At 48.1% G+C, this 141,949-nt stretch overlaps 4 protein-coding genes and 1 long non-coding RNA gene across 15 annotated transcripts; 2 read left to right on the top strand and 3 right to left on the bottom strand.

The window, feature by feature from the left end:
- Nucleotides 1-31,149: 31,149 nt before the first annotated feature.
- ADNP (activity dependent neuroprotector homeobox) lies at nucleotides 31,150-61,558 on the bottom strand. 7 transcript variants are annotated; one of them, XM_084775026.1, is made up of 5 exons: nucleotides 61,469-61,558; nucleotides 50,134-50,202; nucleotides 39,248-39,360; nucleotides 37,609-37,701; nucleotides 31,150-35,321 (listed from the first exon to the last, which is right to left on the bottom strand). In XM_084775026.1, the coding sequence occupies exons 3-5, from the start codon at nucleotides 39,353-39,355 to the stop codon at nucleotides 32,211-32,213; spliced, it is 3,312 nt and encodes a 1,103-aa protein (XP_084631152.1). In that variant the 5' UTR covers nucleotides 39,356-39,360; nucleotides 50,134-50,202; nucleotides 61,469-61,558; the 3' UTR covers nucleotides 31,150-32,210. The 7 variants fall into 7 exon arrangements, with proteins under 7 accessions (XP_084631152.1, XP_084631153.1, XP_084631151.1 ...); XM_084775027.1 differs by lacking the exon at nucleotides 61,469-61,558 and adding an exon at nucleotides 57,757-57,873; XM_084775025.1 differs by lacking the exon at nucleotides 61,469-61,558 and adding an exon at nucleotides 55,793-55,836.
- LOC311593652 lies at nucleotides 57,997-68,336 on the top strand. The gene is made up of 3 exons (XR_014777796.1): nucleotides 57,997-59,971; nucleotides 66,415-66,448; nucleotides 67,216-68,336. It is a non-coding gene; the product is annotated as an uncharacterized lncRNA (long non-coding RNA).
- Nucleotides 61,514-80,407, bottom strand: DPM1 (dolichyl-phosphate mannosyltransferase subunit 1, catalytic; the record flags this gene model as incomplete). Of its 2 annotated transcripts, XM_084775032.1 has the most annotated exons (10): nucleotides 61,514-61,676; nucleotides 62,404-62,518; nucleotides 64,198-64,266; nucleotides 68,343-68,438; nucleotides 70,224-70,249; nucleotides 70,407-70,483; nucleotides 72,880-72,913; nucleotides 77,649-77,748; nucleotides 79,853-79,927; nucleotides 80,247-80,407. In XM_084775032.1, 10 exons carry the CDS (start codon nucleotides 80,405-80,407, stop codon nucleotides 61,572-61,574), a joined length of 858 nt encoding a protein of 285 aa, XP_084631158.1. In that variant the 3' UTR covers nucleotides 61,514-61,571. The 2 variants fall into 2 exon arrangements, with proteins under 2 accessions (XP_084631158.1, XP_084631159.1); XM_084775033.1 differs by lacking the exon at nucleotides 79,853-79,927.
- A 283-nt stretch (nucleotides 80,408-80,690) lies between these two features.
- On the top strand, nucleotides 80,691-84,357 carry MOCS3 (molybdenum cofactor synthesis 3). The gene has a single exon (XM_084775031.1). It carries the CDS (start codon nucleotides 80,695-80,697, stop codon nucleotides 82,069-82,071), a length of 1,377 nt encoding a protein of 458 aa, XP_084631157.1. The 5' UTR covers nucleotides 80,691-80,694; the 3' UTR covers nucleotides 82,072-84,357.
- Nucleotides 84,358-112,716: 28,359 nt separating this feature from the next.
- KCNG1 (potassium voltage-gated channel modifier subfamily G member 1) lies at nucleotides 112,717-140,427 on the bottom strand. Of its 4 annotated transcripts, none has more exons than XM_084774411.1 (3): nucleotides 140,245-140,427; nucleotides 119,363-120,162; nucleotides 112,717-115,544 (listed from the first exon to the last, which is right to left on the bottom strand). In XM_084774411.1, the coding sequence occupies exons 2-3, from the start codon at nucleotides 120,134-120,136 to the stop codon at nucleotides 114,774-114,776; spliced, it is 1,545 nt and encodes a 514-aa protein (XP_084630537.1). In that variant the 5' UTR covers nucleotides 120,137-120,162; nucleotides 140,245-140,427; the 3' UTR covers nucleotides 112,717-114,773. The 4 variants fall into 4 exon arrangements, with proteins under 4 accessions (XP_084630537.1, XP_084630535.1, XP_084630536.1 ...); XM_084774409.1 differs by lacking the exon at nucleotides 140,245-140,427 and adding an exon at nucleotides 131,718-131,999; XM_084774410.1 differs by lacking the exon at nucleotides 140,245-140,427 and adding an exon at nucleotides 130,937-131,088.
- Between the last annotated feature and the right edge of the window lie 1,522 nt (nucleotides 140,428-141,949).

Raw genomic sequence — 141,949 nt, 5'->3', positions numbered from 1 at the left:
ACTGCTGCTTTAAAAAAAAAAGTTTTTTAATTAAAAAACGTGGGTGAGGCATGAAATACCAATGAGATTTGAGATATGAAGTATGTGCCACACAGCAGATATGATATGAAGAGGTTTATTATATGAGCGTGGGGAGAGAAGGGAAGGGGGGGCAGAGAGGGAGGCAGAGGCAGAGGAAGAGTGAGGAAGATAGTAAGAGGGAGAGGTAGGAAGAGAGGTAGGCGGATTTGTTCTTTTATAATCCTGGGTAGGGCCAGGCAATGACATCACAGGTTGCTAGGCAGACTGGAGCAGAATCCCAGAGGGGTGGCTGGAGAGATGGCTCCATGTAATAAAGACAAAATGAAACAAAGCAACAGCAACAAAAGCCCCCACTCCAACCCTTGCCCTAACCAGCTGCTCCTGCAGAGGAACCAAGTGTCTAAAGATCGTCTCCGCTGCTGTGGTAAGCGTGATCACGTGACCAAAGCATCCTGGCCAGGGCAGGGTTTAGTTCAGCTTACATTTCCGGGTCACACTCCATCACTAAAGGATGCCAGGGTGGGAACTCAGGCAGGCATCTGAGGAGCTGATAAAGGAGCCAGGCGTGGTGGCACAGGCCTTTAGTTCTAGCACTCCGGAGGCAGAGGAGGGCGGATCTCTGTGAGTTCGAGGCCAGCCTGGTCTACAAAGCAAGTCAAGGACAGCCAAAGCCACACAGAGAAACTCTGTCTCAGAAGAAGAAGGAGGAGGAGGAGGAGGAGGAGAAGAGGAAGAAGAAGAAGAAGAAGAGGAGGAGGAGGAGGAGGAGGAAGCAGCCATGGAGGACCGTGGCTTCCTGGCTTGCTCCTTGTGGCTTGCTGTTTGCTTTCCTATACACCCCAGGACCACCAGCCCCAGGGATGGCACCACCTAAAGTGAGCTGGGCCCTCCTACATCAAGAAAATGCCCCAGTGGCCGGGCAAGATGGCTCACATCTTTACTCCCAGCCCCCACATGGTGGATCACAACTATTCCTAACTCAAGTTCCGGGAGATCTGATGCCCTCTTATGGCTTCCACAGGTACCAGGCATGAGCAACATTCATACACATAAGATTGAATAAATAATCTAACTTTTGTATTACATTTATTAATTTGTGTTTATTTGTGTGATGTGATTGTGTGTATGGGGGGTGGTTACACATGTCCCACAGCGCATGTGGCATTCAGAGGGAGTCTGTTCTCTCCTTCCGCCATGTGTGCTCTTGAGGCCGACCTCTGAACAGAGCCTCTGAGCATGAAGTTAAGGACATCAAAGAGATGAAAGGCCAGCTCTGAGTAGGAGACAGAGTGGCTCAAGAAAGGCACAGACAGCCCTCAGCGCTTCAGTTGTCAGTGACAGCCATGACAGTGTGTGTCCCACTTGAAATAGAAGCACAGAGAGGTTAAGCAACTGGCCTAAGTTCACACAGTTGGGCACTGGGAACTTTGCTCGTAGTCTATGGCACCTTGGGTACTTATGACTACTGGGAGGACATCAAGAATAACCAGATTGCCGGGTGTGGTGGCGCACGCCTTTAATCCCAGCACTCTAGAGGCAGAGGCAGATGTATCTCTGTGAGTTCGAGGCCAGCCTGGTCTACAGTGTGAGTCCAGAACAGCCAAGGCTACGAAGCAAGTCAGAACACTGGGGAAATTTGAAAGCTAACGAGAGGGTCCTGAGTGCCTCTTTAGAATGTGTCCACTCCAGCCAGACAGGCTGGGTAAAGGAGGAGTGGAGGCCTCCTTGGAGTCGGTGGCCCCATTCTAAGACTTCTCTGGCAGCTGAGCTGGGTACCTGGATGGTGCCCCTCCCCCCTACAAGATAGACTTTTGCATCTAAGGGCATCCAAACCTGGAAATGTTTCATCTGAGCTTTGGGCTCTATGAAACCACCACTTCTGCCAGGTGGTGGTGGTGCACGCCTTTAATCCCAGCACTCAGGAGGCAGAGGCAGGTGGATCGCTGTGAGTTCGAGGCCAGCCTGGTCTACAGTGTGAGTCCAGGACAGCCAAGGCTACACAAAGAAACCATGTCTTGAAAAACCAAAAAAAAAAAAAAAAAAAAAAAAGAAAAGAAAGAAAGAAAGAAACAAACAAATCACCATTTCTGGGGGTTGGGCCCCCTTGTCCAATCAAAGGAGAAAAAAGAAGCCCAGTTGTAGATCAAGGTTTCAGGAAACAGAACCTAAGGAATAGGCCAGAGCTTAGGCCACACACCAAGAGCCATCCACCCATAGATGGTTCAGGTCTGTGTGAAGGGAGCTTTGCGCCTGTAGCTGCACCGCCTCAGGTCTACAGGAAAGACCATGGCAGGTGTCTGCAGCCAGCCTGGCCCTGCCCTTAGCCTGTGCCCAGAGGCTCAGCTCACTAATTTGTTGTAAACCACTGTTTGTTTTTTGCCAAGCCAAAAACATCTTGTTCATGAGGTGTCACTTTGATTAATTTTCTCCACGAGAGGTGCTTTCCAGGACCAAGGGCACAGCCAGCTGGGCCAGCGCCTACCTCCCACACAGCAGGCAATCAAGCGGTGGAGGCCTAACCTGGAGACTTCCACCTTGGTCCAGCGGGGCCAGAGGAGACCAGGAGGCCCGAAGGAAGGAGACCAACCTGCTCAGAAGGAAAAATGGTCGGAGGCATTGACGGGAGAAAGGACGCCTCGGTACAGTAGAGCAGTTGTAAGACTGTGGAAGCCATGGGGAGATGGGGCCAGATTTCTCTCATTTGGGGAAAAGCCAGAAGACAGGAGATTTTTGGGTTTTGAGACAAGGTGTCATTTTGCAGCCCTGCCTGGCACAGAACTTGCCCTGCAGACCAGGCTGGCTTCAAACCTAGGAATTCTATCCTATATGACGATTAGACTAGCCCAGCATGTTAGACACCCACACCATGGCTTTGGTTGGGCATGGTTGGTACACGCCTATGATGCCAGCATTTGGAACGTAGAGACAGAAGGGACAGAAGTTCCAGGCCATCCTTAGACTTGCTAGAGATGACCTTGAGCTCCCTCTCTGTGCTGTTTCTGGTCCTAAAACCCTCTGGAGGGCCCCTGAGACCAGGCACATGGAGAGAGGGACATCTGTCCATGAGGTTGTACTCAGTCCAGAGTCCCAGCTTTCAGCCTTGGCCCCTGGTCCTGACGTCTATAACAATTCCAGAGGCAGGTGAATCCACTTTACAATGAAGGGACTCAAAGCTCAGAGACCCCACAGTGTCCCTCTCCCTGCCTGCATGGACCCACAGCCTCTATCTTTCCCATGGTGACAAGTGGGAGGAAAGATCAACTCCCAGCTGCTCCCCTGGGTAGCATCTCTCGGCCACCTTCCACCCAGTTACATTTCCGGTATTGCCAAAGGCATGTGCTCTTCTGAAGGCTTGTGCATCCAATAGGTGCTCAATAAATGCCAGAGATTTCTGACAGCGTCGAAGGCCCTTGCTGGGCTTCCGGCTGTCTGGCTTTGTCTCAGGCTGCCTGCCGAGAGCTGACACTGGCAAGCAATGGCCGCCTTGGACAATGCTGCCCTGCCTTGGCTGGCCTGTAGGAGTCGTCTGTGGGTGCTAGGCTTGGAGTACCTCCTTTCCCCGCCCCCCAGCCAGCGGGAGAACGGGCTTAGCAGGGCCGCCTCCCCCAGCTGGGGCCCCTGGAGGGCCAAGGGGAGGAGGAGCCTGCCTGGCTGGAGCAGGAAGGGCTCTTGCTCAAACACAAAGCAGCCAGGGGGAGGTTCCAGGCTCCGGCTGGCAGCCCTGAACCGGCTTCCTTCTCCGCCTGCCCTCAGCAGTCCTTGTGGTAAAAATGCAGCATGACAGATGGCTAATGGTGAAGCGAGGGTGGAGGGCCAGAGTCTCCCACTTCCCCAGCACCCAGTCTCCTACACACTGTGCTTGGAGAGGTGGCTTCAGAGGGGAAGTTTGGGGGCAGGCTGGCTTAGAGCCGAAAGCTTTTTAAAAGATTGGGGGAGGGGGTGTACTGTATGTATGTATGTACGTACGTATGTATGTATGTATGTATGTATGTATGTATGTATGCATGTTTGTGTGTGAGTGTGTGCAGGACACCTATATTTATTGGTCAAAATATAACGTGTTTCTGGTTTTCTTTTTTAGTTAGGATCTTGTGTAAGCTTTACTGGCTTGGAACTCTTGCTTTGTAGACCAGGATGGTCTTGAACTCACAGAGCTCCATCTGTCCCTTCTTGCCAATTTCTGGTATTAAAGGTGAGCACCCCCTGTCTGGCTCGGAGAAATTTTGTGGGAGTTGGGTCTTTCCGCCATGTGGCTCCTTGGGACACTGGAACTCCATTTGTCACTCTTGGCAGCAACTCTCTCCCCACTAAGCTGCCTCTCTCTGTGGCCCTCAACTATGGTTTTGCACTGTTGGGTTCTTGAAAAGCTTTGAGTTGTATGCCCTTAGGACAATGAGAAACTTTTACTTGGGAGGCTGTTTGTATAAACATACTGAGAAGCACCCCAACTTATTATTTGGTGCGACAGACTCTGCAACCACGTTCTCCCAGCACTGTGTGGTCCTCTGATGTCTGGAGCTTTCATAGTGACGTGATTAGTGTACTCTGTCTCTACTCCTGGGATACCAGGAGCATCTGTCCCAGAGGTGATAAACAGAAAGGTGTCCCTTGGAGGCCAGATGGCCACCTTGGGTTATCAGCCCAGATGGGTAAGGCCAAGGGACCCACTGCTGTCCTCTTTAAGTTTCCTGTGGTAGTTTCCAGAATGAACAGTTCATCAGCTCAGCAGGTAAGGCCCTTGCCTCAAAAGCAGGAACACCTGAGTTCAATATCCAATCCCCAAATTTAAAAAGCAGGCTATGCAGCCAGGCATGGCAGTACGTGCGTGTCTGTGATCCCAGCACTTGGCAAGGAGAGGCAGGGGAATTGGGAGTTCAAAGTCATCCTCAGGTATGTAGCAAGCTCCAGACCAGCCTGGGACATATGAAACTCTTGCCTGAAAGTGAAACCAGTCAACATTGTAATCCAGGAGCCAGGGAGATGAGACCTGCAGACCTGGGACTCCCTGGGTAGCCAGCCTCACCTGCTAGGAGAGCCCCTGGCCAATGACAGACAATTCTCAAAACTTAAGGTTCAGCTAGGAGGGTTAGGATTGACACCTGGAACCCCAGCAATGGAAGGGAGGTGGAGGCTGGAGGGTCAGGAAGTCAAGGCCAGTTTCAGCTACACAGAGGGGGGTTCAGAGTCAGCCTGGGCTGTATGAGACCCTGTGTCAATGCAATAAAAAAAAAAAAGTGGTCTGGCAAGATGGCTTAGCCGGTAAAAGGCACTTGTCACCAAGCCTGATGGACTAAGTTTGATCCCCAGAATCACACTGAATGGGCTTGGTGGTGCATGCCTTTAATCCCAGCACTTGGGAGGCAGAGGCAGGCGGATCACTGTGAGTTCTAGGCCAGCCTTGTCTATGAAGTGAGTCCAGGACAGCCAAGGATACACAGAGAAACCCTGTCTCAAGAAAAAAAAAAAAAAAAAAAAAAAAAAGAAAGAAAGAAAGGAAGGAAGGAAAAGAAAAAAGGAAAAGGAATTTCTCGGAAGCAGAACACTCCATAAGAGGGCCCAGATTCCTAAATTGCCTTCTGACCTCCATCCCTGCATCCTGGCACCCCACCACCACTATGGTCTGGTGGTACACAACACCCAGGGGGCAGATGCAGGTGGATCTCTGTGAGTTCCAGGCCAGGCTACAGGCCTGGCCATGTCTACAGAGTGAGACATGGTAGACAGCACCTGAGGAATGATGCTTGTGATGTTGTGTTTACTAAAAAGAAAATAATGGGCTGGAGAGATTAAGAGCACCAAAGGTCCTGAGTTCAATTTCCTGTAACCACATGGTGGCTCACAGCCATCTATAATGTGCAGGTATACATGCAAGCAAAACACTATATACATAATAAATAAATAAATGAACCTTTAAAAAAATAAAAAGAAAATAAGATGATAAGATAAGATGTCAGGCAACAGATGTTATATTATATGAGGTTTCTTAAGTGAGCATGGGGTGGGGGGGAAGGAAAGGGGGGAGTGGTACCCTAGAGAGAAAGAGAGACAGAGACAGAGGAAGAATAAAAGGGAGGAGAGAGAGAGAGAGAGAGAGAGAGAGAGGAGAGAGAGAGAGAGAGAGAGAGAGGGAGAGGGAGGGAAGGGAGGGGGAGAGAGGAGGATAGAGAGGGAGATGGGGGGCATGTGGAGTTTCTCCTTCTGTATGGCCTTGCACAGGGCCACGCCCCTGTGGCAGGTAAGCAATGACATCATAGGGAGGCTGACTGAAGCAGAATCCTACCTAACATGTGAGAAACATCCCGTATGAGTCTTTTCTATCAAATCCTATGTTTGCGTTTAATTCAAGGAATTATTTTATCTCCCCTAGATTTTATGTAAATGTTTTACCACTCCCCCTACTCCCGTGCCCCCCACCCCCATTAAAACCCTTGTTTGCTCAAAGGCCCACTGCGGTAGTCCAGGGATGTGATGGCCTGGAGCAGTGACCCCTTCCCCCTTCCTTCTTTATTTCCGGTGAGCTAATTCTTCTCAGACAAAGCCAGTCAATGAAGAAGAGACACAGTCTCCACCTGAGTTAGAATAAAAGCCAAATGCTCGGGGCTGGAGAGATGGCTCAGAGGTTAAGAGCACTAGCTGCTCTTCCAAAGGTCCTGAGTTCAATTCCCAGCAACCATCTGGTGGCTCACAACCATCTATAGTGAGATCTTCTCGTGTGGAGGTGTACACACAGGCAAAACATTATAAATATAACAAATAAATAAATCACAAAAAAAAGCAAATGTTCTTCCTGTCTCTCATGTTCACTCTTGTGAGCAAGAATAAAGTTTGCCTTGTCCTGACACTTCAGCTGGAGTTAGTGTTTCTTTCCTTGTGACCCTGAGCATACTTCTAACAATACTCACAGTTGACCTCTGGCCTTCACATGGACACTTGTGCACTTAGACCTGTACATATGTTTTTTTCTTCCTCTCCTGTGGCTTTCTGGGAACCTGTCCCTCCCAAGCTGACAGAGGAGGGGTGTAAGGCTGGAGTACCCCCCCAACTCCCTGTCCCCATACCCCCACCCCACAGCCGTGTCACGGTCAGAACAGTCCGTAAGGTGTGTGACACATGAGCACCACTGCCCTTCCATGAACACTAACCTCCTTGTTAGGACATAAGTGCACCCTGCAGAGGGTCCTACATGGACACAGCTTGGTGTGTGGTGATGCCATGGTACACGGTACACGGGAGCTGTGAAAGAGTGCTCACTGAGAGCACAGATGGGGAGGAGCCGGTCTGTGCCAAGCTCAGGGTCAGCCCCAGATGAAGCTTCTGAGATGCCAACTGATCACCCTGCTGTGTGGAGACACACCAGCGCGTCCTGATCCTAGGAATGGGACGCTGTCGCTGGGGACCAACCTCACTGCTCTCTGAACTTCCAGAAGTGTTTAACCCAAGGTCAGCGTCATCCACAGCACACAGTAAAGGTCTGTCCAATCAGCAGGATCAGGGCCTAGGCTCAGGGTGCGTGAACCCTGCTCTCCACCCACAGCAGCACATGATCGCTTCTGTTATGAGGGTGTACCCACGTGACCCCAGCGCTAGGGAGGAGACCGCAGGAGCATCAGAAGTTCAAGGTCATCCTCAGCCCCCTACTGAACTCAAAGTGAGCCTGGAATAATCAAGACTCTATCTCAAAACAAGCCTCAAGCTGTGAGCTCAACAGTCACATATATGCTAGTTCCCTCTCTCTGTCTCTGTCTCTGTGTCTGTCTGTCTGTCTGTCTGTCTCTCTGTATGTCTCTGTCCCTCTCCCTTCCTCCTTCCCTCCCTCCCTCTCTCTCCCCCCTCCCTCCCTCTCCCTCTCTCTCTCTCTCTCTCTCTCCCTCTCCCTCTCCCTCTCTCTCTCTCTGCTACAGTATACCTGACAGCAATCAACTCAAAGGGAGAGACTTATTTTTCTTGTGAGTTCAGAGATTTCAACCCACAGTCTTGTGGCCTGCTTGCTTTAGATCTACAGAAAGCTCGAACATCACAGTGGGCGCTTGTGTCACCAGAAAATGCTGCTCTCTCTGTTCTCTCTGTGGCTGCCAGGAAGCAGAGAGAAGGGGGCAGGGAAAAGACATACCCACTTCCTGCCGTGGCTTGGTCTGAACCTCACAGCCCAGAGAGGCTGCTGGGGCACCAGCGCTCACCAGAGAGGTCCAGCCAGAGATGGGGGTGGCGGGGGGGGGGGCGGGGGACGACACATAAAGTTGGTTCACACAGGTCCTGGGAAGTGATATGCAGCAAGGGTCAGGAATGGGGACCTGGAAAAAGCTTGCTCTTTGGGTGCCCTAGAGGTATTGGGGCTCCTTTTGTCCATGCTCAATTCTCTGCTGGGAAAATAGACCACATCATTAGCAGTGGATCTCCTAGGTGCCTGTTCTGGCAGGTCCCTTATCCCTTTGCCAGGCCCAGAGTCGGGGCTAAAGTTCCTGTAACTTGGGAATTCCTAATAATGAACCCAGGATCCCTGGGGTTTGAGTGGGATAAGAAGGCAGAGCAGAGAAGCCACGCCGAAGTGTCCACTGTGACAGGCCACCACCCTGCCCCTTCCATGGCCATATCTGCCTATTCCTTGGCAGTGTGCGCTCAGCTCCAGAGGTCCTGAGCAGGGCTCCTTGGTGTATTCTGGGGACATTCAGATAGAGCCCTGAGGAGGGTGGTGACAGGCAGTGCTTCAGGAGGCCGCAGAGAGGAGGCGGCTTGCATGGCTCTGCCTGGGTGACCTGCTGCTGGCCAGCACTCCTTCTCTGAGCACCTACTGTGAGCAAGAACCTTCTCAGTGATACAGAGCTAAGCTCCTGAGCAGCTGAGAATTGTCCCAGAGCGGCCCTTTTCGAGGCGCCTTGTAAATTAGAGCTTGAAGCCTGAAGCAAACCCCGCAACTGTGATTTAGTCTAAGTGCTTTCATTCATTTTAATTCTCAAAACGCAACATCATAAAGCCACACACCTGGTCTGCTCACGAGCTAATGACGGCATTTAAAGTGAATAGGAGCTCAGGGGCTGTAACAGTAATGAAATTAGCAGCATTCACTGGGGGCCGCCTTCCGAACACCTTGCAGTTGGGTGGGTAGTATACTCAGTGAGGCGGGGCGGGTCATCCAGCCTGACTTTCAGGTTGGAGAACAGAGACAGAGCTTGTCAATTCAGCCAAAGCCACACAGCTAGGAAGGGGGCCCACTGGGCCAGGGCGACGCCTCAGGGCTTGCCACCAAACCTGTGGATCCTCATGGGTTCACGGGGCGGAAGGAGAGAACTGAACACACACACACACACACACACACACACACACACACACACACACACACGGGTGGGGGAGAGAAATATTTTTTTTTCCAAAGAAAGGAGACAGCTGCAAAATTGGGGTTCTTGGTAGTGGGACAGTTCACTGATGGGGGTGAAGAAACCCTCCTCATGATGCTCCCTGCTCCATGGGTGGGCAACAAAGTGCAGATCTGAAGGCCTCTCCTGCCCTCATTCCGTGAGGCACACGGGATAGATTGGGCTGATGGTTGGTGCCCGTGAGGTACTCCCAGCAACGTTCTCACACCAGCCCCCACCTCAGCTTCTCATGAGAGCATCCATAGTGCGGGGTGAGCCTGAAGACACCCCCCAAAGCAGGGCTACCCTCTCTGCCACTCTCCCCACATACTTTAATTACTTCTAGATAGAAAAGGACCCTTAGTCCTACTTTCCCCAGCTCCTGGGCCAGGCATAAGTTTTTCATTCCCAGATTCATTCATTCATTCATTCATTCACTCGCTCATTCATTCACAAGCCAGAGGCTTTTTCAGACCCTGTGGTGTGTGTGTGTGTGTTTGGGGGGGGGGGGTCACTTCCTAGGTCAGCTGACAGCTCAGAGTCAAATGCTCTGTGCTGAGGGGGGGAGAGAGTGTCATAGGGAAGGGCAAAGACAAAGGTGTGTCGAGGCAAGGGGCTGACAGGATCTCTGGAAAGACGACATTAGGTTTCACAGATGGAATAGAGGCTCTGGCCAGCAAAAGGAGCAGGTTTTGGTAATTGTGAGGCCCTGTCACTGGGGACCTGAACCCCTCTCTGCCCTGTGCGCTGACAGATAGCTGTGGTCTCATGGTCACAGAGGGCAGACACCGGACACTGGGTATCCAAGGTGATAGGAGGAAACTTGAGTTAGGCGGACTGGAGGCACACAGGCTGCCTAGACATGGCTGTGGAAAATTTCAGATTTGCATTCGAATTTTTTTTTTGTTTGTGTGTTTTGTTTTGCTTTGTTTTTGTTTTTTCAAGACTGGGTTTCTCTGTGTAGCCTTGGCTGTCCTGGATTCACTTTGTAGACCAGGTCGGCCTCTGCCTCCCAGAGTGCTGGGATGACAGGTGTGTGCCTGCGGCCAGCTTTGCCTGCGATTTGAAGGGAGCCTGGGTACAGTGACTCATGCCTGAATCCCAGCTCTCAGAAAGCTAGTCTGGGCTCCTTAGTGAGTTCTGGGTCAGCCTGCTCTAACTAGTGAGGCCTGATCTCTGCAGGAGGATGGTGTGCCAGGCTATGCCCGCAGCCCAGCCTTACTCTGTAATCTCGTAGAACCTGCCAGCCTCTTAGATCTCTTGGTTTTTTTTTTGTTTGTTTGTTTGTTTTTGTTTTTTCAAGACAGGGTTTCTCTGTGTAACAGCTCTGGCTGTCCTGGGACTTGCTCTGTAATCTAGGCTGACCTCTGTCTCCCAAGTGCTGGGATTAAAGGTGTGCGCGCCGCCCGCTGCAGCCACCACCCGGCCTAGATCTCTTGTTTTACCTGCTTTCTTTGTGAGTGCCTCTGCCCCCACCATCCCCATCCCCCACCAGGCTGTCCAACAGCCCCCACCCCCACCTGCTTCTCTAGAAGTTGTACCAGATTTTTGCCTTTTGAGACAGGGCCTTACGTAGCCCAGGCTGGCCTCTGGTTCCCTCTGCAGTTGCGAATGACCTTGAAGTCTTATACCCCTGCCTCTCTATCCCCAGTGCTGGGATCTCAGACCATCCTACTTGGTTTCACCAGAGAAAGCCCTGAGACGACGTTCTAGCCTCCTCTCGCCTTCCTCCTCCCGTTGCAACACCTACCAGCCCTCCATTTCCAGAATGTCACCATTTCATACTGTTCTATAAATGGAGCCCGCAGCCTGGCGTCTGCTGGGACTGGCTTTTCCGTCTCCATGGATGTCCCTGGAGGATCTCAGGAGCTGCTGTGCGAGTCCAGTCTGTCTGGACGTTTGCAGGTAGAGCCATCTCCATGAGAGTGGCTGGGGCTCCGGCGCAGTCAGGTGGGGGATCCGAGGGTGCAATGTGGGGCCAGGAGGCACCCACCTCAACCCTACAAGCACCCAAGTCACGTGGTCACAGAGAGGGTGAATGACATCCCTGGTTACTCCAAGGTGCTGGGAATGGAGTAAGATCAGAGCATAGCTAATAAGACCTCCCGGGGGACACAGCAATGAGAGACAAACCGGGGCTTGCAGTGGGAGGGGCAACGGGGGCCTAGGGTAGTTCCTGGGCCCTTTTTTTTTTTTTGATTCTTCTTTTCTTCAAGGTCACAGGACACCAGCGTGCCAGCACTATGCTGGGGCCCAGAGTTTGGCTCCAGGTGGAAGACAGAAAGGGAGCCAGGGACTCTGTCCATGCCAGGCTCGCCCTCTGCAGCAGGCATGGTAGAAGACACACTCCTCCTATCTCTCAATCTGTGATTGGAACATCCGCTAAGAGGGAAGGGACTTTCCCCAGGAACTTCATTGTGAGAGAAAGACAGGGCACCGACCACAAGGAGGACTTGTCTCTAGGAAAGAGATTTCACACGGTTCTACCGAGAGAGACTGAAGCACAGACACAGATGGGTCAGTGACGGGCGGGGCCACACCTTGGTGACGTGGGGGTCGGAGGGTAAATTGTGGGACCCAGGAACCAAACCTGAGTATTGAACTCATCTCCTCAGGGTTAACGGCAAGCACCTTTACCCACCGAACCGTCTCATCTAACTACCCTGTTTTTGTTGTGTATGTGTGTGTGTGTGTGTGTGTGTGTGTGTGTGTGTGCGCGCTATGTGTGTCTGTGGATCAACTGGAACTGGAGTAACAGCTGCCATACAGGTGCTGGGAATTGAACCCATGGACTCTGGGAGAACAACCAGGGCTCTTAACCACTAAGCCATCTCTCTAGCCCTTGACTACTCTGTTTTAACATTAAATCGTTTATTGTGCCACACCAGGGCCTCGGCGGGCTGTGCGTGACTTTTATTTTTGTTTGTTTACTTGTTTACAGATGGTGCTTCACTCCAAATTGCTTTGGTAGGGTTTGAAACTCACCGCACTCCTCCTGCCTCACCCTTCCAAGTGGGTGGGATTACATGACAGCATAACTGGACTGTCTAATATTTATTTATTTCATGAATTTTATTGGTTTTTCTTTTTTTCCTTTCTTTCTTTCTTTTTTCTTTTTTCTTTTTTTTTTTTCTTTCAAGACAGGGTTTCTCTGTGTAGCCTTGGCTGTCCTGGAGACCAGACTGGCCTGGAACTCACAGCGATCCGCCTGCCTCTGCCTTCTGCGCCACCACGGCTGGCTCAGCCTGCTTTCTTTATTTTTTTATTTTTTATTTTTATTTTTTATTTTTTTGGTTTTTCGAGACAGGGTCTCTCTGTGTAGCCTTGGCTGTCCTGGACTCCCTTTGTAGACCAGGCTGGCCTCGAACTCACAGTGATCCGCCTGCCTCTGCCTCCCAAGTGCTGGGATTAAAAGCGTGCGCCACCACCGCCCGGCTCAGCCTGCTTTCTTATAGAAACCAGGACCACTAGCTGATGAAAGTGCCATTCACAATGGACTGGGCCCTCCCTCAGTCACTAACAAAGAAAACGCCCTATAGGCTTGCCTACATCCTGATCTTATGGAGGCATCTTCTCAGTCAAGGTAACCTCCTCTCAGATGACTCTAATCTGTGTTAAATTGACATGAAACTAGACAGCACACTTTTTAATTTTTTATTTATTTTTTGTTTTGTTTTTGAGACAGGGTTTCTCTGTAGCCCTGGCTGTCCTGGACTCCTTTGTAGACCAGGCTGGCTTTGAACTCATAGAGATCTACCTGCCTCTGCCTCTCTAGTGCTGGAATTAAAGGTGTGCACCAGCATGCCCAGCCCAGCACACCTTTTGAAAAAAAAATGTAATTTACTTTATGGATGTATGAAGGAGAGATAAACCTGTTTTTTAGGATCCCAAGTGTGGGATCGGAACGGTTTTGTGAGAGAACAGGTGAGGTTAATCCACTAGAAGAGCAACCACCTCGTGCGGGAGCTTGATTGTTGCCAGCTGAAAAGATCCTGTGAACAGACTCTGGGAGGAGATATATAAATGAGCCCAAAACTGGAGGTGGGGCGTTTTGGAGACTTGGGATAGTTTTGGCTGCTCATCGCTGCACTTAGAGATGCTCCTAGAGAGAGCCGCATGAGGGAAGGCTTCGGGGCTCTGGCTCCTGCTGAGGTTCTGGGTTCTGGTTACTCCAGGTTCCAGCAGAAGAAATCCTGTGATATCCTTACGGTTTTGGTACTGTGTTCTTTTTTTTTTTTTTTTTTTTAAAGATTTATTTATTTATTATGTATACAGCACTCTGCCTGCATGTACACCTGCAGGCCAGAAGAGGGCACCAGATCTCATGCTAGATGGTTGTGAGCCACCATGTGGTTGCTGGGAATTGAACTCAGGACCTTTGGAAGAGCAGTCAGTGCTCTTAACCTCTGAGCCATCTCTCCAGCCCTGTTACTGTGTTCTTTAATCCTCTTTTCCTATTGTTTTGGTTAGTCGGGTTATAAGTGGTGTATGCTCGGTTAGTAAGTTTGTAGTAAAATATATTTGTTAAGAGAGAAGTAGCCTACAGATGTATGCTTACTCTGTGTATGAATGCGTTGCCTGATCACTATGTATGTATTTGAACTATGTGCATGCCTGGTACTTGAGAAGAGATTGTGATACCACTAGAGCTGGAGTTACAGATGGTTGTGAGCCACCATGTGAGCGCTGGGTGTCAAACTGGGTTCCTCTGCAAGAGTAGCAAATACTCTAGCCCCGCCTCCCAAGCCATCATTTCCAGCCTCTGCTTTTCTTTTGTTGCTTGTTTTATATTTAATAATTAAAGCAATGATAGATATAAGGCGATAAGATATAAGAAGGTACCTGAAAGCAATGATAGAAGGTACCAGAAGGCAGCAGATATTATGTTATATGGAGTTTATTAAATGAGCATGGTGAGGGAGAGGAAAAAGGAGGGAGGGGCACCTGAGAGAGAGAGAGAGAGAGAGAGAGAGAGAGAGAGAGAGAGAAAGAAGAAGAAGAAGAAGAAGAAGAAGAAGAAGAAGAAGAAGAAGAAGAAGAGAGAAAGTAAAGAGAGGGAGGGAGGTAGAGGAGAGAGTGAGAGAGGTAGAGCGAGCAAGCCACATAGAGGTTTGTCCTTTTCTATGGCCCTGGGCAGGGCCACACCCCTGTGGCAGGTAGGCAACGACATCACAGGTAGGCGGACTGAAGCAGAATCCTAACCGTTTGTTCTGTTAACTAAGTTTTTAGACTTAGGGAAACTGTATTTTTGCTGTGGCTATGCAGTGTGCCGTGGGCTGCCGTTGACTGTAGAACTGAGTGTCGGCTGAGAGGCCACCCCATGCCTTAGAGCCGTGGTTCTCAACCTTCCTGAAACTTCGGACCTTTAACAGAGTTCCTCATGTTGAGGTGATCCCCGACCATAACATTATTGCATTGCCACTGTTACAAACTGTAATTAGTGTGTTTCTTGGGGATGGAGGCTGCCAAAGGGGTCGCCACCCACAGGATGAGAAGCACTGCCTCAGGCGAGCTGCTCTCCACAGTGAAGGGAGGTGGGTGGACATTGCAGCCATCCCTGGGGCCTCTTCTCCAGGATACCACATTACTGTCATTAGGGAGATCTAACTGTACTGGAAGCAAAGCAGGTTGGCCTGCTCCAGCCTCTGATGGAGTCTCCGAACTTTGCGGGAGATCTCCACTCTGTGGAGGAGGAGGAGTGTCGTTTGCGTATTTGTACACTGTGCTCCTTCAGAGAGTCTCTAGCCTTTTCCTCCTGGCTAGATTTATGAAGACTGAAGAGAAGGGTGCCCCTGCCCCCCTCACAGCAAAAGATCAGACTTGTTCACTCACGTGAGTGTGTGTCAGCGGTGTGTGGCCAAGGAGCTGTCTTCCCCACCCCCACCTTTCACTCTTCTGTCGCTGGAAACCAGCCCATGAGTGCTTGAGGGAGCCGGTCAGCAGGCTTCTGGTCCTGCTGGACTCTTGAGTGTTTTTGTTTGTTTGTTTTGGTTTTCGTTTTTTGAGACAGGGTTTCTCTGTGTAGTCTTGGCTGTCCTAGACTCACTTTGTAGACCAGGCTGGCCTCGAACTCACAGCAATCTGCCTGCCTCTGCCTCCTGAGTGCTGGGATTAAAGGCGTGCGCCACCACCCGGCTTTGTTCGGGCTTCTTAAGGAAATAGCCAGAGAGAGATACTTCTGACTGCTCTTCTGTTATTTTTCGCTTGTGGCGTCTGTCCTCCTGGCCTGACAGAGGCTGCAGCACCGCCCCCATCACTGCAGTATTCCAAGCAGGCTTGGTGAGGTTAACAGGATTGCCCTCATTTGTACAGGAGGAAATTGAGCCGTGGAGGCTATGGGCCTCTGCTCTGAAGGGGGGTGGGGGTGGGGCGCTCTGGGATGAGATAAAACGTGTCCAGCACCGAGTCAGCTTAGTTATCGCCTGGTAGTGAGGTGGACCTCTCCCAAGCTCCTTGGTTCAGGGTGCCTGGTGACCTGTGGGCAGTAAACATGGGACCCTGGTATTTGGCAAGGCTTGGACCCATAATGCAGTGCTCTCTTGTCTGAAAGCTGGAGGAAGGTGTGGCCATCTATTTAGGAGGACAAAGCTCTGGGACCAAGTCTGGCCCACACCACTGTTCTTGTAAATAAAGTTTTACAGGGACACAGCCATGCCTTTTTGGAGACAGGGCCTCACTCTATAGCCCAGGTTGGCCTCACATCCCTCGAAGCCTTGGGCTCTTGAATGCTAGGATTACAGGCTTGCATGCTCTGGCTCCGGCTGTGCCTGTGTTTATGGTTTGACTAAGGCAGTTTTGGGATCACAAGGGCAGAGTTCAGTAGTTGGGACAGCAACCACATGGCCCACAAGGCTCAGCACACCGGCTGCTGGCCTGGGCCTGTAGAGGAAGCCGCTGGCATCAGGATCATGGGCGGGGCTTCTCAAGCGTGAGATACAAGGGCCCGCTAGGAGGGTTAGGGAAGGTTTGGGGGACAGCAAAGGCCCTGAGGTCCTGGCTTGGCTTAGTGCAGATTCAGAAACCCCTCTCTTCCAGCAGTGCCTGAGGCTGCCTTGTCATAGGCTAGGGCAGCAATTTAGGGGGTGCCTTTGTGAGAAAAGACGCTACTGAGTGGAGAAGACATGGAGGTTCTGAGCCTCGGCAGCAGCACTCAGAGCAACCGGCTCAGACAGGCCTCCATGAGCCAGCCTGTAGCCCTAGACCATATGATTTTCCAAGAGAAGCCAACTTGCAGTTGGGTTTCCCGGGAAATCTGGTTTTTATCCATTGGCAATTAATTGCATTTTTATGAAGTCACGAAGGGAGCATGCACAGAAATGCCTCGTCGGCAGGATGGCTGGCTGGCTGGCTGGCTGGCTTCAAAGGTAGGGAACTTGGGGGTGGGGTGGAGAAAGACTGCAGTGTGGGCCACGCCTGGGGCCCTCCTGCAGCTACAGCAGCCTGGCTGTGGCCCCAAGGCTGGGCAGGATGGTGTCAGGTTTCTAGTCTTGACCTAGCCCACCCCTGAGCCGGGGAGTCTGGAGTGGGGGTGGGGAGCCAGAGCGCATAGCCTTGGGTACTCCACCTGCAGTGTCCTCTGAGGAGCTCGGGGGTAGGTGCCAACCGCCGGTGAGACTTAAGGTGTGGGTTTGTTTGTTTATTCATTTATTTATTTATTTTTACGCTGTCATCCAGGAGCCTGAGAGGTGGGTGACAGGCAGGCGCTGAACCGCAGACTCACAGGACTTTGCTGGGTGAGGTCGGGCTCGCCAGCCCTTTAGAGGGTGTCTGTACCCCCTTACAATGGCTAGGGCAATTTGCAGCGTCCTGGACCCGCCCGCTCCTGACGACCCAGCTTTTAAGTAAGCGTTCCGCATCCAGGTGGATTTCCTATCGCCCTGGGCGGGCATCTGGGCTGAAAGTGACAGCCTACTCAGGCAATTTGGCTTCAGAAATTCTGTGGCTCCAGAACAGGAAACTTCCAATGTGGGGCGGAACCGGCCCCTGAGTTCCAAAAGCGGTACCCCAGCTTTTCTCGCCCATGGCCCTCACTACACATCCCTTGAGTCCCGCGTTCGTGGGCGGGGCCCTGGTTGGTAGCACTCCTGCAACTTCTGGGAGGAGAGTAACCAGAGACAGCGGGAGGAACCCAATGGCTTCTCATTGGATCTGATTGGGTCATGTGCTCAGCGGGCCCACTAGCTGTGGGCAAGGGGAGGGCGGGAGGGGGGTAGGGGGCGCTGTTGTTGGAGAGTTGGGCAAGACCAGCCAGGCCAAGAGAAAGCGGGATGCCATCCAGGAAGCGGAAGTGCACAGACCAGGACAGCCCTTGGCGTACATCCTCTGCAGGAGGGCGTTTGGGGCTGAAGAAGACTTGGCAAAGTTCTCTGGCTGCTCCATTGTGGGATCTCCAGTCACAGTCACATACCATGGAGATCACTCCAGTATGACCCCCCCAAGATGATACGGGGGGGGCGGGGGGGGCTGCTCTGGGTAGAACAGAGCTACGCCAGCTCCACAGGCTTCTTGGTGTCCACGATGGAGATCCTTTTGGAAAAGGAAAGCCAGGCCGGCTGGAGGGCCTTGTTTCTGGGGAGCCTGTCGGGTTCCTAGTTAGGTCTCGCTTTATGAGCACACAAGGTCCAAGCGCGCATGTGTGTGTAATATTCCCTGGTAGTGAGGTTCTCCCCTCCTCAGTTCCCCTTCCTGAAGGCAGCCATGGGATTTCTTCCCATCACCAAGACAAAGGCCTCGTGCCAGCCTGAAGAACGAGCGTACCAGGCCAGGAGCTGGATCCTGGCAGAAGCCGCAGGGCCTCCCCATTGCTTCCGGGTTGCGGCAGAATTAGGCCCCACGCTTCTTCTTTTCGTAGTCTGGCTCCCTGTTGGTAGAACCAATTCACGAAGGAATCGGGGAGGTGGAGGTTGGATGATCAGGATTTTAAAGACAGCTTCTGCCGAGGAGCTCAAGACCAGCCCTGGATATGTGACAGCCCGTTTCAGCCCTGCCCAACCAACCCCTACAAGCATCAAGGGGCTCCTGGTAGAGGTCCTCTAGAGCTGGCACACTGACTCTAGCCTGGCACTCATATTCTGCCAGAGCCAACCTACCTACCAGCCAGGCAGAGGTGCCTGATGGGAAATCTCTCCTCCCAAAGTCACAGTCAGCACAAGCCAGAAACCAAGTGTGTGGGACTTCCTAAGGGGTTGATGTTTTGTTTTTGTTTTTCTTGTTTTTTTGAGACAGGGTTTCTCTGTGTAGCCTTGGCTATCCTGGGATTCACTCTGTAGACCAGGCTGGCCTCGAACTCACAGAGATCTACTTGCCTCTGCCTTCCCGAGTGCTGGGATTACAGGCATGTGCCAAGGGTTGATGTTTTGAAAAGGAATATGTGGGGCTGGAGAAATGGCTGAGGTTAAGATCACTCACCACTCTTCCAGAGGTCCTGTCCCAGCAACCACATGATGATTCTCAGCCATCTATAAATGTGATCTAATGCCCTCTTCTGTCATTCAGGCAGAGCACTGTAAACATAATAAATGTGTCTTTAAAAAAAAAAGATTCACCCTGTATCTCTAGGGACAATTAAAACAAACAAACAAACAAAATGCCAAATGTGGTGGCGCACGCCTTTAATCCCAGCACTCGGGAGGCAGAGGCAGGCGGATCACTGTGAGTTCGAGGCCAGCCTGGTCTACAAAGCGAGTCCAGGACAACCAAGGCTACACAGAGAAACCCTTTCTCAAAAAACAAACAAACAAACAAAACAAACAAAGAGAGAGTCCAAGCCAACCAAGACTATACAGAGAAACCCTGTCTCAAGAAAAGAAAGAAAGAAAGAAAGAAAGAAAGAAAGAAAGAAAGGAATATTTGAGTATGTCACAATTTTGAGCATCAGCTCCTGCCTTCAGGTTCCTGTCCTGACTTCCTCCAATGATGAAGAATGATCTGGAAGTGTAAGCCAAATAAACCCTTTCCCTTTCTTTCCCACTTTGCTTTTGGTCATGTCCATTATTTTAGACCAAAATTCCATCCTTTAGCTTTGGTAACTCTGTGTGTGTGTGTGTGTGTGTGTGTGTGTGTGTGTGTGTGTTGTGTGTAATGTAATGTGTGTGTGTAATGTGTATGGTATGTGTGTGTGATATGCCCATCTCAGCACTGCAAAGGTATCTGTCTCTCATGCATATGTATGCTGGTGTGCGCGCACGCACGCGCGTGTACACACACACACACACACACACACACACACACACACCAAAGTATGTGGCTCCTGCTCGGACTGCAAGCAGCAGCATAAGGCTTGTGCTGTCTCTCCAGATCCTTTTCTATCAGACTTTGGGGTCCTGGTTCTGGCCAACACCCTCAGAGTCTTCTGCTGTGGAGTGATTCCCGCGTTGGTGGCTTTAGCTCTAGATATGTTTGTGATTGGCTCTTGCTGCCACAGTCAGTGCTGCATAGGACCCTTCGTCATGTAGAGCCTCTCCAGTGTTGGTGGTGGGTAACTCCTGGAACCAAGAGTGGATTCTCACTGAGACATGTCATCTTGGCTTGGTCATGACAGAATCCAGCAGTGCCAGCACCCCTAACATATGAGCTATCCAATCTATTCAGGACGAAATGCTTTCCTATTTTCCTGGGAAGCAAAACCCGAAGTCCCTTGACTGTTAGCATGACAGGATGTGGAGTGACTGCCCAGCAAGGTGTCAAGAGCTCCTTTGTGGTCCAGATGGATGCAGACGAAGCTTCCCTTTTCTCCTGTGTTAGTGTTTCTTGGAGGCCACTCTTTCTGGGCAAGGCAGGCCAGGTCATCACAGGTGCCTGTCCCTGGGTCCTGGCCTGCCTCTTCTGTAGCTGGCCTTCTTGGTCTTAAGTCTGCCTTCCAGGTTTTCTTACAAAGCTTCCTCTTTGTCGAGCGTGGTGGCGCACACCTTTAATCCCAGCACTCGAGAGGCAGAGGCAGGCAGATCGGTGTGAGTTCGAGGCCAGCCTGGTCTACAAAGCAAGTCCAGGACAGCCAAGGCTACACAGAGAAACTCTGTCTTGAAAAACCAAAAACCAAACCAAACCAAACCAAACCAAACAAACCCACCAAAGCTCCTCTTAGAGATAAGAATGCCCTGTCCAATATTATTTTGAGACAGGGTCTTACTGGGTAGCCCTGGCTGGCCTGGAGCTCACTGTGTAGACCAGGTTGGCCTCAACTCACAGACCTCTGCCTGTCTCTACCTCCTTAGTGCCAGAACTAAAGGTGTGCTTCTTTTTTAAAGTTTATTTTTATTTTATGCACACGTGTTTTGCTTGCATTATAGTTCTGTGCATAGTGCATGTGCTTGCTGTGCACGGAGCTAAAAGGTGTCGGCAGATCCCCTGGGGCTAGAGTTACAGTCATGAGCCTCCATGTGGGCATGGGGAATTGAACCCAGCTTCTCTGGAGGAGCAGCCTGTGCTCGTAGCTGCTCAGCCACCTCTCCAGCCTGCATGGCATTCTTTTTATTTTCTGTGTATGAACATTTAGCTTGCATGTATGTCTATGACTATGTGTATACCTGGTGCCAGAGGAAGTCAGAAGATGGCTTCAGATCCTCTGGAATTGGAGTTATATAGACAGTTGGGAGCTACTCTGTGGGTGCTGGAAATCAAAGTTGAAACCAGGTCCTCTGAAGAGCAGCCAGGGCTCTTAATTGCTGAGCCATCTCTCCAGCCCCCTTGTGAACATTCTTCAAACACACACACACACACACACACACACACACACACACACACACACACCACACCTACATACCACATATATCATACACCATGCATAACACATAAACACCATAACACACACACACATTACATACACATCACACATACACACCACACATCACTCACAGAGACACATTACACACATACCACACATCACACACACAGACATACTACATACCTACATAACACACATGCACACACACACACACACACACACACCAGAAGTTGAAGGATGGAATTTCAGTCTAAAATAATGAACCTGGCAAGTTGTCAGTAGAAAAGTGTCTTAGTTAGGGTTATAATTGACATGAAACACCATGACCCAAAGCAAACTGGGAAGGAAAGGGTTTATTTGGCTCACACTTCCAGATCACTGGAGGAAGCCAGGACAGGAACTCAAACAGGACAGGAACCTGGAGGCAGGAGCTCACGCAGAGGCCATGGAGGGGTGTTGCTTACTGGCTTGTTCCTCATGGCTTACTTAGCCTGCTTTCTTTTGTTTTGTTTTTTTTTGCTTTTGAGACAGGGTTTCTCTGTGTAGCTTTGGCTGTCCTGGACTCGCCTTGTAGACCAGGATGGCCTCGAACTCACAGAGATCAGCCTTCCTCTGTCTCCCTTGTGCTGGGATTAAAGGCGTGCGCCACCACCAGCTGGCTCAGCCTGCTTTCTTATAGAACCGAGGACCACCAGCCCAGGGATGGCACCACCCACAATGGGCGGGGTCTTCCTCCATCAATCACTAATTGCTCTACAGGCTTGCTTACAGCCAAGCACTTTGTGGAAGAACCTTGTACACCAGCATCTCTTTTTCCTGTTTTGTATTGTTTTTGGTTTTTGAGGTAGAGTTCTCTGTGTAGCCCTGGCTTTCCTGGACCTCTTCCCTACACAAGCACCTTAAAGTCACACAGGGAGGGCCTGTGCGCAGAGGAGCTGCCAAGTCCATGTCCACAGAGCAGCAGTTCATGGCTCTCTGCCCCAGCTTCCAAAATGTTCCCCGAGCCCTGTGGATATAATGTGTGTGTGTGTGTGTAGCCCAGGCTGGCCTTGAACTAGGGATCCTCCTGATTCTGCTTCCTTCAGCAAATCCTACTGGTTTTTAACTGTACTATTTTGTTGCTGTTACTGTTGTTTTGGATACTGTGCATCTCTGGCTAGTCTGGAACTCACAGAGATCCACCTGTCTCTTCCTCAAGAGAGCTGGCATTAAAGATGAGCCATCATGCTGGGCCTTAATTGAGACTCCTTTTTTTTTTTCCTTCGAGACAGGGTCTCCCTGTGTATGTAGCCTTGACTGTCCTGGACTCACTTTGTAGACCAGGCTGGCCTGGCATTTACTACTTTAAAGACTCCCAATTGGTGGCATGCTTGAAAGGTAGAGGCAGGCTAGCCTCCAACTCACAGCAATCTGCCTGCCTCTGCCTCCCGAGTGCTGGGAATATAGGCGCGTGCCACCACGCTCAGCTTGATACTCCTTTTTTTGTTAGTTTGTTTTTGTTTTCTGAGGCAGGGTTTCTCTGTGTATCCTTGGCTGTCCTGGAGCTCATACTGTAGACCAGGCTGGCCTCGAACCCACAGAGATCTGCCTGCCTCTACCTTTCAAGCATGACACCTATTGGAACTCTTTAAAGTAGTAAATGCCAGGCCAGCCTGGTCTACAAAGGGAGTCCAGGACAGTCAAGGCTACACAGAGAAACCCTGTCTCAAAAAACCAAATAAATAAATAAATAAATAAAGAAGCAAATGCTGGAGGCTCAGCTCTTGTTCATGCAGAAGACATGGGGTTAATTCCCAGCATCCATATGGTAGCCCACAGCTATCGCTAACTCCAGTTCCAGGGGACTCAACACCGTCTTCTGACCTCCATGGGCACCAGGCACACACATGGTACACAGATATATATGCAGGCAAAACTTTCTTACACATAAAGTAATCTAAAAAGTTTTTGTTTTTGTTTTTGTTTTTGTTTTTGTTTTTTGAGACAGGGTTTCCCTGTGTAGCCTTGGCTATCCTAGACTTGCTTTGTAGACCAGGCTGGCCTTGAAATCACAGAGATCTTCCTGCCTCTGCCTCCTGGGTGCTGGGATTAAAGGCGTGGGGCCACCACCCCCTGGCAAAAAGTTTGTTTTTAAAATAGTAAATAGACTTGCTACAATTGTGCTGATTTTGGCTATTAGGAGCCTGGCAGATGGGTCTCTGACTTTGAGAGCAGTTCAGTTTACACACTGAGTTCTATGCCCACCCAGGGTTACACAGTGAGTCTGTCTCAGAAACAACAAGATATATATGTATATGTAAATATAATTATATATATGCACACATATATTCTCTCTCTCTCTCTCTCTCTCTCTTTCTCTCTCTCTCTCTCTCTCTCTCTCTCTCTCTCTCCTCCACACATAATATCTTGGCCAACCAAGAGAGGTGGCTCAGTAGTTAGCAGTTCCCACTGCTCTTGCAGAGGACCTTAGTTAGGTTTCCACACCCATGTCAGGTGACTGTCCCTAGCTCCCAGGTCTCTAACCCTGTGCTATTAGTCTTTCCCTGGGAGACACAACACAAGCATCTGTTCATCCCAGAAAGGAAGCCATTAACAGACCAAAGTAAGAATTACACCAATGCCCAGCTTGGTGAACCATTGCGTTTTATTGGGGTTCTTTATAAGAACATGGGATAGGGGTTACTTACAGAAGCAGAAAACACAGAGGCCTTCACCCTGGCACAGGTGTCTGGAGCACACTGCACAGCCCGCAGGCAACTCAGCAGTTGGGAGTGTCCTTTCCAGGTGTCTCCTCTAGGCAGCTCGGCTGGTCTGAGAGTGACTCTCAGCAGACTGCTGAGCATTGCGATCTCCGAAGAAACTGCTACACATCGTACATGACATAGTTTATATCTTTAAGTCGGGCATGGTGGCGCATGCCTGTAACGCAGCACTGGGGAGGCGGAGGCAGGCAGATTGCTGTGAGGTCAAGGCCAGCCTGGTCTACAAAGTGAGTCCAGGACAGCCAAGACAGAGAAACCCTGTCTTGAAAAACAACAAAACAAATAAAAAACCCAAACAACAACAAACAAAACCCAAACAAAACAAAACAACCCAAACCCAACCCAAAACTTGATTTTTACATTCACGTACTTATTAATATATGTGTGACTTCCACTTACAGGGGCCCGGGGGTCCCAATGCGAGCTACTCCTGGATCTACATACTCTGGGTGGGGCATCTTCCCAGTTGACTGGAAAGCTCTCTACCCACTGAGCCACCTTCTCAGCCTTCTTGGTTTTGTTTTTTAACTTTTTGGTTGTTTTGGCTCACACTTGATCCTGGCTGCTTGAGAGGCTGAGGCAGGAGTGCTGTGAGTTCAAGGCCCGCTAAATAGGGAAATCCAGGCCAGATTTGGCTGAACAGTAAGATCTATTTTTGTTGTTGTTGTTGTTGTTGTTATTATTGTTGTTTGTTCATTGTTTTTGGTTTTTCGAGACAGGGTTTCTCTATGTAGCCTTGGCTATCCTGGACTCACTTTGTAGTCTGGGCTGGACTCGAACTCACAGCGATCCACCTGCCTCTGCCTCCTGAGTGCTGGGATTAAAGGCGTGCGCCACTATGCCCAGCTGGCCTTGACTTCTTGATCCCTCTGTTAGGATGACAGGCTTGCACCAGCACACTCAGTTTGCTTGGTGCTGGGGATGGAACCCAGAGCTTCCTGAATGCCAGGCAAGCACTCCACCAGCCAGCTGAGCACGTTCCCAGGCCCAAGTGTTCCCTGAGTGTGTGTGTGTGTGTGTGTGTGTGTGTGGGTGCTCCTGTCCTAGCTGGTCCACAGGATGGGATGCTGTGAAGTGGGGATGATGGATCAGGAGATCCAAGGTCTGAAGAGGAAGCAAAGGGACAGAGAACGTGCTCTCAGGATAAAAACCACACGTAGCACTTGTGCTGCACGGGAACTTTCCATTGCTTTCTCCTTTCCTTTCTTTTTGATATTTTGGTGTGTTTTTCCTGTTAAAAAAACATCATTCAAAAACAGCTGCCAACGACCGACCCTCCCCAGGATATACCACATAAAACTAGGTACCTATGGGGCTGGAGAGATGGCTAAAAGGTTAAGAGCATTTCTTGTTCCAGGGCAGTGGTGGCACATGCCTTTAATCCCAGCGCTTGGGAGGCAGAGGCTGTGGATCCCTGAATTTGAGGCCAGGCTGGTCTACAGAGAGTTCTAGGACAGCTAGGGCTACACAGAAAAACCCTGACTAAGCAAAAACAGAAACAAAACCAAAACAAAACAAAAAACCCCCAAAACCTAAAACCTAAAACCAAACAAACAAAAGAATGGGGCAGGGAGGGCAGAAGAAGAATGCTGTTGCTCTTCAGAGGACCAGAACCCCTTCCCAGCACCCACACTGAGCATCTCACAACTGCCTGCAACTCCAGTTCCAGAGGCTCTCTTCTCACTCCCCACTCTCTGTGGGTACCTGAACATGTCACACACACACACACACACACACACACACACACACGGAGTTATATACCCCAGGCATATGTACCGGTATTTTTTCCTTAAAGCATTTTTTGTTTGTTTGTTTGTTTGGTTTGGTTTTTCATTACAGGGTTTCTCTGTGTAGCCCTGGCTAGCCTGGACTCACTTTGTAGACCAGGCTGGCCTTGAACTCACAATGATCCACCTGCCTCTGCCTCCCGAGTGCTAGGATTAAAGGCGTGCACCACCACTGCCTGGCTTTTTCCTTAACACTTTTATTTCTGTGTATCTGTGTAAGTGCATGCATATGTAGGTGGTGGGAATTGAACTCTGGTCCTCTGGAAGAGCAGTAAGTACTTTTTTCCTTCCTGAGACAGGGTTTTTCTCTATAGCCTGGACTCACTTTGTAGACCAGACTGGCTTTGAACTCACAGCAATCCTCCTGCCTCTGCCTCCCATGTGCTGAGATTAAAGGCCTGTTGTCACCATGCCCGGCTTTAGGAAGCACTCGTAACTGTTGAGCCATCTCTCTAACTTGAGCAACATGTGCATGTGCTTAGAAGGACAACTGTTCAGATCTCTTCAGACTTCCTCCATCTGCCTGGCCCCGTGGGTGCTGGATTTAGCATCCTTAGCACCTGAGAACTTACTCCCCAAAGCCTGAATACACTTGGGCAATGTCTCTAGAGTGGAATCTGTACACATGGTCTCCGGAATTCCAGCTGCTGGCAGCTGTCTATCCTAGTCCTTGTTATACTACAGGGTCTCTGGAAGGGACCCATGGCAGTCACAAGGCTGACCAGACGACCTACTTCAAGCAGGCCAGGGATGATAAAGACTCTGAGTCTAGCATCTTTGTCATTTCTCTTATTTTTCTTGAGGCTCAGACAGAGCTGGCTCGAACTTCTTTCTGATTTGTGTCAATAGATTTTAACCTCAGCTTCTAAGACTGGACCTCTGGACAGTCAGTCAGGATACAGTGAGTCTAGGCCAACCCATCCTACCGGCCCAGACAATAAATCAATTCAGGTATTTTGCTCAATACTAGAGGGGAGCCCCTTCTTTGGGTAGTGAATGGGAGGCACCTCACAAAGGGGTGTCTGCGTAGAATGAAGGTGAATCCTTAGGTGGGGGACGTAAGACCCCACGCTGTTCCTGACATCACTCAGAGGCCCCCCGGCACAGCCAACTGCTGTCTCCTAGAGCTTGAGCCCAGCTAGTTACCTGCAGGGAAGGGTCCCGTTATCTCTGAGATGCAGGGCTCAGAAAGGATGACTCAGTGGCTAAAGGCACTTGCTGAGTAAGCCCAGTTCCTGAGTTTGCTCTCTGGCACCCAGGAAAAGGACACCGATCATCCTGTGACCTGAGGACCATAGTGTGCAGGTTGAAACATTTGGGTCAACACTACTAATGGAAGGTCAACTTTCCTGGAAAGGGCTTGGAACTGGAGCCCAGCTGGGCTTGCAAGCCATCTCCAACGCCACCTACCCCAGCCTACCCCAGCCGCGATAGTTCAGCCTTTCAACCTTCCAGAATCAAGCAGACAAGTTTCATAGAACCCTAGACCAGTCTGACTGTCCTTTATACTTTTTTTCTTTCCTCAAATGAGACAAGGTCTTTGTATCCCAGGACTTCAAAGTCACTGAGACACGCCCCTGCCTGCTGTAAAGGCTCAGACTCTAAGACTTCATCATACTAGGCTGGATTTTCCCATTAACCAGAGCAGGGCTCAGGTTTTCAGCCTTCAGCACACAGTAAAAGCTGGCAACAGTTCAGGCTGGGCAAGTGGTGCAGCAAACAGTCTGTTGGAGAGAAGCACACGGCTGGATCGGGATGGAGGGAGGAAAGCAGGCCAGCTGAGAAGAAGCATGTGCAAGGATTATGGATGGGAAGTAGCCCAGAAAGGAGTGACTGGAGCAATTCGCGTAGGATGTGGGACTTGGAGATAAAGGGTCGTCAAGGAGGTTAGGATCTGTCCTGCCCCAGGTGAAAGGAGGCTTATTAAAAAATACAACAGGTGGGGGCTGGAGAGATGGCTCAGAGATTAAGGGCACTGGCTGCTCTTCCAAAGGTCCTGAGTTCAATTCCCAGCACCCACATGGTGGCTCACAGCCATCTACACTGAGATCTGATGCCTTCCTCTGGCCTGCAGGCATACATGCAGGCAGAACACTGTATAAATAATGAATAAATCTTTAAAATACAACAGGTGTCTGTGTCTTTTGGTTTTCTGAGACAAGGTTTCTCTGGGTAGCCTTGGCTGTCCTGTATTTTCTTTGTAGACCAGGCTGGCCTCGAACTCACAGCAATTCATGTACCTCCAGAGTGCTGGGACTGATCAAAGGCGTGTGTGACCACACCCCGCTCATAGTTACAGGCTTTAATAATAAACATTATTAGTCATATTTTCTACAAAACACTTTGAACCTTGCACTCAGTCCCTGGGACTCTACCTTTGAGAGGTCAAGGGTAACGCAGTGTCTCGTAGTCCCAGGAATGTCTTTCAGAAGGTATGCTTCCAGTTTTTAGGAATGCCTCTCTCCTAACTGGAAGCCAGGGTGGAACCTCTCCAGGATCTGACTAGGGATGCATCTTGGAGGCTGCCCTCCTCCAGCTCCAAGGCAGGAGAGCTTTCTGACTTCCAGACCGCTGGCCTAAGGACACAGCTGTTACAGAGCCCTAGCTGGTACACTGGAAAGGCCGTTATTTCCACCACATTAGCCCCCTTTCCCAAAAGGTCTTATCGGGGTATACATCTTTCTTCACTCCTAAGACCTAAGGGTACATACGACTGTAAACTGCAAACACATGTGATATGGTCTCCACCTGAAGGTCAGATGTTGCACTGGAGAGGGGGGGTCGTATGAACATCGTATCTGAATGCAAGGAAACTATAGTGATGGTGTCTTCTGTTTCTGTGCTGCTTCTTGTACTTTTAAAGTAGGACCTAAGGATTCCCAGGGTATTTCCACTACCTTTTACTTTCCAGCCATTCAACAAATTCCTGTCCACCCTGCACACTACAGTAACTCTTGGCCTTAAGTTTAAGTTGTAGCATATGAAAACCAGCCAAATGATTACCCAGTTCAGGATAGAACTGGGTGCCATCTGAAGCCAGCCAGCCATTTTAACACTTAGGGCAGGGCTGGAGAGATGGCTCAGAGGTTAAGAGCACTGACTGCTCTTCCAGAGATCCTGAGTACAGTTCCCAACAACCACATGGTCACTCACAACCATCTATGTGATCTAATGCCTCTTCTGGCCTGCAGGTGTATGTACATGCAGGCAGAACACTGTACATATAGTAATAAATAAATCTTTTTAAAAATATTAAAAAAAAAAAACACAAAAAAAAAAACAGGCTCCAAGCCAGCCATGGCAGCTCACACTAGGGCACCACCTTAGGACAATTCCTAATTGCCATGCTGGAATGGTGTCATAGGCAGTCTTCTCCTTTTATAGTTTTTTGGATTTTCCAGATCTCCCACACCAATGCTGTATTGAACCAGGTTTCCAGTTGCGGGGGGGGGGGGGCATTTAGAAAGTTAGTAGGTAGAACCAACCACTGCATGATATAATCTTACGTAAAGCTCAGTCAACTTTAAGGTTTTTCGCCAGGCGGATCTGAGTTCCAGGACAGCCTGGTCTACACAGAGTCCTGGACAGCTGAGAAACCCTACACAGAGAAACCCTATCTTGAAAATGTAACAAAAACAAATAAACCAAATACCCCCAAAACAAAAAACAACCCCCTCAAAATATGCACCCCCATCACTTCAGGCTGAGGGCGTACAGCCACTTGATTTCTTGGCCCCATTCCAAGGTCGGCATCTGGCAGTGAGGAAGAGGCAGAGGAAGGACTCTGTTGTTCAAGGGCGAGATCATGTAACAAGTACTCAGAATGAGCAATTCTTTAGGTCTGTTGGCTGGTGAGTTCCTGTCTAAGGAACCTTGATGTGCCTGGATTTAAACTGGACTAGTCTTCCTTTTATGCCCCTAATGACAATGATGGGGGATGTGCAGAGAGAAACAATCATGAGCTAAAACTTAAAAGCCACAGAAAACTTCAAGTGCGAAAAGGCAAGGACCTCCGGGAGTAAGATTTTGAGAGAAAAAACAAAACAAGACTCTTTGTAGACTTTGAGAGCCAGATGCTGTGGCACACACCTTTAATCCCAGCACTCGGAGCAGAGGCAGGGCATGATCTCTCAGAGTTTGAGGCCAGCCTGGTCTGCAAAGAGGGTTCCAGGCCAGGGCTATTTCAGAGAAACCCTGTCTTGAAAAACCTTAAAAAAAAAAAAAGTTTTGAAAAATCTATAGAGCCCTACAGTTCCAGGCAGTTTCTTAAGTGCAAGGTGGCAGGCTGTATGGTTGAGCTGAGTGACTGTCAGAGCCAGCCAAAGCAAACAGGAGCAATGGGGTTTTTTCAAAATGGCTTTTATTGAGACACTTCAGAGCTTCAGCAAGATTTCCAGTTGGGAACTCATTTCCACGGTGGCTAAAGCCCTTTTGGTGCTGAGGGTTCACACCCATCCACTTGGCAAAGGAGCACCCTGACTGCTCAGATGTCCAGGCAGCACAAGCCCTACCTTGCTTCCGTGCTACCTGGACCAGTTTCATTAGCGGTCTTGGCGTATCTTAGGTTAAATCTCCGTGAGTGGGGAGGTGGCTTGACTATCAGCTGGGTTTCTGCCTGGGTGGGTGTCTGTAGTGTGTGTACATGGAGATAAAATAGTCTTCTGGATCACAGCTGCTGTGCACATATACTGGCAAAAAGGCTCGAAGCCGTCAGTCATAGAGGAAGGGAGTAAGGGGAAAATGGGAGGATACAAGGGATGGGATAACAATTGAGATGTAATATGAATAAATAAAATCTATTTAAAAAAAAAAAGGCTCCAAGCTAGTCATGGCAGCTCACACTAGAACTGAACCTTTTCCTTTACTGTTTTCAAGTCAGGAAACAGGTCTTTTCTCGAAAAAGGCTCAGGAGTGCTGGAAGGCATGTTGCCTTAAAGAGGTGAACTATCTACCTCAGCATGGAGAAGTTCCACCCTACATGCATCCTTAAACCCATTCTGCAATTATCCTGTTCTCAGAAATTTCTGCCCAGTAAATCTACCAGCTCCTCCATTGCAAAGTGCCCCAAATGTGCGTGCTCTCCAGTCTTTCTCTTCAGAGCAAAATGCTCCCAGGACTCTAAAGGCAGAGCAGCTGCCTGTTTGGTACAGCTGTGGCCGCAGGCAGGAATGAACAGTACACAGGGAAGACAGATCACCAGGGGCCAACATGTTTATATCCTTCACCATGACATTTACATAGAGACCCAGGCTCTGCTCCATATCAAAAGGGGAACTGAAAACCTCAAGGATGTTTACTTCTGCAGCAAAAAGGAAACATACACACGCATGAAAACAATCTGCAGCAGGTGCCTGGAGAGAAAGCATGCTTTAGGCTAATGACAGGCTGTGAATTTCCACAAGTTTTCTTCGTGATCGTGACTTCCATCTCTGCTCAGCGTGCTGTGGTATATAACAGCAAACAATGTAATGGGCACACAGGACTATCATGTGTAATAAAAGCAAATATTTACATTAAGCACAATACAGCAATTTATTTAGATGCTTAAAATGAATACAAAGGGAAATAAAGACCACAAAATCATACATACTACAACAGTGTGTCATATATTAGATGGTATAAATGAATACACCCAGTGGTGCTCAACTAAAGAGGAAACTAAATATCCCAAACGCAGCACCGAACTGTGCTTGCTGCTGACACAACACTCTTACAGATCTAAAAGGTGTCAAAATTAGTAGCTGTAAAATCAATTCTTGCATGTTACTTTAGCTTAAAAGGTCTCAGAAAGAGATCTGAAATACCATTTTTGACAACTGTAATGTCAAGGATACTCAGAACAAGAAAAAAAATTCTATGATACAGGAGAGTCCAGATATATATCTTACGTTGCTGGCCTCTGTTGCAAGATTGTACAAGGTTATGTGCAAAAACTAAGTCTGTCCAAAGGTCCGTACTATCGCAGGGTCAAGCTTCTGCTAGGTAAACTAGATATAGCATTTATCACACAGCAAGGGCAACACTAGAAACCATCTATGACGGGCACACAGTAACAGTGTCATAAGCATCACTTGAAGTCTAAAAGACTGTACAAATATACATTTCAATTATTCAGAATGAATACATGAAAAAAGGTCCATGTTCCCAAGTCTACTAGACACACCTGACTGGTAGCTGTGTATGCCCGCCCTGTACTACTCTTGTGAACCAAGGTAAGGCTTTCCCGGGACATCCAACCCAACATCTTACTGAAGGAAAGAAACACTGGGAAGGCAGGTAGGTAATGAACTACTTCTCCCTGTGTGTATTCATGAGCCATCAGCTTATTGGTTTTTCACACCTCACTACTGAGTCTACCAGAGAAGGGTTTGAAACAAGGTCAACCAATCACATGTCATAGACTTAGAAATAACCACTGGGACTGTAGTGGTCGCATGTCCCCACAAGCCTGCTGACTGATCAGTCCTTGCAAGGTAGTGCCAGTTAGAAGACAGCTTTGCAGTCATACTGGAAGGAGAGCATAAGTCCAGGATGCAACATGGCCCATGTGCCATGGCTTGCCAGGCTCTCAGGCTTGCTGGCTGCTCAGTTTCACTCCAGTCAAGCTGCCATGCATAGGATCAGCAACTCCATCAGTCATGCTATCAAACTGCTCCCCATCCTCACTGTCAATTGTGCTATTCTGCCACTCAATCTGTGGGTTTGGTAAGCGCTCTGCATTCTCTGATGCATTTTCCCACTGTGACTGGTCCTTGGACCAAAACCCTTCAACTTTTCCATAGGAACTATTCTTCCATTTCAACTGCTCTGTGTCATCTTGCACCGTAGCCTTTTTTTTGGCAGCTGGCTTACTGCTCCTTGCATCTTCACTCTGGGAAGACTCATCAGACCAGGTTCCTGGTTTCATTTCACATGCATTATCCTCGAAGTCTGAGATCTGTTGGGAGCCAGGTCCACTCTCAGATGGCGAAGCTCCATCTTTCCACTCAACTACATCATCTTGGTCAACCTCACTATCAGAGGCGTCATGCATTAGTTTGGTTGGTTCCTCAGTCAAATGGATGGTTTCATATTTCGAACTATCCTCTTCCTCTTTTTGGTCTAGCTTCTCCGATTCCAAAGCATCCTCAGGAATTACCTTCGGTACATGCTCCTCCGGATTACTACTAGGAATTTTAGGCTCAACTTCAAAGACAGGGTCAAAAGGGCTGCCACTTCCATTGGATTCTTCTTCCAAGTGTTCAAAACTATCTGAGAAGCTGTCATCTTCTTTCCCAAGGCTAAGCTTTTTGTCAACAGTCTTGCTAGCATTGACTCTTGAGTCCTTCTCATCATGATTTTCAAATAGCCACTCAGCATCAAAATCCATCTCGTGTTTGACTTTATTTAACTCTTTCATGTTAAAACCTAGCAACACCCCAGGCTTGTACTTCTCACAGTCACGGACACACTTCTTCCTTTTGTTACTGAAATGGGAAGCAATGTCGCTCTTCCACAGCCATAGGCTGGCGGCCAACTTCTCAATTTCTCTCCTGGTGGGATAGGGCTGTTTGTTGAAGTATTTTGTGAGAAAGCTTTTCCTAGCTTCGTAAGAATCATCTTCATGTCCCTTGGGGTCTAAAGCTAAAACAACAGGCTCTTCAGGCTTTTCTTCAAAGCAGCTGGGGGAATCACTATCGTCTTCCAGCTTCCGCTTTTTTAGCAATGGAAACTCCACTTGCTCGTAGGTGCGCTTCACAGGGGCGAGGCCTGGAGACTGATTGAGCCGAGAAGGTGCGTTTGTCTTGTCCTGGCCGTTTTGTGTCTTTCCAACGCCCCTGCAGTGGACTAGATGCAGGGTGATTGTTGAGGCTGTCATGTTGCTAGTGTACACACCAAGGCAATGGATACATTTGTAAGTTAGCTTTTTCTCAACTGGATGAACTGTCTGAATAACCTGGTGTCTTTCTCGTAAATGATGTGCAAGTGCATCAGATATGGGTCCTTTTAGGATTGAAAAGCAAAGAGGGCAAAGGGTTTTCCCAACATCTTTTTTATAGGGCACTGCAGCTTGAGGTGAACTTTTAACAGGAACATCTGCCTTTTCCTGAACTTTTGGTTGTGGCTTTGGAGGAACCGGGGCATTATTTTGGGCATGGTAAGCCACTGATTCAGCTGGGGCATCCCTCAGGTTGTATGTGGTTACCAGGAGATGAATATTGGTATGACTGCCCTGTTGCAATGTCAAATCAAAACTCAAAGTCGAATCCGTCTTAGGCCCCATCTCTTCATCAATGTGAACCATTCGCATGTGTGCTGCCATCTTTTCCACATCATTGAAGGTTGAACGGCAATACGGACAAGACAGACCATGAATTAACATATGGTTGAGTAGGGTATCTGTGGGCAAATAGCGATTACAGTAGAGGCATTTGCTAGTAAAATTGTGTATTTTCATAATGTAGTTAGCTACTGCTGGGACTTTCTCAGCTTTATGTTCCTTTTCGAAGTGAACACTGTAGACGTTCTCAGGAAAAAGCTCATTACAGATTGTACATATTTTCCACTTCTGAGTGGCACAATGGTTGCTTGGAGGAGGGCCCGTGGCTGCTGGTGGAGGTTTAGAACTGGACTGACCCAATACTCTAGACGCCTGTGACTGAGACGCAGAGGGAGACTTCACCTGGCCTGAAGGTAGAGAGGAGGTGTTGGCAGTCTGCAGGGAGTACCTGGCTGCTGCCGGGGGCCTCTGCTCAGCACCTAGCCCGTAGGACCTCCCATTTCCACTCGGAAGCAACTGTTTTACAGATTGAGACTGCTGAGGGATGGAAACTGGAGCATTGCCACCGAGACCCAGCCGCACCGATTGGCCAACACCATAGCTCTGGCCCACAGGCTTGACTCCATAGTTGTTTTGCTGTAGGTGAACATTGGACATCATGTTGACTCCCGTCGAATTTAAGTTGGGCTTTGGTATTGACAATCGATTCACCATCTGCTGTGATGGCAAAGACCGGACATTTCCAGAAGCAAGAGAACCGATTCTTGGTGGGAGTCCCATGCCCTTTTTCTCTTGAGGCTTGGGAGCAATCAGCATCAAGGGTTTGGCTCGGGGAACTACAACATTTGTGTGCCCGATCATGGCAGTGACCTGATAGCCTATTCTTTCATGGTCCTCAATGACATGCTGCACCAAAGCTTCGTAGGACTTGGGCATGAAAAGGCATCGCTTGCAGTGGATGTTACACTCTTCCCGGGCATTTGCACCTAGTGGTACTGCACCGTTGAGTGACTTTTCTCCTGCCTTTGCTATGTAGGGCGCTGCCACGTGCTGAAAATGTTCCCTGTAGATGTGCTTCCTGACGATCTCATAAAGAGGGTCTCGGTAAGTGCACTTCTTGCAGTAATACACGGCTTGCTCTACATTGTCAGCCTGCTTAGGTTTAAGGCCATCGTTTTTGTTTTTATCTTTGAAAGTGCTGAGGCTGCTACTCGGGGCGCTGGAGTTTGGAGCATGAAATATTTTAATGTGTGTTTCCAAAGTCTTTTTATCTGCATTGAAGGTACAGTAAGGGCAATTAAGGAGAATCCTATTTTCAAAGTCTTCACTATGGACATTCCGGAAATGACTTTTGTAGGCAGAGAAGAACTTTGAGGAAAATGGACAAGCACTGCAGCAAAAAGGTTTTGTCCGATAGTCCTAAAAAACAAATGAAACAAAAGAGAACAGAAATGGGCATGAGAAGGCCACACTCAAGGCAGGCAATCACCGGCCCAGGCACTCCCCCCCCACATTCCCAGAAACTCTGCCAGGCAATGATTTCTGGAGGTTGCTCCTGCAGGAAAATTAAGAGAAAAACTCAAATCCATGTTTGAATAAGATATCTTTATTTGTGTCCCTGTAAATTAAAACTCAGTGCTATGTTCTTGCTAAATCTTTAAAACTTGATAGTTGTATTTGCTTGCAGGTTTCAGAGGAAAGGCAAAGGCAGGGAGGGGGGAAAAAGCTATCTGGTGTTGGCGGCACACACCTTTAATCCCAGCACTTGGGAGGCAGAGGCAGGTCTACCTCTGTGAGCTTGAGGCCAGCCTGGTCTACAAAGTGAGTCCAGGACAGCCAAGGCTACACAGAGAAACCCTGTCTCAACCCTCCCACCCCTAACCCACGCCAAAGCTTCAAGAAAACTGTTTTTTTTTTTTCTCTCAGTAAAAACAAGAATCAACTATGTAAACCCTCATTTTGTGGATGAGTGATGAGTTTATTAAGCTTCAGACACAGGAGCTCACAGGCACCACTGCTGCAGTGCACAGACCTTTATGAGCACAGTGTATTTAGACCTCCTGTGGACCAAGAGGCTCCAGATTGCAAACATTGGCTTCTTTCTAGTTCTTCTCCTGCAGAGCAACTCCACAAAGGCCAAAGAGGGCTGGAGACTGCTCAGCCGGCCGAGCATGGCTGTTTTCAAAGAGGTCCTGGGTGTGATTCCCAGTAACTGCAAGGCAGCTCATGACTGTCACACTGCAGTTCCAGGGTATCGGGTACTCTCTTCTAACCCCCGAGGGCACTAAGCACATACAAGGCACAGAAATACACATTGAAGCAAAACACACATTACAAAAAAATTTGAAAAACATTTCCTTAAAAATTTCCAATGAAAAGCCAGGCATGGTTGTGCATGCCTTTAGTCCCAGCACTTGGGAAGCAGAGGCAGGAAGAATTCTGAGTTTGAGGCCAGCCTGGTCTACATAGTGAGTTTCAGAACAGCCATAGCTACACAGATAAATTGCCAAGAAGCCAACAAACAAATAAATGGCCAATGAAATAGTAGCTGCCCTAACCTTTTAGACAGAAGGCAAAAATCTTCAGAAGCCACTGTGTACCACAGAGCAAACTAACAGTAACGATCAACCTTCAGAATAACGACCAAAACAGGTAAATATATATGTGATAAAAGATGATCATTTTTCACTAACTGTTTGGAACCAAAAGGAGACTCTCTCTGTTCCCTCCAATCTTCTCAGATGGTGTAGTGGTGCATGCCTTTAATCCCAGTGCTGAGGAGGCAGAGACAGGTATATCTCCAAGTTCCAGTAGAGCCAAAGTTACAGAGACCTTAGCTTCAAACACGAAGCTTTCTCTAGGAAAGCTTTCTCATGTAAGAACGCAGCTCAACACTATTCCCAGGGCAAAAGTAGAGTTCAAAAGTAAAATTACAGAATTAGCTCAGGCGTGGTGGCACAACCTTTAATCCCAGCACTTGGGAGGCAGAGGCAGGAGGATCTATGTGAGTTCGAGGCCAGCCTGGTCTACAAAGAGAAACCCTGTTAACAACAAGAGTGTAGCTTTTCTCTATAAGACAAGAGTAGCAACAGAGACAGGACAGCAGGCAGGTGGCTACATACAACGCTGGAGAGCACTGCTCAGATACGGAAGCAGGAAGGCACCATGGAGGGACACTTGTGCACCACAGTCAACCCAGCTAGTTCAGTTTTCTTTTTTTTCTTTATTTTTTTTTTTCTCTCAGAATAGCTGTTTTCTTGATACAACATCTTATTTACCCAAGCTGGCCTCAAACTTGTTATGAAGGATGCCCCTGGCCTTTTGACCCTGCCTCCAACTCCCAAGCTCTGGAATTAGAGTTGTGTACCACCATATCTGGTCTATGTGGTTGGTGTTGGAGATCAAATCCAGGGCTTTGTGCAGGACAAGGAGTACTCCAACTGCTGAGCTCCAATCTTAGTTCCAACTTCATAAATGTTAAAAAACAAAATTTCTGCTTGTTAAGAAAAAAAAAATTCTGCTTGTCCTGTATACTTGAAGTTTCAGTCCAGGAACAACAAACTTTTCAGGTTTTACTACCACTCAGGAAGATGAGATCTGTAATTATACACTTTCCGTATTAGGCAGGCCATTGCCTGGACAGAATTGCCACTACGAAAGGCTCGAGGGGAGATGGGGTACTTGGGATAGCTCCTATGAGACTTACCTGATTTTTTGTAAGTGAAGGGTCCCACAGTCCTACATCCTCCCATGTAGTGTTTTTCAAATAAAAGTCATTAGGTTCAAACTGTTTAAAATCCTAGAAAACAGTGAGAAAAATTTACAAAAACATAGTGGTATCAACCCCAGCCTGATCTGACACATAGATTCTCCCTCTTTAACCAGCATGGAGGGGTCCAGGAGAGTCAACCCACTGAGAACTAATGCAGCGGTACTGAGGACCTCAGCACATACGAAGGCACATGGCCAGGTCTCTAAGGAAATGCTGCAAGAGCAGACGGAAGGTTCCAGTCCCACAGCAGCTCCACGTCACAGGTCACAACACTGGATGGAGGGATGTGTGCCAATAACCTTATAGGAGATAAGTGTCTAGTTTGGTGGCATAAATAAATGGAAGGAGGGAGGTGAACCTGGAAAATTCAGACTTACAAACCTAGAAAGTAAGCAACATGCCGTTCAATTTATACTCTAATGTAAAATTGCAATGTTCCCCCTTCATGACTAAGAAGAAAGTAGGGGAATGGTTCACAGCTGTAGGTGCAAAGTTAAATGTGTGCAAACTTCAGAGTATGTAATGAATGGGTCTAGTGGGAGGAGCAAACCCAGTACAGGATAGGAAAGACACCTGGTTATTTGCATATTTGTCTAGGAAGGATCACCCCGCGCCCCCAATACAGATCCATGTGAATCTGAAGGGCAGAAGAGTCATTCCACCCCGGGAATAAACTATTAGAAGTCCCCTTTTGAGAAGCTTCGGTTTCTAGGGCACACCTCTGACTACTCTTAGTGGGATTTAGGAGAAGAGAACTTGCTCCACGAATGAATGTGCACCAATTCCACCCTGACCTGTGTCTTCAGCACTGTTTCATGCCAAGTACTGTGCCAGGTTGTGGGATAAATGGCCACACAAGGCCAACTTTGGCCTGGTCAGGAGGAACTTAAAGTCTGCTGGGGAAATAGCTTTAAACACTTCAATGGGAAGCTGTGTCCAACTAACTGTAAGACCCGGGAGGAGCAAGGAGATCAGAAAACGGAGGAGACGCCTCTATCTATCCTATGGGGCTTGAAAGGCTCAGAAACAGTCTGGAAAAGCCAAACTGTTACACGAGGGTAAGATAAGTCTTTGATGGGTCAGAAGGCTGACAAATGCTCAAACCCTAAGGAAAGAGATGACAAACACCCAAACAACCGTGCCCCAAACGTCAGGTCAACTGAACACTCAGGCCTATCAGAAGGAATCAGGCCCTGCTATCCCCACTGCCCACTCCCTAGCTGTGAGCCCGATCACTGCTTTCCCAATTCCTCTTCCGTAGACTGGAGACAAGACTTCCTAGAGCCCCCTGAAGGTTACTAAAGGACAAAGCTCACATACAGTTTCTAAAGCACCACGTGCAGTGTCTGACCCATGTATATTTTCCATGCTGCAACTGTTTTTGGCTCAGGATGCAAAGATGAACTTGCTTTTGGGAAAATGCAGTAAGCCTACCAAGTGAGAAGGCTTTGGTGAAGCTGATGGTGCAGTTAAAGTTCACAAGCTCACCTAACAGTGAACCATTTTTGCCCAGGACACAGTAATGGATCAGGAGCTGAGTTACATTAAAATTTAAAAATGGCATGCTACTTACTTCTATGTGTTCTTTACAGTATTCCAACCCAATGTCACTAAGTATTTTTTTCACAGTTTTCCGGGCTTTTCTTAAACTGCCAAGATTGTTGACAGGAAGTTGGAACATAGTTTCTATTGGAAAAAAAGATTTAAGTCAAAGTCAAAACATACACAACTTGGTAAAGTCACTAATTCACTGATGACAGGATCCCAAGCCCTAGCACCATCAGTTGAGAGGATGTCCTCATCTAGTATGTGGACACTTAGAGCAGGGAGGCAAAGGTGAGGGCTTGTCGGCTTTCCCTATTTTATAAGAGGACATTTTATACCGAGAGTCTAGGCAGGCCAAGTCTGATTAGGCTGTGACAACGCATTAAGAGATGAATGTGAAGTTGGAGAATGAGGGCAACAATATCAATTAGCTATCTCAAGCCAAATGAAGCATGCTGTTCTCCTTTTCTCTCCTTGTGGTATTGAGCCTACGAACCTGGAAGACCACTTAGAACTTCACAGTACCACACAGCTTCAGGGCCAATGCAATGACACTCTCAGAGAAGCAACAGAACATCGACTGTTTCTGTTTCCTCCTCAAACCAAAGTCCAAATGGTGGTGGGACTTGCTCTTTGGGTGGCAACCCATCAGGCCACAGAATAAACACTTGGATGAGGAGAGCCATGTTTGTGACATCAGAGTACATGTGACTGCTGTAGGCTTTCTAAGATTCTTTAAAAATATCCTTGTGGATATGCATGCGCTTGTGCCTAAGGGAATCAAAAAGCTGTCTGTCACAAACACATTAAAGGTAGAAATGTAGATCCATTTTCCCAAAACTTCTTAAAAACAAAGGTACTTGTGTTTAATAAAACTGAATTGGTAAAGTTTGAGGCGAGATTTTTTTTTGAATGTGATCTTGTTTTGACAATAATCTAAGTCCAACATAATATTGCAGAATAAAGTAGCTCTAAGAGCAAAGACAGAAAAAATAAAACAAAACACCAAACCTCCCCCAAAAAACCAACCAACCAAAAAACCAAAAAGAAAGAAAGAAAAGAAAAGAAACAAAACAACAACAAAAACCCAATACCAAAGCACCAGCAACTGGGATATGACAAATCTGTTTTTTAAATGTAATTGTCACCTTAACTGGCTGCCCAAGACTCAATGTGCGAATGTTCCCATTAAGTCACAAGTCCCTAACACCCTATTACAACGTATCAAAGTTTAGCTGGGTCTCCCAACATCAAAACATTTTCTGGGAAGGAACTCAGCACTTCTCAGCTCATCACTCTGCAGATGCACTCCTGTGAGCTAAAGGCCTGCACCTAGAGTGGCCCTCTTGGGGGGAGGGGGCTGCGCTCGGCAAACCATTACCATTCCTCTCCCAGCCTTACAACAAACCAAGCAATAAGGCTTCACTACAATACTATGCATGTTTGAATTATGCCACATGACATGAAAAAGGACTCAAAGGCCCTCTGGTTTTCCGTAGGCCACCACCTGCTAAGTATTAAGGGTCAGGCTGGGCTAGGTGGTAACCATTTATCCTAGCACTCGGGAGGATAAGGCAGGAGGACCACGAGCGACTGCTCACCTATACCCTAAATGAAGCAAGCCCTGCACAGGGACGCCGCCTTCACTCAAAACAGGAAAGGCAAGTTCAAGTCAGTAACTGGCTCCAGGATTCAACAGTATCACCCACCAGATTTGTTTGTTTGTTTGAGACAGGGTTTCTCTGTATAGCCTTGGCTGTCTTGGACTCACTCTGTAGACCAGGCTGGCCTCGAACTCAGAGAGATCTGTCTGCCTCTGCCTCCCAAGTGCTGCTGGGATTAAAGGCCTATGCCACCACCACCCAGCACCCGCCCCACAGGGTTTCTGTGTAGCCCTGGCCTAGCTTTGTGGACCAGGCTGGCCTTGAACTCAGAGAGATCTGTCTGCCTCTGCCTCCCAAGTGCTGCTGGGATTAAAGGCCTATGCCACCACCACCCAGCACCCGCCCCACAGGGTTTCTGTGTAGCCCTGGCCTAGCTTTGTGGACCAGGCTGGCCTTGAACTCATAGAGATCCACCTGCCTCTGGCTCCTGTGCTGGGGTTAAAAACCTGCGCCACCATGTCCAGCTCCAGATTTTTTTGTGTAAATATTATACTGCCTCTAGCCTCACAACCCCTCTGAACTAGAAACCTCAACAAAGAGGGAGAGAGAAAAATAAAGTACCCAGCAGTGCAGAGGAACAGGGGTGGATGGGTTCTGTCCCTCCCCCCATCCTTTGGTCACCAAATTCCTCTGCTGGCAGTTTCTAACAGGTCCTTGCCGAGATCTCCTTTCAGCACATGGCACAAAAAAGGCAAATTGTCCGACTTAATGGAACTGTCCTCTTGTTCAACAATCACTTCCAGGACACCTAAGCTTTGCAGGTCATGATGCTGGGAGCACACAGTAGGGCCCCAGGCAGCAGGTTTTATATAGTGTTGCTGTCCAGCCTCAGTTGGAAACCACTCCTGACACAAATGATGTGTTGAGGTGAGGACTCAGGCAGGCAACCTGTTTCAGCTCTGCAGACACTGATCAATACACAACTGTTCACATGCTCCAAACATGGCTGTCAGGTGTGCTGGGAAGCAGAGAGGGAAAGATGCCTGAGGCAGTAAAACGGGACTTTCTCTGAGACTCCTAACTCCTAAGGGATGAAATATTGACACAGAGGAGTATTATACTTACTACAGGCTTAGGTGATATAACTGTTCAGATTCTCAGCTATTCTAACCAACAATCTCAGCCCATAACCTCTCCATGTTAGTCCCAGCACCTACTTCCTCCATATCTGCTGGTGACTCCTTCCCCACGATTCCTATCTGCCTTTGCTACGGGCTGTTCAGCTCTTTAATAAACCAATCAAAAGGCGAGGGGAGCATTTGTTTACAAAGTATGATGCAGCCATAGTACTAACAATACCAAAGTCGGGCCTGTGTTACGCTCTCTGCTGGGACAGAAACCAGCATTTGAATATCACAAAGACAATCTTTACACAGTGTACAAAAAGGTAGCATTCTCCTCATTGTGCCCACATCCCTTTCTAGACACACAAGCAAATGTGCTTAAGCTTTGTTGCAACCAAAAGTCTTGGTAGAATCAAATGGGCAGGGGGATACAGAAAAGAAGTGAATGAGTCAAAAGGAAAAATGGGATTGATTAGAATGAAGTTTGTCCAAACATTTAGTAATTCTACAAAAATCCCCTGGCCTCGACAACCAAAACTAAAACACAATATAGAAAGAAGTCAATTGGTAAATTCTAAAGTAATTTCAGGAGCTCTCAACACAGGTGCCTTATTCACAGCCATGCACTAACAGGAAAAGTTCCAGCCAGGCTGACCGCCAGCTCTGAGAGACCCACTTGCTTCTGCCCCTGCCTCCTGGGCTCTAGACTAAGGCATGGGCAACCAAGCAATCCTAGCTCACAATCAACCTTTGAAGAAGACTTAGACTTATTTTGAATGAGTGAGTCACACCTTATTCTCAATCGCACTCACACCTAAGGAGGAGGGTAGGAGAATCACAGTTTAACCCAGGCCAAACTCCTACTTTTGTGTTTTCTTAGGAAATGAGAGTCCAATGGCTGCAATGAAAATCTGATTTATCTAGACCCCAAGGCTATAGATGAATCTAAACTATGTGCACAGTATGCCTGATCCCCTCTGCCCTTCAGATACCAAACCCAATTACTTCAAGCAACAAGAGGGTAAATAGAAAATAGCCCAGCTGTATGCCAAATGTTTACAGGGGCAAAAGCCACAATGCACTGTCAGCACTTGGCAATACTGAGCAGACCCTGTGAGCCCAGAGCCTAACTGAGCCAGTCTGCCTCACACCTCATGTCCCAGATTCATTCAGAGGCTGGGTAGGCTCTTACGAGGACCCCAACAATGACAGTGACAGTTCAGGAGCTCAAGGAAAGGTCTATGGGTCATCAAGTACCAGTGAGGTTTGTCTATGTTAGTGTTCCTGCAGAGCTATGAGGTCAGGATGGCACCATTGACCCCTATTTTAGAACTACAAAAGATCAAACAATAAAACCCAGGCAAGGGTTGTTAATTCCACAGTAAAGCAGCTGTCTGCCATCCAGGAAGCCAAGGTTTTGAGTCCTTGTATCTCAAAAACAAAACAAACAAAAACCAAAACACACAAACACCTCCACCAAGTAAAACAAACAGAAAGGAAGGAAAGCTTCTGGAAACTTTGAGCACAGAAAAAAACAAAACAACAAAAAATCCTCAAATCAACTTGTCCAGGTTAGACTAAAGCCACTCAGAGGACACAATAGTGTCCTTAAAGGTAAAGCCACCTTGCTTCAGTATGCACTCCTCCTTGATGTTTCTAGATCTCTAATGAGTATATCGGCTAACTGAACTCGTTCCAAACGCAACAGTAAATAGGATAGCCAGCTAACCACAAGCATCTATTTCTGCCACTTCCCAAAACTATTTAGGAACCAAAATCGGAGCATGTACCAAATGACATTACTTACAGGAGTGACATAACACTTTGGGTTTACAAGACCAATCTAGCACCACAGGAAGCACCAACAAAAACCGGTTTCTTCTTCATGCATCGCCAAATACAACAGAAGGCATTTGGTCTAAATCAGTGGTTTTTAAACAGTTAATATTTTCTTGACACAAGGTCTCACATACCCAAGGCTGGACTTGAACTGAGCCTTTTGCCTTCATGTTGCAAGTCCTAGGATCACAGGCCTAAGCCACCCTCTCCATCCATTTTTCTTTTTGCCGAAGTGGCAGGCAATCCTCCTATATCTGCATTTGTACTTTGCTAGAACCTTTCGTTCAGTAAGCCATCTTTTCAAGAGGCTTCTTTCAGTCTGGAAGTGACCACTTACATACTCTGCCACGAGGAAGCAGCTCACCCTTTCTTCCTGTCATGGTGGGAAGGGGCCCTTCAGGATCCCCAAAGAAGGGCTGTTTCTGTCCCTCTGTCTCTTTCTCTCAACCACCACGATGCTAATTCTGGCTGCCCAGGGCAAAATGCTTTGGAATAGATAAAACTGCAACAAGACAGAAGAAAATGAAGTCTAAGGGCTGGAGAGAGGGCTCAGACAGAGCAATGGCTACTTTTCAAAACCACTGGATTCAAGAGGCTGGAATCTTAGCACCTATATGACAGTTCACAACTGTTTGTAACCCCAGTTCCAGGGGATTGGATATCCTCTTTGAGTTTGTAAGGCTACTTAGTCATGACATGGTGCAGGCATACACGCAAAGTATCTCATATATCCCATATATGCCGGGTGGTGGTGGTGCACGCCTTTAATTACAGTACTTGGGAGGCAGGGGTAGGTGGATCGATGTGAGTTTGAGACCAGCCTGGTCTACAAAGTGAGTCTAGGACAGCCAAGGTTACTCACAGAGAAACCCTGTCTTGAAAAACAAAACAAAATATCCCATACATAAAGTAAAAATAAAACTGAAGGGAAAAAAAATCAGGTCTAGGGCCAACCAACTTTAGTGAATAAAAAAAGGACATTTGCCATTAAAGCTGGTGACTTGATTAATCCCAGCATTCAGGCAGAGTTCAAAGCCAGCCTGGTCTACAAAGCAAGTCTAGGACAGCCAAGGTTACACAGAAAAACCAAAACCAAAACAACCAGCCAACCAAAACCAAACCAACAAATCCAACCCAAGACCAAACCTACCTACCTACCAAACAAACAAACAAAAACCCCAAACTCCTGGTGACTTAAAGTTCAATCCTTGGGACCCACATGATGGAAAAGAAAATAATTGATTCCTATAGGTAATACTCTGACCTCCACACATGTACCACGGCACCCCCAACCCCACAAACAAATGCATCTGAGCAAATGATGACACAAATGTACAGTTTTCAGAACCACTGTCAACATCAAGCTTTTAAATTAAAGACATTCCCCCCTTTCCCCAAGTTTTCTCCCTCTCCCACCTAACTATGATCAATTATTTTTGCCATCTCCTCAGTGATCTGCAAGTCATTCTTCAATGGATAGGCTACAGTTTGTCAATCTCCCTGGTTGGCCCTGTGTGAACTGATGCCACATCCTGGATGTGACAAATGCAGGAGACAGAGAAGCAACATTAATTCTGGACATTATTTTTAAATTAATGCTAAAGTGTGCATGTGTTTGTTGGAAAGCATTTCACACTCCACACAGACAAGAACATGCCAGAACGCCACCAGCACAGGGGAAATGGTCTGAAACTCAAGAGCCCAGTCAGGAAAGAGATCAATAATCTGCACACAGCTGAAGTAAGCCAGATGACCCCATAACACCCAGAGGAGAAACAAAGACTCAGCTGAGAGGACAAGGCACCGATGCTAGTGGCCACTAACTAACCACACTGAAGGTTCTTTTCCTTTTTGTTTTGTTTTTTTAAACAGGAAAGCTGCGTGTGGTGGCACATACCTGTGATCCTAGCACTCAGGGAGGCAGAGGCAGTCTGATATCTATCTGTGAGTTCAAGGCCAGCCTGGTCTACAAAGTGAGTCCAGGATAACTAAGGCAACATAGAGAAACTCTGTCTTGAAAAAACAAAAACAACAACAAAAGCTGGGGTGGTGGCGGCGCACGCCTCCCAGCACTTGGGAGGCAGAGGCAGGCGGACCGCTGTGAGTTCTAAGCCAGCCTGGTCTACAAAGTGAGTCCAGGATAGTCAAGGCTACATAGAGAAACCCTGTCTGAAAAACCAAGAAAAAAACAAAACAAACAAACAGAAACCAAACCAAAACAACAAAAAGAAAAAAAAGGAAGATAAAAAAGTTAAATGTGGGCACACACGTGTAGGTCAGAGAACTTTTAATAGTTCTCAGATGGGCATGGTGGTGCAAGCCTTTAATCCCAGCAGTCGGGAGGCAGAGACAGGTGGATCACTGTGACTTCCACGGCAGTCAGAGATACAAAGAGAAACCCTGTCTTGAAAAACCATGGAGAGAAAAAATTAAGAGTTCTTTACCATGTACATCTTAGGAATGAGCCATCTTATGGACACTGAAGAATCTTTTTATTCAATTCGCAATGCTATTGTTACACAAACAGAAATGGTATTCCTGACAGCTTTTTCTGCTGGCTAAAATCCAACGTTTTATGCAAGACGAACAAGCACTCTACTACTGAGCATTACACCCTCTCCCCCAAGCACATGATAGCTTTTCTCTTTCTTTTTCTTTTTTTTGAGACAGAGTTTCTTTGTGTAGCCCTGGATGTCCTGGAACTCACTCTGTAGAACAGGCTGGCCGTCAGCTCAGAGATCTGCCGTCTCTGCCTCCAGAGCACTGGGACCTTTCTAAAGGCTTGAGCCACCACACCTAGCAAATTTCTACCACCTTCCTATTGGGAAAACTGTTATCAAAATAACAACCACCCCAAAGCAAAATCCTTACATCATTCAAAGGCATGATAACACAATACAGCATCTTCTGGATTTTTTTCTTTCAAGACAAGGTTTCTCTGTGTAGCCTTGGCTGTCCTAGACTCAAGTTGTAGACCAGGCTGGCCTTGAACTAACAGCGATCCACTCTGCCCCCCAAGTGCTGGGATTAAAGGCGTGTGCCACCACTGCCTGGCATCTTCTAGATTTTTATGCACATTAGATTATTCTTTTTGTGGTGATAGAGACTAGACACAGGTTTTTTACATGAGAGGTATACTCTAGTTGTGTTTTCCCTTAAAAAAATTAATCTAGGCTTACTGTGTATGTATCGGGGGGGAGGGGAGGCGCGTACTTAATATGCCTATAATTCCACTAAAAGGCAAGAGCCTCAGAAGTTCAAGGTCATCTTGGATTTCAGCTGACTTGGTCTCAAACACAAGAAACAATCTAGGGCTGGAGAGATGAGTCTACAGGTAAGTGCACTTGCAGCAGACAAGCCTTCAGTCCCCAGCACCCACACTGAGTGGCTCACAATCATCTGCAATTCCGTGTCCACAGGCAACCTGACAAGCTCTTCTGGCTTTCTTGGCCATTACTGCATGTATGTGGTGCACATACAGACACACATTAAAAAACAAAACAACAATTTAAGGCCAACAGGAACTATGAAGTATAATATATGTATATGCATAGCCCTGACTAGTCTTCTACTCAGAGACTGACACCCTCTGCCTCCTGAGTGCTAGTCCTAGAGGCATGCACCAACACTCAAAGGCTGAAGGAGACAGGGCTTCTCTGTGCTGTCCTGAAACTCACTCTGTAGACAAGAGAGACAATTTTTAAAAGCAGTTGGTGTTCAAAATCAGGGGAATTTATCACTGATAAGTCTTAGCCAAAATGATGATTACTGTACACCTGTTAAGATTTTCTAGACTAGGAGCTAGGTGTGATGGCAGTTCCAGCATTTGGGAGGCAGAAGAAAGAAGATCTCTGTGAGTTTGAGGCTATACACAGAGAAAACTCAAAAAAGGAAAAAAGATTTTCTAGACTAGGATGAGTCTCTAGAGCAAGTTCCTGGATGCAATCTAGATGATCTTGGCATACTTCCAGAACATTCTAGACACTGTTTGTGAGTTACTTAGTGGTAATACAGTAAGAGGAACCTGTCTGGGTGGCCCCAAAACTTTTAAGCACTAAAACAAAACAAAACCAAACCCCAAAGAACCAAAACAAAACAAAAACAAAACAAAAAAACCCCCAAATAAACCCATAAATTTATTAGATAGCTTTCTTGGTAAACTGGCTCCACTTCTAGAAGACAAGAGCAGTGCAGTCAGTGTATCATTAACAATGAAAGTCTTAATGGACTCTGCTTCAGATGACAGATTACAAGTTCAACTGTGCTTTTGTTTGGCTAAATTGAGCACGTGACATCGCATAGAGGACCTTCAGAAAAATCCCATGTATTAACTTTAAATTTTGCATTTCAGCCTGGGATGGTGATGCATGCTTTTAATCGTAGCCCCCAGGAGGCAAAGGCAGGCAGATTCCTGAAAGTTCAAGGCTAGTCCATAACAGCCAAGGCTACACAGAGAAACCCTGCCTCCAAACCAAACCAAACCAAACCAACCAACCAACCACAAAAGCCTTTCACTTCTTTCTGGTAGTTTTAAGAGTTTAATGCTGGGCTGGAGAAAGGGCTCAGAGGTTAAGAGCACTGGCTGCTCTTCTAGAGTCTGAGTTCAATTCCCAGCAACCACATGGAGGCTCACATTCATCTGTAATGGGATCGGATGCCCTCTTCTGGTGAAGACAGATTACTCATATACATTAAAATAAATATATTTTTAAAAAGTTTAATGTTAATTGAAGAGACATTTTAGGAAAAGGGAAACTAGAACATTCTCAAAAGGGAACAGGACCCGACAGCTGCTGTACAGCATTTAGGTTACCAAGGAACTTCCTAAAGATCAACAGCGTGTTTCTCATATCACCAACTACCAAAGTTATAAAGATAATCTATGATTTAGCAGCTTTCATTCTAAATGCTCACCACAGAAAATTCAGAAACATGGCCGAACATACTGATGCAACTGAGAGAGAGAGATGATTTGTGTCTATGCACTGCTAGCCTAATATGCTATCTTTCAGGCAAAATTTTTTTTTATTCAATCACTGGAGTCAACAGAGATCTTAAGTCAGTGATTCTTGGGGCTGGAGAGTAGTTTTAAGAGTTGAATGTCGGGATGGAAAGAGGGCTCAGAGGTTAAGAGCACTGACTGCTCTTCCAACGGGCCGGAGTTCAATTCCCAGCATCCACACGGCAGCTCATAACTCCAAGATCTGACACCCTCATACAGACATACATGCAGGCAAAACACCAATGCACATTAAAAAAAAAAAAAAGTGGTTCTCATCCTTCCTAATGTTGCAACCCTTTAATACAGTTCCTAATATTGCGGTAGCTTCCCAACCATAAAAATATTTCATTGCTACTTTGTAACTATAATTTTGCTGTTAGGAATCTTAAGGTAAACATCCGATCTATAGGATATCTGATATGCAACCCCTCTGGGGTCTCGACCCACAGGTTGAGAACCAGTGTCTTAAGGTCTTTTTCTTTTTCAAGATAAACAATGTCCATTAAAAAGGAAATTGCTGGCCTCTCCACCATCTATATCATTGGCTGCCATAAAGCAGGGGCTCAAAACACAGACTGAATAAGGCCCTGTCCATGTAAGGCTCAGACAGGACAGCCACAAACACCAACAGCAAACTGTGTGCTATGTCAGGTATGTCACAAAAATCTTCAGAAGATGTAGCTGCTGATGGGGCCTGGCTCCAAGTTAGCAATTATGGCCATGGTGCCAGTAGCTGGGAAGCTAAGCTCTAGCAAGTCCTGTACTGGATTCAAATAGCCACCATGTAAAGGCAAAGTTGGAAAAGTAGATTGATAAGGTTGGGGCACTGAATGTAAAGCTACAGTCTGTGATGACTACTTGCAGGAGTAGAAAGAAGACATATACATAGACAGACACACCAATATGGGTGTGTGTGATTATACTGAGACACACCAGCAAGGACCACCACACTAAGTTATATTCCTGAGACCTGAGAAGTGGCAGTTTAAAGGTATGTTAGTAGACTTTTATTCTGGTTATGTGTTTATTTAGAAAGGTCTGAAGACATCAAGACTCACTCTTCTCTGAAAGGTCTGTGAAGCCATCAGTACCGTAAGTGTGAAGTAGACAGCGGGGCTCAGCAAAGGAAGGGAACAGAACCATTCCAGGAGTACAACTTACAGCCAAATTTAAAAAATTCTTTCTTTTTCTTGAGACAGTTTCACTATATATCCCTGGCTGTCCTGGAACTTACTTTGTAGACCAGACTAGCCTCAAACTCTCAGAAATCTACACAACTGTGCTGAGATTAAAAATACACTTGTCTTCAATTAAAAGACAGTTGTATTCACAGACCAAAACATACCTGTTTTGATATATAGACTTCACTGTCAAACTTCTTGAGAGGTAGGGTTGTCAGTAAAGCTGCTATTTGCTAGAAAAGATGGTAAAATGCAGTGAGTGACTGAGAATCTACCCAGGAGTAAACAGACCTGTGCTGAGTCCCTTGCTTGCCCACAGACCAGCTAGCTTTGTGACCCTCAAGTCTTGTTACTTAGCCTCTAGAAGTGTATTTCCTTGTGTGTTACGAGGGGGCCTGAGAGATGGCTCTACCAGGACTCAAGTTTGGTTCCCAGCACTTATGGAATTTAATGTGCTCTTCAAGATTCCAAAGGTATCCACATACATGTAGCATATACTCACATAGACATACAAACACATTAAAAATAAACAAATCTAAATTTTAGCATACACCTTCATTCTAGCAAGTGGATCTTTGTGAGTTCAAGGCCAGCCAAAACTACAGCGAGACCCTGTATCAAAAGAAAACTATAGGATTCCACCGTCCAAGTGTCAGGATTAAGCCAGGTAACGAGTCAATGCCAATGCAGCTCTCATTATTTCCCGAAGCCAGATCTAATGACCTTGTAGAAAGCTTAGGTTATCTTTTTCCTGAGAACCAGCTGTAGTTGCCATAGTAACATCTTTCCATATAAGTATAATGTGCATCTGTACTCACTGTAGTGGTTTTAGCAGTAATTTATGTACACTTAGTTGAGCCATTCAAATTAGCACACTCTAGTCTTTATGTAAATTCAGTGGCACTTCAAGTATTTATCTTATGGGACTCTTGCAAATACATCACACCTAAATGAGCAACTTGTGTTTTGAGAGAGGGCTTCTCTGTGTGGCCTTGGCTGTTCTGGACTCACTTTGTAGACCAGGTTGGCCTCAAACTCACAGTGATCTGCCTGCCTCTGCCTCCCCAGTGCTGTGATCAAAGGCGTGCGCCACCACGCCCAGCTTGAGTAACTTTTAAGACTCATATTCCTACTCCCATGTCCAAGGAACAAGGGTGAAAGCTGAGACAAGAGAGGTCTGACCCTGTAACTCTACAACAATTTAAAAGCTCATATTGTACTTGAAAAGATGATGTCTTGGTGCTATCATCTTTAAAAAAAAAATAGGGATGAGGACACGTGTAAGAGATATATCTAGACTCAGAGTACATGATGAGGAAGGCACTTCTCAATCCATCTCATTGGAAACATGACTATACAAGACAGGGACACACACTAAGAGTGAACAGCTACGTGTGAAAGAGACATTTCCTGTCAGTGAAGTATAGTGGACAATCTGGCTTAAAAGGAACCTAAAAAAACAAAAACAAAAACAAAACAACAAAGCATCCTTGTATCTCAATGCTGTGTTATTTTAACCCAGAATGAGAAATTATTTTCTGCACCATCCTTTTTTGGGGGGGTTGTTTTGTTTTTGCAAGACAGGTTTCTCTGTGTAGCTCTGACTGTCCTGGACTCACTCTGTAAACCAGACCAGGTTAGCCCTGAACTCAGAGATCCACTTGCCTCTGCTTCCAGAGTGTGGGGATTAAACCTGTACGCCACCATGTCCGGCTTCTGCACCATTCTTTTTCTTCTTTTTAAAATTATTTTTATTTTTACTTTTGGTTTTTTGAGACAGGGTTTTCTCTGTGTAGCCTTGGCTGTCCTGGACTTGCTTTGTAGGCCAGGCTGGCCTTGAACTCAGAGATCCTCTGTCTCCTGAGTGCTGGCACCATGCCCGGCAAATAAATATTCTTAAAAGTGCCCCAAGTACAGGCCCAGACATCTGTAGAGACCGTGGCTCACTGTACTGCTTGCTGTACATAGTAGAGCCCTGATTTCTCTACTTAAAAAAACAAAAACGGAAAACGAAGACAGTACTGACAGAATGGTTTCTAAAACGAAACTGATGAGGTATTAGAATTCTCAACCCCCCACCTAAGACAGGGTTTGTCTGTGTGGCCCTGGTTGTCCTGGACTCTCTGGAGACCAAGCTGTCTGTGACCTCAGATCCACCTGCCTCTGCCTCGAGTGCTGGGCTGAGACATTAATCTTTTACTTGTCCTTTCTGGTCATGTATTCAAGTGTGTGTGCGCGTGTCTGTGTGGTATGTGCTTTAGTGCATGTGCCTGTAGAGGCCAGAAAAGGATGCTGGACACTATGGAGATAGAGTTAGAGGTGGTTTGGAGCCACCTGACATGGCTGCTAGGAATCCCAGTTCTCTACAGGACATATTCTTAACCACTGAACAATCTCTCCAACCTCAATCTTTTTTTTTTTTTTTAAGACAAGGTTTCTTTGTGTAGCCCCGAACTCATTACCACCTACCTACCTCCGCCTCCCCAGTGCTGGGATCAAAGGCGTGTGCCATCACTCCTGTCTCCAGTCCCGATCTTAATACTCTAAAATTGAGTAAGAGTTATCCTTACCAAAGGCTCCTAGCCAAGTCACATGAGAAGTGACACGTAAGTCAACAACACAGGCATCAATAACAAATCTACACTCTAGCCTAAAGAGAAAGTATCAAGATGCGTTAAGACGCAGCTTCCCCTTCTACAGCTATCTCCAAAGTCCTTTATGCATGCCTCTTATCTCCCAAAGGTATTTCTGGCACAGTGCTGGTCCTCTTTCCAGGCTCCAGGATTGTTCTAGCATCTGTCTCGGAGGAGAAAGATGAGGCAAAGGATTGCAATCACACACACTAAGATGAAGGATCTTGAATAGGACAGTTTTCATTTTGCATTTTTCACTGTCAAGGACAAGAATGTGACTCACATTCTGAGACCACCCCCTCTACCCCATACATCCTCTGTGCAATCAAGTTGATGAAGCCACCCCTACTTTTAGGGAACAGGCCAATATAGGGAAGTCTTTCTTTGTAAAGGGACTAAATACAGTCTTAGTAAAAACTGGAAAAGAAAGGCAGGTGTGAGGAATACTAAGAGACCAGAAACAAAGGAGGAAAAACTAAACTCCTATCTCAGCAAGGAACTAAAGCCCATGGCCACAAATGCTAAGACATAGATGGCTTACTTACATGACATTTCCACACTCAAGATAGGAAATGTCAATTTGCCAGCAAGTTCAATAACCCTGCTGAAGTACCCATTTGGTTAGGTAGCATTAGCTTATACTGGCTTCAAAACTACATGTCCATATTGACAACATGAAAAGCACACAAACTCCACTAAGTGATGACACTAGCTGCAGGGGCAGCAATACCACAAGTTTATGTAATAGCAACAAAATGTCAAGTTCTTTGAGTCTCACTAACACTCTGCACATTAGGAAGCAATTTTCTCCCTACATGTCTCCTGGGCAGGCCAATGAAAACTGAAGTCTTATTGAAAAGTATTTTACCTTCCAAAAGGTACAAGAGGTTTTATACAATTCATATTTTGAAGTTCTTTACAGACAAGATGAACAAAAACCTTACTGTAAAAGTCATGGTCACTATGGGAAAATAACCTTCTAATATTAAGGAAATGAAAAAAATTTTCTTTAATATCATGGTAAAAGTTACCATAAACTATATTTCTAAATATTTTATTTATATTGACTGTAACAATCATTCTCAACTCTTAACAACCAACCAACCAACCAAATGGGCGGATAAGAACACATCCATACACACCCAATTAAGTTCAAAATCTCAGGGCTTCAACCACAATAAAGCAACATACGAACAACAACAAAAATATACCACTTAAATTTTCAAGTTTTTAAATTTTTTAACCTACCAATATTAGTTCTTACTTCTTCACTTATAATAAACTAGCTATTTCTCAAGTTGCAAATTTCCCCAACTCAATTGGTAGAGCAGACACCAGCATTAAGATAATTAGAGTATGATCCTGAACACTGCTGCTTTCCAAGGACTGAATTCTTTTTAATATTTAAGAAATGTGCTACAAGGAACTTTTTTCTTTTTTTTGGAGACAGGGTTTCCCTGTGTAGCCTTGCCTGTTCCAGACTCGCTTTGTAGACCAGGCTGGCCTCGAACTCACAGAGATCTGTCTGCCTCTGCTTCCCAAGTGCTGGGATTAAAGGCGTGCGCCACCACACCCAGCTTGGAAGTTAACAATTTTATAATGTGGTATATTGTATATATCTACACTTTCAGTAATGACACTTATTGATCAATTACTTTAAACTTTTGTGGAAACAAAACATGTTCAACATTGTGAAATTAAAATGCTACCAGAATGTTTTTCCAAACTCTGGTTTAAGAAAAAAAGAAAAATTCTAAGCAAAATCAGTTCACAGTGAGTGTTTCCTACATAAGGTCTTTAGAAAACTAAGGATCTGGTTATTTTCAATGTCTAATAGACTATTACAACAGTAGTCAGAAGAAAACCTTTCAACAAATCAAGATAAGAAGGTTAACTAAACAGAACACCCACTTCCCTACTCTAGTTAACCAAGGTTGTTAAAGAATTCTAGTTCATATGCTACAAACCTAAGCTTTCACTGGGCTAGAGATGTCTAGGCTGTTGAGTGCATTGGCTGCTCCTGCAGAGGACCAAATTTGGTTCCCAGCACCCACTGGGCAGCTCATAACCATCAATAACTCCCATTTTAGATCTACTACTCTCTTTTGGTCTCCACAGGCATTGCATGTACACAATGCACTTCCACACATGTACATAAAACACTCATACACATACAGTAAAAACAAATTTCCACTTTCAAATTCAACTGTGCCTACCCTCCCCTTTCTGTACCAAACCCATTTAACTGTTGAAACTGCAGAGTACACACATTCTCACAGCCAACAAAGTTCCCTGAAGAAAAATGATCACCACCATAAGGATACCAGCTAACACTGTCATTTCCCTGACTAGAATGAACAAAAGCACATTTGCAAGCTCTACTTCAAATAGGAAATTGTCCTGATACTATTCACTTTAAGAATTAGGTAACTACCAAACAGATCATAGGTCAAAGTTTATACATCTGGCAAATACTAATACCATAGCATTTCAAGACTACAAACAATCCTACTTGTATTTAATACTGGATTGTGTAAATACTAAAAATATATAAATAAAAAACCGTGAACCCAATGCAGTCTCTTAGAGCAATACTGGTACTAAGGCGCATTTTTACTCAGCAAAATGTTACTTGGTAACAATTTAACAAAAAAAACAACCAAAACAACAACAAATCTTAAAGCACCAAATGGTTAACTAGATTCTTTGTATCTTGCACCCCATAAGTATGTTGAAGATGTTTGTAACAGTAGGATAAAGTATCCACAGGTATCAACACCCACAGTCAATCTTCCCAAGCAAGAACAAGTGTGTGGCCAGGCACTTTCCGATCAAATCCAGGGACTCCAACCAGGCTAGCCACATCTCTACCAATGATCCCATTCATCCAGCCCCCTCTAATCAAGTAATTAAGGCTTTCAGAAGCTCAGTCTTGAGTTAGACTTAGAAACTTTATGCCCAGTAGTACAGAATGCAAATGATTATAACACTATCAACTATAAATCTTTTTCTAAAGAGATACATTTCTTAAATGTTCAGAACCCACCTAGTGCAACCAGCTCTAACCAGTTCCTTGAGGAATGTGGCTAGGCTGAAATCTTTGAAATATAAGTTTTGCTGGTGACCAAGAAGACGAAGTCTCTGGCTTCCCTGATGCTGCAGTCCCCATCCTCCAAAAAGATATACCCACCGGTGTGAATCGACAATGTAGTCCAAAGAGCAAGGCAGGGAACGAAGTCCAGATCCTCAAAATGGCAGTACAGGGAATAACCACTAGGCCACCTATCAGTTCAGTACAAAAAGTGCAACCCTGTGCATCACGGTGTAAAAGCTGGGGCCTAGGTTTCGTACTGTGCATCTCACACCTATGGAAATAACAACAGGAGTAAAATCTACAGAAATCAACACACCCTAAGAAAGTGGGTGCGCACACAAGACTGGTGTCAACACTTGCAAAGGCAGTTGGCTACTAACACTGTGTACTTCTGGAAGGCTGAAGTTGGAAGGCAACACAATTTTGCAACCAACTCTATTAAGTTTGACAAAGAACTCAATGGGGACCTGGTGTTTACCAACAAAGCCTTGCAAATCATGACAACCATCTCTCATGGCTCTCAAAATCACCACCCCAAAAAACTTCTCAAGAATGACACTTCACTCTCAAAAGAGTTGGAGAGATTTGGACTGACCAGTGATACCCCAAGCCCATTATTTTCATGTTTAAACAGCCCCCACCCCCACCTGGCCTAGGAAAGAGATGCTGATACACTCAAACCTTAAGGTGGAAGGATTCTTGAGAAAAGGGACTCATGGCCCAAAGATGTGCACCGAGGTGACTGTTCAGCAATCTAGAGTCTGAGGGTGACTACTTTTGAAAAGTAAAAAAGACAACTTTCCAAACGGAAAGGTGGTGTTCTTAAATAAAATCTCTCTCCAGACTCACTTAATCCTTCGCCATGTTGCTGTCAGCTCACCAAGTGCAAGTCTTGCTGGGCCCATTTTCACATGGTCTGTAGAAGGCGCTGTTAAGCACATCCTGTTCTAGTTCTGGGGCCCTTCCCCCCTCTGCAGCCTTACCCAGTGCAGAGAATGCGCCCCCTACTGACTCCAACACTCATTGCCTTTAACCGACTTGGCTGCGGTGCATTTTGGGTGGGGGCTGGTATTTTCTTCATGGCCATAAACCAGAAGCAACAATGCAGATTTATAAAGAAACTGCAGAAAGCTATCCAAGAGACACCCCCCACTCCACACCCCACTGTGAAGGTTCAAGACACAGGCACAAGAAGCATCAGGGATGGGAACTGGGCGTTTGGGGCTGGACAGCATGAAAATGGCTAACACAGGAAACAGTTTGGTTCTTTTTCCCTCCTAAGCCTTTGTCTGTGAAATGGGGTTATGATAAGAACTGTCCAGAGGAACACTAAGAAGACACTTGGGGTGTGTGGCAGGGAGTGAGGCTAAAATGGTTATTAGACTTCAGAGCCCTATCTTGGACAGAAGAGGAAGAGAAGCAATCGCGCCTTTTCTGGCAGACAGGCATCCAGGTTGGGGTGGGGGAAGAAAAGGACAGGCAGCCCAGAGGAAAGAAGAGGTGAATAAGAGGGTGCTCAAAGAACTACTCCCCATTCATTGCATTCGGGGGAAAAATCTTTTCGCGGTTTTCTGGATTTCCATTTTCTGACTGCAAAGTTGGGGACCAGAAAGCTCTGAAGAGGCAGTGCTGACCAGGCAGCCGAGATTGAGAGAGCAGGGCTGGTGAAGGACTGTGCTGGTTAGGGTGGGAGGGAAGCTGGCATGTTGTTGGGGAGTCACAGACTTTCACTCCATGCCATGCACGCTCCCCGCCCCCCAGGCCTTCCCCACCACCCCGAAGTCTAGGGTGGGCAGACCTGGCAGAAGGGTGGCTCCGGAGACTGGGGGCGTGCGCGTGTGTGTGGGGGGGCATTAGTTCTGGGGATGAGAGAGCGGGGTTCTGCTGGGGGCGGGGTGGGTGCAGGAAGATGCCACCGGTCGCAAAAGCCCTGGGTGGCCCGCGGCCTCCCGAGGCGAAGGAGGTCGGGCTGCAGGAGGGCAGCGGCCCGTTCAGAGCACTGTGTGCGTGCGGAGCACAATGACCGCGCCCGGGACCTGCGGCGGGCAGGGCAGGCTTACCTTGGCTCGGCCTCGAGGCGTGCGCGGGGCCGGCGTGCTGCGGTGCCCGGCGGCGGGCGGACGGCGGCACGGCGATGGCGGCGAGGACGCGCCCGGGGCCTCGTCGCGCTCGGGCTCCGGCTCGAGCCGCGGCCGCGGCTGCTGCCGGGGGGCGCGGCGGACGCTGCAGAGCGGCGGGCGGCGGCGCGAGCAGTGCAGACAAAGGAGGGGCGGAGGGCGTGGGGCCGCGGCTTCACCGTCGCGGGCGGGCGGCGACAGCCGCGCGGCTTCTCCGCGGCGGGGACCGAGAGAGGGAGCTGTGTCAGAGGAGACGCCAAATCCCCCCGAGCGCGGCGTGGAGGGGGAGGGGGCCAAGATGGCGGCGAGCGGGGGGCGGGCGCTCAGCTCATGGGTCCCGGAGGCGGCGGGTAGACCGGGCCGGCGGTGGCGGCGGCTGCGGCGGGCGGGGGAGGGGGTTGGTCCCGCGTCTCCCCTCAGTAGACAATACAAGCGCCTCGGAGCAAGTCCCCGAACCTGCCCTAGCCAAAATGGCGGCCGAGAAAGAGCGGAAGTGACGTAAGCTGCTAATTAGCATAAGAGGACTCATTGTCCAGCTAAGCAGGGGGGGTGGGGGGGCCAGCACCCCCCTGCCCGGCGACCCCCCAGGGAGTGCTCTCCGGTTCTCAGCAGCGCCGACCTCTACTTTCCTTACAGGAGGGTGCCCTTAGCACCCCCAGCCTTGCCTGGGGAAGATTATATAATCCCCACTGAGAAGAGCTCTCGCGAGAACTTGGAGGATTTGCCATTGACCCACTAGGAGGCGCCGTGGATAATGGCCGCAGTGCGCTCCTGGGTGCCTTCCTCTGGCCGCAGCGCCGCTGGCGGAGGCAGAAGCAGCGGGCCGCAGCACGCCCCGACAATCAGTCAGGTGGCTGTGCTGGGGATCCCTGCGCGGGCCCATCTGGGGCCTGGACTATATCTGGCGGGAGGATGAGCGGGCTGTCCCGAAGCTCCACGTGCCCACAGTGTGTGCTTTCACAGGCTGGGAGGCAAGGCGAAGGGCTGAGCCTGATGCCTCCGCCTCCTGCCTTAAATGAGGTGTGATGCCCTCGTGCTTCACACATTCTCTTGAGATGACACAGCTCTGAGGCCATGCCAGCTCTTCCAGCGGATTGATTGAGATAATAGATGGACAGGGGCTTAGCTTTACAGTTCTGTTGTTCCTCGAACTCAAGACAACTCTTCCAAGTCATCAGATGGCCACTTCTCCTTGACTTAAAAAAAAAAAAAAAGGATCTGTAGAGTTGAGGCCATTGGACTGGCAATGCCTAAGGATAAGTACCTGGGAAGTAGAGGCAGGTGAGTTTGAGGCCAGCCTGGTCTACAAAGAGTTCCAGGACAGCCAGGGCTATTACACAGAGAAATTCTGTCTCAAAACAAAACAAAAATTCTGGCACTCACCCTCTGTAGTCCTAGTGTTCTCACAATGGAGACAAGTGACAGCACAGGCACTATTGGCTTTGTAACTTTGGATCAGCCCCAACCAACACACTATGTCAACATCAACACCCTTGGGTCCACTTTAAACGAACAGTAGTTACCCTAGAGTATATGGATGGCTAAATGCTCTGAAAAGTAGCAAGTGAAGTTGTGAAGGGTTGGCCACCCTCCCCCACCCCCCAATATAGGGTTGCTACAAGTTTGAAAGAATCTGATAAACTATTTACAGCTTATATACAAAGTTTGGTTAGGAAGTTGAACAAACCTTCATCTGATACTATTCTTTTCCATTATTACAATATACATTTAAATGACTAATCAATACCTCAATGGAAATCAAGGAATAGAGCATGTTTAAAAAGAGGGGCTGGGAGCAAGGGCTTCAAAGGACTAGAGATTTAGTTTACATTATGCAGAAGACAGGCAAAGGGAATATGAAACAGGCCAAGTAAGTTCATCTCTAGTTTTCTTCTGTCACTCAGATTTCACAGTGATAACACAGGCACGAAGAACATCTGGATTTCACCACTGCCTTCACTTTGAAGCACAGAAGGTGCTGGATTCAGATGGAGAACTTTAAAAACGCATGTTTATGTCACCAGATTTAGCACAAAAATGCAACTTAAAAATTAGGCAACATTCTTCCCTACATGACTTCTGAATGGTGGTGTCCACTGCTCAAGACATGCCCCGTGACACTCCAACAGTGACTGACTGCACAAGGCTAAGTACTGAGGTAAGAGAAGATGAAAAGACCACAGTTCTCTGTTCCAGTGAGGTGTGAGGCAGCAGTGCTGTGTCTACAGTGACCTCTCGGAGGGGCCTACTGAACTTCTGCTCCATGTACTTGACACTGAAAACTTAATGCTGGATTTCAGGAGGACAGACAGATTGTTCAGCACTCAAAAATCAATTTGAGAATATTATAATCCTGTAACTGGCTTAAGATAAAATTTAATTGGATACTAATAATTATCTAGTTATTATAGATGAAGAAGTCACTTCGCCATGGGCACTCTAGAGGTTTTGGGAACACGATCAGACCCTTATTGGAAGGTTATTGGAACTATGGGTCCAGCTATGAGTCCCTGGCAAGGCTTCAGTACTCAGAATAAATGAAGGCTTTATCTAATGTTTATCTTGTTACAATTATCCAGAAGGATGGAAACAAAAATGTAAGATTTCAATTTCTTTAGCAGTCAAAGTAAGGTAATGTAAAACAGGAACACAAGTATACAGGCTGAGGGTGTGTGATGGTGCACACCCATAATCCTAGCACTAGTGAGGTAAAGGAAAGCGAACGAGGAATGCAAGAGTAGCCTCAGCTACAGAGTAAGCAGGAAGTCAGCCCGGGTTATATGATACCCAGACTGTTCACTAAATGTGATCATGCAGTAAGTTAGAGGCACATGCCTCTTCTCTTTTCTTACAAAGGGCAGCTAGATCTCAGGTATTTACTCAAAACCTAAAACATACTACATGTCTGAAAGCTACGGTATAGATAATAATTCACTGGCTTTTAAGAGTTAGAGAAGGTTGGTAAATGGAGTATTTGTCCAGCTGCATGGAGCAACTTATCCTTCATTTTAAGAAGCAGAACATTTCTTTGGATGGAGAAAAATTGTATAGAATTTTTTTGTCATGGTGACAAGTTTGTTGAGGTATTGAAATAATGTAAAAAAGCATTTTGAGATAAAACAAGGTAAAATACCTTTCTTTCCAACATGTTATTTCTCAAAAGGAAAAAACAAAACAAAACAACACAATAGCTATGTGCCAACCATTGCCAAGCTGTTTTCCAACTCACAAAGTATACTTTGCTTTAATTGGAAGAGCATTCTCACCAGGCTAGCTCTTTTAAGTCTGCATGCAGTGAGCACTGCCTTATCTAGGATCAGAAATCTTGAGCTATACTTTAAGGTCAGAGATTTTATTTCTTTTCATACATGAATTGTGCTTTGTAAATTAACAGTCCCTTTTTAACATTTAGGTATAAAGAACTAACCATCTAGTTTTATGGGGAATTTCCTATTCTTTCTCACAAGAAACTCATATATCTAATAAAAGCAGCAACATTGTATGGAAAACCTATACATTTATTTGTAGGTATTAATACAGTACAATGTACATGAAAATTGAGGGCATTGCTCATCAAACCAAGAACTTTACATTTTATATTGGAATATAAAATGGAGTTTCTCCAGAGAAAAGATCCATATGAAATGCACCTTACCTTTGGCTCATGTGTTAAGGAAACATTTGACAAAAACCAGTGACCCAGGCTTCTCTTACTTTTAATTGAAATGAACACGGTAAGCATAAATGAATAATTTCTTTTATGTAGTAGCAAAGAGAGTCAATAATCCTTTCAGGAAAGAGACTATTTCATTTCCTCCCAACTTGGATTCACCATAAACTCGATCCACAAATGATATTGGAACCTGGTTAAAAATATACATATACATTAAAGTCAGTCTTCAAACAATGATGACAACAAAGGCAGCATGCTCAGGCTACAGTACAGAACAGTCCCAATCCAAGAGCAAAGCGTCAACCCACAGCACCAGTCCTACATACACACTGACAATCACATTAAAGTAATTGTCTTTGGACACATTTATTATCTTAAAGCCAGTCATCTGAATCAAATCTACAGCTGTATGGAAATCATCACCTGAACATTATGTTAGTCCATTCAAATTTAAGGTTATATTTCCAGTTAAAGTGATTTTTCACTTTTTTCTTCCTTCAGTTTGTTACATTTAGTGTCATAGTGGAGTTAAATTACAAACCACTGTTCATAAGTGAAGAGGCATTCTGGGAGGCAGGTATTTTCTTGCTGTGAGTGTTTGGCATTACATGTGGGGTCATCTCTAATGACCACTCAGCCTGGGTTCTGTACCCCTGAACATTTACAAAGAAGAAAACTGGCCAAGTGCTAATCTGAAGAAAGAAGTCTGAGGTGCCAGAAACTTCATTATTTACAAGGAAACATGGCTCAGTATAAATCACAGTAGGCCAGATACACTCATTTGAGTGTTCACCTTTTAGTGTGTGGACGTTGCAAATCATTGCAGGTCTAAGATCCTGCTAACTCAGCAGCTGGGAAAGCTGGGCTTGTGTACACTGCCTCCCTTTCTGGTTAGTAGGACATAGGACTTAGCTCACCTCACCAATGGTGTAATTCAACTGTCTTGCTCGAACAATCATCTCCATCTGAAAGACATAGCCTTTGGACATACATTTTTCTATTAACTTCTGTAGAACGTCTTTTCGGTATAGTCTGTAAGAAAACAGAGTATTTATGAACATGTGGATGCCGGCCTGTGTACATATGTCCTGAACTTTCAGCACTCGCTGGTTTCCAGAATCTACAACCCTTGGTAGTTACTGGTGTACAGACAAGTTCTCAGAGCTTGAGCATGTATTTTGGCCATGAAGTACATGCTAAGAATAGGAATAATCTTGAAAATGAGTTTAGTATCTTCTTGAGAGTTCTATTATCAGAAGTTATAAGAATATGGCAAATTAGCTCCCTGATACACAAGCACTTTTGGTTTTGAATTAGCCTTTGAACCAGACATGATAGAATGGCAGAACTGACAAATAACATGATGGTGACAAGCAGCCCAGCCCTTAACAGGCACCTACTGCTTGACAGCATGGGGTAAGATCCTGAGGACAGTCAGGTCATTCCAGGAAACAGCTGTTAAGACTATGGAGCGCTAGTTAGACCAGGATGAGGTATCACAGGCTGGAGGCCCTCCTTCTGACTTCTATGAACTGAGGTCACAGGCACTTGTAGGCAAATCTACCTTGTCAAGCACACCTCCCCAGTCAAGCACATGGCTCACTCAGTTTAAAAAGTAAGGTGGGAAAGGTGAGTGGGGAATCCAAAACTTTTGTTCAGGAAACCCAAGCAGCAGCAGGAGTCAATTTTTAGAAGGAGATTTATTTATTTAAAACAGCAGGTAGGAAGGCTATGATTTCCTTTTAAATTGAGTGTATTAGTCTATGTCTGCCTGCCTGCCTGACCACCGCCCCCTCTACCCTGCCCCCCCCCCATATGTGTTAGCAATCATTTTCTCTCCTTCTATCATGGGTTCCAGGGATTCGACTCAGGTTGTCAGCATTCGTCTCTACCCACTGACCTGGCCTTTTTTATTATGTGTATGTACACTTCTAAGCTAGAAGTGGAAATCTGGCACAGCTATATTTTCATGACCAATGGATGTTATGGCAAGGGTGTTATTTATCTGGAACTCAATTCTTCTTCCAAACTTCTACTGAGGCTCATATATATATAATGACACAGGGTTTCTGTGTAGCCCTTAGACCAGGCTGGCCTTGACCTCAAGAGATCTATCTGCCTCTGCCTTCCTAGTGTTAGGATTAAAGGCCTGTCCCACCACTGCCTGGCTACTTTTAGCTTTTTAAATGTGGGTAAAACCAATAGCACAGACTCGTTTATAGTGAGAAGAAGGTAACTGAAAAGCAGAAATAGTAAGGAACTTGGAGGGCGCTATGGCTGGGATATGCTCATGGTCTTCTTTAGAGCAGTAGGAGCAGCCATTTTCCCAGTGGCAGCCAAGCCCAGCACTGAAGTGAAGAAGCAAGCCAAAGCCCTGCATTTGACTTGGAAAGCAAGAGTCTAACACAATGCCTTTCACAAGGTTCTTGGGAGCTTTAGCTTGCTGATCATCAGTATGGAAGTGTGGCTAAGTCAGTGTGGAAGAAAAGTAGCTCTTTATGGGGGTGGGGGATGCTGAGACAGTATCTGTGTAGCCCTGGCTGTCCTGCAACTTATGATGTAGACCAGGCTGGCCTCAAACTCAGATATTCCGCTTGTGTCTGTCTCCTGAGTGCTGGGATTAACATGCCCTGCTGGGAAAGCCACTCTCTTTTAACAGACTCTTAATACAAGGAGTCTAGGAAAAAGTTCCAGATACAGAAACACCATACCTGAAGCTTCCTGTTAAGTCCGATGCTCCTGGTCTCAGCAAAATCTGAGTTATAAAGTTGGCCCCACGGCTGCCAAATTAATCAGATTTTCTTTATTAAATATAAAACAAGAGAAACATATACAAGAACATAATGTATAAATACTAGTCATTAATAAATGTGATACAAATTTCATACACACACACACACACACATTAATTCTCTAGAACAGATAGTGAAATGAGGCCTGACACTTTGCAGAAAATAGGCAATTTTCATTCTTTGCAAGTGAACAGAGAAGAGACCTGAAAGTAACCATCTTGTCAAACTTTGCTAAGAAACAAGGGCAGTTCAGCTAGTAGAGTGCTTACCCAGCATGTACAAAGGCCTGAGTTTAGTGATTGACTGGGCCACATGAGACACTGTGTGTGTGTGCGTGCACACACATACCCCAAACCAATTTAGCTAAGAAAAAAAAGCCAGTCATTTAAACCTATACATTCTTTGGCAGAGAGATGAGGGATTTGATAAGAAATGTGTTCTTTAGATGTTAGCAGGACAGATCACTGTCCACTTAGCAGGGTGGTCCAAGGCTCCAGTGCCGGGCAGCCCCAGGAGGCTGAAGCAGGAGGATCACACACAGATGGCCAGCCAGGGGAGGAGACTGTCTGCAGGAAAGCAGCGGGGGTGGGGGGAGGGTGGGAGGGTGAGGGGGCTGGGGGGGGGTAGGGGAGTGCTTCAGGTGTGGGTATCTGGAGCCTGCTTCGGCTTCCCTACTGTAACAAAACACTGCACACTGTGTAAGCTGGAAATGCAATCTAGTTTCAGACAATGAGAAGCTCAAAAGAAGGTGCAAGACAAGTGAGCACTGGGTGGGGTGGTGCCTCTCACGCCTCTTAGAAGGATGCTAATCCCATCAAGGGTTCACCCCATTATCTTCCAAATTAACCTCTTCCCAAAGAACAAAGACTCCAAAACACTGGGGATTCTCACTTAACATAGGCATTTGTGAAGCACAAACATTCAGTTCATAACAATGGCTCTAGATTAACAGACTCCAGCACAATGACCAGTCCCAGGATATTAGAGACTGCTATGCTAACATTTCAAAGGGGGTCAAGGGTCTGAAGAAAATGGCTTTTACATGGTGGCCATTTTAGCAACACAGTTTTAGAACCTCAAACCAAGGCTTTCTTAATTAAGTTCATTTTTAAAGACAACACACCACAGGGTTAGAGACTGCAGCTGGGATGATGACTAACATTTTTCCAATCTTCAGTTGTATCTAAAAGCGGTGAAATTCTTCCAAGATGTAGTTCCCCCCCTAAAACAAGCTTCAGAAAGCATACATTCCGTGTCTGTGGTAGCTTCAATGAGAAAGGCCTCGAGACATGTATTTCAGTACTAGGTTTCTAGTGGATGGAGCTGCTTAGGAAGTGTGGCTCTGTTGGAGATGAGTGTCACCAGGGGTGGCGGGCTTTGAGGTTTCAAAAGCTCAGGCCTGGCCCAGTCTTGCTCTTTCTGCCTCCATTGTGATCAGGATGAAGTTTGTAGCTAGCACTGAGCCTGTCTGCTGCTGCCATGCTGACCATGGATTAACTAACTCTTTGTCTGCCAGCCAGCCTTCACTTAGATGCTTGCTTTTATAATTTGCTGTGGTCATGGTCTTCACAGCAATAGGATAGTAACAAAGACAGAAGAGTCTATTGAGCCCTGACCCCACTTCCAGAGTGCTGGCTTACAGAGGTGGGTTACTACATCTAGTTGGTGTGATGTGCTAGGAACAGGGCTTCCTACACATCAGGCAACCATCCTCAGCCCCAAACAATGTGTTTATATTTTGTTTCATATTGTTTTATTTCTTTAAGATGAAATCTTGCCATGTTAACCAAGTTGGTCCCAAAAGTCATCCTCCTGCTTCAGCTTCTCGGATATGGGGCCAAAAGGCATGTGCTTGTAGGGTTCTGCTTCAGTCCACCTACCCGTGGTGTCATTGCCTACCTGCCACTGTGAGGTGGGGGGGGCGGCAGGGGGGACTATATAAAAGAACAGATGCTCCACGTGGTCTCTCGCTCTCCCCCTCTTACTTTCTCTTTCCTTCTTCTTCTCTCTCTCTCTCTGGGGTACCCCTCCCCCCTTTCCTTCTCCCCCATGCTCACGTAATAAACCTCATATAATATCTGTTGCCTGGCATCTTATTATCTTATCATCTTATTTTCTTTTTATTAATCCCAACAGGCTACCCTGCCTGGTGATGATGGACCTTTATTAGGTAGGTAGGTAGGTAGGTAGGTAGGTAGGTAGGTATGTATGTATGTATGTATGTATGTATATATATATATGTATACAGCAGTCTGTTTGCATATAAACCAGCATCAGATCATACTATAGATGGTTGTAAGCTACCATGTGGTTACTGGGAACTGAACTCAGGATCTTTGGAGGAACAGTCAGTGCTCAGTGCTCTTAACCTCTGAGCCACCTCTCCAGTCCTGATGATGGATTTTTAACTGAATGGATGGTATGAAGTCCTATGTGGTTCAAACTGACCTTGAATTATAGTGCATGTGGTGGCAGGAGGATCTCTGAGTTCGAGGCCAGCCTGCTCTACAAAGAGAGTATAGGACAGCCAAAGCTACACAGAGAAACCTTGTCTCAAAAAACCAAAAAAGAGTCACTTAGTCTGGGTTTCAGTTTTAGTTATGGGCCATACTAGTGAGACCTACAGCCTATATAGTGCAGACAGTAACAACTGTCACCAGGCAAAACTAGATGCAACTAAATGCCATAACTAAAAGGTCAGAATGTGCCCATGACTACACCTCTTTAATTTTAACTAATAGGTGAATGACTGGCCAAGTTTAAAATGCCTTTCTCTGGAGGTTAATAACTTGTTTTCAACCTCAGATGTCTGCCTTCAGCCGCTGGAGAGCCTCAGTCACATGGTCTGCAATGGGTATGAGAAGGGCAGACACTGCTGTAGGTTCCCTGGTTTACCAGGATGGAAAAACACTACTTATCCAATCTCTTATATCACAGAAGACGCCATGTTTTAAACGACTATCCAAGATTGCACAACTGAGGTGACCAGAACCTGCAGCTGCATGAGGCAGTGACAGAAGACATGACTGGTAGGTGCAAATCTAGCAAATCCCATCACCCCAATTGTATCCCAGGGTCTTTACACCAAGTGCCAGACTATCCCCCCACTATTTGTTCATGGAAAACACCCATCTTATGGGCACCCTATCAGCTGTACATGTGTATGGTTTCTATCTTTGTTTCTTCAAAGAAGTTATGAGAAGAGGCTCAGACAGTAAAGTGCTTGCCTTGAATGCCTTGAAGACATGAGTGGAATCCTCAGAACCCTTGAAAGCCAGGCGTGGTGGTGTGCCAGGGCGGCTAGCCTGCCTAGCCCATCAGCAAGTTACAACGAGAAACCCTACCTCCACATTCAAGCGCAACTGCTTGAGGACTAGCACCTAAACAACTCCTGAGGTGTGCATTCCTCCTTCCTCTCTCCCTCCTGTCTCTTTATCTTACACACACACACACACACACACAGAGCAACTACTATACTTGTCTGAGGAGAAGCTATCAGAACTGAGATGCCCAGCCAAATACCAGCACTAACTGCCTGGTTTGGGACCTGCGAGCACGGCAGCTTGGGATAAGCTGCAGGGCAAGGCTAGCTCCAGGTGAATGCTGGCTTTACAATGAGCAAAGTAAAGCTTCGAAAAGGTAAATATACAAGGTAGCACAATAATGGGAAACATAGTTTTAACCAAGGTCTGTTTGGCTTAAAGGCTACAATCATAAAGTGCCCTATTTACTTTAAATGATTATTCCAAAACTGAATTATTTAAAACTGTAATCCAAACAGTAACTCTGATTGATGCAGACCAATGCCATTAAGGGTTCTAATATTTGTGTTGATTTTTCCCCAAACAGCCAAAGCAAAACTCTTGGCAAAGGAAATATTGTAGGTAATATGCTATGTAGGAAGTTTTATTGGCAGCTAGAACCTGATCCTACAAACTCAAAGGTCCTGACTGTGGTAATGTAATCCTAGTATTACTTGTATTTCTAGTAGTTTCCCTGTAGAGAAAGCACACAACACACGCATACACATGCATACACACACACACACACACCCCTACACATACCTGATTATCTTCCTTTTCAAATCCCAGCCATAAACACCCCCATTTCCCTTGTAGCGAGTTCCGGAGACAATATCAAAATTACCCTCCTTTTGTTTCCTGTTGGGGGGAAAAAATAACTCAATTAGAAAAAGCTCTTGGGCTTTCACCAGGCATCTTCATAAACTACACAATCAAATTTTAAGGGGAACAGCGGCAAAGCAGATGACCTGATTGTCCAAATGAGTCTTTCAAACCTGACTCTGATGTTGCGTTTTAATAAAAATTTTAGAATATTTTATGTATATGGGTATTGTGCCTGAATGCATGTCAGTACACCACATGTAGGCTGTATGGTCAAAGGCCAGAAGAAGGTGTTGGATCTCCTAGAACTGGAGTGACAGACTGGTAGTGAGATGTCGCATGGGTGCTGTAATTGAACCCAGGTCTTGAGGAAGAGCAGCCAGTGCTCTTAACCATTGAGTTATCTCTCCAGCACCTTTATTTCCTTTTCTTATACTGGAGCCCTCCTCTACTGTCCAGTTCCCTTCTGCAGAAGCATACACACATCCAGACTGGTTTCTTTTCTTTTCCCTTTTTTTGGGTTTTTCTGTGTAGCCTTGGCTATCCTGGACAGCCTGGCTTTGTAAACCGGGCTGGCCTCGAACTCAGAGATCCGCCTGCCTCTGCCTCCCGAGTGCTGGGATTAAAGGTGTGCGCCACCATGCCCAGCTCAGACTGGTGTTTCTTATAGAAAAGACCCAGACATCCTCTCGCTTAGAGTTTTGTTTCAATTATACACTTGAATCCAAGTATATATCCCCATAAGTCAATATATTCTTAAGACTGGTGCAAAAGACAACAACATCGACAACAGTAACATTAGTTCCACTATGTAGTCCAGGATGCTTGAATTTACAGCACTCTTCCTGCCTCTGTTTCAGAAATGCTGAGATTCCAGATGTTGCCTATGCCTAGTACGCCCTCCCTTTTTTTGGGACAGGGTCTATCTAACCCTAGCTGTTCTGGAACATGTTATGTAGACTAGGCTGGCTTTGAGATCACAAAGATCAGTTTGCTTCTGTCTCCCTAGTGCTGGGATTAAAGGCATAGACAAAGGGTTTGGTCCAGGGTACCAGGATTCTAGGCTCCATAGTGCAATCCTTCACTGCCCTGTCAAGCAGCAGCCACTGCTTAAAAGAGGAAATGTGCTACTATATCTAGTAAGCCCATTCTCTCAATCTCTCTTTTTCTTGAGACAGGGTTTCTCTGTGTAGCCCTGGCTGTCCTGGACTCACTCTAAAGTCCAGGATGACCTTGAACTCACAGAACTCCACCTGCCTCTGCCTCCCAAGTGCTGGGATTAAAGGCGTGTGCCACCAGGCTGACCCCCTTCCCCTTCCCTGAGACAGGGTTTCTGTGTAGATCTGGCTGTTCTGGAACTATGTAGACCAGGCTGGCCTTGAACTCAGAGCTCTACCTCCTTCTGCCTCCCCAGTGCTGGGACTAAATAAAGGCTTGCAACACCACCACCTGGTTTATTTCATCTTTCACACAGACAAGGCAGTGAGGGATTATTACACTGTGGAGTCATGAAGCCTAGAATCCTGGGACCCCTGGACCAAACCCTTTGTCTGTGGTCTTTGACTCTAACAAGTCAAGCCAATTCTAGACAGCAAGGGCTTCATCTTTTTTGTGTTCTGAAAGAAAAGAGATTACAACTATTTACTGATAGTGCCTAAGTGCTCTTAAAATAAGTCATTTAGTCACAGACCTGTTTCTATGAGTCTAGAGTCTCTATGCTAGTTAAAATTTGACAGAAAAGTTAAAAGTAGCATGTATATTTCAAGTTAACAATCTGAATTTTAAATTTCTAATATTCAAAATATTAGAAACAGCACCTACCTGATAAATTCAGGAATAAATTTGGGCTGAAATTTGGAAAGAATAAACAGTAAGTCAGGACATTCTTGTTAATCTTGACATTTAAAAGGCTAAAGCAGGGGGCCTCACATTTTTCAGATCAGGCTAGGCTACACAGTAAAGCCATCTCAACGTAGAATAGAGCAGAGTTGGGAGGCCACTTACATGGTGTGAGAGATCAGCATCCATAATGATGACATAGTTTCCTGTGGCATGTTTTATCCCATGAATATAGGCAGTTCCTAAAAAGTATTTAGACTCATTAACAAAAATCACCAGAGGGGCTGGAGTGCTGGCTCAGTGGTTAAGAGCACCTCTTCCAGAGGACCCAGGGTCTGTTTCCAGCACTGACATGGCAGCTCAGAACCACTGTAGCTTCAGGGTATCTGCTGCCCTGTGTGGCCTCTGCAGGCACTCCAGGTACATGGTACACAGACATACACATAGGCAAAACACTCAGACATTTAAAGTTTGAAAACAATCAAACAAAATCCCACCCAAAATGCATTTGGGTGCATTTAAATAGAAAAAGAAATCACTCAGCATCCTAAAAGCAAACATGTATCCTCTAAAAGTAACCATGACCAACATAACTCTCCATACTCAGGAGCACTGTTTACAGGTATTATCCAGTCAGGAAGGGAACTGGCCACCCATCCTCCATTCTGATGCCAATTTAATTAAAAGAACAACAACAACAACAAAAAACCCCTATCCTTATATTTAAAACTACTAAAGACATGTCTAATAGCAAAGAGTCTTTTTTTCCCTTTGGTGGCAGGTGGCAGGTCAAGACAAGGTTTCACTCTGCAGCTCAGGCTGACCTTGAACCCATGAAGAACCTTCTGCCTCAGCCTCCAACTGCTAAGAACCATCATGCCAAGCTTCCAAAGTCTCAGATTATATAAAAATCACTACATGCTTATGTTCCCTGGTCCAACAAAAACACCAAACCTTGCTGGTGCTTTAGTGTCTTACTGAGACAGAGGAGGCCAGGTTTCTCTGAGCTCCGTATTTATACACCGGCTTTCTGGCCACTGCCATCATCACTTATCCTTTTTAGAAACCTCAAATGTGCCCCCCAATGGTCACTCTCCCAATTCCTGGCCTTAAGAGGCTACTGCTCTGGAAATGGTACCAAGTGTCTGACTATGTCACTCATGCTCAGGGAAAGTTATGGGTTCTTGCCTCTGTCTCCCCACTGTTGACTACAAGGCATACTGGTTCTATAGCCCATCCATCCATATCTCTCCCCCTCTTTTTAATTTTTTTTTTATATTTATTTATTATTATTTTACAGTGTTCTGCCTCCATGTAAAGCTGCAGGACAGAAGTGGGCATCAGATTACATTATAGATGGTTGTGAGCCACCACATGGTTGCTGGGAATTGAACTCAGGACCTCCTCTGAGCCATCTCTCCAGCCTGCCCATCCATCTCTTAGGCCGATACTATCTCCATCCTACCTTGGCCCAAACATTATCTTCTGATCCCAGTTTCATTTCCCAACCAGTTTCCCTCCTGCTCTTTACTGCACTCCTAGTCAGGTTCCACAGATCTGTCTGAAGGTCAGCTGCAATTTGCCTAGTATACTAGGCCCTAATAGAGGCCTAGTGTATGTGGCTAGAGGTCCAACTATCAACTGTTCTGCCTGTCACCAGCTGAGCATTTCAGAATGAGAGACTTTTTGCCTTTTCTTTTTCTTCTTTTTCTTTGAAACAGGGTATCATTACACAGCTCTGTCTAGCCTGGAATTTGTTATGTAGACCAGGCTGGTCTCAAATTCATAGAGATCCACTTGCCTCTACTTCTAGGGTGCTGATATTAAAGGGGTATACCACCAGACCTGGCTAGAGAAAACTTTTTTTCCAAGACAATATTTGAAGTAGTTATGAAAATAATTTTATGGTTGGCAGCCACCACAACATGAAGTATATTAGAGTCGCATACAGCATTAGGAAAGTTGAAAACCACTTCTCTAGAATGTTGTTTAAGGTGGGACTTTTTCATTCTTAGAAACAATCACCTTTAAGACTTACTATGTAAAAAATTTATAAAATAGATACTGATCCAAAATGTCCCCCTTTAGACTAGTCTCTGAATCTTCCTTCATCTAGGCTACATTATAAGAAATCTCATTTCCTGGGTTCTCTTGTCACTAGTGCTCCAGACAGGTTTTGGAGGCACAAGTGAAGAGTGCCAGGGGGAAGCTGGGAAAACTGAAGTAATCCTCTCTGCACGGCATCTAGCTGCATGGATGCAGCACCTCCCATGGCTCCGCCTTTAGCTCCTTGTTCTCCCCAGCATTCTGCTCCCTCTGAACATACTCAGCCCTCCAGCGTCCTAAGCCCACCCCAGCTCCACAGTAGTCAGGAGTCCTTTCCTAGTAGCTCAGCTTTCTGTCAGGCTTCTGAACAATTCCTTTCCCTGTTGACTAAAATTCTACTGGGACAGAATTACAGTGGTTTCTGTTTTGCTGAGTGGGTCCCGACTGATACAGGCTACCGAGTTAAATCATAAGGATATCATGAAGATCACTAAAGGCCACGCATAGCAGCTGACTGAACTTGGGCCTTTTTCAAACTGGGAAAACCAAGTGGCAAGCATGACTAGGGCAGGTAATAGGAGACCCTACTTACCGAGGCCCAGCTTTTTTTCCCGTGGTCTTAGGAGCTGCAAGAAAAAGAAACATGTTAACACAAAAACCCCAAAAATATTTAAAAATTTATTTTACTCCTATAAATGCATACTCATTTTTTTTTTACATGCATTAGTTGAATTTATTAGACCTTCAAGGAGAATAAGTTCAACACTTCCACCCACAGCCAAAAAGTTGTTTGGAGGCTAGAGACAAAACCCAACATGCAGCTCTCTCCTCAGCACTATATAAATTGGTACAACACCACCAATGCCAGAATTTGGGAGGCAAGGCCAAGAGCTAGGAGCCCAAGCTCCGCTAGTCGGGGCCAGCCTAGACTTCAGGACGCCAGCATCTAACAACACGAAGACAGCAGCCATACATCAACCAGTTTAACAAAACTTGAAAAAATTAAAATACAAAACAAAACAAGGTTTCTCTATGAAATTGTGGCTGTCCTGGAACTTACTCTGTAGACTAGGATGGCCTCGAACTCACAGAGATCTGCCTTCCTCTACCTCTTGAATGCTGGGATTAAAGGCACAAGTCACCACCACCAGGCACAAAACTATTTCTTTTTTAGATTTAAAATTTTTATTTTATGTGTATGAGTGTTTTCCTGCATGTATGTCCGTGTACTATGTTGGATTCCCTAAAATAGGAGTTAGGGATTGTTGTAAGTCACCATGTGGGTGCTGGTAATCAAACCCAGGGTCTCTGTAAGAGGAAAATTTAATCCTAACCCTACAGGTATATTTCCCCCACTTCTGGTTCCATTCTTATAAAACAGAGTTATCTTTATATCTATCATACTTTTGTTATGTGTATTGTTTTTGGAGACAAGATTGACTGTGTGTCTCTGGCTGGCCTGAAACTTCCTACATAGAAAAGGCTGGCCTCTGTCTCCTAAGCGCTGGGATTAAAGGAATATGCCACCTTACTGAGCCACAGCTGAGCATCTAACCAACAATCCTATGGCTTTCCAAAGTACTGGGTTTTGTTATTTATCTTTGAAACCTTCAGCACTGCTGCCACTGCTTTTCCTCTGCCATCTCAACATAACTGTGCCTTAGATAACTGGCCTTGCTCTTTACTGCTCCAATAACACAATCCATTTACTTTAAAAAGATATTTGCTTGCCTATGTGTCTGCCACATGGGTACAGCTCTTCCCACTTTTCTACATATCTTAGAAAAGCACCACTGTTTCCATTTCCATCTCTTTCTATTCATATATTTGCTAAGACCTAGGCATGCTTCCTCAAGCACTCTGGGCTTTCAGTCTCTCTGAAGCTCCTCTCCTGCCATGCACTTGCTTGTAAGAGGCTTTTCTGTCTTGTCTTCCTTTTCTCCATTTTCCTCTTCCAGGCATCTGCCAAGACTTACAGCTTGCCTACCCTGAAGTCTTCCTTTTAAACCCTTAAAAAAATTGTCCTACAAACAAACAGCCATAAAATGATGAATAAGTGTTAGGGATAGTTGAGTGGTTCATGCCTGTAATCCCAACATTCGGGAAGCTGAGGCAGGAGGATCATAATGAGTTCCAGGCCAGCCTGGGACCCTATCAAGCAATCAAGCAATAGAAAAAGAAAAGGGGAAAAAAAAAAAAAAAGAGAGAGAACAATCTGGCTGTACAGAAAACAGTGATATTATAAATGCATTTTTCTTCTTGTTTTTGATTTTTAAAAATATTTATTTACTTATTTTTATATATAGTATGCCGCCTACATGTGTGCCTACAGCCAGAAGAGGGCACCAGATCTCATTAAAGACGGTTGTGAGCCACCATGTGGTTGCTGGAAATTGAACTCAGGACCCTTGGAAGAACAGCCAGTACTCTTAACCTCTGAGCAATCTCTCCACCCCCGTTTTTTATTTTTATTTTTTGCTGAGACAGAGTCTGACGTGGCTTGCCTAGAACTTGTGATGTAGATCAGGCTGGCCTCCAAATCACAGAGGTCCACTTGCATCTGTCTCTTAAGTGCTGGGATTAAAAGAGTATACCATCACATCTAGCTTTTCCTTGTTAATTTTTTTTTTTTTTTTTTTTGGTTTTTCGAGACAGGGTCTCTCTGTGTAGCCTTGGCTGTCCTGGACTCACTTTGTAGTCCAGGCTGGCCTCGAACTCACAGTGATCCACCTGCCTCTGCCTCCCGAGTGCTGGGATTAAAGGCGTGCGCCACCACGCCCGGCTTCCTTGTTAATTTTTAAAACATTTACTTTTTATTTTTAATTTTGTGTATTTGCCTGCATGTGCCTGCCTATGGCAACCAGGAGAGGGCATCAGATCCTTTGGAGGTAGCTGTGAGCTGCTGGTAACTGAATTTAGGTCCTCTGCAGGAGCATCAACCTAAGTCATCTCTCCAGCCTTCTTAATTTCTCAACTTTCCTGCTTTCCTGGGGTGATAGGGAAAATGGAGTTTTAAGATCAGCAGTGTTTTAAAATCTGTCAAATCAGTTTAGAAGGTAATTCCTAACATGGGTCAAATCTTAGGCTATAGTTTTGTTTTTTTAAAGATTTATTTATTTTTTACATAACATTCTGCCTGCATGTGTGCCTGCCCACCAGAAGAGGGCACCAGATCTCATTATAAATTGTTATGAGCCACCACATGATTGCTAGGAATTGAACTCAGGACCTCTGGAAGAGCAGCCAGTGCTCTTCACCTCGAGACATCTCTCCAGCCCCTATGCTACAGCTTTTATAGCAAAACTATCCAAAATGTTGTCACATTTATGTTCCAGATTACACATATAATTGTGACATACAATTAAACAGGTTTCTGTATATAACTACTGTGAACCAGTAGTCTTAGCCTGGGGCTTCTAAGAAAACTTTAAAAACTATAGGCCAAAAATATGAACCAAGGATGAAAACCTGTCTCAGGATGAAATGACAAGACATGAGCTATGGCAGGTGTGGGACTTCCCCTACAACTTCCCCATTGGCAATATCTAAAACTCTTAGAAACACCACCTACCCATGGAAACCAGTTCTAAGCAGGGCCTAAGGGCAAGTTTACAATACCAGCTTCTCAGGAGCAGAGGCAGTGTGAAGACGGAAATGTCAAGGCCTGCCCGAGCTACTGAGGAAGGCTGAGGCCAATGGACAGCACAGCAGTAAGACCCTGTCTCAAAAAATAGAAAGAGAGCTGGGAATCCAGTTCAGCAGCAGAGTACCTGCTTACATGTGCAAGGCCCTTGGCTCAATTCTCCAGTGCCACCGGGAAAACTCTGGAGTTATTGGGGTCACAACAACAGCCAGAGTTGGTTTTCTTATGGTGAAGAGTTACCATTGCTTGAAAGGCAAGTCTCCAGAGACTTCCTGTTCTCTATCTGGAGAAGAAACAATGTTATCCCCAAGGGGGCATGTAGCAATATCAGGTGCATTTCAGGTTGCCAAGAAGGGAGGGACACTGTTACTGGCATCTTGTGGATAGAGGCCAGAGATGCCACTAAACACAGGTCCCTACAGCAAATGAATCAACAATGTGTGTAAACCAAGAAACCCTGAATTGCAATGAACTGCAAATACAAATGACATATGCACAGCTAAAACAGATTGTGTTTTATAGTTAAATCTGTATTCCACCGTGTACTTTTGGATCCCAAAAATTATTCATAGCTAAATTCACAAATATTTTGAAACATTTATAAACTCAAACCAGTAATAAAAAATACAACTCACACCAGGAGCAGTTGCACACACCTGTAATCCCAGAACTCAGGAAGGCAGAGGCAGGCAGATCTCTGTGAGTTCAAGGCTAACCTGGTCTACAAAGCGAGCCCAGGACAGGCAAGGCTGCACAGAGAAAACCTGTCTTGATAAACAAAACAAAAACAAAACAAACTCACAGCAACTGTTCCAGAGGCCCACAACTATGTTCTCAGTTACATCTTTTTCTTTGAATGCACACATGTGTACATGTGTGCTGTGGGGCTGTAGGCACCTATGAGTTGCCTGATGTGGGTACTAGGATCTGAACTCAGGTCCTCATAGAGCAGCCAAGAGCTCTCTCCTGCCCAGACACTTCTCTCTCACTCCCATGCTTAAAATCTATACTGAGAATATTTTCTTTTCTTTCTTTCTCTTTTTTTTTCCCCAAGACAGGCTTTCTCTGTGTAGACTTGCCTGTCCTGGTCTCACTTTGTAGACCAGGCTGGCCTCAAATTCACAGCGATCTGTTTGCTTCTGCCTCCCAAGTGCTGGGATTAAAAGTGTGTGCCGCCACCACCCAGTCCTGAGAATATTTTCTAATAAGCTCCAACTCTGCTTCAAAAATAAAATCTAATTCATGAAGCCATTACAAAATTGCCTCTGTACCTGCCCAAGTCACTCCTACAGGAGGACAGCGCAATGGTGTAGTGAGAATGTCAAGTATGGAATTTAAGAGCTCAAGCACTGAAGTCACTCCTGTTCTTCCAGAGCAGTCACCTTTCCTACCTACAAGCTTAGAGCTGCAGGCAGCACTGTGTACAAAGTACATGAGGGCCCAGAGAAGGGATGGAACAAGACAGAACCTGGAAACTCTTTTCTGATCAGCTCTATAATACACCTGTCAAGACAGTGTCACATATCAGTATTTTCAAGAAAATTTATCTGCAGAATCCATCCTAAAGCCAGAGGTCAACCAAAGGCCTAATCCTTGGTTGGCTCACAAACCAAAGATAAGTAATGGATCTCAGGAGGGTCTGCTGCCTCTTATCTTCCCAGCCTTTCCTCTTGACTACACTTCCTCCCACAGAGAACAGGAAAGGGTCTGTGACTTACAATTCTGTCTGGCCCATAGATCTTTTCCAGTTGTTCAGCAACTTCTCTTGTCCCATCTGGGCTTCCATCATCTATGATTATAATTTCATAGTTGAGTGCACTAAAATAAAATTTAAATTTATATTAATGTTGAATGATAATATCTCAAATTTTAAAGTATCTTAAGTCATAAGCCAGGAGGATTAGGATGTTCAAGGCCATTCTACACAGCTACAGTGACTTCACAGACAGCCTTCAGTGCCAGAGATCCTATCTCAAAACAACAAAGCAAAACCACACTTTAAATGGCACTACCAAATTTAAATAATCTGAAATTTGTCTGACTTAATTTCACTCTTAAATTACTTTGCATTATATTCACACAATAATCTCTACTCTAAAAACCATTCAACATAATTGTCTGGTGGAAAAACACCACCATCATGTTCCACCCCCTTATTGTAGGACATAAAAAGGAAGGAAAAGGAAGCAACACCTTCACCTTCCTCTTGACCCTTCTGTGGAACCAGGAAACTAGACTGTTAAAAGTTGGTAAGTTACCCTTGCCCCCAAACGTGCCAGGAAAGAAATACAAGCCAGCCCACTTTCCAAGAAGGTACAATGGGGGCTGGAAGCCCCTTAGTGGCAAGAGCACTTGCTATGCATGCAGGAAGGACCTGAGCAGCCAGAAGAACGGGCCTGACTAGGCATTCCTGTAACTCCAGCACCGGGGAGTATATGAGATTGAACTTCCAAATAACGGCAGCTCAAAGAACCCACCAGCCTAACGGGAAAGCTCTAGGTTGAGAGAGACCCTGTTTCAAATAATTCTACCTGGAAAGCGAACAAGCAAAGTACCAGATAGTCTAGGCTGCTGTGCGTGCATGCACCCTGCCCCCACAACATATACAAAGGTCAAGTACCGTGGCCAGCTCCCTCTGTTCCTTCTGACTGTGGGATAGGGGTATAGAGTATGTCCAGACACAAAAGACACTGATTTTGAAAAAGGTAATTCACTAAGTGAAGTCATTCTTAAGCAAAATTCTTCCCCTTTCTGGCTTCCAATCAGTGAGATCTCACCAGAGGAACCAAAGCAGAACTAGATGGATCTGAGAATTAGCTATTCTCATTAGGCCTCATTTTGGTCCCAGAATATTCACTGCAGGATTCAGCTCATTGGCAGAATTCCATCCTCCAGTACCCCAAAACCACTCAATAAAAAATACCGCAGAACTTTAGAGGCTGGGGTGTTCCAGGACAGCCTTGCTTACAAAGGAAAGAGAGCAGCGAAGCAGAGTGGTTTGGTAGAGGGTTTTAGGCCCATAAACTAAACAGAGCAAAAGAACTATAAAAGCGGTATGCAAATCCAGAGCTTTTTCTACTTTGGAAAATGCTGGCAGAGTCCATTTAAAACACAAAAGATAGGCACTAAACCTCGAGGGCTCGTTTTTATGCAGAGATGCAATCAAGAACAGCAATCCTAAACTGGGCGGTGGTGGCACACACCCTTAATCTCAGTACTCAGGAGGCAGAGGCAGGTGGATCTGCGTTTCAGGCTCAACCAACCAAGCAAGACAGTCTCTGGCTTTCACCTATCAGTAAGGCGAGGTTGTGCTTTCCATAAAGAGAAACTATGTACCAAGTATTTCGTTTTGTTTTTCTGAGACAGAGAGGTTTCGAATGCAGTAGCCCTGGCTAGCCTCGAACTTGCTACAGCCGGTCTGCAACTGCATCCCTTGCATTACCAACCTTGGCATCAAGTAATTTTTCTAGCTGCTGGAAAATATGGGCACAGCATTATCACTCTGACCTGAGAAGCAAAAGGCAATGAACAAAAATTTTTGCTCTGGAAACAAAGCTCCCTAACATACTGCTCTAAGTAAACACTGTTATGGCATCCTACCTAACTTCAAAATCACGCTTCTGTACGTACACAGGAACCACTCGTAAAACAATTGACTCCATACTGCTATCAGGACGCATGATATTTACTGTTTACTTCAGACACCTTTTAAAAATAACGCGTAACGCTTCCAATGCCAAAATTCCCGTTCCTAAGGACTGGAGCTCAGTAGAACTCTGCCTGGCACTGCCCAAGGCCCCCTGCTTTTCAAAACAAACCAACAAGACCCAGTGTCTAATCACCGTGTCAAACTCGGCGAAAGAGCTCTCTCTCCAGCGCCTGCTCATCAGCAGTTCCCTGACAGCGCAAACATCAAGCTTACATAAGAGCTCGGCCCCGGGGCGGTGGTGACAGCGCTGGCTTAGGGTTCCCGGCTCTGGCGGCAGATCGTGACTGCCTAGAAAGGGATGAAGTCAAGCTTTCAGCCTTGCCCCAAAGTAAAAATGAAGTTAGCCCTTTCAAGAGAAAGGCGGGGGACGGAGAACAGAGCGAACTGTCATTAGAGAAACACAGGTCTCGCTAGAGACCTAAGCAACAGCGAGAGCGAGCCGGGAGACAGACGCGGGGCTGTCCGCCTTGGCTCTCCCCTGGGTAAAGCCTTAAGCAAGCTCGGGAAGGAGCGGAGGCAAGGCCTCTGTGGGTCTCCTCGCGCAGCCAACCGCCGACATGCAGCCCGCGGCTGGCTCTGCGGCGCCCGCGCGAGGAGCTTCTTCTACCTCTCGGAGAAGCTCTTCACCAGCAGCCACACGATGAGCGGCAGGTTCTCGCGTTCGTTGTAGGTGGGCAAAAGCACCGAATACTTGTCCTGTCGTGAGGAGCGACCCTGCGGCGGCCGCTGAAACGCAACGTTGCTGCGACTCGCCCCCGTAGAGGCCATGACGGGTCTGCGCGAGGCGCCGGAAGCGGAATTACGTCACCTGACGCGGATCGTACCAATTCCCGAAGCACGAGGGAGACTTAGCTCTCCTAGGCCTCTCTGTGGTTTCCTGGAAATACTCAGAGTCTCTGACTGTTTCAAGTCGACTCTGGAGGCTTTTAAAAAATATATAAAACAACCATTAGTTTCATTTTCAAACTCTAGGAAGCCTTTTAGTCTTCCGGTCCCTAAGAGACAAGCAACCGGAAACGGAAGTCACTTCCCGGATATTTCCGGAAGAGGCTGTCATGGCTGCCCTGGAGGACATAGAGGCCTTACAAGATGAAATTGCCAGGCGTGAAGAAGAGTTGGCTTCGCTGAAGCGGAAGCTGACTGCAGCCCTGGAGGCCAAGCCGGAGCCCGAGCGTCCGGTCCGGGTATCACCGCTGCTACCCAAGGCCACGCTGTCGCGGGACGAGATCCTACGCTACAGCCGCCAGCTGCTGCTGCCGGAGCTGGGCGTGCGCGGTCAGCTGCGCCTGGCGGCCGCTTCTGTGCTGGTGGTGGGCTTGGGCGGGCTGGGCTGTCCGCTGGCTCAGTACCTGGCGGCGGCCGGCGTGGGCCGTCTGGGTCTGGTGGACCACGACGTGGTGGAGACGAGCAATCTAGCCCGCCAGGTGCTGCACGGCGAGGCGTTGGCCGGCCACGCCAAGGCTCGGTCGGCGGCGGCCGCGCTGCGCCGCCTCAACTCGGCGGTGGAGTATGTGCCGTACGCGCGCGCGCTCAGCGAGGCTTGGGCGCTCGACCTGGTCCGCGGCTACGACGTGGTGGCCGACTGCTCGGACAACGTGCCCACGCGCTACCTGGTGAACGACGCGTGCGTGCTGGCGGGCCGGCCGCTGGTGTCCGCCAGTGCGCTGCGCTTCGAGGGCCAGATGACCGTCTACCACTGCGACGGCGGGCCCTGCTACCGCTGCGTGTTCCCGCGGCCGCCCCCGGCGGAGACGGTGACCAACTGCGCCGACGGCGGCGTACTCGGAGTGGTGCCCGGCGTGCTGGGCTGCGTGCAGGCGCTGGAGGTGCTCAAGATCGCCGCTGGCCTCGGCACCTCCTATAGCGGCAGCCTGCTGCTCTTCGACGGCCTCGGGGGCCATTTCCGCAAGATCCGGCTGCGGGGCCGTCGGCTTGACTGCGTCGTGTGTGGTCAGCAGCCCACCGTGACCAGCCTGCAGGACTATGAGGCCTTCTGCGGCTCCTCGGCCACCGACAAGTGCCGCGCCTTGAAGCTCCTGAGCCCGGAGGAGCGGATTTCTGTGACGGACTACAAGCAGCTTCTGGATTCTGGGGCGCCCCACGTGTTGCTGGACGTCCGGCCTCAAGTGGAGGTGGACATCTGTCGCCTGCCACACGCTCTCCACATCCCTTTGAATCAGTTGGAGCGCAGGGATGCCGACAGCCTGAAACTCTTAGGGGATGCTCTCCGGGAAGGGAAGCGGGATTCACAGGAAACGGCTGTTCCCTCTGTGTATGTGATTTGCAAACTGGGGAACGACTCCCAGAAAGCCGTGAGGGTCCTGCAGTCCTTAACGGCAGTGCCAGAGTTAGACTCCTTAACCATTCAGGATATTGTGGGGGGACTCATGGCTTGGGCTGCCAAAATTGATGGGACATTTCCACAATACTGAGGGGGACACCTTGTGATCTGCGTGGATGGTTGTGGGATCTCGAGGATTTATTAGCAAATTTATTGCTATTTATTAGCAACTTCTCAATGTAGGGAAGAACCTGGATTCATAGTCTGAATAAATGGACTCTTTTGCAAGGAGCTTTTAAAGAAAACAGGGCACAATAGTTTCTGAGGGAAGCCTTGTGTTCTGGGCATTTGTGCTGTACCTCCGACATGTGACATGGAATGTGGCATGGTACTGCACGTTTCCCACCTGTTCCAATCAAAATGCTGTCTGGGCCATCGTTTTATACTTGGAATTAAGATGCAGTTTTACTACATCTTAGTCTAACTGAATTAGTCACAAGTAGTACACGTGCCTTCAGGCCATTTAAAAATATATTTATTTAATTTTAATTTATGTGCATTGGTGTGAGGATGTTAGATCTCAGAGTCACAGACAGTTGTGAGCTGCCATGTGGGTGCTGGGAATTGAACCTGGGTCCTTTGGAAGAGCAGGCAGTGCTCTTCACCACTGAGCCATCTCTCCAGCCCCCCTTCAGCCCATTTTTAATTAATGTTTTCTTTCTTTCTTGTTTTTTCAAGACAGGGTTTCTCTGTGTAGCCTTGGCTGTCCTGGACTCACATTTGTAGACCAGGCTGGCCTCGAACTCACATTGATCCTCCTGCCTCTGCCTCCCGAGTGCTGGGATTACAGGCGTGTGCCACCATGCCCGGCACGGCACTAACTATTCTTAGAGAGGTTGGGGAGATGGCTTAGCGCTTGCTGCCCTCCCGGGGTTCCTGGTTTGACCTCTAGCGCTCCTGTGCTGGGTCACAACTGTAACTCTAGTACCACAGTCAGATGCTGACTCCAGCACCAGGCAGGGCCATGGACACCCAGGCAGAACACTCGTGAAGTTTTAAATTCTAAAAAAAAAAAAAGTAAAAACATGCTGAGTCTTAGTTCTGCTTCAGATGATAGGATATACCCCTTAGGAACACATAACATGCAGTGTTTTCATTGTCAGGAAGTTGATCTGTTGTGGAACCTACTGTGAATATCAGAGCGCAATCTTGACAGTTTAGCAAAACAAACGGAACCGCTTTGTGGCCCATCAGCTTCCCTCAGAAGTTGCTAGCATTTTTCCTGTGCGTAGCTTTAGTGTCCTCCATATGCTATGCCTGTGGTTCCCTCATCTCAGCCCCTTGGCAGTCAGTCCTTTCACGGGGCTCAACCTGAGACCACTGGAAACCACAGATGTTTATATTATGATGCATAACAGCAAAATTAGTTATGAAGTAGCAACAATAATAATTTTATGGTATGGGCCGCCATAACGTGAGCACTATTCCAGGGTTGCAGCCCAGGAAGGTTGAGAACCGCTGGGTTTGTTTAACTACATTGCGCCTGCTTTGGAGTCTTAATCCAGGTTCCAGCCTTTGTTCTCCCTTTGTTTTCTGTTTTGGTTCACTCTGCTGTTTCCCAGCATCTTTTATGTAGGTATTTTTATGTTTATTTACATAGTTAACAGTTTCACCAGGCCTGTTGGTACAGCTGTGTCTTCCCGGCTACTCCAGGCTGAGGCAGGAGGATCACAAGTTTAAGGCTTGTCTGAGCTACAGAGTGAGTCCAAGTGCAGTCTGGCCACCTAAGCAAGACCTGTATTAAAATATAGACTAAAAAGTGAGTGTAGGACAGTGGTAGAGCAGGTGCCTAGCAGGCAGCAGGGCTTGGGCTTCATCTCCATGGCACAAAAGAGCAGACACCCCACCCTGCTCCCTGTAGACAGCAAAGTTTATGTGACTCCCAAAAGGGTGTTGGGGATTGAAGCTGGTTCCCCTGAAAGAGCAGCCAGCGCTAAGCCGTCTCTCTGGACCCAGGCTTCTGTTTGTTAAAAAGGACAAAAACACTGTAGTCTCTCAGCAGCTTACTGATGGGGTGCACTGAACAGCACGGAGGACGGGTCAGCAGGGCTCTGGAGCAGGTGTCTCCCGACCACTCCAGGTGCCGTGCACCTGCGCATCCTTGTTTCCTAGCCCTTTCTTTACTCATCAGGCAGGGTCTTGTTTGCAGCCAAGGTGGCTTTGAAATTCAGTGAAATTTGGTTTTTCGAGGCAGGGTTTCTCTGTGTAATAGCCTTGACTGTCCTGGAACTCACTTTGTAGACCAGACTGGCCTTGAACTCCTAGAAATCCACTTGCATCTGTCTTCTGAGTGCTGGGATTAAAGGTGTGTGCCACCGTGCCCGATCTTCCCTGGTATTTTGAAGAACTCATATTGCAAGTAATTTTTTTTTTTAAAGAAATGTTTACAACTGCCTGTAGACCAGTCAGAATGAAAGTGGGAGAATGGGGCAGAGGAGTCACAAAGGTAGTTTTGGAAGTTTGCTACTTTTGTTTTAGGTTGGATTAAACCCACGGATTAATTTCTGGCAGCAGCAGGAGAAAAGTACCAAATAGGTTAGGTCTAAAAACTGCTGAAAAAAGGGTCAGCAGAGATGGCTCAGAAGCAAAAGGGGCTTGCTGCCTTTGCAAAGGTCCCAGGTTCAGTTCTCAGCACCCACATGGTAGCTGACAACTGTAACTCCAGTTCCTAGGGATCCAACACTTTCTTGGGGTCTCCGTGATCACTGCACAAAGAGGGTGTACAGCCATACAGTCAGACATACACTTGTAAAATAAAAAGAGGAAGGAGGCTTTTCACTGTAGTTGGAACCTGAATGCTTATAAACAGTCTGCAACAGAGAAGCTGTTTGTAAGGATGGTAAAGTGCTGGTCTGGACACAGCCATAGACGAGACAGGTGGCTCCCTCAGCGTGTGCTTCCACTCTAGAGACAATCCAGCTGACATCACACTGAAGATGTACAGAAAAGCACACCAGGAAGCACCCTTCCACTCAGCCTGCTTTTCAACTGTGTCATTTTGAGCCTGGCAGTAGTGGCGCACGCCTTTAATCTCAGCACTTGGGAGGCAGAGGCAGGCGGATCTAAGAGTTTGAGGCCAGCTTGGTCTACAGAGAGAGTTTTAGGACAACTAGGGCTAAACAGAGAAACCCTGTCTTGGGGAAAAAAAAAAGATGCTGGGGGAAGAGGGGCCAGAGAGAGGGCTCAGAGGTTAAGAGTGCTGCCTGTTTTTTCAAAGGTCCTGAGTTCAATTCCCAGCAACCACATGGTGGCTCACAACCATCTATAATGAGATCAGGTGCCCTCATCTGACCTTCAGAATAGTGTATAAATAATAAATCTTAGAGAAGGAGGAGGAGGAGGAGGAAGTGGGGCTGGGATGTGAGACCCAGGGTTGGGGAGCTGAGTTAACATTCAAGAACACTTAGTGCCCTTGCAGAGCCACACGGCTCCCCACCATCTATAACTCCAGTCCCGAGCTGCAACACCCTCTCTGACCTCTGAGGGCAGCAGGCAGGAAAATAGTGCACAGATACACATAGTGCACAGACACATGCAGTGCACAGATACACATATACACATAATGCAGAGATAAGCATAGTACATGGATACATACGGTGCACAGATACACATAGTGCATAGATACACTACATAGATACACATAGTTCACAGATACATATATACACATAGTGCACAGACACATGCAGTGCACAGATACACAGTGCACATATACATATAGTGCACATATGCAGATAGTGCACAGATAACATACAGTGCATATACACAGAGCACAGATAACATACAGTGCACATATACACAGATACATATAATGCACAGATACACACAGTACACAGATACATATAGTGCACATATACATATACTGCACAGATATTCAGTGCACATATATGTAGATGTATTTGCTTTTTATCTATTTTATTGGGTTTTTATACCTCTACCTCCTTTCCAAGTCTTATTCCTTCCAACCCCCCAATACTTGGAGAGAAAATGTTAGAGCGGAAAAGGCATGTAGGTCTCTTTAAGCTACTTCCTGCCGATAGGGTCGCTGAATTCCTTGGGGCAAGTCCACTCTTTGTAGTCAGGATGTCTCCAACTTCTTATCGAACTGCAACAACAGCATGCAGGGGCGGCATGGGGAGCAGCAGCTTTCTTCTTCCTCACAGTGCCCCCTCCCTCTCCTCCAGAGTCCCCAGAATTAGACTATCTGCAGCTGGCAGATCATGGCCCTGCTATTGTACGAGACAATCATAGTTAATAGCTATGGGCCAACTGAAGCATATGCCACACCTGGGAATAAAACAAGAACACACATAACATACCTGGGGTTTTTAAAAGAAAACAAAACTCTTACTACACATATATACATAGTGCACATATCCATAGTGCACATACACATATGCACATAGTGCACAAATATAGATGCAGACAAAACACACATGTACATAAATAAAAATAAACTGTCTTAAAGTGCAACAACACCACTTCAAGGCCCGCCCTCACTGAGAGGAAGACAAATCATCCAACCACACACTGCATTTCCTAAGGTTTCTACAACCTCCCAAACGGTGGCCCCCTCTGGGGACTACATGTTGATGCAACCTCAGGGCACACTGCCCATTCAGACCACAACACTCTCCATCCAGGTCTACAGACACATCTGTCCGCAGAGCCCAGAGCTATTCAACACACACCAGGCCTGCTCTTCAGTACAGGCAGTAGTCAAGCATGATGGCTTATGTCTGCATACCCTGCCCCTTGGGAGTTAGAGGCAGAAAAGTCACGTACTCTAAGCCATGTCCTGGGCTACAAGTGGGGGGTGGGGGGGCCCTGGAGAAATGGTTCAGCAGTTAAGAGCACTGGCTGCTCTTCCAGAATACTCAGGTCCGATTCTCAGCACCCACACGCAGCTCGTAACCATAGATGACTCCTGTTCTCTGGGAATCCAATGCCTTCTTCCAGCCTCTGTGGAACCTAGGCACACATGTGTTACATAGACATCCATGAAGGCGAAATGCCTATATACATTAGAAAAAAAAATTAAAAAGAAAAGTCAAAACTAGAAAGCCCATCTGTTTAAGTGAAAGTTGACGTGTCCTGTATGTACTGGTTCATTCCATCCTGTCCCTACATCCCTCCTTTCATTGGATATGCTCATTGAAGGAGATGGCTGTTGGTCCCATAGAACATTTCACAGTATATGGAATGAAGTCTTTTTTTTTTTTTTAAGATTTATTTATCTTGTATACAGTGCTCTGTCTCCATGTATGCCTGCAGGCTCGAAGAGGGCACTCGATCTCATTATAGATGGTTGTGAGCCACCATGTGGTTGTTGGGAATTGAACTCAGGACCTTTGAAAGAGCAGTCAGTGCTCTTAACCTCTGAGCCGTCTCCAGCCCTGGAATGGAAGTCTTATGGCTTGCAGGCCCATGGGGCCATACAGCAAGCACCTGTGTGAGGTGGTGTGCATGTTTTTCCTCCTAGCCCAAAGCTCCCAGAATAATGACTCATGAGACTCAAAATATATTTATAAATACCTAGGCCATATAACTAGGCTCTTCTCTGCCTAGCTTATAACTTAAAATAACTTATTTATACTAATCTACATTCTGCTATGTGGCTGGTTACCGCTGCTCAGGTGCCATGTGTCTGGCCTCCTCACCTCTTCCTAGGTGAATCCCCCACACATGAGTCTATCCCAGAATCCTTTCTATCCACTGGATGTGCCACCTTCTATTCTACCTTTTCCTATATCCCATAGGCTTTTTTCCCATAGGCTTTTTTAAATTGACAGGTGATGCATTTATACAATACACAGGATCTTCTCTCTACAATTCCCCCTGTTAGTCTAATAAAAGGCTCTTTTTTATACAATAATAAACTATATGCCATAATAACAATGTGAAACAATTAGGTGAGTTTTACATTCACAATATCCAGTCTATATACACTTGGGAACTTTGGAGAAAGCGTTCTATTATCTACCCTATCTTGGTGAGTTCAGAGTTCAGAATCTAAATAATTTCCTATCATGACTTGCATGACCAACCTAAAAAACATCTTCATCGAACTACAAACATCTTACACTTAATTGTAAGACTACAACTATCTACTCTTCAACCTCGTCAGAGAATTCAGAAAAGGTTATTTCCTGAGTATGCAGGAAGCGCAGGCAAGCGGCTTTCAATCCTGCTGAACTGACAGACAGCTGGCAGCCTGGACAGTGACCCAAAGTTCTCCCATAATGTTGGAGTATCATCTTCAGCCTTCTGGCCCAGTATATCTGACAGACATAACTGTGAGGCAGAAACTATGAAGGACTTACTTGCCCTGTCTTGGCAGAGCTTGGTGTTCAGCTTCTCCGCATCTATGTTTTGCCCATTTCAGACAGCATTTTGTCTTCAGAGGGAGCAAGGGCAGTTTCTTCCCAGTCGCTAGTTTGCTACATATGAAGCAAATTCCATAAGGAGATTTTTCAATGCTCATCATCTTCCAAGTCAAATGGGATGCTGCCAGGAGCTGACATGTCTCATTGCCAGGAAAACCTTAAAATAATAAAACATCCTTAAATGCCGTTTTCTATAGGTCTCTGAGGTTTCTAGAGACCACCTATCTATCTGTACACATTTACGTATTCATTATCTATCCATAGTGTATGTGAGTAGACGTTGCTTGTTTCTAGCTACTCACTGTCTGTTCAACCTAGGATGTAGATTTCCATGATAAACTAGACTAGTACCTGACATGACCATGAGTGTGATTAACCACCTATTAACTTGCGCTTTTTAAAACTATCCTAAAAGTTTGTAATAGAAGCTTTTCAAGGACTGGAATTAAACCTTGTATTTATAAATGAGTTGTATAGGTCCAATACCTTATACAAGAGTTGAAACATATATATATGTGCATATCAAAAATAACTTTAAATTTGTATCAATATACAATAATCTATACCAATGAATAAAAAACAACTTTAAATTTGTGTCAATATACAATAATCTATACCAATGAATAAAAAATAACTTTAATTTTGTATCAATATACAAAATCTATACCAATGTTAGATTGTTGATTTATAAACTGTTCTTTGGCTTAAGAGTAGATTCAATAATCTATTCTTCTTTTCCTATTATTGTTATATGATATTCTTATATTCCCCCCTTTCCTTCTTAACCCTTTCCCTCTTACCTAAGAATAAAGAAAAGGAAAGACAGAAATCCCTGAGTCTAAACTCCTATATCTAGTTTCCTCATTTATCAAGACCAGTTAATAACTTGTAACCAACACCTTTATTTATTTATTTACCTTTATTTATGTGCATTAGGGTTTTGCCTGCACATATGTCTATGTAAGAGTGTCAGATCTTGGATTTACAAACAGTTGTGAGCTGCCATGTGGGTGCTGGGATTTGAACCCAGGTCTTCTGAAATAGTAGTCAATTCAGTGCCCTTAACTGATGAGCCATCTCTCCAGCACTTTTTAAACAATAAGCAGTCATCATCTGGGTGGTGGTGGTGCACATCTTTAATCCTAGCACTTGGGATGCAGAGGAAGGTGGATCTCTATGAGTTAGAAGCCAGCCTGGTCTACAGAGCAAGTTTCAGGACAGCCAAGGCTACACAGAGAAGCCCTTTCTCAAGAACCAAAAAACCAAAGCCATAATCATTCACCATCTGTAGAATGATCATCGCTCTCCAATGTTGCTTCCTGATGATTTGGGGCATAGTATTCCTTTTTGGGGGCCCACGAATATTGGGAAATGGGACATTTGTTTGTCTAGTCTCTAAATATTGTGAAAATTCAGGCTTAAAGAAATCCTGTTTGGAACAGTCTTGTGATGCTGGATGATTTGAGGTAGTCACTTTGAAGTTGTCCTGGAATTAAGTTTTGATGAAACAGCAATTGAAGAGGTCTGAGTGTGGATCAAGCAGGATGCTGGTATAAACATCTCTCAGCATCCTTGTAGGTCCGCCTCCATTCCACTTGTGTTTGGTCCCTTTGTTCTGTAAACATATAAACTCTCACAAGTAATATACAGTGCTGCAACTGCATAGGTATGGGATGGGCAATGTGCACAGACCAGCTAAAGATAATTCTCTGCTCTTTGAGCAGGTGAAAGACGTTTGCCCTTTTCTATAAGCTAGTTTGGACTGTATAACGAAACTGCAATATAAATCTCCATTCATGCCGTATGAAAGGATGGCACCTAAGAGTAAGTCTTGAGGACTCTGTAGCCAACAAGATTTATTGGTGCTGCGTAGACATTAATGTCTCAACCAGTCTGAAAGCTGTTCCCAAGTAGAGGGGTCAGTATATATATTACTACACTACCTGTCTTGGTCTTTTTTATTTCCCTGTCTTGGTCTTTTTCATTTCCTTCTTCCTGTCTGTAGCCAAGACTTTCGGGGGCGGGGGTGTCTCTCTCTGTCAAATCTGATTTCTAACCGTTTCGATGGAAGACATAGCTTTTCTCTCTGTTGGTACAAATGTAAAATCTCCTTCCCAATGCAATACATCTCCTTCTTGTCCATTCTGAGGCTATCCCATGTATACGTTGACATAATCCATCAGTCCTTTCTAAATTCCGGTGCTTTTTAATAGCCGTGCTTCCTGTCTCGTTGACTTTTTAAAAAATTAAAAGGCAAAACAAAACACCATTTAATCCATCCCTGGATATTCCTTATTCCCTTTCTATTCTATGATCACCTCTTTTAAATTCTTGTTAGATCTCTCCGTAACTGCCTGACTTGTTGGACTGTAAGTTATATCTGTAACATTTTCCATGCCATAGTGTCAAAAAAAACAAAAAACAAAAAAAACAAAAAACAAAAAAACAACAACACAAAAACCCCCAATCTTCAAAAGCACCTCCAAGACAGTCACCACCTCTAATAAATGGGCAATCTCAGAATCATCCTTTTCAGAATTAAAAGCAAAAGCCCACTGGAATTCTGAATATGTATCAATAGTATGATGTGCCAAAATGTACACATCATCTTAAGTCTCCAAAATGATGCACATAGCTTATTCTATGGTATTGCTGTAGGGTAGCATCAATAAGCATAGTCTGGATTCTTTTTTTAAAAATATATTTTATTAATTCATTCATATTACATCTCAATTGTTATCCCATCCCTTGTATCCTCCAATTCCTCCCTCCCTCCCATTTTCCCCTTACTCCCTTCCCCTATGACTGTGACTGAGGGGGATCTCTTCCCCCTGAATAGTCTGGATTTTTAATTCAACACATTGTATCTCTATGGGTTGACATTCTAATTCCTCAAGATATTGTGGATTTCTCTCACCTGGAACTACCTCTTTTGGTGTTATTTTAGGTCCCAGTTCAGATTCCTCTGATGGTCCCCTACTTTTATTTAAAGATTATTTCGACATCTGTTCTCTGGAGTCTACACTAGCATCTTTTTTTTTTCATTTTTTGAGACACGGTTTCTCTGTGTAGCTTTGGCTGTCCTGGACTCACTTTGTAGACCAGGCTGGCCTCGAACTCACAGAGATCCACCTGCCTCTGCCTCCCAAGTGCTGGGATTAAAGGCGTGCGCCACCATGCCCGGTTTAGCATCTAATTTTTAGTCTCTTCTTTCTCCAAGTCTGTCTAATTCTAATCTTTCTTAATGAGGATATTTGAAACTATAATCATCACTGAAAAAAAATGACCATTTGTATGCTGACAAGCAAAACAAGGTTGTATGGAGTCCAGATGCACTGTGCCATTTTTAACACCGAAAATATTATGTTTTCCAACTCTCTCCTTAAAGCCTTTACTTTCCTATTTTCAAACCAAATATTTTTTCCTATGTTTTTTTTTATACCCAGTTTCCCTTCTCTTTTCTTGTTTTCCAAACTCAGTACTTTACCAATTCACAGGCTTTGAACTTCTCAGTTTGCATCTCCTGCTGTTGTTAGCCCTGCCCCAGCCATTCAGTTAGCTCAGGACTCCTAGCTCCGACTTTTCTTGGCCATGACCAGATATTTCCATCCTGCTGTGCTTCTTTGAGGCTTTAGGCCTTTACTTTCATGGGCCTGAACTGGGCTTCTGTTTTCCCAGCACATTCTGCTCTTGGGAGAAGTCACAGCTACTGTGCCCTCAGGCTGTGGTCCGAGAGACACCAAAGAGCAGCCTCCATTTGCCTGGATTTCTGGTCTGGCTCCTGTGTCTGGAACTCTTGGCTTAATGCCTGAATCTTGTGTTTCAAGCCTGGAATTTTTAGATAAGTTTGAATTACATGCCTACCACAACAGGTGCCATCTGTAGTATGCGGCATGTTTTTCCTCAGAACCCCAAGATCCCAGAATAGCAGCTCATGAGACTCAAAATACACTTACAAATACCTAGGCCATATAGCTAGGCTCTTCTTTGAGTAGCAGGTAACTTAAAATAGCCCATTTTTCTTAATCTACATTCTGCCACATGGCTGGTTACCTCTGCTCAGGTACCATGCATCTGTCCTCCTCACATCCTCTCAGGTGAATCTCCTGCACCTGGCTTTATCCCAGAATCCTTTCTGCCTACTGGATATCTCACCTTCTATTCTACACTTTCTTTTTCTTTTCTTTTCTTTTTTTTCTTTTTCTTTTTTTTTTTTTGTCTTTTGAGACAGGGTTTCTCTGTGTAGCCTTGGCTGTCCTGGACTCGATTTGTAGACCAGGCTGGCCTCGAACTCACAGTGATCCGCCTGCCTCTGCCTCCCGAGTGCTGGGACTAAAGGCGTGTGCCACCACGCCCGGCTCTACACTTTCTTATAGCCTATAGATTTTTAAAAATTGACAGATAATTCAGCCATACAATACACAAGATATTCTCTCTATGCTTATGTCCCCTGTAGGTGCATTGATACTAACATTATGACAGGATTGGATTCGGGCTGGATTTGGGGGCAAACTCTTTACATAGGTGGCCTATCTGGCAGGTGAACAAATTGTTTAGGTCTTTCTTTCTTTTCCTTCTTTCTTTCTTTCTTTCTTTCTTTCTTTCTTTCTTTCTAATGAAGTACACATATGCTTGTAAGAACTGCCCACTTCCACAGTTTATGAGGGGCTGCTGTGTGGTGGTGGCTTGGGCTGCACTTCACTCTCCCATGGTCCTTCTGGGATGTCCAGATTGCCTCATCACTTACACCTCTCATCTCCCAAACTTTAGTTTGGGAAGCAAGGGCCAGGCTGAGTTTGTTCTTATACCTCACTGACCTTCCAATTTACCTCTGTTTCACAGAGTTATTTCTCTACTTGTGCCAGAGAGGTCCACATACTGCCTAACAAAAGCCCCCATCTCTGTCTCTCAATTGGCTTATTAGTAAAACCTACCACCTCCTTTGAATGGCTGCATGGCGTCTAAAGTCACAGGTAATTAATATATACAAGAGAGGGGCTGGGGATGTAGTTCAGTTGGTGAAGTACTTGCTTAGCAGACACAAGGTCTTGAGTTCCATTCCAATGACGTGCAAAGCCAGCCATGGTGGCCCAGGTCTGTGATTTCAGCACTTGGGCAACGGAGGCTGGAAGAGCAGAAATTCAGGATCATTCTTCAAGGCCATCTTGGGTAACATACAACTCTGTCTCAACAACAACAAAAAATCTCCAGAGGACACATGGATGGTAAATACCCTTATGAATCTAGGAACCCCCATGAGTTCCAGAAATGTTTTCATTTGGTCCCCAAAGCCATTAAAAGAACACCATCTCCTATTAAGATAGGAATACAACTTGGGGGTAGCCAATTAGGCGGAGCCCACTTGGACTTGATGGCAATTAAAAGCCACGTTCATTAAATGTTCCTGAAAGAGACTTGGTGACGATGAGGGGGGTGGGGAGCCCCAGTGACATCAGCAACTTGTTATGGACCTCCCTCATATCCCCTGCTTTTTAAAGGAGAAGTCTTTCTAGGACCAAAAAACAGTCACTTCTAATGTGACTGTAGACAGGATGCAGATGTGACCCACACTCAGTACCTTCTCTGTTGTTACGTCACAAACCATGACCTGCTGAAGGCTGAGTCTCTTAGAAGTGAATGCGTTTAAGCTTCTGTGTAGTAGAAGCTTTGGTTTCTTTTTCTTTTTTTCTTTTTTCTTTTTTGGTTTTCTGAGACAAGGTTTCTCTGTGTAGCTTTGCCTGTCCTAGACTCACTTTGTAGACCAGGCTGGCCTCAAACTCACAGTAATCCACCTGCCTCTGCCTCCCAAGTGCTGGGATTAAAGGCATGCACCACAACGCCCAGCTCAAGCTTTGGTTTCTTTAACAACTCAGTTATATGTTTTTGTTTGTTTGTTTGTTTAATTCCAAGTGTGGGATATGGGACTGCCTTAGTTTATCCACAGCTGATCATTGCCTCAGGGGGTTCAGGGAGGGGCATGGTCTTTGCCAGTGGGAGACAGCTTAATTCTGAGAACTCAGAGAGGGCATAAATACAAGAGCCCAGAGAGAGAAGGCAAGGGTTTCGAGGAGACAGATGGAGGAGGGAGAAGGCCGCTGGCTCTTCCTGCTTCTTATTTTGCTGTTTGCTGCTGCTGGACTGCTAGACATTCTGACGACCGAGATTGGTATTTTTCCAAAGGACCCAATGACCCTAACTACCTGGAATTAAGTCTAAAGAGGTCTGTGTCCCCTTTCCCTTATAACCTTCTTTCTCTCCTACCTAGGATTGGGGGATTGGAAAGGAGGTAGAGGCTTAAGGAACCCCAAATAAAATAGAGTAAAAAGTAGCACCTACACTTCTGGCCTCTCACCTGCTCTGCCCTCTTCAAGGCCCTCGGTGGGGTTCAAATTTTGTTCTCATAATCTTTTTTCTTTTCTTTATTTCTTCTTTTTCTTCTGTTTGTTTGTTTGTTTGTTTGTTTTTCCAAGACAGGGCTTCTCTGTATAACAGTTTTGTTATACAGCCCTGGCTGTCCTAGAACTCAGTTTGTAGACAAGGCTGGCCTTGAACTCACAGGGATCCACCTGCCTCTACCTCCCAAATTCTGGGATTAAAGGCATGTGCCATCATGCTGGGTTTATAATTCTTTCCTTTCTTTCTTTCCTTTGTTTTTGTTTGTTTGTTTGTTTGTTTGTTTGTTTGAGATAGGGTTTCTCCATGTAGCCTTGGCTGTTCTGGACTCGCTTTGTAGATCAGGCTGGCCTCGAACTCACAGAGATCTGCCTGCCTCTGCCTCCTGAGTGCTGGGATTAAAGCGTGTGCCACCACTGCTCTGGCTATAATCCTCTTCTTAAAGATGGTCTCTAATTGTCCCATCAGTCCAACACCATCCATCCCTAGCCTGAGAGGGACACAATCCCTTGAGGGCCTTGTCTTCCTGCCCAGGATTCTGCACCAAATAAGTGGAGCACGGGAGCCGAATGCAGTGTACTTTCCTCACAGTCTGAACCTGATCACGGGTTCTGCATGACAGCTTCTTCAAGCTCCTGCTGCCTTGGCTTCCCTGCTATGATGGACTGTGTCCTCCAATTGAAGCCACTGCTCCGTTAGGGTGAGATGAAACAGGGAGGAAACACTTGCCCGTTAAGTTGCTTTTGCTGGGTTAATTTTATCACAGCAACAGGAAAATAATTCGTTCTGAGGATGCTACTGCTAATAAATACCCCAGCTCTCAGGAGGACAGGCCTTGAGCTCCAGGGACAGGAGGCTGAGCCCAAGGGGAAACATGGACCTTTAGAGTGGCCCCCTGGGGAGGTCCAGAATTGGGTAGTTTGAACAACTTCAGAGGATTCTCTGTGCAGCTGCTGACGCTATGTACCTGGTGACTCTAGAGCAGTGGTGACTTTCAGGAGGTGGATATTGGGGACCCACAAAGGATGTGGTTGTTGTGTGGGCTCCAGATTGGTTTGCATGGGGAAAGTCAGCTCCTGGTGAGTTGGTCTCTGTCTGTACAGCCTGGCTAACTCCTCTGAGTCTGCAAGGTCCCCAAGATGTCAAAGTGTTAAAAGCCACATAGTAGAGGCTGAGGCAGGAGGATTACAAGTTCAAAGACTGCCTGGTCTACAGAGTGAGTTCAAGGCCAGTGTGATCAAGAAGTAAGACCCTGTCTCAAAATGAAGATTCCTCAAGGGGGCTGGTGAGATGGCTCAGGAGGTAAAGGTGTGTACTGGCTGATTTTGTATCAACTTGATATAAGCTTGAGTCACCAGAGAGGAAGGAGCTTCAGTTGAGGAAATGCCCCTATGAGATCCAGCTGGAAGGCATTTTCTCAATTAGTGATCAAGTGCTGGGATTAAAGGCATGTGCCACCACTGCTCTGGCTATAACCCTCTTCTTTTTTTAAAAAATATTTTAATTAATTTTAATTTATGTGCATTGGTGTAGGGGTGTCAGATTCCTAGGAGTTACAGACAGTTGTGAGCTGCCATGTGGGTGCTGGGAATTGAACCCAGGGACTTTGGAAGAGCAGGCAGTGCTCTTAACCATTGAGCCATCTCTCCAGCCCCTATAATCCTCTTCTTAAAGATGGTCTCTAATTGTCCTATCAGTCCATCACCACTCATCCCTAACCTGAGAGGGATGCAATCCCTTGAGGGTCTTGTCTTTCTGCCCAGAATCCTGCACCACATAAGTGGAACATGTGTACTTTCCTCACAGTCTGAACCTGATCATGGAGGGAGGGCCAGGACCACTGTGGGTGGTGCCATTCCTGGGTTGGTGGTCCTAGGTGCTGTAAGGAAGCAGGTTGAGCAAGCCATTGGGAGCAAGCCAGTAGGCAGCGCCCTCCATGGCCTCTGCATCAGTCCCTGCCTCCAGGATCCTGCAGTTTGTGTTCCTGTCCTAACTTCCGCTGGTGATGAGCACCAATGTGGAAGCATAAGCTGGATAAATCTTTTCCTCCCCAACTTGCTTTTTGGTCACGGTGTTTTTGTCCCAGCAATAGAAACCCTGAGTAAGATACGGTGCTTGTGGGCTGGAGAGACGGCTCAGAGGTTAAGAGCACTATCTGTTCCTCCAAAGATCCCAAGTTCAATTCCCAGCAACCACATGGTGGCTCACAACCACTTGTAATGAGATCTGGTTCCTTCTTATGGTGGGCAGGCACACATGTGGGCAGAATACTGTATAAATAATAAAGAAATATTTTTTTTTAAAGATAAGGTGCTCGCTATCAGCCTGACCACTTGAGTTCAATCTCCAGGACACGTATGATAGAAGGAGAGAGCTGATTATATTAAGCTGTGTCCTGACTTTTTAATGCAGGTATAGCATGCACCTGCTCACACATGCATTGTAAAATCATTTTGGGGGGGGGGTTGTATGTCCCCCCTTTGCTTCCAAATATCTATTAGGGTTTTTTTACCCCACTTTAGATAGTTTCCGAATAAAAGACATGGAGACTTTTAGATTTATAATAAGCTTTAAAGCACTAGAGCTGGGCAGATATCACCCCCTTTAAGCCATTTTGCTATTTTGCAGCCTTATTCCCTAGTATTACCTGCCATATTGTTCCTATCTGGGCTGCTTCTGCTCCATCAGGCCATGTGCTCATAGTCCATAGTGTCTTCTTTCTTTTCTTTTTTTCTTTCTTTTTTTTTTTTGTGTTTTTTGTGAGAGGGTTTCTCTGTGTGGCCTTGGCTGTCCTCGACTCACTTTGTAGACCAGGCTGGTCTCGAACTTACAGTGACCCACCTACATAGCTTTGCCTCCCAAATGCTGAGATTAAAGGCGTGCGCCACCACGCCCGGCCCATACTGCCTTCTTTTTCTCCTTCTCCCTCTTCTCTCTTGTGGTCCCTACCTGAGACCCCAAGCCTGGGGACCAGAGCTCTGCCTGCCTCTCTTCTGCCCAGCTACAGGCTGTCTAGCCTTTTAGCCTTTTTATTGACCAATCAGAGATGATTAGGGAGCCAACTTTACACAGCATTGTTCAGTGTACATGAGGATGCACTCGCCTGGACTGCAAGCAGATGTTGGGGTCCAGAATTTAGCATCTCAATACACAGAGCACCAGCCCAACGCCCCAACACACATGCACACACAGCCAGGTGTGGTGGTGCATGGCTTTAATCCCAGTGCTCAGGAGGCAGAGGCAGGCGGATCCACATAGTGGATCTACATAGATAGCCTGGTCTACAGAGTGAATTCCAGAACAGCCAGGGGTACATGGTAAGACCCTGTCTCAAAATAAAAATAAACAACCCCTTCCCCCCAAAAAGGTGATTTTTTTGGGTGCTCACTTTTGATCCCAACTCCAGGGAGGCACTGGCTGAGGGAGGAGGGTGGAGGGCACTGGGCCAGCCTAGGCAGGCTGTCCTTACTGAAAAACAAAACAAACAAACAAACAAATGCTGCCCCCCTCAGACTACACATATAGGCCCACAGACAAAAGACATTCTCCGTGGGAGTACAATTTCAGCTGCTTCCGACCCTCAAACTGGGTCAACTTTCCCCATTTTTATCCCCAGCCCCTTGGAGCACAATCCTTCTTTGTCCTTGGGACTCCTGCACCCCTCAGGGCTCCTGGTGAGGGCCAGGCACTGGGTCTCCCTGGGCTTCTTGTCTGGGTTACACTAGGTCTGAGGGGATCCTACCTGCCACTGCCACTCACGTCGTTCACTGTCAAGAAAAGTTGGCACTAGAGGGTGACAGCAGCTCCCACGTCCCTTGGCACTAGCCTCTCTTGTCATCTGGGGACTGCAGAAACGGTGCCTGCTGTCACCAGGAGCAGAGGGCGAGCGGGGACAATGGCAAATGCTTTCTTTAGGCGTCACAACCACTGAGGCACCTGTAGGCCTGGCGTGAGACCGGGAGATGTGAGAGACACATGTCTGAGGCAGCTGCCGAGGGGATAACTCCTGCCCAGGAAGACTGGCAAGTTCAGGGTGGCCTTGGGTTGCCTAAGGGACCTTACCCTTTGTGTCCCCTTCTTCATTTATTGAGACAGTTTCCGAGGGAGCCAGGCAGGCAGCAGCTGTGACCAATGCTGAGTGGTGTAGGGGTGTCCAGAATCAGGGTGGTGGGTGGGGGGCTGTCAGGGGCCTGGTCACTGTGTCGTCATCTCCTGTCAGTGTGCCCAGGGTGTTCCCTGTCATTTCTCAAGCAGCTCACATCATGTAGCAGTTGCTGCCCACCCCGCTCGCCTAGGCCTGGTTGCTTCTCTCTGACTCCCAGCTGGTTCTCTGAAGATTGCCTTTTTTTTTTTTAAGCTAATGTGCCAAATAATGGGTATCATTGTGACATTTTCATTGTTGTTAGACAGGGTCTCTCTCTCCCTCCCTCTCCCTCCCTCCCTCCCTCCCTCCCTCCCTCCGTCTCTCTCTCTCTCTCTCTCTCTCTCTCTCTCTCTCTCTCTCTCTCTCTCTAAGCCCTAGCTGGCCTGGAACTTGCTATGTTGTCTGGGCTGGCCAGGAACTCACAGTTTGCCTCTGCCTCTGTAGTGTTGTGATTAAAGAAGGTATCAGCACGCCCAGAGGAAGTCACTGGCGCTTGTTTTTAGAGGATGAAGGGGTTCTAGGCCCTGTGATTGACAGTGCTTGTGCCTAGTCTCTGATGCCTAGGCAGCAGGGCAAGTAGAGTCTTTTAGCTACACTTTGCCAGCAGGGGGCACTGAGTGGCTGTGAAATTGTTTTGTCATTAGGTCCCCTTCAAACACTGTTTAAGTCCTAAAAGGAGACCTAGCCAGACAAAACAAAACAAAACACTTTTTTAATGCTTAATCTCAGCACTTGGAGGCAGAAATTTAACCTAGGGCCTTGTATATGTTAGGCAAGTGCTCGACCACTGAGCTACACATCCTACGTTCAAGCCCAAAGATATATTTAATTAAATGAATTTATTTATTTTAAAGAGTTAAATCTTTTATTTTATGGGTGTGAGTGTTTTGCTTGCATTTCTGTCCCTCTGCCATGTTCATGCCTGGTGCCAGCAGAGGTCAGAAGAAAGATTTGGGACCTCTGGGACTAGAGTTACAGATGGTTGTGAGCCACCATGTGGGTGCTGGGAACTGAGCCCTGAACCCAGGTCCTCTGCAACCAGTGCTCATAACTCCTGAGACACTTTTCCAGCTCCCCCCACCCTTTTTTTTTTTTGGAGACAGGTTGGCCTTGAATTTGATGTGTAGCTGAAGACCACCTCCAAGCCCCCCGTCTTCTACTTGTTCAGTGCTGGGGTTACAGGCCTGTGTCACCATACTTGCTTAAAAAGGGATACTTGAAGCGGGGCGTGGTGGCGCACGCCTTTAATCCCAGCACTCGAGAGGCAGAGGTAGGCGGATGGCTGTGAGTTCAAGGCCACCCTGGTCTACAAAGTGAGTCCAGGACAGCCAAGGCTACACAGAGAAACTCTGTCTCAGAAAAAAAAAAAGCTTTTGAGAGAGCATTTCATGTCTTGGCTGCTCTCTTTATTTCCCATGGTTTTTGTGCCTTCCACATGAGCAGGGGGCGGTCAGGCCATCACTCACAAGTGTTCCACGATTGACTTCGGAGCCAACAGGCCAACCTCCATTAGAAGTCAGCCCCAAACTAGGACCTGTGCAAGCTTTACCCAGCTCTGAGAGGCCTGATACTGCTCCATGCCAAAACATTTCTTCAGACAGCACCTATGGTGGTTGATTTTCACAAAAGACACCACCAACCCACCCACACTTGCCCTTCTTACCCCTGGTTGATTAAGTGATCAGAAGGAGCTAATTGGTGATTAAGTTATAATATATAAATGTGTGTGTGTGTGGGGGGGGGGGTTGCAGGGAAGGTCAGTCCTATCCCAGGTTGTAACTTTGAAAAGGACCAGTAGGTGGCAGTGAAGGACAAGGAACACATTTGCCGTGGTTCAACCGGGGAAGCTTGTGAGCTTCAGACACATTAGCTGCCCATGTCCATTATTATAGCGTCCCTAAAGAGGGAGGAGGAGCGACATGCTGCAGGCCAGTGATGGGCCAAGGAAGATGCCTTAGTCAGGGTTCCTGTTCCTGCTACTAAACATCGTGATCAAAGAGCAAGTTGGGGAGGAAAGGGTTTATTTGGCTTACTTCCAGATCAAAGTCCACCACTGAAGGAAGCCAGGACAGGATCTCAAACAGGGCAGGGACCAGGAGGCAGGCACCGATGCAGAGGCCACGGGTGAGTGCTGCGTATTGTCTTGTTCCTCCAGGCTTGCTCAGCCTGCTTTCCTATAGAGCCCAGGACCACTAGGTGATGAAGGCACCACCCACAATGGGCTGAGCCCTCCCCCATCAATCATTTAATTAAGAAAATGCCCTACAGGCTTGCCTACCGGAGCCTTATGGAGGCATCTTCTTAGTTGAAGTTTGCTCTTGTCACGTGACTTTGGCTTACACCAGGTTGACATAAAACCAGCCAGCACAGAAGCCCAAGGTGTATTCACATGCAGATCCCTGCCTTTACCTGGGCAGGCACAGAGAAGTGATGGAGAGAAGAAACTTTAGACAGAGCTAAGTATGTGGGCTCTCTCCAGGCACTGTGCCTGGGGAAGAGTCAGAGGGAGCAGAGGAGGGATTTTCTAATCTAGGGAGGATCACACCCTGAAAGGCTGCAGCAGACAGGGCAGCAGGCAGTGACAGGAATTCTGAACCCCCGGATAGCTAAGCTAGGTTCAGCTGCATCTGTAGCTGCTGCTGGCAGGCACTCTATTTTGTAATTGTTGTTGTTGATTTTTTTTTTAACTTTTATTGAATGTCTAAGATTTACACATCATGCACCAAAATCCTTTTCCTCCCCCAAGTAAAATAAAACAGACAAACAAAAAAAATCTTGTTACAGAAGCTGTAGTGTATCACATAGTACAGCCTTTTGTCCACATGTTTACTTGCAAATGTTCATTGCTATGAGTCATAGGTCTGCTTGGAGGCCTACACTGTTGTTACCGGATCCTCACTGGGACTGTTGTCGCATATCCTGTTGTTGCCGTGTGTCAAGGAGCTTCTTAATCTTTGAATCTGCAGGTCCGGCCCCTTCATTTGTTCCAGCAGGTTATACATGGGGTAGATGTTGGGGTGAGGTCCACTCAGAGCCCTGGATCAGGGCCTGCTTCCTTGTCTTCAGGGCAGGGCCAGGCTCACCCACTCCCTAACGTCAGGGCAGGACCCACTCTCCCACTCCTAAGTCATCAGGGCAGGGCTGGCTCTCCTGCTCCTGTGTCCTCAGGGCAGGGTCCACTCTCTGGCTCCCTATTTTGTAATTGTTTTGGACAGACCTCAGACTGGCCAGGAACTCACTATGTAGCCCAGGCTAGCCTCAAACTCTCAGCAATTCTCCTGCCTCAGCTTCTTGAGTGCTGGGAATCTAGGCATGTGCAGAAATCTTCTCTTCCTTTGTCCTTATTCTCTTGTCTGTTTCCTCCCTCTACTCTCCCTGTCTGTCTTTTGCCTTGCAGTGAGCGGTTCTGCCCAACCTCTTGCCTTGCCTTTCTGGCCATGGCCCTCGCCTTGCCTTTGCAACAGGCTCAAAGCTATGGGATGGGTAATATGGCTGGAAACTTCTGAAATCCTGAGCCAAGAGAAACCTTTCCTCCTCCAAGTTAATCTTTTGAGGTGTTCGGTCACAGTATGGAAAGCTGACTCGCATAGCGACAAGAACTTTCAAGACTGGGCCTGTGTACCTACCATAAAAGGGACCCGAGGAAGTTTGCATGTGACCCACCTCAGCCTCAACAATGGCTTCCTGCCTCTGGCTGCCTGACTCCACGCACTCACGTGTTGGCCACAGACCTGTGCTGGCCTCCTCCGTAAACCGGGGGTGATGGCTCTACCTGCAGAGCTGGCTGTACCAGTCTACTTTCTGTTGCTATAAGGAATTTCCCTGAGGCTAGGTCTTCTATCTCGAAAAACGATTATTTGGCTTGTAGCTTTGGAGGTTCAGGGCGTGTGCCAAGATGGGTTGTGCTCAGGGGAGAGGCCTCCCCTTGGCTAGGTCACACCTTGATGGATGGTGTCTTGCTGATTGTGTGTGGAAGAGGGGGCGATTGACCAGTGAGGAGGCTAGAAAGGAGGGGAGGGTCAGGCCTGCTCTGCATACAGTTCCCTCTCAGTGGATCTAAATGGTGTCTCACGAGAACTACTGTAATCCCTGCTAAGGGAAGACCCCCCCAGGACCTACTTACAACTTACCCTTCTAGATCCTTCTATTTCCCAGCACACTACTCTGAGGAGCAAGTGTTCCATCCATCAATCCTTCAGGGATGAGCCAAATCCAAACAGCATTATCTGACCTAGGGAAACTGGTATTTGGGGATTGTGTAAGTCCCTTGGGTTCCCTGCTGTGGTTTCTGTTGGGTCTATGAAGGGCGAGGCAGACAAAGATGGGGCTAAAAAGCCTTACTGGTTCCCTCCTGGCTCCCAGCTGCAACTGCAGTTTTGTCTCTTACTACAGCTCCTGCCAGGCAAGTGCACGGTTCACTTAGCGCCTCTATTCTGGTCTAGAACAGAATTCCTTTAAACTCCTCATGGCATGCAGCAGCCTGCTGTATGTGAGGCTGGCACCTAGTGCAATGCCAACCTCTGTCCACAGGGGGCAATAGAGAGTCAATGTAAACTCTTGGATTTTATCCCTAACCTGCTTTCAGATTGCAGCCCTGGGGGGTGAGGGGGAGGTGGGTGGTGGTCTGGTCCTCTGCCACCTCAGGGCCTGGTCAATTGGTTCAGGGCTGGGCACACGGCTAAGCTGTTCTGATCAGAGCAAATCTCAGGGCTTATGTATGTAGGAGTCATCTCAGTTCTTGGTCTTTCCTGTCGGAGTGATGCTTTTGTGCACTGTATTATTCAAATGCTGATTTCTGTGCTGGCAGAGATCTGATTACAGGCTGCTGGACTTCGGTATTGCCATTATTAGGAAGCACCTCCTGTCTCAGTATTTTGTAAACATTGTTCATCATCACCTCCTGATTGGCTAAAGAAAGAAATGAATGGCCAGCAGCTGGGCAGTAGAGGAAGGCTGGACTTCCAAGTCCGGTGAGAGGGTGTCAAGTGGGGACCAGAGAGAAAGGAGTTACCACTGGGATACAGGTGAAGCAGCAAGTTCCAGAATGAAACTAATATGGCAGGTAACGGGTCACGTGGCGGGACATAGGCCAGGCCAAAATTGTCAGGTTAGATAGAATAGCTGGGTATCTGCCCAGCTGTAGTGCCTGAAGCTTATAATAAACATAAAGATCTCTGTGTCATTATTTAGAGCTAGGGCAGGCCGAGAAAGACCTGTGGTTGTGCCTGAGGTGAGAGAGTCCAGGCCTGCTGCAGCCATGTTGTTGCCTTGAGAGAAGAGTCTTGAGCTGCCAGCGATCACATGGGGGATGTAAGAGTGATGTGAATATAACGGTAATCGGAAAGCAGAGAGGGACCCCTCATGGCTTGTTGCAGCCTGCTGTGTGTGAGGCTGGCATGACCCTGGCCCCTTTCAACTGTATGAGTTTCAAGTTATCTCCCTCATCATATTTTCCCCCCATAAAGCAGTTTTAATTGGGTTTTGGGATACCTGGGAACAGGGTGGTCCTTCCTAACCCTGTGGTTTTGGGAAGAGTTATTACTTTCTCTGACAGACACTTTATGTGCACCTCACTTATTTTTCTTTATGTCCCCACTGCTTGGTCCTCAGTGGGAAGAGTTTCCGTAGCCTACTTCCTTCCTTTTTTTTTTTTTTTAAACAGGATCTCAGTAGCCCAGGCTGGCCTCAAACCCTCTACCCAGACCTCTCAATTGCTGAGATGACAGCCACACTGTAAACACTACATCATTTATGCAATGCAGGGGATCGAACCTAGAACTTCATGCACACTAGGCAAGTGCTCCGATCTAACCTGGTATCTTGGTTTTCCATAGGAGGAAAAAAAATGCTCAGAGAAGTTGAGTCACCAGCCTGAGGCCACCCAGCTCACGAGGGGCAGAGCTGGGGCTACCCAGCCCTTCATACTGTCATGCTTTGCTTCATAGAACGGAGACAACCAAGACCCCACATCTCCAGGGGTCAGAAGGCAGCGTGGTGGGAGGTGAGCCAAGCCTGGACTCTGACTCACCACGAGGAATATAATGGTGAGGCTGAGGCAAGCAGCTTGTCTCCTAAGTGCTAATGAAAAGCTCTCAGGTTGCCTTTTGCCAAGTCTGCGATTGAGGTGCGAACATGCATTGGCAATTAGCAGCCGGGGTGCCGGCAGATGGAGCATGTGTGAAAGCCTTCCTGGTGCCATGAAAACTCAGCTGAAGCAGACCTCGCCCCGCGCCTGGCTGCTGTCAGGCGACCAGACCTTTCACTATGGCTGCCTGCCCCTTGAGGACTCGTTAGGGATGGTGCTGGCATCTACTGCACCACGAGCACCATGAGCACCCTTGTTTGATCTGTCACACATTTCGTCTCATTTCGTTACATCACCGCCGCCAGGCTGACAGAGTCTGTTTTTAAGAACTGGACCTTCAGCTAAGCCTGGTGGCTCTCGACTGTGATCCTAGCGCTCAGGAGGTGGAGGTGGATGAGGAGTTCAAGGCTGGCCTCATCAACCTAGCAAGTTAAGGCTACATGAGACCCTGTCTGGAAAACAACACCAACCAACTAACCAAGCATAAAGGCCAAAACAAAAAAGCCCTAAACAATCCGCAAAGATCGAGTCCCTTATTAGTCTCTCTCGTGAGGGAGTTGCCCTAACAGCGCATGCGCCTCTGGTGGCGTGGGGGTCCGGCGGGGGGCGGGGGGGGGGGGAGATGCCATACTCAGTCATTCTGGTTTCCTTCCTACTGTTCTGGTGTTAACATGGGAAATCAAAGCCCAATGAAGGCCGGTGGGGACCCTCTGGGTCCTGGGCACACTGGAGTGGTAGGTCTCTCTCACTGGCGGAAGCTGAAGGTACTGAGACCCCATTCCCAGGTGATCGTGGCGGTGGTGGCACTGTGTTGTCTTCCAGGCCCTATGCAGAGGCATCCAGTCACAATGTGGCCATCTAGCTAGGGTCCGTGGTCTTGGTCTGACCCCTGGGAGGAGGGTCAAATGGGGTCAGATGGGGTTAATTATTGGGGCTGTGCTCATAAGGAGACCTAGAAGAGAGACAGGAAGCAGGAAGCAGGTGGCTAGGGCTGGATTTATCTGCAGCCTCCTTCTGGGAGCCCAGAACAGAGCTGGCCACACCAGAATAAGTTACCCCACTGGACCAAGCCTGGGAGCATGGGCTGCCCTGGCATCTCTGGGTACAAAGGTCTTATCTCCTGTGGAGATGGGGTGTTGAGGTTCTTTTTTGTTTGTTTGTTTGTTTGTTTGTTTGTTTTCAGAGGCAAGGTTTCTCTGTGTAGCCTTGGCTGTCTTGGACTCACTTTGTAGACCAGGCTGGCCTCGAACTCACAGTGATCCGCCTGCCTGCCTCTGCCTCCCGAGTGCTGGGATTAAAGGCGTGAGCCACCACGCCCAGCGGGTGTTGAGGTTCTTAAGGACATAGTGTTGGAAGCCCTGGTTCCTCATCTCTTTGTTGTTTATTTATTTGTTTGTTTGTTTTGAGACAAGGTTTCTCTGTGTAGCCTTGGCTGTCCTGGAACTTACTTTGTAGACCAGGTCCTGGCCTTAAATCCAGAGATCCGCCTGCCTCTGCCTCCCGAGTCCTGGGATTAAAGGCCTGGGACACCATGCCCAGCTCTCTCATCTTTGTTTTTAATTGAAACAATTTAAGTTATTTTATGAGTGTTTTGCTTGCATTCTTGCATATGCGCTCTTGGAATGGACCGTTGTGGATGCTGGAAACTGAACTCACGTCACTGGAAGAACAAATGTTTTAAACTCTTGAACCATCTCTCCAGCCCCTTTTATTTTATTTTTGAAACAGGGCTATGTAGCCCTGGCTAACCTAGAACTTACTATGTAAATCAGGCTGGCCTTGAACTCACAGAGGCTTTGGTTCCAAACCTAGCCACTGTCAGCATCACTCCCCCATGTGCCCAGAACATATCCTAGGCGGAGAGGAGGCAGAGGACTTCAGCTTTCCACAGGGTCTCTGAGTGGCCGTAGGATCATATGTCCTGGTGACTTGTTGATGAGGGAGATGGCCTTACCTCAGCTGGTGCCACTGAGATCTGACCCTACGACGAACAGGTGGGGTCTGTCAGAGTGAGGGAGGAGAGTGGCATTCAGTGGCCAGCGGTGTCAAAGTTGCTGCTCAGCCAACACAAGTAACAGTCAGTGACTGATCACCACTCCAGCCATTTCCTGTTCCTGCTAGAACGTCATCCAGGAGATGGATTGCTCTGCAGGAGGGCCACCTCCGTCACTGTCCCAGCCTGTGTGTCTGTGACTAGACTGTGATGTGTTGGAGACTGTAAAGGCTTTGGAAGAGTCACTCAGGTGCTCAAGACACCAGCTTCGGGGTGGTGGGGTGTCTGTTTCTGGTGCCCCCTCCCTCCTATTTCCCTGTGAGATTAAAGCACTCCCCTGGGAGCTCTGCAGGGGGCAGAGCACCCGTTGAGGCCGGAGCATGGAGGCCTGGCTGCGTTCCCATGCGTCTCTCTCCCCTAGAGTGTTGTCCCCTTTGGTAGATGGTCCCTGACTCACACATGTTGTGTCCTTACGCTTCGGAAGTGAGGTACTTCCTATTGGACTTCCTTCATGGGCCAATTCCAGCCACCTGTTAAGCGGACTTGTCACGAGGGACGAGTGTCTTTTCTGGGCCCAGTGTATATAGGATAGAAGGTGCTGGAACAGTAAGAGACTCAAAGCCACCTGGCCTCAGGAGCTGTTCTCTTCCCTCCTCTCCCCTCCTCCATCTCCACCTTTACCTTTAAAAAAAAATTTATTATTTTTTTTAGAGGCTAGTTGGTGACTTTAAGTCTATTTCAAGCCAAGCCTGGATATTTACAGGTCGTTTGGGTAAACAATGCCTTCTTTTCGGAAAAGCGAGTTAGAGACTTTGTGGACCCGTTTTATGATTGGGACACCAGCCCCACAGCACGTGTTCATCCGTTTGACTGGACCCAAAAGACAGTTGATGGACAGTGACCCTCACAGGATGGAATTGTTTTCAAGCAGACTCCCAGAGGGGCTTGGCAGGAGGCTGCCAGCACAGCTATCCATCCAGCAGGTGTACTTGGGCCAGTGTGGGCCTGGCTCTGTCCCATATAGGGTTCTCTGAGAAGCTTCCTGTCTTCAAGAGGTTGGGCATCAAGGGGGACAGAAAGATCACAAATAACCCACTCTGTAATGTAAAAAACACAGGCTTAAAGCTGGGCCTGCTGGCACCAGCCAAGGACAATACATGCAATAAACTTCAAACCCCTACCCAGATCTAGCCAATGGACAGGACATTCTCCACAGTTGAGTGGAAAGTGGGGACTGACTTTCACATGAACTCTGGTGCCTCATATTTGACCACATCCCCTTGATGGGGAGGCCTGATGGCACTCAGAGGAAGGACAGCAGGTTGCCAAGAAGAGACTTGATACCCTATAAGCATATACAGGGGGAAGAGGTCCCCCTCAGTCACAGTCATTGGGGAGGGGAGTAGGGTGAAAGCGGGAGGGAGGGAGGAATGGGAGGATACAAGAGTTGGGATAACTATTGAGATGTAATATGAATGAATTAATTAAAAAAAAAAGTAAAAAAAAAAAAAAGCTGGGCCTGCTTATATAAGCCTGTAATCCCAGGGCTACTGGAGGCTGAGGCATGGGGATCACAAGTTCAAGGCCCATCTGGACTTGATGAGACAAGAGGCTGTGAGGGAAGCACAGAGTAGAGGGCCCGCCTGGCATGGGTCAGGCCATGGGTACCATTGCAAGTACCACGAAATAAACAAACCAACACTTGACTTGTACTGAAGCATGTGAGGCCAGCCCGTCAGCCCGTCATGAGTGTCGCCATGTCATGGGTAGAGAGCACGTCACTGGAGAGTAGCATGTACCTCCAGGGGAGGGGCACAGGGAGACGCCAGGGTAGGAAGTGTGAGGGGCAAGGTCCCTATAGATTCTCTGTGAGGACCAGGGGAGGAAGGGCAAGCCGGCTTGGTCTCTGGCTGTTGGAGGACCCTACTGTTTGAGCTGGTAGCTTCTCCAAAGCTTGGCCCGGAGTGGTGTCCTCCCTTTCTCAGCAGGGGCTTGTGTCTGCCTGACCTCATCTGCAGAGAGTCTCTAGGCACAGATGCCTAACCACATCTGGAGTATGACCGTTGACACAGTTCCCTGAAAGCCTCTTCCATGGCTGCTCATAGGATAATTGGGTACCGTGTTCCAGTCCCGTGCTGCCGAATTCAAATAAAGCATTTCTGACACTTCAGGCCCCAGCCAATAGTGTATGTACCTCTACCCTGGGACCCTCCACCCACTCCCTGAGAGCTATATAGCTTCTGATCACCCCGAATAAAGTGGAGCAGTCTCGCTGAAGTTGGTCCCAGAAAGTTATTCTGTTGTAGTCATGGGCCATCAGAACCTCCTTCCCTTACTCTTTGTCACGTCTGCTCCCTTTGTTTCTAGGGGAATGGTGGCCAATGATGGGGGGGGGTCCCCACATCTGGGTCAGAGGGACTATCTCTAGCTGCCTGATGCCTGCTGCCAATGCACATGGCATGGGGACTGTGTGCTGGGGTCGCCACCGATTGGGTTAGAGCTCTAGAGATGAGTTTGAAAATGACAGTCTCTTGGGACTGAGATCCAGGAAGTGGTGACTGCAGTTGGTCTTTGGTGACTAGAAAAGAGGTGGGTGTAGCTGAAAAGGAGAAAATGTTCAGGAACTGGGGGTGGATGGGTAGGTGTATCACTGGCAAGGGTGAGGGTGCCAGGCAGGATTGGCTCTGGGCAGATGGGAGAGAGATCTGACAGGGTCCCAGGGCTGCAGGACTGAGGGTGGGAAAGAGAGGAAACAGGAAGAGCAGAGAGAAAGAGCCTGTTAGATCTCAGCTGGGAGGTGGAAGAGCTTTTGAAGAGAGGAGACACCTGGAAAGAGGGACACCTGAAGGGAGGGAGCACCTGAAGGGAGGAGACACCTGAGGGGAGGGACACCTGGAGAGAGGGGACACCTGAAGGGAGAGACACCTGAAGGGAGGGGACACCTGAAGGGAGGGACACCTGAAGGGAGGGACACCTGAAGGGAGGGGACAACTGAAGGGAGGGACACCTGAAGAAAGGGACACCTGGAGAGAGGGGACACCTGAAGGGAGGGACACCTGAAGGGAGGAACACCTGAGGGGAGGAACACCTGAGGGGAGGGGACACCTGAAGAAAGGGGACACCTGGAGAGAGGGGACACCTGGAGAGAGGGGACACCTGAAGGGAGGGACATCTGAAGGGAGGGACACCTGAAGGGAGGGGACACCTGAAGAGAGGGGACACCTGGAGAGAGAGGACACCTGGAGAGAGGGGACACCTGGAGAGAGGGGACACCTGGAGAGAGGGGACACCTGGAGAGAGGGGACACCTGGAGAGAGAGGACACTTGGAGAGAGGGGACACCTGGAGAGAGGGGACACCTGAAGGAGGGACACCTGGAGGGAGGGGACACCCAAAGGGAGGGGACATGTGAAGGGAGGGACACCTGAAGAGAGGGATACCTGAAGGAGGGGACACCTGAAGGGAGGGACACCTGAAGGGAGGGACACCTGAAGGGAGGGGACACCTGAAGGGAGGGGACACCTGAAGGGAGGGACACCTGAAGGGAGGTGAGGGAAGGTAGTGAGAGCTGGGGCAGCACGGAGAGGGATGTTAGGAGGAAGTCAGGCGCCAGGCCCCAGGCCCCAATGCCTGCATAACCTGGCTTCTGAGGTGGCCCAGCAGTGTCTCTTCCCTTAGCTCTCTCCAAGACTGGTAGAATGGCCCTCCCTCTGGGTGCTTAGGTCAGCCCTTCTGCCTGAATCTCTGCTCTCTCTCCTCAGTGTCATCTCTTTTGTGAATCCTTTCTGAAAAGACGTTTGAAAATAATTTGGCGCACACCATTAATCCCAGCACTTGGAGGCAGAGGCAGACAGATCTCTGTGAGTTCGAGGCCAGCCTGGTCTACAGAACTAGTTTCAGGACAGCCAGGGCTACACAGAAATACCCTGACTTGAAAAACAAAACAAATAAAACACACAAAAATAATAGAAATAAAAAAATAAAATACCTTTTTTGAGGCATTAAAGCTAAAAGCCTGGGCCTCAGGAACGTTATGTCCCTGAGATATTACCCCCAACCCTCTCTGCACTGTTTGAGACAGAATCTCACAAAGTTGCCCAGGGTAGCACATAGGCACTGGCCTCAGCCTCTGGCGTATCTGGGCTTACAGATGTCACTTGCCTAGACATAAGTGTCTATGCTCTGCCTCCCTTAACCGAGTCACTCTCTTAGTCACCAACAGCGATTGGAAATTTCTTTCCTGCCAAATTTGGATATTCACCATCTCTCTTCCTATCACTGTGTATCTCACAAAGATCAGGCTTTGGTCCCCAGTGTTGGCTGCAGGGAAGATGTTGCTGAGGGCCCCCTGATCCTTCTAAAGGGATGCAGACGGATGCAGTGCCCACAGCTAAGATGTTCACAGCCATGGTCAGCTTCCTCCCTATGTCCCCCTCTTGGAGACAGGCTCTGGTGACATAATAGCGCCTCACCTAGGTACATCAGGACATTGGGACAGGATGCAAACAAGTGTGAGGGAGGCCAAAGTCAGCTTTGTTTGTTTGTTTGTTTTTTAATGTAAAATACACTATGCTCTTCATCATGCATTTTTGGCAATGTTTGAATTTTAAAGCTGGAAGCATTAGAGTATCAGAGTCTCGATTGCTGAATCTTCTGGCCCTTTGCCCTCATGTTGGTGTCAGAGACAGGTGCCCAGTCACCTCGCTTTGGTCTAGGGTCACTCAGAGGCAGGGCTGGCATTCTGCTCTTATCCCCGCTGTGACTGTGAAGAAGTGTCTGACAGGTCTCAAAAGGGGACGACCATGTGACTTAGAGACTGACGAGGACTTGGCACGCCTGATGCCAAGTCTTCTAGAGCCAAGGTTTGCACACTGGGCTACCAAGGTCAGTACAGAGGCCTGGCCGGATGAGGCAAGGCATAAGTCACATCAGACCAATGCATCTCTCATCTGGGACTGGCCACAGCTGCCTGGCAGCCTCAGACAGTCCATGGACAGTGAGTATCTGGCTAAGAAGACAAAATGCCTGGCCTAGAGGTTGCTCTCTGTTCTAGAACAGTTTGCTTCATGTCCTAGGTGCCTTGCCTCTTAGCTCCAGCCTCTGGGTCTACTCTGCTGGTGGTAGAACTGGGAGCCCTTGTCTCCAGGTGAGGTCTCGGGTGGTGGCCACCTAGGCTTCAGCCTTACTCCCCAGAGCAGAGCCAGATCTACAAGGAAAGGTGAGAGATCCAGGCCACTGAGACCCTGGCTTCTTCACTACTCCAGGCCCTGTCCTCAGTTTGAGAGTCCCCTCCCCAACAAGTGGCATTTCCTTTCTCACTCTGACTTCAGAAGGCTCCCCTTCACACCCCGCTTAGTGTATTCCTAGGCTGTCTCTCACAGCCACCTCTGAGGGCAAAAGAGCACGCCACCACTCTGAGGTGCTGCCAAGCTGATGGTGGCAGTGCTGGGCTGTAACACTTGCTGGGCCAGGGAAAGTGACGCTAATTAGGAAAGCTTCCTTTGCAGGTCTGAGTCACTGGAAAGCAGGTGTCACAGGAGCTTTTAAGGAGGCCCTTGAGGTTTGCGTGGTATTTCCACTCTGCCCACTTGTGGGTATGATGTACAGAAATGGCTGTGTCTCCCCATTAGATAAGGAGAAGATGGGGGTGCTCCAGGGACCCAGTCTCCAACGCTTAAAGATAAACGCTGTGACAGACAGATTTCTGTTGCTAGGACAGAACACCAGAGGACAGCAGCCTGAAGGAGGGGAGGTTTATTTTGGTTTCTGGTTTCACCATGATCACTTGGCTCCATCGTTTCTGGAGCTTCTGTGTGCAGCATCCCAGATGGGGCAGCTTGGTAGAACTCAGCTGTTCCCTTCACTGCAGCCAGGAAGCAGAGAGAAAGCAAGAGGAAGTTATCTGGCGCAACACACCCTTCAAGGGCAAATCCCTGATGATCGACTTCCTCCATCAGGGTCCCGGCCCCTATATCACTTCCCAGCAGCCATGGAAGCTGTAGACTTCTCATGGGTTCATCCATTGATGGGGTCGGGCCCCTTGTGATTCCATTATCAGAGGGAGGTCCCACCTCTGAATCCTGCTGCATGGGAACCAAGTCTTTGACACGTGAGCTTCTGGGGGACATTTCAGATGAGATCAGGCACATTTGGGGTGGTATGGCTCTAGAGAGTTGGGAACATTTTAGATCTAAGCTGTAATGGACCCATTTTTCTATCCCTGTACCTTTTTTGCTGTTTGCCCTTTATTCTTTCTTTCTTTTCTTCTTTTTCAATAAATGTTTTCTGAGCACCTGTTAGGTGCTGACCCTGAACAAGGCCCTGGGAGGCAGCAGGTATCTACTTTAAAGTCCCTGCAGGCATACACAGCTGGTCCTGCAGGAGACAGGGGAGCCTAGACATGATGGCGCTGCAGGTGTGGGTGCTCAGGTCAGGGAGGCAGTGAAAGGAATGAGTTAGCCACCCAGTGCCCTGCAGGGAGGGCACCCCGGCAGATGGCTCTGCAGGTGTGAAGGTGTGCCACCAGGTGGGGTGGGCTGGGTGTGTCTGAAGGGAGGCAGGAGGGGCCCGTGGAATGCCTGAATAGGTGTGGAGGTGCAGGAGCCGCTGGAGACTGTGGAGGTGGGCCGGGCTTGGAGTGTCTCAAGTTGCAGTTTCTGCTGCTGGACAGAGAGAAGGCAGCTGGGATGTGGGATGACACAGTAAGCAAAGCTGTTGCACCCATGAGGCTGGGGACACGCATGCGTGTTCGTGTGTGTGTGTGTGTGTGTGTGTGTGTGTGTGTGTGTATGTGATGTTCCCTTAGTGCCAGGCACCCCAAGCCTCGGGCTGAGATGGAATCTTCTGGGTTGGCCTGGGATCCCTCTTGGAGACAAACTGCTTCCTGAGGCCAGGGAATGAGCGGCTCCCTTTGACGGCATACAGAAGGTTTTCCTCACATTCCCAAGACTTCCCGGACCACCTCTGCTGGAAGCAGCTGCCCACTGTGGGTTTAGACTGAGGCTCAAGTAAGGGATATAAAGTGCCCCCCCTTTTTGGTAATATTAAAATAAATTGGAGTAGGTTAAAATCTCACTGATTTTAAGCCATAAAATGAAGCAATTTCACCTTTGAAGTCAGCAGAGCTGATTGGCTTGTTGGTGCCCCCCCCAAACTGGGATGAAGGGAGTCTGAAAAGAGGGCCATCAAGGAGTGAAAGAGGACACAGGAGGGTGAGAAGGATGGGGGACAGGCTCGGAGTCAGGAGCAGCAGCAGTCTGGACACAGCATCCGTGGTGGGCTCGCTTAAGGGTCTGCTCACTGCTCTCCCATCCTGCCAGTGTTCTACCAGCCCAGAGATGCCAGCAACGTGGTCCTTTCACTCCTGGTCACCCCAAAGCTGGCTTCCCTCAGAGACACAGCTCCTTTCCTGAGAGTTCCTGTGCCAGGCTTTTTTCTGTGAACACACCCTAAGGTCACGTGTGGCTGCCTGCTGTTTTTCTCCAGGCAGTCCCGTGTATGTGGTTTTCCGGGTATGCTCTTTATATGGTGAAAGGGTCCAGTCAGCTTCTGAGGAAGGGAAACAGACGTGAGGCTGGGGCTGGGTGAGGTACCGGCTCCAGCTAGCTTCCTTTTTACTTAGAGGGAGGGCAGGGATTCTCCGTGATGTGGCACATATGCTTTCTGTGGCGTGGCTCACTCACGTCAGCCCAAGATAGGGCTGGACTTGAAAGCGCTAAATCCTTTTCCAGGCGTCAGCGGTGACGGTGGTTGTATGAAGCCGCAGCTGGCAGGCAGGGCAGGGGTGTCCTCTTGCCTCAGTTGTTGTCCCTGGTGTCTGAAGAGGCACTTCCAAACAAGATGTCACTGTCCTGGGACATGCCACTGAGCTGCGACTTGGTTTTGATGAGGTACTGGGCTCTGCGGATCAATACTCTTTCTTGCTCCTGCTTGAGCTCCAGGTAAGAGCGGGAGAAAGTGTGGAAGATGGAGGTGACAGGGAAGGCCATGAGCAAGATCCCGCTGAGGATGCTGCTCAGAGCCACCACCTGACCAGGCGTGCTCCTGGGTACCATGTCTCCGTAGCCCACGGTTGTCATGGTGATGACAGCCCACCAGTAGCAGGCAGGGATGCTGGTGAATTCGGGGCTATCTGCCATCTCATTCTCGATGACGTAGAGCAGTGGGGCAAAGAGGGCGATGGCCACGCACAGGAAAAGCAGCAGAAGCCCAAACTCGCGCGTGCAGCGCCTGGCTGTGAGGCCCAGAGTCTGCAGCCCCAGCGAGTGTCGGGCAAGGCGCATCACGTAGAGGATGCGCAGCGCACGCAGTACGCGTAGCACCAGCCCGACCTTGTCCAGGTAGCTGTTTCCGGTGCTTGGCTTGCGGCGGCTGGAGGCAGCGCCGTCCACCAGTAGCGTGACGTAGTATGGCAGGATGGCCACCAGGTCGATGAGAGTCAGTGGACTCCGCAGAAAGGTGAACTTGCTGGGTGCCTGGATGAACCGCAGCAGGAACTCAAGGGAGAACCAGCCCACGCACACCGATTCCACGATGAAGACATTGTGACACATCTGGGAACACTGGCCCTGGGGAAGGGGGGGGGGACAGGGCAGGGGTCATACCAGCAAGTCAACAGGGAAGCTCTAGCCTGGGTAGAACACTCAGTTTCCCCCTACTTCTCCATGCCACAGGCCCTTATGACACCCCTCTAGCTGTTGTTGATCCAGATCAGATGTCTGGACAGACTCTTCTGCAGCTGCCCCCACTTCCCCCACTGCCCCTCCCCCTGCTGCCCCCCCTCCCCTCCTGTTTTCAGGACTTCTCCCTTAACTCATCTTAGGCAATCTCACCCTTCCAGCCACTGGCGCCCCCCTACCTTGTGTGTGTTTTCCTCCCTCCCCCCCTCCCTTTCCTTTTCTGTCTTTGTATTTCAGAATATTGATTCAGGGGCTGGGATGATGCAGCCTATAAAACTCAGGCAGCCTGGACCCCTTCCCACCCCACCCCCACCACCTGCCCCCTTCCTTCCAACCAGCATCCTCCCAGAATTTGGCCCTCAAGAGGTTGGAGCTCTGGAAAACTATGGGTGTCCCAGCAGGAGCCTTCTTAAAGCAGTGGTTCTCCCTTATGGGGAGGAATCCCATATCAGATACCCTGCATATCAGATATTAGCATTACAATTCATAAAAGTAGAAAAATTACAGTGATGGAAGAGCAGTGAAATGGTTTTATGGTTGGAGGTCGCTACAACATGAAGAACAGTGTTAGAGTTGACGCCTTAGAAAGGCTGAGAACCACTGTTGTCAGAGGATCTCGGGAGCCTTGTCTCTCTTCAGACGCACTCAAGCCTGGGGACTTGATCTGACCTGGGGACTCTGACTGTCTCCGACCTCTGGGACTCTGGGACAAGAAGCCCTCCTGCTCTAGGAAGCCTTCCTGAAGCGCACCCTACCTGACCAGGCCCAGGTGTGTAGGCCTCTCACACAAGCCTCCTTGTTGTGTGGAGCAGGGTGCCACCAGCTAAGCCTAATACACTTGGAAATATGAAGACCAGTGAATCCTACTGGTCCCCAAATAAAACTGAAGATCATTGCTGCTGACGTAAAGAAAGGCCAGGGCTGGGCATGGAGGCCACACTTTTAATCCCAGCACTCGGGAGGCAGAGGCAAGTGGATCTCTGTGAGTTCGAGGCCAGCCTGGTCTACAAAGCAACAACAAAAACTCCAAAACAACAACAAACAAATAAATAAGCAAGCAGGACAGAGTGGCGTGAGTCTACAATCCCAGCACTTGGGAGGTGGAGACAGAAGGATCAGAGGTTCTAGGTCATCTTCCACCACCCTGTCTCGAAAGAACCAAAAGAGAAAGAAAAAGAATATTCCCTAGTCATCTTAATGTATTATTATTACTATTATTGTTATTATTATCATTATATTTGTAACTTGCCTTTGCTACTTTGTGGGTTCTTCTTCTTCCACTCTTTATTCCCTCCCCACCCCACCCCAGTTTCACCCATTACTAGATAGGAAAGAAAGAAGGATAGAGGAGAGAGAGAGAGAGAAAGAGAGAAAAAGAAAGAGAGAGAGAGAGAGAGAGAAAAAAAAAGAGAGAGAGAGAGAGAGAGAGAGAAGGGGGGAGAGATCCTTGAATCTATTTTTTTTCCTTTTGTTTCCTTTTTTTTTTAGCATGACTACTAGCAAACCGAAACCAACTCCTCTGAAACAACAACAACCGCCCCCCCCCCCCCCCCCGCCTAGGAGCGGTAGCATTTATATACCCTCTGAAAAGTTCCCAGAATTCCAAACATCACACAACCACAGAAACTATCTGCAGCTGGCAAAACCATGCCTCCCTCTAGAGCTCAAGGCAAATCTTGAGCCACCACTCCCAGCTTTATTTGCTGTTTTTAAAAAATTATTTATATATATATATTTTTTTTTCCGAGGCAGGGTTTCTCTGTGTAGCCTTGGCTATCCTGTACTCTGTCTGTAGACCAAGCTGGCCTTGAGCTCTGAGATCCATCTGCCTCTGCCTCCTGTCTGCTGAGATGAGAAGTGAGGCCACCCATGCCTGGTTTATTTATTTGTTTTTTTGAAGACTGGAGGCTGTGGGTGATTCAGTGGGTAAAACACTTGTTGTGGGGACCGGTGTTTGGATCCCCAGGGCCCAGGTAAAATGCAGGCAGGTGTGGCAGCCACTGCACTCTTTGCTTGGGGGCAAAGTCAGGAGCCAGAGGCAAGCTGGGTGGCCAGATTAGCCAGGATTGGCAAACTCTCTGTAAGAGAACCCACCTCCATGAACAAAGCATGAGTCAATTAGGAAAACATCTGACGTCAACTCTGGGCCTTCACTCACATTCCTGCCCATGTACACTCCTGCACATGCACACACATACACACATCACACACATTATCCACACGCATCACACATCACATATACGAACACATCACACACACACATACATTTAAAAAAAAAAAGTGCTACAAGGATTGGGAGATATAGTATAATGGTAGGACATTTGCCCAGCACATGTGGGGCCCTGGACTCCACCTCCAGCACCACATGGAAAAGCCAAAACAAAATGGGGCCAGAAGTGGCTTTGACACTGTTTTCCTGATGAAATTAGGACTATGGTGGAGAAAGGTGCTGGAGAGAGAGCTCAGTGGTTAAGAGTGCTTAACTCCTCCAGAGGACCTGACTTCAGTTTCTAGCACCATGCCAGGCAGCTTCTAATCTCTCCTGTGTACATAGCTCTCACCAAAGGAGAGAGTGCTCGCTCGCTCGCTCGCTCACTCACTCACTCATGCATTCTGCAGAAGAGGCTGCCATCTGTAAGAGAAGCCAAGTGTGCATTTATATATGGAAAACACTTAATTTCTGAAGACTTCAATCAAGTCCAATTTGGGGGAGTTGTGAACAGGCCAGTTATGTACTTCTGTGGGGTTAGCCTAGGTCCCCAGGTACTGTGTGGGGGCATACAGGCCATGGATTCCATGAGCCTAGACTTGGCAAACTGCTCTGTCTGCCTCAGTGTCCTCATACACTGGGTGGGTGTGAGAACACATCCTCTGTGGAGTTACAGGAGGATGTGCAGGGAAGATGAAGTTGAGGTGGAAACACAGCCCTGTCCTCCCAGGCTCACATGGCTTCTGAGAGCAAGCGGCCTGTGTCAGGCTCAGAGTAAATGATGTCTTAGATGTAACTTCTCTCTCTCTTCCCTTCCTCCTCTCTTTCTTTCTCTTTTTCTGAGACAGAATTTCTCTGTGTAGCCATGACTGTCCTGCTCTATAGAACAGGCTGGCCTCGAACTCACGGAGATCCACTTGCCTTTGCTTACGGAGTGCTGGGATTACAGATGAGTGCTGCCACCACTAGCTACCTGTGATTTCCTACTGTGCAGAGAAATATGGTCATCCTGTGAGGAAGTGAACATACACACAGATCTATGGATAAAAATTGTTTTCATGACTAAGAAAACATGTTTGGTATGTTACTACAGAACGGGGAGTGGGGGAGAGACTCAGGTCTGTGAGGTTCAATGGCTTCTGGGTTGTGCCCAGCTCAGAGGCAAGCATGTTAGGGTCACAGCATCCAAGCACTCACTCATGCAATCTGCAGAAGAGGCGGGTGGGTTCCCCTTTGTTGGGATTTGTTCTAGATCCCACAGGATAGGCGAGCAGGGGACACAGTAGAGACCAGGACAGTCACAGCCGCTGACTTGAGGGCACTCACATATTATCAAAGAGGGAGGCAGAGAAGATGGCTGCTAACACATTCACACGGTATGACGTCAAGCACCATGCAGGCTACTGAAGTAGTGTAGTGAGTGAGGGGAGGCCTCCAAGGGAAAATGGCAATGGCAAATGAAGTCGCAGCCAGTCTTCAGAATCACGGAGGGTCTTACCTGTTCCTCCTCCTCCCGCAGGCTGGGCAGGGTGCTGACAGACAGGTTGACGGCGGTGACGGTGACAAACAGAACGGACAGGCAGGCAAACACCTTGCCAGGCAGCCCTGAGTGTGGCCTCTCTACCATGTCTCGCAGCCTCCTCATGCAGCGGCTCAGGCGGCCCTCATTGGTGGATGGACCCTCGCTGTCTTGGTCCTCACTGTCCGGCGGCTCCTCCTCCTCCTCCTGCTCCATCATCTCGGCAAACTCCTCAATTTTCTGCAGGTATCTGCGCTTGCAGCAGCCATCCAGGTGGTCCTCAGCGATGCCCCAGTACAGAAGCTCCTCCTGGAAAGACAAGGCGCACATCTCTCGCAGCAGGCGCAGCTTGCCGGCCCGCAGGAAGGTGAGGATGGTGCCAAAGGCCCCCGGGTTGCGGTCAAAGAAGAACTCGTTGCACGTTACGTCATAGTCATCACACAGGCTCAGGATGTCATCGAAGTTGGTGCAGGCCTTGAGCTGGCCCAGCCTTGTCAGTGGGAACTCGTCTAGCGTGGTCCAAGGTAGCGAGTACTTGATGCCGCCCACGTTAATGATGATCTGTCGCCTGCGGTCCCCAAGGGAGCTGCTCTGGTGCAGGTCGTCCTGCGGCCGCAAGCGCTGGGCCCTGCGGTAGAAGACTCCCTTGATGGCCTGGCGCTGTGGGAAGACGGTTGGGTGGAGGGAGGCATCTGAGGCACAGCTCAGGGCGCTGTAGTCGTAGTCCGAGTTGTCTCCCGGTAACAGGGTCATTTTGGGGCTTCACATCCCTCTTGGGCCTGGGAAGGAGAGAAAGGGAGGAGAGAGCCTTGGTGACTCCCCGAATCTTAGCTGAGACCCTCACTGACCATGGAATATGTATTTTTATTTTATTTAAAAAAGACTACTGAGGGTTTTAAATATTCATTCATGTGTATGTGTGCGCTTGTCTGAATGTGCATCACATGTGTGCAGGTGCTTGAGGAGGCCAGATGTGTTAGGTTGCCTGGAAATGGAGTTCTATAGGTGGTTATGAGCTGCCATGTGGGTTGAATTGAGGATTGAATCTTGGTCCTCTGCGCGAGAGAAACTAGTGCTCTTAAGTACTCTGTGCGTGCTGGATGTCTGTGTGTAATGGTGAATGTGTACGTGTGTGCGTGTGGAAGACAGAGGACAGCTTTGTGGAGTTGGTTCTCTCTACTCACTTTCACATGGGCTCTGGGGGTGGTTGGTGGTGGAACTCAGTCACCCGGCTGGCTCGGTAAGTGTCTTTACCTGCTGATCCATTTCAGAGTGAGGCTCTGACTTCTTGGTGTTGGGAATTGGAGGCAGGATGGTAACGGGTGGGTCCATGAGGGCCAGAGTAGAGCCTTGGGGGTTAGCGTTAGTGTGTGAGGCGCATGTTGGGTAGTAGAGCCTTGGGGGTTAGCGTTAGTGTGTGAGGCGCATGTTGGGTAGGCTTTGCCAGAGTGGTGTTCCTAGCTCAGCTAACTTTTAATCAAACGGCAGCATTGAGAACAACATGTTGGTACCGGCCAGCAGCTCTCAGGTAGAGCTGACTTCAACCACACGGGCCATGCAGCAGTGTCTGAGGTAGTTCTGACTGAGGGGTGTGTGTGTGTGTGTGAGGTGTTCTCCTAGCTCTTAGCAGAAGGGCCAGGGAGGCAGCCAACTCAACAGCCTATAGTGTCCATGACAGCCCCGCCCCCAGTCATCTGACCCTGAACATCTTGAAAGCTGAGTGGAAAAGTCCTGGTTTTGAAGTGACAGATTTTGGAGCCGGACAGTCCAGGTCAGTCACTAACCTGTGAAATAGGGTTTAACTGTGTGACCTAATCCACAGGATCCGAAAGGACAAAGTACCTGACATGGGCGAGCTGCGCAATACTGGCTAGCTACTGTATTAGTGCTCACGTTGTGTTACTTCAACAAACAGGAAGCAGGCACACAAGAGGCAATTGGCAAAGAAATGTCTGATTTTCAAAGCAGGGCTCATTTTTGCCCGCTTGTTGGCAAATGTCACTTTGAGGACCTTTTCGTGGATAGCCCAGAGCCAACACTAGCTCCTTCAGGTGTTTCAAAATAAATCTGCCCCAGGTTTTTTAAAATTTTTTTATTTTTTTGGGGTGTGTGTGTGTGTGTGTGTGTGTGTGTGTGTGTGTGTGTGTGTGTGCATGCTAAGGAAAGAGGAGGCCACCAAGTGTCTCCCTTTATCACTCTCTGACCTGTTGCTTTGAGGCACGATCCTTCATTGAACCAGAAGCTTGCAGCGCCAGCTTTGCTGTCTGGTCAGTGAATTTGTGGCATCTGCCTTTTTCCATCCCCCAATGCTGGGGCTACAAGCCCATTCATCTAGGCCTGGCTTTCGTCCTGGGAAGTCGGGATTTGAACTCAGGCTGGAACAACAAGCACTTTACTCACTGAGCCATGCTCTTAGCCCCATTGTGTATACAGTTTTATGATTTATCTGTGTGCAAGCTTGGATGCTTCTGTGGACCGGCTGCTCTCCGGGGGAGGTACCATGCCTGACTCATCTCTGGATCCCTGCACCCAGCAGGGTAAAGGCTCCAAGACCCACTCACTGGATGAGAGCATTTACTGTGGACGAGCCAGCAGCACACGCCAGTTTTAGAAAACAAAGGTCAGACTACCAGCAATGACAAACCTCTTCCTTCCCAGCGTCAGAGCGAGCGGTCTGCAGTCAGGGCATGAGGTAGCTGACCTGTCTCCAGCTCCTGGGTTCAGCTTGGTTCAGGAAGAGTTCTGATAATTAAGACATTATATGTAAAACTGGAATGCGCTCGAATTCCAGTTGAGAGATGGCTGTGCCTTTCAGGCCGGCTCTGTCTACCGCAGTGTTAACTGCTCCCCACGGTTTCCCTTCCGCCCACTCTACTTCACTCACATGTTTCCATCCTGGACTGCAGGCATTTGAGACCTGGAATTCCTCAAAAGATCTCTCTAGAACTAAACGGATGCACAGGAAAGGAGCAGACATTTAGTATTTTGCCCCTCTCTCCCAATCTCACTGTGTAGCGCAGGCTGTCCTCAGGATTGCGATCCTCCTGCCTCAGTGTCACGTGTGCTGAGATTACAGGTCTGCACTGTCATGCTTAGGTGGGAGTTGGCTTTCTAAGATCACCATCCATAGTTGGGTTTCGTAGTGCACATCTATAATCCCAGTACCGTGGAGGCTGAGGCAGGAGGATTACTGAGTTGAAGGCCAGAATGGGTTATATAGTGAGACATTGTCTTAGAAAATACTTATTGAACATGCATAGGTGTTTTGTCTGCCTATCTGTCTATACAGAAAGTGTGCAGTGCCCGTGGAGGGGCTGGAATTAGAGACTGTGAGCCTCCTCGGGGGTGCTAGAAATTGAACCTGGGTCCTCTGGAAGAACGGCCAGTTCTCTTAAGAGCTGAGCTATCTATCTAGCCCCACAGATACTATTTTTTCAGTTTTTTTTTTTTTAAAGACAAGTCTTCTCTGTGTAGCCCTAGCTGTCCTGAGGCTTGCTTTGTAGACCAGGCCAGTCTCAAACTCATAGAGATCCGCCTGCCTCTGCGTCCCGAGTGCTGGGATTAAAGGCATGTGTCACCATGCTTGACAGAGTGGCCGTTTAAAAAATATAATTTAAAAAAATTTAATATACATTTTTAAAATTAAACAATTTTAAATTATCTTACATGTATGGATGTTTTTCTTGTGTGTGCACGTGTGTACACGAGTGTACACAGGTAGAGGTGCCGATCGCCTGGAACTGGAGTTACAGATGGTTGAGGGCTGCCATGTGGATACTGGGAATTGAACTCAGGCCCTCTGAAAGAGCAGCCAATGCCTTTAACTGCTGAGCCAGCTCTCCAGTCCATAGAGACACTATCTTAATAGACAAAGCCAAACAGCTGGAAATGTACCTCCGTTGGTAGAGTGCCTGCGTAGCACTCTACACCCCCCCCACCCCCGCACTGCAGAACCTGAGCATGGTGGTGTACCCCAAGAACCCCAGCACTTGGGTGGTGGAGGCAAGAGAGTTGTAGGCTTAAAATTGTTCTTTGCTAATGTGAACTGAGTTCTGAGAGGGGAAGGGGGGCTGCACCTGCGCTAACTGTTCTACGACGCCAAATGACTGAACTTGGAGATTATGGATCATTAAGATGTCGCCGACCAGAACCAAATTGTCTTGGGTTATTTTTAGTCTCTTTGAGAGCCATTCATCGCCCACACCCATGTCTGACCTGACATCCTCATGACTGTGGAGACCTTAGACTACATCCCTAGGACCCCCGCTAGGTTTGCTGACTCGCCCACCTGTGGCCCCCACTCACATATTGGGTGACTACTTTGCTTTCTGTCCTTCTTTGTTCTGTAACTCATAAGATCTCATATAGCCACTTTCATAGTGGAACATGCTATTTGGGGAAACTTCAGTCTGTTTCTCCGGGCCATGACCACTTAGGTTTGGTTCCAGAATAAACCATCTCGTCTTCCTTTCGGAGGCAAGAACAGTGGTTTTGCACTGATTCTACATAGCAAAGTGGAGGGCAGCCCGGGTTACAGGAGGACCCATTTCGAAACCAAACCAAAGCGTTGCTCCTTCCAGTTCCTGAAGGAAGCAAGCGGTGCCGGTGGAGACTACCATTTCCAAAATGAGGGTATGCAGTTGGGGGCGGGGATGCTTAGGGAAGCACCCTTCCTTTGGGGGATGCACAGCTGATCTAAGGGGAGCCTAAGCGGGGAGGGTGTGTACTTCAAGGGGCCTCCTCCCCACGGGAGCGTTGACAGAGGCTTAGCACCAATCTAGTTTCACAGACAGAGTTTTGGGAAACTAGGCTACACCTGTTTGAAGTCAAATGCCTGCATTTTAGAGTGGCTGGGAGCTTTTCACTTCTCCTAAAATTGGAACCCATGGCCTCAGGCTAAGCCTGCCAGGATCCCTCAGAGGCGTGGGAACAATCCTTTTCAGGTACTTCAAGAGTGTCTCGCTTCTCAGCTCTGCCACTTGATCGTGCCACCAAAGACAATAGGAAAGCCCTGCTCCACTTGGCTAGAACAGCCTGGGAGCCTCGTTCCCTCTGCTCTCTAGAGTCTCCCTTGCACACCCACTTATCCTCAGGCAGGGGTTCCCCATTAGCATCTCCTTGGGACCCCTGCCCACAGTGCGAGTCCCACATGGAGTTACCTGTCCCAGCAGGCTATTCAAACCAGAGAGTGGTGGGTGAGTGCTGCAGATACAGTTTTCTCCCAGCCGGAGCTCATCGGAAGGGTCAAAGGACTGAACTGCCAAAGGAAGAATTGAGTATCCTTCTCAAGTGGGGTTCCACTGATACCTAATCTGATGGGCACAGGAGGATGGCTGGCATCTCTAGACTACAGAGGTAAGCGTGTTCATCAAACAGGTTACAGCCAGTTCCTGGACATGGATGCTGCTGCTATCTCCAGCTGGGTCCTTCCCAAGGATCATGTCTTTCCTTTCACTGAGTTAGTTATATGGGCAGCAGGGACTGAGTGGGGCTGCTTCTCAGAGGAGGAGGGGACATGGGGCAGGGCCTTGTGCATGGGAAGTGCCCAGTCTTGTGATTGATTCTTCAGGTTTGTTCCTGCAGATGGAGGGAACAGCCAGGGCTTCTCTGTCTTGCAAGCAGGCTTTGATGGTTAAGCTTGGTGGGCAGGCTGAAAGAAAGACAGGGGCGCAGGAAGGCAGGAGATGCGTTTGGAGGCCAGCAGGTTCAGGCATAGCTGTGTGAGGCAGGGCTTTTCGGGCAGTGTCAGGAGACAACAATGGGACAAATGGAGGGCACTGGGGGCTGGCATGGCTTCAGCGGGCTTGGAGGCAGAGCTGGCAGAACTTACTGAGGGGTGGGACCTGGACAAGGGGACAGGAGGAGGGGGATTCTAGTGGTGACATTTACAGAGGCGACCAGTAGGTGGCGCTGGGACAGGCATGAGTGACAATGAGCCTCTGACAAAAACTGGTGTGGAAGGCCAGGGGAGGATGTGACCCAAGTGTAGGGAGACAGCAGGATGGAGTATCTCAAAGGCAGGTCAGAGCGCCTTTGAGCCCTGAGCACTGACTCCGCAGTGGTGCAGGAAGGGGCCAAGCTAACAGAGTTATCTCAAAGTGCAAAAGCAGGAGCCTGACCAGGGTAAAGTACCTAAAGCCCAGCACCCTATTGAAAGTGGCGTCCACGTCAGACCCCAGAGGTCAGGGCAACCAGACACCACAGGGGTTATACATCAGCACACACATTCACTTCCGGAACCCTGTGGACACTCTAAGCAAGGAGGGTCTGAGGCTGGATACAGATGGAGGAGGGTTGCCAAGGGTTGTAGGCTACCAGTGGCTTTAGAAGACAGAGGAGGTGCAAGCAGCCACCACTGCGGGGCAGCCACCAGAAGTTAAGGCAGGCCAAGTCAAGGGTTTCCTGAACAACCAGAAAGGGGAGTGGTCTTGCCAGCTCCCACTTTTAGCTACCAGAACCACTTTAAACCTATGGTTTCCAGAACCACAGGGCCACCAATGTGGATTATCTTAAACCATTTAATTTGAGGCCATAAAAATATAAAACAGGGCTGGAGAGATGGCTCAGAGGTTAAAAGCACTGACTCATCTTCCAAAGGTCCTGAGTTCAATTCCCAGCAACCACATGGTGGCTCACAACCATCTATAATGTGATCTGGTGCCCTCTTCTGGCCTGCAGGTGTACATGCAGGCAGAGACTGTATACATAATAAATAAATAAACAAATAAATCTTAAACAAAACAAAATAAAACAGCCTGTCCGGAGGCGGTGGTGGCACACACCTTTAATCTCAGGATTCAGGAAGCAGAGGCAGGCAGATCTTTGTGAATTTAAGGCTAGTTCCAGACCAGCCAGGACTACATAGTAAGATCTTGTTAAAGAAGAAGAGGAGGAGGAAGAGAAGGAAGAGGTGGAAAAAAGAGGAGGTGGTAAACACAGAGGCTGGCAGAGACTGAGCTAGGCCCTCCTTCCCCAGGGGCCAATCAGCAGGGTGGGAGCAGAAGAGGCCATCCGCTTTGAAATAGGCTGGTTGCTTTATGACTTTGGGATTCTGCATTTGTAAAATGAGGATGCAAACAGTTCTCACCGCCTTGGAATTACAGTGAAGAGATGACATGAGTGATGCGCTTGGCCCAGTGCCTGCCCAACAGGCACCTGCTGTTTCAGTCTTAGCTCTGAGAAGTGTCTATATCATCCATCTTCATCCACTAGCAAATGGCGACTCCCCTGAACTGATCTGCCAGGATTTGAAGTCAGCATCCTGTGACCCCCAAAGCTCAGGGCTGGAGGGAGTGCTGCCTGGCCAGCCCTCAGGAGAGGCGGCCCTGCACTGCTAAGGGCACTAAGGAATGCTGTCCCCCGTGGCTCCAGAACCCTGCTCCAGAGCCTATTTCCCAGTTCAGGGACCACAGAGGCGATATGAGACACTGTCATAACATACACTCACCTTTAAATCTTTGACTGTGGGGGGGGGGGCTCTGCTTACTGGGAATCTGATCTCAGGGATGAACAAGGTGCAAGAATGTCACCCCCTGCCCTTGTGGCAATGGGAGGTCCCCAGCGTCCATCCCGTCCATCCCCGGGGACCAGTTTGGTGAGTCTTGCTAGAGAAAGACTGAAGAGGGAGTGACTGTGGTCTGTGTAGGATCAGAGAAACATTTGGGTCTTTAAAACCCAAGCCAAGCGGGAAAAGCAACAGAAGTTTACAGCACGGTGCTATTTATGTAAATGAACACATTACACCGACTGCGACTCAAACACACAGAAGGATCCGTGTGCTACACGGAGGGTGCTGGAGGGAGGTGGGAAGGAGACCAAGTCTCGGAACCCGGAAGAAAGGAGAAAAATAGCGGAGACAAGACAGCCCAGCCCTGGTTAAGGAGGAAGCGAGCTAGGGGGTGAACAGGTGGGCCCCTCAACTTGGGGTTGCCTAGGCTACAACGGTCGAACAAAAAGCCAGAGCCCCCATAAAGCTTCCAGCTCGGAATTGTCTTGGGTGCTCAGCAGGGACACCAGACCCTCCGAGATTTCCTCAGCCCCTGAAACCAGCCTCTCTGGCTCCTTCAGCAGCAACCGTTTGTTACATTAAAGTCCCAAAAAGAAGTGAGGAGGAGGGCTTCATAAATGCTTGGAGAACCCAGGGCTGCCAGGAGCATCCTGCCCACTACAGAATCGGAGCCCCCCCCCTTCCGTCTTGTCAGTCACCTCCCTTGGGGTTGCTTCCGTCCTGTTCTCTTCCAGGAGTCCAGAGACCCACGGGCAAGCCTGAGGCTGTTTCCTGTCCCTTCCTCCTGGAAGAAAAATAGCGCTTGGGAGCTGCAACCGAGGCCCAGCAAATGTTTCCAAAGATAAATGTTCACTCAAGAGAGAGGGAGGCATCTAAGTAGTACTGGCCCCACCGTGGGCTCAGGGCATGAGATCAAGGGGTGAGGAGGGGGTAATGGCAACGCACAGGTGAAGGACCCTGCACTCAAGCCCGCCGGCCACGCCCACTGGTCTCACTGAGCCTTCTCCTGCCCCTTAAAACGAGACCAATTTTCTCCGGCTTCTCTGAGGGCCGGTGAGCGGAGTTTCTGTAGCCTTCAGTAATAGCACCTGATCTCCGCTCCCACGGTCCTCACATGAAAGGGTTCCACGAACCGCTGTGGGACCCCTAAGATCCCTCCTAGGGCCTTTGCAGAGGCTGTTGGTCCATCCTCTGCTTTTTCCCACTTATCCCTTCTGAGATGTTCTTGGCATCTTTTTTTCAGGGCAGGTAGGGTGCAGAAAGTGCTAAATCTCACCTGGCCATAAATAGTGACTCTCTGGACCACCCTCCACGCCACACCCACTAAGCAGCAAGGTGCAACACTGGAGTCATAACTTCAGGGGCTTGACACGAGCACTCCTCCCCAGCAGTGGGGTCAGCAAAAGGCTGTGGGATCCCTGCCTTCTACTGTCGCTGTGGGGCCCAGGATAGACATGATTTCTGTGTGTTGGGGGTGGGGGGGGGACTGGACCTTCAGCTTTTGGAAAGGACAGGGACACAGGGAGAAGCAGGTGACTGTGCAGGTGGGAAACGGGATCATCTTAGTATCTGCAATAGATCAGGGTGGGAAACCAACAGAGCCGCTGTTTTTGTTGAGCTCTGGGTCATCACTGTGGCCTCCAGGAGTATGACTATGGTTGCAGGGGTGACCCGAGAGGCCCGGCCATGAGCCAAGGCCTGCAGGAGACCCCTGGGAGCTGGAGAAGGTATGGGGAGATGCATTGGTTTCACTCAGCAAGATACGCTTTGGACTACTTACCTCCCCAAACTCTGAGATGTTGGTAAACACTAACGTACAAGAGCAGGAGCCTAACGCAACCTTCCCCCCTCCCTCCCCTCCTTGGCAAATCTCTAAAAGTCAGGATATTTGTTTCTTAAGCTTCTGGCGTTTTGGCTTTGGCCCCTGGACTGCCGTTCGTAAGATGAAGTAGGGGACCCGAGGCATGCCACAGCCATGTGTTTCTTGTCTCTCCTGTGAGCCTCATCTGTCAGGATTACGGCTCTTGGCTGGGCTGACTGACTCGGAGGCTGTCATGCTGCATTCGCCTCCCAATGAAATTGTTAATTATCATAGATCCAGATATTAGCCTGCTCTGGTCCTTGATGTTGCCCCCCCCCACCCTTCTGCCCCAAACAATGCTGTGTGTCAAAGTCTGTCTTCCCCACAGACCTCAGCATTGCCTCCTGAGACTGGAGGGTCAAAGTCCCTGGGGGGATTCCATGCTGGGGGTGGCAGGCTCCTTTCTCCATGCCACACCTGAACCAAAATGAAGAAAAGTTCAAGTGTCCCCAGGATCCAATAGGCAGGCTGCCCGTTCAGCCACCGGGTTCTGCTGCTGGCAAAATGGCTCCCGGGGCACTCCTGTCTTCTAGCAGGAGCTTTTAAAAACTGTGTCCAGGACACCTTTTCTATCAGCCTCGTGTGTGTGTGTGTGTGTGTGTGTGTGTGTGTGTGTGTGTGTGTGTATACCCAGGGACAACCTTGGTTGTTGTTTTGGTCACTGTCCACTTGTTTTTGAGGCAGGGCTTTTCTCTGGGCTGGCAGACAACTGAGCCTCAGGGATAACCTGTGATCAATCTCAGCCTCCTAGCCCTGGGGTCTCAGCCTTCCTGCCTCCTTGCCACCCCCCACCGTCTTGGTTGTTGTTGGCTTTGGTCCTGGGCATCAAATTCAGGTCCGCAGGCTTGCTTACTGACTTAGCCATCTTTCACTTTTGTTTCTTTGTGATCAGAGATTGGGGAAGACAGGCTGAACCAGGGGATGGATGGGGACCGGGAGACGGCACCAGATAGACCACCTGCTCACGGGGCTCAGCAGGAAGAAGGGATGTTCTGCCTATTGTCTGTTGGGGCAGGTGTAGGTCTGAGGCAGGGGATAACTTTAGGCACAGTTCAGGGATCCTGTGGCTGATTCCTGTGCTGACTTTGTTCCCTAAGGACGGTCTGCCAGGTAGGCACACCAAGGCTTTCGACAGCCTCCTTCACCTGCTTCTGCTTTTACTAATTCTATTTGGGTGGCATTACCAGCTGCTTTTTCCATGGGGGAGATGGCGGGGCTTAGGCAGCCAACGCACAGTGGATTCTCAGAGAAGGGCAGCCCCTGTGAGACACTGTGTTCAGGAAACATCTCTGCCTTTCCGTCGCTGGGGGAGATGGCTCAACTCTTGCCAGAGTCCAGCAACCTACTCAGTGCAGAGAACTCAACTCCTAGGCCTGCCTCATCAGGCTGTAGGGCACTGTAGGGCAGCCTGGGTCCTCCAGCTCTGGGAAAAGGCTCAGGGTACCTTGTTTTCGGTGCACCGGTCCCCCGTGGGTTTGGAGTGTGTCCCACAGCAGACATTTTTCCACTGGAATAGGTTGGCTCAGAGCTGGGCTGGTAGGAGCAATCCCGTGGGGCCATAACTCCAGGCCTAGCCTGACTTCCCTCCCCCTCTCCTCCCCCAGCAGGTGCCTCCGGCAAAGCTGCAAAAGCTTAAAGACCCACAGGTAGAAAGACCCACCATGTGCTCACCCCACTGCCTTAATCTCCAGGGGCGTCTCTTACCCCGGAGATGCATTTATTGGTGAGACACCCCACAGTGACTCTGAGTGCAGTCATAGGCGTGTGTATGTGTGAGGTTGTCAAACAGACCCCTGTGCATATCCACCCAGATTTACAGAGGCAGGCAGGCGCTTCCGCCCTTCCCCAGTGAACCTGACCAGTGCACTCCCCCCTTCTCTCACCTTCCTTGGCGCTTAGCTCAGGTGTCACTGAAAGGGGGGTGAACGTGCATTTGCCTCCCACCTATCATCCCCTTGGGGAACTCTGGGCACCTAGCACCCCTTAAGTGCAAGTGGCTAAGAAAATGTATGCTGAAAGGAAAGCTTAGTTTATAAACCCCATCACTAGGAGGCTGTGTTCACCAAACAGTACATGAACCTTCTCAGTCCCCATCATCTCCTCCCAAGAGCCTTGAAAAGCCCACTTCTTCCTTTCCAGGGATAACACTCCCCCCCCCCTAAGAATAAAAGAACTATGTACCAACCTTATATCTATTCTACACATGGGCTGCTGCTGCTGCTGCTGCTGCTGGCCACCCTGGCAGGCTGTGGCCTGAGGCAGGGCCTGAGTCTCAACCTCCACTTAAAGCCTGGGAGCTTCCCCCATCTTATCCTGTCTCCACATGGGTCGTTTTTTCAGTACAAGCTTGTTGAATAAACGAACGAATAAACGATGAGTACTTGGTATAGTGAGATGCCCACAGTAGGTGCTCAATCAATTTTTGTACAACTCAGAGAATGAAAAATTTGGCTCTTTCCCATCCACACCCAAGAACTGTAAGCAAAGCCAGGCCACTCAGACGCGGCTATCCTGAGGTTAAGGAGACCTCTAACTTCCCTACTATATGCTGAGGCTCAGGACCAAGGAACTGTCTCCAGGGCCTTGCACACAGTAGGTGGTCCATAAGCCCTCTCTGAGTTCCTAATGAATGACTTAATTAGGCCCGCTGGTGCCGGTGCTGTCTTCCTTTGCCTTACAGTGAACCAGCAAGTGAAAGACTTCCCTGCATTCTAACTCCTTCCCGGAGACCACCCCAGAACCCTGCATGCAGAGTCAGAGCGCGCTTCGCGTCCGGGGGACCCCTGGAAAGGATCCGGGCAGGCCCAAACTGAGTGGCCGCGTGGGTGCACCTCACACGGCCTCGGCGGCCTCTCCTGGGTTCCTAGGCAGCCGCAGGGAGCACCGGGGCCGTTGCCACGTGCAGAGCTCGGTGCGCCTCTTGCAGGACCTGGGTCCCGCCGGGCTGCAGCCCGCGAAGTTCCCACCTTAAGTTCCCGTCGCGGCGTCCCCGCCTCGGAGCTAGCCTGGCCGCAGTTTGGTCCCCCAGCGCAGCGATGCCCGGGAGAGGATGCGAGAGGGGGCAGCAAGCGGCGCGTGGCGCCGGCTTGGCCTCCCGGGGCTGCTGGCAAACTTTGGCCCCGGGGCCGCTGGCCTTCACGCTCGGACCCCTGGCCGTCCCGCCTTTGCCTCCTGGTGCCCGCCGGGCTGCAAGTGCGCCGGCAACGCGGCGCGGCAGCACTGAGGGAGGTGGTGAGGCAGGAGGCGGGACGGAGGGAGGGGACTGCGCAGGGCGGGGAGAGGGGCGGGCGGCGGCGGATGGAGGCACCGCGGGACCCCGCCGCTGCAGTGCCACGCTCCCTGACCCGGCCCAGAGCCCGCTCGGATGCCGAGTGTTGATGGTACCCAGGGCCGCACTCTCCACATCCCGCCCCTTTCCCCTTCTGCGCTCCCCTGGTCCCTGTGGTGGCCTTTAAGTCCCTCGCGCTTCTTTTCCCGGGGTTTCTGACCCACAGCGCCACCACCCCTCCAGTCTCAGGGTTTCCTGGTGGCATTCGCGCCGTCCTTCTACCCTAGGCTCAGCGAGTGCCAAGACCTGAGCCTTATTACCTATCGTAGGCATGCCACGCACCCTGTCTTATGTCCTCAGGAGGTCCAAGCTCACGCGAGGTTGTGGACCCCTCGCAGAGCTGGAAGTGTCACATCCGGAGTGCACTTCATGTGTAGCAGCCCAGGAACCCCAAACGCTCTCCACCTGAACATCTTCTTGGCGGGGGGGGGGGGGGGGGGGCAGGTGGTACACCAGCGATATTGCGTGCCTTCTCCACTGTTTAGATTTGGGCCCTTCCTGCCCCTGCGGCCCAGGGCCTGCACCACCTTTCTGGTGTCACCATAGCAAAAACATGGGTGCTCTGTATCCCAGAATGACCCCTATGCTATAGCTGACCACTGTCTCAGCTGGTCCTTGGCGTTGGGGCGCGGCCTTACAGTCTCTGGGTCTTGTACTGATAGCCTGGAGAGGGCAGGGTGGATTCCGGGAGCTCTCTGAGTTAGAAGAAGTTGCCAGCAGGCTTTGGGATTAGGTGAGCGGGCTGTCTGAGAGGGGGCATTTGATTGGTACTATCCTTTCTCCTCCTCAGGAAAGCAGGAGGGACACAGGAACCACACTCAGGAGTGGGGCTCCTACCCCTGGGGCTTCTTTACAGAGAGGATTAGGCTTGACCTTGGGGTGTAAGCTCTGGGTTCACTCTGCGGGTGGATGGAGACAGATGGCCCCAGAACTCTCCTGCTTCTGCAGCGACCACACCAGGAGAGACAGGGCTGGGACAGAGAGGAGAGGCTCTTTAGATGGAACAAAGACGGACTCCTGAAGAGGCTCCAGAACCCTGGGCCAGGAGCTGAGAGGAACACCTCTGGAAGATTTGCAAAGAGACCCAACTAAGGCATAAAACAACAGTTTCTGAGATGCAGAGAGAACCCGAGCCAGTGTGGTGGAGGGACACAACGGAGGTCAGTATAAGGGTTCCCAGCATACAGGACTCTAGTAGCTGGTGGTCCCGGGTTCTGTGTTGAGAGCATGGCTGGTCCTTGGTGCTGTATCAGCCCCCTGCTGGCTCGGATGGGGACCCCTGCGTTCATCTTTCTTGCTTTCTTCTGAGTCTCAGGAATATGCTGTGTTCCTTCCGGCAGGCCAGCAGCTTCCACACCACGGGATTTAAGAGCAGCCTCTAAAGTGATTTTTGGAGGGACCCAGCCCTGTCTTCTGACAGAACCGATCACCTCAGCAAGTCAACTGCTGTCCCCATGCAGGACCACAGGGCCAGGAAGTGAGCAGACCTTCGCAGAGCCTTACTGTGGTCCGAGTCCTCAGGAGAATTCTTCAAACCCAGTGGATCCCGCTTTGTGGCCTTTCTAGCAAGTTCCCTAGTCTGGGCTTTTGAAGATTTCAACCTCTCCCAGGCCAGTCTGACCTCAGAGCTCAGAGAGATACTTAGATGGGTTGTGAGGCCCAAGCTAGCTACCTTAGGTTTAGGACCAGGGGACTTCATGCCTACCTCAGAAAGAAGGGGTTCTGTCCTGCAGACAGAAACCCAGCAAAGCAGGGACAAAGACTCCCTCCTTTCTGTCACCTCCACATAGTCTCAAGCTGTTCTCAGGGGAGGGTTTATGATCTTATCCACGGCTATGCTTCACCATGCCCAATAAAGTCCTTCTAAATCCTTTTAAGGAATCCCTCTGCATCCCCTCCCTCCTGTGCAGCCTTCCAGATCTCCAGTCCTTATCTTCGGTTCCTTCCCAAGGAGCATCCCTGCCCAGGCTGTCCTGTGGGGAGAGCTGCTGCTGCTGCTGCAGAAAGCTTTCTGAGAAGACAGGACCATCAGGCCTCCTGACACATGGGCTGGCCTGTAGGCAACCGGCGCACACTTGATCAGTAGGCGGGCTATGGCGCACAGCCTTGTTTTATTTGTCTCTGCTGGGTTAAGTTGTAAGAATTCTGAAATTGATTGCCAACGTTAAAAAAAAAAAAGAAAGAAAGAAAGAAAGAAAGAAAAAACCAGGTTTCATGTGATGTGGTGGTTTTTGTTTTTCTTGTGAAAAGCTGACAGATCTGGCTAGCATTCTTTTTTATTTTGATTTGAGAAAGGGTTTCCTGTTGCCTAAGCTAGCCTTGATCCTGCTATGTAGCTAAGGATGACCCTGCACTCAAGATACTTCCGTCACCCCCTGTTCAAGTGCTGGGATTACAAGTGTGTACCACTATACTTGGGGTTTTTTTTTTCTTTCAAATTTTAATTTAAAAAAAAAAAAGAAAAGAAAAGATTACTGAGTCAGGGTTTCTTGAAGCCCAGGCTGTCCTTGAACTTGATAGGTCTGAGGATGAACTTGAACTCTTGCCCCTCTTGCCTCCCTGACCAGCAGTGCTAGTGAGGGTCGTGGTTTGCACTCAGTCTAGATCCCATCCTGTAAGTCATATAAGGTAGTGCCAGGCCCCCCAGGAGCCAGGGATGCTGCAGGTCTTCTTGGCAAATCGCCTAGAGTCACATGGTAGCCAGCAAAGCCAGATCTGAAGCCAGGCCAAGCTGACCCCCCAAAACCTAAATTCACACTGAAAACCAAACATCAAGCTCAGGGCAGGAGGAGGGGTTAGCGCTCCCTCAGGACTTGCCTTAAAAGGGAATTGCTGTCAGCAGGTTAAGAACGCATTCCTCCTTATGCACTAGCCACTGTCAGCGAGTCACCAAGTCGGGGCTGCTTTCCCAAGGCAGCAAGGGTGATCTACCTCGGTCTGAAGTTCCTTCTGTCACGCCTGAGATGAAAAGGCTTAGATTAGGTGAGAGTCTGCAAGTCTGAAGAGGCTTGGGGAAGGGGGGGGCACTCATTCAGGGACAAGGGGGTGTAGCTTACTATGGGGAAAGGATTGGCCATTGAGTCAAGTCTTCTGGTCACTCTTTCCCCTTTCTGTGCCTCTGATTCTTGCCAGCCCTGTTCCTCTACTCGGAGTTGTCACCCTATGGATTTTGTCACCTGGAGGCCCCTCATCCAGGCTAGGAGTGGGTGCGTGCAATGGGTAAGGATGGGCCCACTCAAGGATATGCCTTTATTTAATCTTTGAAAAGTTGATAGTTAGCCTATCGTGGATTATTTTGCATTAATTTTGATATTTTGAAATACGGTATCAAGGTGTTGTTATTGGTTCTCCTTAGTGAGTTCATGGGAAGAGCCCATTCCTTCACTGCAGCTCCAGCCTGGGGCCTTTTTTCTTGAGCCCTGGCTGGCCTGGAACTCGTAGAGATCTGCTGGCTCCTGCCTCCTGAGTGCTGGGATTAAAGGTGTGTACCAGCACGCCGAGTCCTTGCTTTTCTTACTTTTTTTTTATTAATTTTTTTTTTTTTTTAGGCTGAAGGGATGGCACATTGGTTAAGAGTACTGGCTGCTGTGGCAGAAGGCCCAGTTTAGTTCCCAGTACTCACAGGGCATCTTAGAACTATGTCTAACTCCAGTTTCAGGCGACCTGACACTTTTTCCAGGCCTGTCCTGCATGGACATGGTGCATAGGCAATAACCTATACCAGTAAATCTTTTAAAAATATTTATTTCCCTTTTTATTTATGTGTGCATGTACATGTTCATGTGAGTACAGGTGCCCACAAGGCCAGAAGAGGGCATCACATCCTCCTGGAGCTGGAGTTACAGGCAGTTGTGAGTTCCCCAGGTTGTATATGCTGGGAAATAAACTCAGGTCCTCAGCAAGAGCAGCCAGTGCTCTCAATCCCAAGCCAGCTCCCTAGTGCCTGCCTGGGTTTGTTGTAAGGAACTCTATAGCCAGGCATGGCAGCCATAGCTTAACTCCTGTACTGAAGATGCTGGGGTGGGGAGAATCGAGTTCCAGGACCAAATAGAGAGACCATATCGTTCAAAGTCAAACAGAAAAACAAGAAAGGAACTTAGGGCTGGATTCAGGGGAGCAATCTTAGCTTCAGTCTGTGCCCTCAGACCCAGGTTCCATTGGCACTTGGAGCCTGTCAGCTCATTATTCCAGGGGAGAGCAACCTCTGACCCTGGTTCTAGGATGATCTAGGAGGCTCGTCAGGACCTCTGTCAGGGCAAGGACTGAGCCAGCAGGTGGCCATATCTGTACCCTGAGAGCTCTGACATGGGACTGTGAGAGCCCAGATGGCCCCAAGGGGATCCTGTGCCAAGTGTGGTCTGGGTAGTGGATGGCTTGCGGCTGACATGTGGCGTCCTAGAGCCCATGACAGGCGAGCCTTTCCAGTGCCGCCTCCAGATACCACCAGCCACATGGCAGCCTTCCCAACAGAATCCTCCTCCAGAGAGCGATGCTGCGCTGTGTTTGCAAGCACCCTCTCTGGACCCTGCTACCCTGCTGTGAGCTCTCCGCTTCCCTCAGCCCCTCCCAGGATGATGACTTCTCTCTAGTTATGAAACCCACTTCTTCCTGCCTGCAGCTTTCCTTCCCAGGAGTTCAAGGCACCCCCTGCCCATCCCAAGCCCATAATTACCAGCAGGGGCTCCAGGGTGCCTTGGCACATCTGCTCAGGGTTCTTGGAGCTTTAACTCAGCTGGGAGGTGTGGCTCTTGCACCCAGAGGATGCTTGCCTGGTTCTCAGTAACAGATGCAGAGGAGGGAGACTGGAGGAGACTGCCCCAGAAGTCACTGGAAGTACCTAGAACTTTCCCTTCTTCTATTTTTCCCCCTGAGACAGGGTTTCTCTGTGTAGCCTTGGCTGTCTTGGACTAGCTTTGTAGACCAGGCTGGCCTCAAACTCAGCGATCTGCCTGCTTCTGCTTCCTGAGTGCTGGGATTACAGGCATGTGCTACTGCGCCCAGCTCTGTAATTAGATACCTTTAAGACAGGCAAACAATATACATCCTTCCACCACGTGGGGCCCCCGAGGATCAAACTCAGCTCATCAGGCTTGGCAGAAAGCAGCTACCCACTGGGCCAGCTCACTGACCCTTTTTAAAGAAATTTTAAATCTAGGACCCCATGAGATAGTTTTTATTATCCCCTTTGTTTTCTGGACAGGGTAGGGCCCTCAGGTTACGGTCAGGGTCACAAACCAGCTGTGGCTGCCAGCAGAGCTGAAGGACTTGGATGTCCTTGTTCCTTTTCTGTTCCTCTCCCCTCTTTTTTTTTCTAAAGATTTATTTGTTTGTTTTATGCATATGACTGATCTTATGTATACCTGCAGGCCAGAAGGAGGCATCAGATTCCAGTACAGATGGTTGTGAGCCACCATGTGGTTGCTAGGAGTTGAACTCAGGAACTCTGGGAGAACAGACAGTGCTCTTAACCACTGTGCTATCTCTCCAGCCCCATCCTCTCCCCTCTTTTCCTTGTTCCTTCCCCACCCCTGCACCTGCTCCTCTCTCCCCACCCCTGCACCTGCTCCTCTCTCCCCACCCCTGCACCTTCTCCTCTCTCCCCACCCCCACCCTCCCCTCCCTCCACCTCCCCAGCGCAGGAGAGGCCCAAGGCTTGGCTTCCTCAATCCAGCTGCTAGATAGGGGGCAGACATACAAGGCAGGGGACCGAGTGGGGGAACACAGGAAGGATGCAGCCTGCTTCTGGGGGGCCCCAGACACCAGCTCTGCTCCCTGGTCCCTGCATCCAAGGTCAGTGCTTCTCGCACCACCCTGACTGAGCATCTGCTTTGCTGCAGTGGAAGATTTTGATTCCGCTCGTTCCTGTGCCTTTGCGTTGTTTCTGGGCTCTGTTCCCTCTTGTTTCATTTCCATCTCAAAGCCCGAGTTCACCTCCTCAGTGGCTGATGACGAGGACCATTTGTTTCTGAGGCCGTTGTGGCAGAGGGCTGCTGACAGCAGCGTAAGCGCAAGCGAGCACTCTGGGTGCTTGCCACCTTGTTTTGTTCTTGCAGACTGGAGGGAGACACAGGACATCTTCATTTGGCCAGCAACAGGACTGTGAGGGCATCAGCGCCTCTGCTTTCATCTCCTTGGCTGGATAGTATATTTTGTTATCTGAGTTCTGCCCACCCCTAAGCCCCTGGGGACTCTTCCTTGGTAATTGGCCCTTTAAGTCTCAAAACCTTCAAAGTGTGCGACCTGTCAAAGTCCCTCATTTCTTGATGCCATAGTTGGCCCGGCCTCAAATTTGTTTCCTAGCGTTCAAATGATGAAATGAGGTCCAGAGAGAGCTAGACTCCTGTGAGGTTTGCACAGCGGGTGACTGAAAGAGGCGGGGTTGACAGCTTCCAGATATTAGCCCAGCTTTCTTTGTCAGAATCTTGGAAAGCCAAGCACCCAGGGCCTGCTCTGTCTACTTCAACATCTGGAATGTTCTGCCAGCACTGTTCGAAGGTTCTCTTTCTTCTCTTTAAAAATTCTCTCGCCGACTTAGAACTTACCAAGTAGCTTAGGCTGGCCGGAGGTCTGCCTGTCTCAGCCTCCCAGTGCTGGGTCGACAGTCACAGGCAGACATGCCTGGCCTTTTGTTTTTGTTTAATGTGGGTTCTATGGGTCAAACTCAGGTCCTGGTGTTCAAAAGGTAACTTTACCAACTAAGCCATCCATCCCTAGATTCCCTCGGCGAATGTCCTCAGCATTCATTCAGGTCCGCCCTTGTTGTAGCATAGTGAGACTGTCCTTCCTCCTGAGGACCAAATAATATTCAGGGCCCCCAAAACAGTCACAGTGAACAGCCGTCATGGCTGCTGTTTACTGTGGAAAGAGGTTCCTCTCCAGCTTCCGGGATGGAAGTACCACACCACAGAACACCCTCTAAAACAACCTATTGGGTGGTAGGACACGCCCCTAATCCTTGCAATCGGGAGACAGAGACAAGTGGATCTCTGTGAGTTTGAGGCCAACCTGGTCTACAAGAGAGTTTCAGGCAACCCAGGGCTACATAATGAAACCCTGCCTCAAGATAAATAAAAACAAACAAGCAAACAAACAAATAAATAAAATAGCAACAGCAACAAAATATAGTTTAAAACAAGGAAGCTGCACTGTAGTTCACAAGACACAGAGAAGCAACGTGCCACGGAGGACTACCTCCCAGTCAGCCCTGTGAAGATTCCCTCCTTCTCCACGCTGCCACGCACTCAGCACACATCCCTCATGCTGATGTGGATCAGCTCCAAATCTCCTATTGTACATGACCTCAGCCTTTGCCTTGTCCTGCCTCTGAGTGGCAAATGCTCAGCTGTCGTGACTAGAGACTTTAGAACAGGAGCTACTGTGGCATTGTGACTGCAGACAGCAGGTCCGTTTCCAGAGTTTATCTACAAGGTGAACGCCTGTGACCACGAAACACCAGTAAAGAGCATTCTGTAATGGAAGGTTTGGTTTCTTTGTAAACTCAGTTATGTTATGTAAATATGTTTTTGTTTTAATCTCAAGTGTGGGATTTTAGTCTGGGCTTTAGTATGTCCACAGCTGATAGTTGCCTCCTGTGGGGCATGATCTTTGCCAGTTGGTAATGGCCTGACTCATGTGGCATGGAGAGGGGCGTGGTCTAGGACTCTGAAGGAGATAGACAAGCCCAGAGAGAGAGAGGGGGGGAGGAGTGTGGCATGCAGTGGTGTCCTGTGGTGTGTAGCAGTTTGGAGAGACCAGAGATAGGTAGATAGGCCGTGTGGTGGCTTGGAGACAGACTGAGAGAAATATTTTTAATGCAATCTGCTGCAGAGGAGACTGCTTGCTGCGTTTGCTGTTTGGTATTGCCCCAAAAGAACCCAATTGACCTTAAACGGCCGGGAGAAGTAAAGAGGGGTCTGCAGCCCCTCTTCCCTTTAACCTTCTTTCTCTCTTACCTAGGGTTAAGGCGTTGGTGGAAGGACCGAAGAGGCTTCAATACCCCAAATAAAATCAGGTTTAAAAACAAGCGTCAACAACAATCACGGTAGTTCTGTGCACAGTGGCCCTCAAGGCAAAGATCCCCAATATCCAGTCACAGGAGAAGGTCCAAGAAACAAACCCATCCTCCTCAGAATACTAATTAGCAAAGAAAAGGATGGACCACTGACCTGTGTGACAGCTTAATGCTGAGCCCTGAACGTCACACTGAGCAAGAGAAGCCAGATACCTAAGAGGGCACTCGGGAGTTCTCACACCTCCGAGACACTGGGACGAGGCAAAGCCAATGCGCAGAGGAGGAGAGTGAGCCACAGCTGCTGCAGAGCAGCCTGTCCGGGGAAGAGGGTTTCAGAACCTATAGAAAGGGGCACAGGGGAACTTCTGGAATGACATAATAGTGTGAGCCTGAATGAGGTATGAGCTAGGCAGGCGCATGCTTTCCACCAGGCTGACAAACAGCAGGAAGACATGCATTTGAGGGCTCTGATGTCAAGGACCCATGCTCCCCTAGGATTCTCTTGTCTGGTTACTCAGAAACGTAATGTTATCCGCTGTGATTGCTGCGCCATACCTCACGTTCTTTCCTTTTTTCCCCCCATGCATTCACTGTAGCCCACTTTCCCTTCCACAAATGCTTGAGCCCCCTTTTCATATACCGATATGCCCCACATCTCCGAGGCCTGATCAAAACGCTGACATTCTGTACCATGTTGTCTTTTCACTGACGTCACCCACTGTGTAAACTGCACTGTCCCCTGAACTCCATGTCTCATTTCTTGCTAGAGAAAATGCTGGAACTGTTTTTGTTTGTTTGTTTGTTTGTTTTTCCTTCGACCTGTCTCACGACAGCATCCTCGCCCGAGCAACTGAACAGGATCCATAGCTGCTGGCTACTTCAGATTCGTGTCTTACAAATGGATGAAATACCTGTAACGCCGCAGGCCTCCGAGACATGGCTTCAGTTTTTCTTGCAGTCTAATCTTCAGGCTTTTCCTGACACGCAGCCAATGCTCCACCTATTTAACAGCTGTATAACCTCCCCAACAGTGTCACCAGCTGAGGAGCCTACAGGGGCCACCGTTTATTTAAACCACTGGAAATGGTTGCTCAGGGTGCAGGAGGGCCTGGCCTCCGCCTCCACCAAGGCAAAGATAATAATTACAGTAGCTGTTGAGTGAGTGAGCAGATGGGGGCTTGTCTTCTCTCCTGATCCCACAGCTCTTCCTTGATGGCCTGGCCTGCTGTCACAGTGGCAGGTCACAGTGCTTTGGAGGACAGCTCTGGTCCGTCCCACTCTTTACTTAGTCATTTCCCTCCCCAGTGGCGAGGGCGGGACCAGGTCACTGGCTGAGCAGTCCTAGATGGACCTTGTGCCATCGCTTCTGCGCTGGGAGGGTTGAACTTGAACGTATCTCCTGTCCTCGACAAGAGGCTGTACAGAGAGGCTCACTTCATGCTCCAGGCAGTTCTGGTGTTAAGTGATTGTCACCCTGTGTGCGACCCTCGGAGACCTGCAGCACAGCAGCTGGCTGCAAAGAGCCTTGCAGAAGTGTCTGTGGTGGTCAGGTTCCCTCATGCCAGGCCCCTTGGGTCTCCAGTGTATCTGACCTCCGACCCCCGACTCCCCCGGGGTTGAGCCTCTAGCAATTTCTACGCTTGCTTTTTGTCCCATCCTCCCTGTGTCAACTGCATCCTTTGCTGCCCTCGGGATCTTTCATTTATTGCCAAGCACTTCTTCTGAAGTAAGAAGAAACATGAAAGCGGTAATCTTATCAGTTTCTCCTTTCATTTCTGCAGAGACAAATTTAGTTATTTTCCACACCAGCGTGCAGCCCGCTGACTTAGTGGGGAAGAGACTTACTGTGGGAAAGACAG

Source organism: Acomys minous, assembly GCF_964271855.1.
Source record: "Acomys minous genome assembly, chromosome: 3".
Classification (NCBI taxonomy): Eukaryota; Metazoa; Chordata; class Mammalia; order Rodentia; family Muridae; genus Acomys; species Acomys minous.
The sequence above is the reverse complement of the archived record's forward strand: the minus strand, read 5'-3'. Positions and strand labels throughout refer to the sequence as shown.

What these genes read in the sequence shown, in the direction of transcription:
- MOCS3 (XM_084775031.1), top strand. Translation starts at nt 80,695, where the DNA reads ATGGCTGCCCTGGAGGACATAGAGGCCTTACAAGATGAAATTGCCAGG.
- KCNG1 (XM_084774411.1), bottom strand. Translation starts at nt 120,136, where the DNA reads ATGACCCTGTTACCGGGAGACAACTCGGACTACGACTACAGCGCCCTG. An exon ending in TGCGGGAGGAGGAGGAACAG is followed by an intron (nt 115,545 to 119,362) that starts GTAAGACCCTCC and finishes CCCCTTCCCCAG; the next exon opens with GGCCAGTGTTCCCAGATGTG.
- ADNP (XM_084775026.1), bottom strand. Translation starts at nt 39,355, where the DNA reads ATGTTCCAACTTCCTGTCAACAATCTTGGCAGTTTAAGAAAAGCCCGG. An exon ending in ACTGTAAAGAACACATAGAA is followed by an intron (nt 37,702 to 39,247) that starts GTAAGTAGCATG and finishes ACTGTTTTCTAG; the next exon opens with GATTTTAAACAGTTTGAACC. An exon ending in CTTCACTTACAAAAAATCAG is followed by an intron (nt 35,322 to 37,608) that starts GTAAGTCTCATA and finishes TTTGTTTTTTAG; the next exon opens with GACTATCGGACAAAACCTTT.